Here is a 124,163-nt window from a genome sequence, read left to right as displayed (position 1 = left end):
TTGGTTTAACATTACTTGGCAACAGGGAAAGTGGGGCAAGTTGCACTGGTGCATTTGTGTCTCCCATAAAAGCAGCTTCACTTGAAATCACTTTGTGATTGTGCACGGGTAAAACGTCCGCTGAAGTGTCAGATTCTTATTTAATTCTTCTGCTTTCTGTATCTTCTGCATTGCATTCAGGTCTTTCAGGTTACCCTGATGTTTTGTGTCATAGTGCCGTCTTAGATTAAATTCTGTAATTACAGCCACATTAGCTCCACAAATGAGACACACGGGTTCAGTAAACATATACTCAGCCTCCCATCGGTTTTTAAAGGCTCTATTTTCAGAATCAACTTTTCTCTTCAGCATCGTGTGAGCTAGCCGCAATAACTTGCAGCATCATAAGCTAGACTTGATTAAGCGTAAGTGTTCGGCAAGGCAGCTGAAGCGCTGCATTATGGGATCTGTAGTTTATTGTGTTACCAGCGCTTCATATACCCGGACTTTAATAACAATAATACAGTATATAAAATGATCTCGCGGGCGGATATAATTACGCCGGGCGGATGTGGCCCGTGGCCCTTGAGTTTGACACATATGGACTAAATAGAACTTGAAAATATATATTTTTTTAAATGTGATCGCGCAATTCAGATAGAGTTGACGCACTACAGCCTGCATGCCTCAATAAGTCATCCTCCCTCGCTCTTACTTTTTTACCGTTCATCTAATGAATACACTGAGTATGGCTTTACCAAAACAATCATTGATGGCGAATAAAGTATCCATTATTCGAGTATGTAGATCGGGATATATATATATATATATATATATATATACCCGTATCGCAGGAGAAGTAGTGTGTTAAAAAGCTAGAAAAGAAAAGGGAACATTTTAAAAATAACGTAACATGACTGTCAATATACAGTATTTGTTTTGTGAGTGTTGCTGTCATCAAGGATTTGATTATCATTATTTCTTTCAATCAGGTTCGTATTTGTAGGATGTGTTGTGTTCAAGTTACATTCCGTGTTTGTCAATCGTTGTAAAGATGACAGGTTTCATTCATCGATTCGTTTCTTACTGCATCAATAAACAGCTCGTCTTCTTCTTTATCTGAGACCTGACACACTGCATGCACAGGTTTTTTTACACTGTCTTCCTTTAGCGGGACATTGACTTTTTCCACCGTGTGCTTTGTTTCCGCAGTAGCTGGATTTATGAATATGCTTGTATGTATCAGGCGCTTCATATTTTTGCTGCCTTTTCAATTGTGTAATTCGGTTTTTGTTCAGCGCTCTTTGGAACTGTTGCTTTTTATCTGTGCACTGCGTCAGTTCACGTGAGCCACTCGGTGTACATGCATCGAAGGTTCCCAGCTGTGCTGGTGCCATCTCGTGCTATGTCCATGGCTGTATTTAATGTTACCTTAGTCCTGGCACTTAAAACTTTCTCTCGCAGTTTCGCTGAGTTTGTGTCAAACACCACCCTGACCATCTCATCTTCCTCTGCATAAGCACAGTCCTTAACCCGTGAATATTTAGTGGAGTTTGCTATTGGATTGCCGCTGACGGACGGCCTTATATGGGCAGGCACTAAATTACAAACGCCAGCGGCAGCCTGTCTATGAACTTAATTTAAAGTGTAGGTTTACATCGTGCTTTGTTTCCAAGTAGCAGAACTCATGAATATGGTTGTATATGTCACTTTCGCTCGCTTCTTATTGTTTGCTGCCTTCTCAATTATATAATGCATGTTTTCTTCAGCGCTTTTGGAGGTCTTCCTGGTTTTCTATGTACTGCGTGATTACGTGAAGGCGTGATGATGTCACACGAAACTCCGCCCCCACGGCGTTCAAGCTCATCTCCATTACAGTAAATGGAGAAAACAGCTTCCAGTTATGACCATTACGCGTAGAATTTCGATATAAAACCTGCCCAACTTTTGTAAGGAAGCTGTAAGGAATGAACCTGCCAAATTTCAGCCTTCCACCCACACGGGAAGTTGGAGAATTAGTGATGAGTGAGTGAGGGCTTTGCCTTTTATTAGTATATATATATATATATATATATATATATATATATATATATATATATATATATATATATATTAACCCGATCTACATACTGTCAAATAAACGAACCACACGCCGTGGCGCAATGTGAGAGGCTTCGACTCTAGCGCTGACGTCCGAGGTTTGATTTCCGAGAAGGGGGTGCAGTGAGTGTGTACGCCTGATAAGCCCAGAATTTGGGTGAAACACGGGCCGCATACTCTTTGCATTATTTGACAGTAAAACTATTTCAATAGATTCAAAATATATCGGCGCTTTCCGATTCATTTTACCCTCGGTTAAACGCAGAAAAACAGATCACCAGCTGAAGCTTTATGAATAATGGATACTTTATTCGCCATCAATAATTGCTTTGGTAAAGCCATCCTCAGTGTAATCCTCCTTCCATTTTCTACTTTTTTCGCGACTACCCATGATTAAATGAACGGTAGAAAAGTAAGAGCGAAGCGAGGGTGACTTATTGAAGCAGGCAGGCAAGAGCTCAATAGCTCGCAGGCTCGATGTAATGCGCGTCAAGTCGATTTAAAATGCGCAATCAGATTCGAAAAAATATTTCTTTTCAAGTTCTATTTGGACATAAGTAGGTTCTATTTAGTCAACAGAAATATTTTTGGTAGGAATGCAAGTTGAATTTAGTCTTTAAATTTCTATGGTCAAGAAAAATTTATGCAATGATGACTACATTTAACTTACATTCCTACCAAACATATTTGTTGACTAGCTAAAAATTACTTGTATTTAAATAGAACTTGAACAGATTCGATAGTTCATAATACCCACGCAGCACTAAGTGCACGTAAGAGCAGGAGTCATCCGTTTTAACAAGCAGCTTATTGCACTGATACGAAATACCCTGCCCATTTAATTATTTAGGAATGGATAGATAAATTAAGATTTTGTACAAATGTTTTTAATTTTTCTTCCTCAATGGATTCTGGCACCCCAAGCAACAGCTGCTCACACCCCAAAGGGTATATGTGTGTGTGTGTGTACATATATATATTTAGTGACAAAACAATTACATTCACAATTATGTTACGTTATTTTCAAAATGTTTCCTTTTCTTTTTCATTACTTCTTTAACACACTACTTCTCCGCTGCGAAGCGTGGGTATTTTGCTAGTAATTTATAAAAGGAATCTGTTAGTCATGGAAAGACCACCCTGTACGAATTTCTCCATGTAACAGTCAACTAAGAACAAACTTGAGTGTAGGAGATATTTGGAGATGTTCCTCTCAATCACACGTACATCCTTTGAACAAATTTAATTCAAATATAACTTTACATTGAAACACTATTTACTCAATGCAAGCGCTAAGAAAATGCCGCTAGCCACCTAACCCTATCACACAAGCTTTCCAAATATCTGGGTTAAGTCCCTAACAAGGAGAGACATCTCCTGCAACTGCTTCACAGAATGTCCTAGGTCATTTGTTATGAGAATATTTCATGCCAAGATATTAGCATTATTATTTGCTTATCAATTAAACCCTCTTACATTCATAATAATCCAACACTTGTACACGCATTGAGTCTTCACTTGCTCAACTGGCACAATCTATACCTACATGCAATTACACAATGGGAGGACGACATCCTAATGTTCTTAAAATTAGAAAGATTAAAGTCACTTTAGAAAGAACAATTTCCGGCCTATTTCCCATTTACCTTTCCTGTCAAAAGTTCTTGAGTGTGTTGTAGCCTCCCAGCTCACCAATTACTTAACCACTAATAACTTGATGGAACCCTTTCAATCTTTTTTCAGGGCACGGCACAGCTGTGAAACTGCTCTGCTACGGGTAACCGATGATTTGCTTATGGCAGCAGACTCTGGACAAACCAGCGTATTAATTCTATTAGACCTCAGTGCAGCATTTGACACGGTCAAGACATGACATTCTACTGTGCAGAATGAAGAACATGCTGGGTATCTCTGGCACTGCCCTCCAGTGGTTCAAGTCCTATCTGACGGATAGGCAAAAGTTTGTTAGTCTTGGCAACAGTAGATCCAGCTCGGCGCCAGTTACACAAGGAGTTCCTCAGGGCTCTGTCCTCAGCCCTCTTCTCTTCTGTATTTATATGCTTTCCCTTGGCCATATTATCCGTAACTGTGGACTGGGTTATCATTTTTATGCAGATGATACTCAACTCTACTTCAATGTTAAAAGTGGAACTTCATTAGAGCTTTCTCAGCTCACAACCTGCCTTAGTGAAATTAAAACCTGGATGGAGAAGAACTCTTTAGAATTAAATTGCAACAAAACTGAACTCTTGCAAATTGGGACTAAAATGCAACTTAATCAAATAAGCTCTTTCCCAGTCCATCTTGGCAGTGATATCAGACCTGCCTCTACTGCAAAGAATCTTGGTGTCATTTTTGATTCCTCCCTCTTTTATCCCACCCACATAAAATCACATTAAGAAACTTACTTTCACCTCCGTAACATATCCTGTGTTCGCTCCTTCCTCTCCTTTTCTAATGCTGAGAAACTTGTCCATGCTTTTATCACATCCCATATCGATTATTGTAACTCGCTGCTGGCAGGTGCCCCTTCTAATCTTATACCACAGCTCCAGCTTATTCAAAACTCAGCTGTAAGAGTCCTCACTTGAACCACCAGCAGCAAGCACGTAACACCCATCCTGATCCACCTTCACTGGCTCCCTGTGTCTTACAGAATTGAATATAAAATCCTACTAATAACCTACAAAGCCTTAAATAACCTTGCGCCAAACTACATCAGTGACCTTCTCCATCACTATGTGCCTCCCACTAAGGTCCTCTGATTCTGGCAATCTTGTTGTGCCCCACACTAATCTACACTTAATGGGTGACAGGGCCTTCAGCTGTATAGCGCCCACACTCTTGAATGACCTACCAAAATTAATCAGCTGACTCCATGAATTCTTTTAAAAAACTCCTCAAAACTCATCTGTTCATGAAGGCTTTTAACTCTACTTGACTTTATTACCCTTCTCTCAGTTTAACTCTCTGTCAAGATGCTCAAGTAACCTGTATGTGTTTGCTAGACCATCAATTATGTTGTCTGTTATGCTTTTTTATTTTTCTCTAACTTCACTGTTGTGACCTTATTTATTTGGTTTGCACAGTACAATGCTATATACTGTATACCCTGCCATTCTCTCTTATATTCTGTAAGTGCCTCGAGCATGGGAAAGGCACTATATAAATAAAATGTACTATTAAAAAAGGGTTCAAAAGTTCTTTGTAACATGAAACACATTTGTTAATGGTATTAAATAACTGAACATTCAGACCCATATATATATATATATATATATATATATATATAGTTTAAAGATACACTGTTGAAAGTACCAATAAAAGAATCAAGATTCAAAGTTTGCAAAGCCAAAAAAAAAAATCACTTTTATTCACGGACCAGTTATCTACTAGAGTTGCCCAGAGGGTACAACATCTAGAGAGTGGAATAATTAAAGTCCCAGTCCACTGCTGAAGTGCCCTTGAAAGTTGTTCCAATCAACCCCACCCCCTCAGCTCTATTTAACTTAATCTGGAGCAAGAACGACCTAATGAGGTGAGTTATGGAAATGCAAAGTTTTTTCTCAGCACTAATCTGTAAAAATTAGTTTAATGAAAAAGGAACATATATAATCAAGTTAATTTAAGAGAAAATAAAACCCACCTTATAAGTACAGTTCTGCTCAAAAATAAAGGTGCAACAACCTCTCTCAAAATCAGCAGCAATCAAATTGAAGTTTTCATTAATTAGATCAGATTTTATGGCATGATGAGGTGACAATCAGATCAAGTGTAGCATTAAGCAGCCAAAAGGTTTCTTAAAACCATCTGTTCATTAATGCATAGGTATAAGAAACAAGGATATTTCCTGATGGTCAACAGCAGCACAACAAAGGATTGGGATGCCAGTTAATGTGCAAGAAACAAGTGCAATTTCTTCAAAAGGCCTAATGGCTTGTTAATCCCCACAGACATCCTAAGCCATAAATGATCTAAAAAAAAAAATGGGTTTCAAAAAATAAAATATAACTGGACATATTCCGCTCCTCTGAATAAACAAAAAATTTACCATCTCTTTTTGTAGGAATACAACCTCAGGACAAATGTCATACATACCACATCTTGGAAAGAGGTTGCTGCACCACTGGAAGGTTTTTAAAAAATGTACAGTTTGTTTTACAACCACCCAATATCTGTACAGGCAGTTATTGGTCAGCTTGGAAACATCAGTAGCATAATCTGGCTAATACCAAATTAATTTCATTTTTGAAAGTTTTCCTTATTTCCTCTTTCCTCATTATATGTAGATTTTTATACACAAATTTTGGACAGTCCAGAATACTTCAGCAAAATGCCTCCCTTGATAGCTATTACAAGCTTGTTTTTCAGACCTTAATGGTAAAATGACAAGTTTTCTATTTAAATTAATCTTAACTCAAAAATGTCTTTTCCCCTCTAATTCATTCACTGAATGACAAAAATCACAGGTGACAGCATCACCCCGCGCACAATTAACCACATAAAGCTTACAAATTTATGTTCCATAAAATGTTTTGAATTTCATGGAAGAATGGAAAAGGATTGCTGGGTCAGTCAGGTTTTGAGGCCTTCTGCATTACAAACCACTCAGTCCATCACCACCCAAAGGTCTTTCTATTATTGTTATAGAAAGTTAGTCTCAATTGTTCTCAATCTGTTCTAGATCCAGGTCCCCACAATCCAGAGGAAATATCCCATCATCAGTGCTATCACAATCACTGGTGTCCTCTTCACTTTCACTCACTGTAGCTGCACTGCCAAATGAACGCACATGCCCAGTGGTGGAGTGGCAGTTGTGGTGATGTGTGACACTCTCCTTCATGGGACTGGAGCCAGGAGTTATTATGTTCATTAACAGGTCATTTGAATCACAGGGTGATGACACAATAGTTTTCATGTGGGGGTCATCAATGTCATCATCCTCCTCATAGTCAAGTGAGCAAAGGCTTTTAGAATTTTTTAAAGTCTGTCAAAATAAGAAAAAAATAAAAAATGTAAGTGGAGATTAAACAAACATGCATATGCTGATACACATATAAGGAATGCATAACTTATGGGAATTACTGACAAAATTCCAGGACCAGACATGCACATTGTAATCTAGGTCTGCCTTTGTTAACTGGGTGGATTCACTTCAATATACCTCAACTCAGCCTGTTACATCCTGCATTAAGCATAAAGAACTATTTCCATTCAAAAACCTAACAAGCTAGCATGATTTAAAAGAGAAAAAAGTCAGAAGCTGAATCCAATATCAAGCCTGAAGGAATCTTTCTCAAAAGATTTTGTTAAACAAGCAAGCTTTAATGGGGAAGGTTTATCCTTGCACAAATGCATAAACAGTGAAAGGCTCAGTATAATTTCACCATTGGCAGTTACCAGCTTTTACAACCTGTGGTTAAAGACCAACTTATTCATAGCAAATACTAGGACAATGGTATGCAATACACTTGCTTTCAACTAGTAATGTATAACATGAGTCACAGACAGGTGAACTGTGAACTTGGTCCTGGTAAAACATGGATCTGCTATCAATGTGAGCATAAAAATACTCCAATTAAGAAACTTGATTTTGTTAAAACTCTTGTAACTTTTGCATTTATTAATTTTGTCATTAAACCAAAAAGAGGTGGGAGCCCTGAGCAGTTATTTAATCTGTGTCCACAGTGTTGATTTTCAGATCAAAATGTAGTTGATCTATTGTTAAAATGAACAATGTGTTATTAATCTCACTTTATATTACAACCCCAAATCAGAAAAAGTTGGGACAGTGTGGAAAATGTGAATAAAAAAAGAAAAAAGCACGTTATAAATTCTCCTAAAATTTTATTTCATTGCAGACAGTATGAACACAAAATAATTCATGTTTTTTTTGTCAACATCATTTGATTTGTAAATAAATACCCATTCTTGCCATTCAGGCTTGCAACACATTTCAAAAAAAGTTGGGACAGTACAGCATTTACCACTTTGTACAGTTCCCCTGTCTTTTAACAACACTTAAGACGTTTAGGCATTGAAGAAATCAGGTGACTAAGTGTTGCAGGTGTTAGTTTGTCCCATTCTTCCTGCAAACAATGTTTTAGGTGCGCAACAGTACGGGGTCTTTCGTTTGCGCATTTTTCGTTTCAAAATGTGCCAAACATTCTCTATAGGAGACGAATCAGAACTGCAGGAAGGCCAGTCAAGCATCCGCACCCTCTTTCTACGCAGACATGCCTTTGTCATGTGTGCAGTATGTGGTTTGGCATTGTCTTGCTGAAATAAGCATGGGCGTCCCTGGAAAAGATGTCATCTTGAAGGCAGCATTTGTTCCTCCAAAACCGAGATATACTTCTCAGCATTGATGGTGCCATCGCAGAAGTGCAAGTTACCTTTGCTGAAGGTAACCCCACCCCAACCCCATACTATGACAAACCCTGGCTTTTGGACTTGCATCTGGTAACAGTCTGGATGGTCCTTTTCCTCTTTGGTCCGCAGCACACGGCATCCATTTCTTCCAAAAAAGATATGAAAAACTGATTCGTCTGACCACAATACACGTTTCCACTGCACAATGGACCATCCCAGATGCCTCCGAGCCTAGAGAAGTCGACGGCGCTTCTGGACACTATGTAGGGCTTCCTTTTGGCACAGTACAGTTTTAGCTGGCATTTCCTAATGTAACTACGTACTGTAGTGCTTGAGAGTGACTTCCTGAAGTAGTCCTGAGCCCACGTAGTTATATCATTTATTGATGAATGACGGTTTTTAATGCAGTGCTGTCTGAGGGCTCGGAGATCACGGCCATTCAGTTTAGGCTTGCGCCCTTGGCCTTTGCGCAAAGTAATTTCTCCAGATTCCCGGATTCTTTTCACTATGTTATGCACTGTAGGGGGAGAAATGCCCAAATCTCTTCCTATCTGTCTTTGACAAACGTTTTTCTTCATCATTTCAAAGATTTTTGCCCGCACTTGGTGGCAAACTGGCGATCCTCTGCCCATCTTTGCTACTAAAGGAGTAGGCCTTTCCTCGATGCTGCTTTTGTACCGAATCATGATTGCAACCACCTGTTAACATCACCAGTTTCAAATCACATCATTATTTAGTTATTATACCTCATTACTACCCCTGAATTGCCCCCATCCCAACTTTTTTTGAAATGTGTTGCAAGCCTGAATGGCAAGAATGGATGCTTATTTACAAATCAAATGATGTTGATCAAAAAAAACATGAATTATCTTGTGTTCATACGGTCTGCAATGAAATAAAAGTTAAGGGAAATTTGTAAATTACTGCTTTATTTTTTATTTGCATTTTCCACACTGTCCCAACTTTTTCTGATTTGGGGTTGTAAATACTGTTAAAATAACAATACATTCATGGAACCATGGAATACTATCAGTTGAACAGTTGAATTTTGCCTTGCAACAGTGCATTGTATTCTTCATTTCAACTATTCCTTACATCTAAAGATATTCCTTTGTCTAAGCTTAAGGATCAACAACCCTAGTAAACACATTTAGAGAAGTAGTTACTGCAAAGAGACACACAAGTGCATATTGTTCATTTTATTTGCCAGGCTTCATTGGAACATTGGAATACATGGTCAGTTTCACTAATTTGTGTACACAGAAATAGAAGATGGTTAACTGCATTATTCAGTTTATTCATCTATGGCACTCTTAACAGAGAACAGGGTCAATTCACTTGGACCTATTTGTAAAAAGGCACACCAAAATTAATGAAAATAAATGGGGAAAAAAAATCTTGTGAATGAAACAGTCACCACATGGACTGCAACCTGTAACACTTTGTCTTCACAGTAACAGAAATACTATGAAATGTTAATTGAAAACACATTTCTAGCAAAATAAGCATTAGGGGAACGAGTGTGGGTTTAGTCAGTAACTTGTCACTTATGGACTGCTAGAAATGGTCCAGTAAGGTTACAGACATTTCCGAAAGCCTGGGAATTGACATGAGGAACAATTAGGGAAGCTGCTGTAATTCCAGGGAAACCGGGAGCGGCCAATCTAGCATACATAACGTGTAAAAATCGATCAAGAAATAACAGTTATAGTTGAAAATAAGTGGCACAGTTTTTTGGCCCACGGTGTAGTCTGTTGCCAATTAATTCAGTCAACAACAGACCAGCAGCAGTCCCAGCTCACACTAAGACGAAGCACAGTGGACTGGGAGGAGTCTGCACTGTGCAGGTCACAAATGCCGGGATGGGGCAGACTTCATTGACGTTTGTCAGACAACAGCTTTGAACGGCAACTTAAAATTGCAATGCATCAGTCTGTTGCATCTGCATCATCTGTGCCAAGAAACTTGCCATCACAGAATAATGACAAGAAACTGGATGCATCAGTAAAAGCTGAAGTGGCAGTGTTTCAGAGCAATAGCAAGCACAGCCATTGTTTAGAACAAGTGTATCAGTATCTGATGACTGTGCCGCCTACTTCAGTGTAGGCAGAGCGTGCTTTCTCAGCAGCTGGCTTACTCTGCACCAATGTGCTCTCTCGCCTGGACAACCGCATGCTGGACACGTTGTGCTTTCTACACACTCTTATTACCGCAACTAACTAGATACATGTACTTAAAGGACAGCATGAACTGCTTGTAGATAAGGTTAGTCTTTCACTGATGTCAACATATTGCAATAGTTTTATTAAAAATCAGTGTTGGTCGTTCTAAAACTGTTCACATGTGAGATGCCTGTGTACTGTGTCATCCCTGGGATTCCCTGGAATGACATGGGGCATTGGAATGGATAAACCCCGCCGGGAATGGATTCCCTAGAAACAATATATTGTGGACTGAAGAAGCTAAGGCTACGGTAATTGTATCTTAAAGCAGCGAGAACATGAACAGAGAACACTACCTTAGAGTTTATCCCTTCACTTCTGTCAGCAGACCCGAAATCGAACACCTCAAATGATGTTTGAGCCAAAAGATGATATATTTGGTAGTCTGAATCAAGATGGGGTCCCAGGATTTCTTCCTTTTCTCCTACAAGGTCTTTATTTGGGAATTTTTTTTTTTTTTTTTGATGTTTAGCCTGAGGGGCTGTCCAAAACAAGAACTGTTAAAGCCCAATGAGGCATTCCTTGTGAGATTCTAGGCTAAACAAGAAATTTGTTATGAGGAATAATTTTGTGATACCAAGTGATGTAGTACAGCATAACCAAGTAATCTGGACTTGGACATTCTCAGTCATTAATATGCAAGTTATCCGTCCCAAAATATCACATCTAAGCACTGTTTGCTGACAATTATTTAAATAAATCATTTTATTAGCATATAATTTGAATTTTAATTTAAACCCTCTCTTATTCTAAACACATTGACGGGACTAATCTTAACTTAAATACCTTGCAATAATAATGTGCATTTCGAGTTTATTTTCACCAATCAGACTTCAACATATATAAAAATGATACAAGAATAATTTTCTTTTCTTTCCCTTTTTTTTTTTTTTTTTTAAAAAAGTGCCCGTCTCTCAAGTTTCACTGCATTCATGGCTTGAACAGAGGGTCCAGGACACAGAGTTTCAGTTCATTAAATGCCATTCCAGGCCTAATTTTGCATTGTGTGCCTCTGAGCAGATCCTAAAGAGAAGCAAAACGCCAGATGCTCTCAGTGGCTGCCACCTTAGTAGAGCCTCATTCACTATTCCAAGAAAGCCTTCAGCTCTCTATTGAAAAATAAGTACCCCTGGCCTGTTCTCTTCTATCAGGAGACAAAGGAGTGACTTGTCTGTAGCTTACTCCTGATGCTTGATTATCATCTCTCAGCCCTGCCCACTGCTATCGCCTTTCCTTATTCCCAAGCATATTGGAATTTGAACTTTAAATGGATGTCCTAAACAGCAACAATGGATAAAAAGGCAGGCTTTGATTGTTCAAGCGTTGCTGAAAAAAGGCCTAGACCCATCCAGGCTGCAGCCTAGCAGGATCTCATCAAGCACGGTTCCCTGTCCACAACGGTAATGCAAGGACGACTTAAGCCTGTAGTCACTCATTCAAGCTGTAATGTGTATATTTCCATACAGCCGTTTTTTTGCTCTGTGCCCAGAACCCCCCTCCCCTTCACCAAATGAATTCCACAGGTCTCTTGTTAAGAAATTTAACATCTTTCCTTTGAATAAAAGAAAGACCCCTGGAATGACCAAGTCCCAAAAGCCTATTTATGGAGACTTCTTGGACTGGATTCAACCCCTTTGATTAAAATTCAGGTTTTATAATCCTTTTTATATTTAGGAAACTAACTAGCAATCACACAATATCATGTAATAATGAAATAAAAGAGAACCCATGTTAGCCATCTGTTCTTTCATTTTACCAACTTTTTGTTTTATTTAAAATAAAAAACTTGAATGCAGCACTGCACCTAAACCATTAAAAATTCAGAATAGAAGTTCTGACATTGTGTATTTAATGATCACAGTTACTATAGCAACATTTTATGCTAGTTTACAAAAGTCAAGAAAATCAGAAGATCTAATTTTAAAAATAGGATAGATTCTTGTGACATATTGTCATTTTAAAGATTGAAAGGTCTATATGATCCAATATTTAAAACTGAACAAATAAGGAATAGAAACTAGCAAAATTTGGGGTGATGAGTAATTAATCAACTTTTTTTTTTTGCGTGAGGTATACTTTTTCTTTAACTACTTGATTCTTTGAAAATATTTTTTTTCACTTTGCCATTTAAAGGTCCAAGTGAGCTAATGGTTGAATTTTTTTTGTTCCTTATTTTTCCTTATACAATTTCTTGTATTAGGAATTTTATAGTTTTTGCAAATCCCTTGGGATCAGACCGCAGGGTCAGCCATTGCACAGCATTACTGGAGCAAGTGCAGGTTAAGGGTCTTGCTCAAGGGCCCAGCAGAGTAGGATCTCTTGTGGCAGTAACAGGGATTTCAGCACAGATCCTTAGCCTCAGAGCCACCACCTTAAGGATTTTATCAAACATATTTTGTTTAAAAAATACACTTTAAAGTAAGCTTGCATTTGAAGTTAACTATAAAAGATTGTGTGTAGTGGGGCAATATTCTTACCAGGATTCAGTAACTTCCTAATACATTACCATTTATAACTCAAAATCCTACTTGTGTGCTGATCTAATATCGATAGGGATTACATGTTTAATATGCAACTCATTTATTAAATAATGTGTGATATATCACAAAAAAAGTTTTCATTCAAGGTTCCTCCAACCCTATTAAATAAACTATTTACATCATGTGTAACAGACTCGCATGATTAAAGTACCTGCCACAGAAGCAAATCCACAGATGGGACAATTGAAAACAAACTACATGCTTTTTCAGGTAAAATGTACACAGATTTTACATTAAATTGAAATTACAACAAAAGCTTACATGGAAAAGAGTAACTATGTTAAACAATCATTCTAATGGACCATTCAAGCATTAATTCAGAAACCCAAGTGATCTTAAACTATGTTTTCTTGAGTATGGATATAGGAAATGTTACTGCTTAAGTAACAAAACAATTTCATTCATAAAAGTACCTAAACATTTATGCCCAGTACAAATGCTAACGTACCATATTATGACTACATAAAAACTATGGACATATGCAAATACATACTATATAAATGATGGCTAGGATACAATTAGTTTTACATGCACTATGTATTTGCATATGTTCATAAAGTGGTGTGAAAAACTATTTGCCCCCTTCCTGATTTCTTATTCTTTTGCATGTTTGTCACACAAAATATTTCTGATCATTAAACACATTTAACCATTAGTCAAATATAACACAAGTAAACACAAAATACAGTTTTTAAATGGTTTTTATTATTTAGGGAGAAAAAAAATCCAAACCTACATGGCCATGTGTGAAAAGTATTTGCCCCCTTGTTAAAAAATAACCTAACTGTGGTGTATCACACCTGTTCAATTTCCGTAACCACTCCCAGGCCTGATTACTTACTGCCACACCTGTTTCAATCAAGAAATCACTTAAATAGGAGCTGCCTGACACAGAGAAGTAGACCAAAAGCACCTCAAAAGCTAGACATCATGCCAAGATCCAAAGAAATTCAAGAACAAATGAGAACAGAAGTAATTGAGATCTATCAGTTTGGTAAAGGTTATAAAGCCATTTCTAAAGCTTTGGGACTCCAGCGAACCACAGTGAGAGCCATTATCCACAAATGGCAAAAACACTGAACAGTGGTGAACCTTCCCAGGAGTGGCCGGCCAACCAAAATTACCCCAAGAGTGCAGAGACGACTCATCCAAGAGGTCACAAAAGACCCCAGGACAACGTCTAAAGAACTGCAGGCCTCACTTGCCTCAATTAAGGTCAGTGTTCACGACTCCACCATAAGAAAGAGGCTGGGCAAAAATGGCCTGCATGGCAGATTTCCAAGACGCAAACCACTGTTAAGCAAAAGAACATTAGGGCTTGTCTCAATTTTGCTAAGAAACATCTCAATGATTGCCAAGACTTTTGGGAAAATACCTTGTGGACTGATGAGACAAAAGTTGAACTTTTTGGAAGGCAAATGTCCCGTTACATCTGGCGTAAAAGAAACACAGCACTTCAGAAAAAGGACATCATACCAACAGTAAAATATGGTGGTGGTAGTGTGATGGTCTGGGGTTGTTTTGCTGCTTCAGGACCTGGAAGGCTTGCTGTGATAGATGGAACCATGAATTCTACTGTCTACCAAAAAATCCTGAAGGAGAATGTCCGGCCATCTGTTCGTCAACTCAAGCTAAAGCGATCTTGGGTGCTGCAACAGGACAATGACCCAAAACACACCAGCAAATCCAACTCTGAATGGCTGAAGAAAAACAAAATGAAGACTTTGGAGTGGCCTAGTCAAAGTCCTGACCTGAATCCAATTGAGATGCTATGGCATGACCTTAAAAAGGCGGTTCATGCTAGAAAACCCTCAAATAAAGCTGAATTACAACAATTCTGCAAAGATGAGTGGGCCAAAATTTCTCCAGAGCGCTGTAAAAGACTCATTGCAAGTTATCACAAACACTTGATTGCAGTTATTGCTGCTAAGGGTGGCCCAACCAGTTATTAGGTTCAGGGGGCAATTACTTTTTCACACAGGGCCATGAAGGTTTGGATTTTTTCTCCCTAAATAATAAAAACCATCATTTAAAAACTGCATTTTGTGTTTACTTGTGTTATATTTGACTAATGGTTAAATGTGTTTGATGATCAGAAACATTTTGTGTGACAAACGTGCAAAAGAATAAGAAATCAGGAAGGGGGAAAATAGTTTTTCACACCACTGTATTTTTTTACATTTTGGTGCTGTAAACTTTAACAGAATAAGCCATAAGTGTTAAAACTGACAACACTAAAAAAATGTAAACATTACTGGTGCACAATAAAAAAACATCTCTGAAGAGCACTTAGAAACATTCTAAATTTCTATTTTTTTTAAATGCCACTCCTTGCAAACATCTGAAGCAAAGCAAAATTATAAATTTAAAAAAGGTATCTCCCAGCAGGTCATAATTGCAGGCAGAGGGACCCCTGAAGAAAAATGAAAACCAAAGGAATTTCCAAATATGTTGACCTGAAAGCAGCAAAGGTTTTGGTTTATAAAAAATAGAAAATTATTTATTATTTATTTCTGGACTAGATGAACATATATTATTATTTTAAAAAAAAACCTTACATTTCAAAAATTTTCCACTAAACCTTTTGTCCTGCTATTACAGAATCACTAAATGTGACACTTTTTTCAGTTTACACATAGATTCATTTAACTCATTTCTGAACCAAATAGCTGTATACCATGATTTTTGGGTTGTGCTACAATTTCAAAAATTCTGAAAACACTTGTCCTGCTATTGCACCATTTTAATGCAATAAAATACAAAAAAAATTGCCTTAGTTGCACCATTTTAATATAATAAAATACAAATTGCCTTAACAGATTTTAACTGGGTTTTAAACAGGTTTAATAATCATGAAATGTGTTTCACATATGCAGTTTAGATATTTGCCAGTCTTTTAAACTTTTTACTACAAATGCAAAGAAAAGACTGCCACTCTACATTACCTTCCTCCCACTATTGCTTTCAAGTCCAAAGAAACCAACAGTAGCTTAAAAACTTGCTTGAAGCAAAAAATGAATGCCAAAAATATTACAGAAAGGACGTCTGACAGCATTCTTTGGAGACTGCTAAAATTCAAATTCTAGAAGATGAATGTTGTAGAAAGGGAGCTGTTTAAAGTATTATTTACAGTGTAATCAATTTTTCCCACATTTACTTGCAATTCATTGAATATTCACTGTGTTCAGCAGAAAACATGTATTGCAATTTGCTAAAAAAAAAATATCCAACTAGTCTAGCATGATTGTTGCACTTCACTTTATTTTAAAATATCATACATAGTTCACTATAATGATATGCAAGGCACTGGTAACATGGTCTTCCATTAGATATGTATGGATGTTATTCAGGCACTAGTGAATGTATGGCCACAATTATCTGCTCTTACTCAAACAGGCACAGGTACTCTTAAAACGGATTTCAGCGTGGTGTTTACAGAAAATATGATACACTGGCAATCTTGAAATTTATCTAGTGTTAATAAACAGAACACACACACACAAGCAAATATATACACCAGCACAGATGGGGCACCTGGCAATTGATGATGTCCATATAAATGCTTTATGAAAAATAAACTATTTAAAAAATTGAAAGGGCCACGTTAAACCAATCTATCTACTCCCCAGCAACAAAGGAAAAAGAATATTTTAGACTAATAATGTTGCATGACTTCATGTTTTTAAAATAAGTAGTCTGCCTGTCGATTTCTTGTAGGTGTTCTCCAATATATTTCACAGATAAAGTTAATATTTAATAGTTCCTCATGGTATATAAACATCAATGTTCTGCAGTCTTGTAGTACCTGTACATTTTCAGTGAATTCTGGAGCTCTGAGGCAGAAATGCAAACCACTAGGTCACGGTGCCATCCATTATATTTTTATCTTGCAATGAAATAGAAATTGGATGTATCAAAAATGTATTTGCTTATTCCCATTTACATTTGCAGTCAGAGACTATCCAGCTAGCATCAGGCAAAAAGTTAGAATTGACCTTAGACAGTACAGCAATTAATCACTGCGTACACTCATGCAGGCACTAATGACCCATTTTAAAAAACTGCCAATGTAACCAGCAAACTTTTGTAGAGTTGCAGGAAATGAAACCTAAATGAAAACCAATGCAGAGCAATAATTTATATACAATATTGTATCCAAGTGCAAAGCATGCAACTACTAACTAAAGTCTAAGATAAAGCATTTTAACTGATCAGAAGTAAGCAATCGTTTTACTGAAAATCCAAAATAGACACATCTAACAGAACAAGACAATTTATAACATGACACTTGCAAAAACACAGCTGCCATACTTCACAGAAATTTGTTAAACAACACAAATCCTGTAAATTCTATGTAGCAGAACATGCCTCACATCTAGAAAAAAAAAAATATTTTACAGCCAGGACATCAGATAATAGTTTACAGATGACAGATTGGAAGATTCCCTAGTGTATTAGTGATTAGAATTTTACCTAACTTATGCAAGAGAGTCCTTATAGTCATGTGGGCAGTGTGTAATTTCAGTTATCATATTCATAAAACTGTGCTGTACTCTGCTCTTCAACTCAACCAATACACAAGTGCTTTTCTTTTGTCAAAACCAGATAGGCCAAAGTGAGTACATGTACTTATGTTGTACAAACGTAGCTACCGATTAACTCACCTGCACTTCGGTATTTCTGAGATGTCCCATTCAACTTTAAACAAATTCCCAGTTAATTGAGGAAAATAATGTAACTTTTGGAGGCTGCACAGAGTTTTGCATTCCAAATGAAAAGTAAAAAATTTGGCATTACTACCCCCAACAAGAGGAAAAATTTACCCTCAATGCTCTATCAGATAATACATGTCCCTTAAAAGTGTGATTATTCAATATTTGACCAAGTTCTTAATGAACAGAAAGGTGTCATCCTTCTTAGAGTAGGACAAATATAAGCAGCTCTTTTGTAAATCCAAAAATATTTCAAGGATTCTTTATTCTCCATGGCATTATTTCCATACTGTAGACCATCTGACCAGGCTAATAAGTTTATCAATGTCTTCCTGACTCACTGTGTAATCAACTACATTTATCAGGTCTTATTTGAAAGCTATTAAAAAGCTGGGCCTATTAGGCCTGTGTCAAAAGTGTTGATTTTCCGATAAATTTTGTTTAAACCATTCAATATTGATTCTTAGAAGTCTCAAAATTGTCTTGGGAATCTGTATCCTGCTCAATTGCTATACATAGATTATTGCTTATCTTTGCTTTTGGCATTCAATCCAGTACATGATGCTAATGCACCTGGTTAGGCTTTGTAAGTAAAAAGCACTTTATTACTTCACATAAAATGGTGTGTCCTCTTTAACTGAAATCAGCATCTTTAATACTTAAATCAGATGTAGACTTAAAGGATTCAAATGGTGTAATGGTAAAGAACAACTGGATAAAAGCAAAGCCATACACAAGCTGTGCAGCTCAGAAGTTAATTATTGTAACACAACAAATTTAAGCAATCATTTATCCCAATGTTACCTACAAACAACCTCTGTCAACATCCAAACAAGCCTAAACAACCCACACTGGGGACTCCATTTAATTCACCTCGTGCTAAAAAAAAAAATCTACAGCCGTTTTCATCTGTAAACATAAGAGATGCAAAAGATAAGAGACCCTATAACGCCCCTCAACCTGGCAAAGCAAGCTAGCAATTGGCAGAATTTTCAGAGCAAAACAAAAAGTGAGTGTGTGCTCAAAGCAATCAACTTCAAGTAGCACCATAATACCGGCATTATCAGTCATGATGGCCGATTCTTTTTCTTTTATGTTCCATTTATTCAGTACTGCTCTCATCAAGCATCTGCTCTAGATCCTCATTTTTAAAAGCTTCCCTTTTGTCTGAGGACTGTCAGGACACAATTTCAAGACTGATTAACGTGATTGCTACATGTGAGCAACTAAAGATGTGTAACTTGTAGAGTTATAGAAAGACGAGTTTTTCTGCTGTATCTTTAATTTTGACTAATTCAAGAATTTAAATGACCATTAGGGGAATAAATCTGGCTAAGAGTTAAGCTGAAGGGTGTCTACATGGAGATTTATAACACATGAATAGGTTATTGAACAACACTATTTAATAAGCAATATTTGATGACATTATAATAATCACAACATGAGACAGATGTTTTGTAAAGTAGCTGCCATTGCATTGTATTAAAACAAGGAGCCTGCCCATAATGTGCGGACTCTGATGTGGTGGTACATGTTAGTTAAATTATGAGTGCAGTGCTGTGAAAAAGTTTTTAAAAAGACCAATTATATTTTGCTCCACATTTTACAAATACTGATGTTAACTGCTCATTACTAATTATTTCTTCTTGTCATTCTATGCGTATGTTATGAAGTCATTATGTACTAGACAGACACCCTTGAAATAAAGCATTCCTGAAATTGTCACATTAATGCTCTCTATGCATGATGAAGTAATCTTTTGAAAAGCCACCACAAATATATCAGTGCATGCTAATTCAGTCAAGATAAAATCAGTACTGAATCGAAACAGGGCATTGTGAATCAGAATCGAATCAGTACATCAGTGTTGATACTCAGCCTTTGTGCCTATGTTGACCAGTGACTATTCTTGAAGTCATTACAAAAGCTACCTATTCCATTAAGTCTTTGGAGGCAAATGATGTACATTAAGCTTTAAAAAGAGTGAAAGAGCAATGCTGCCAAAACACTACGTGCTGGGATAAAAATGACAGTTACCCACTTTGATGATTACTAAGAGTTTCTACGCATTTACCATAACACTAGATCACACTGCAGCAATGTCAATGAATGAATAATAAGACCAAGATTTTCTTTAATTTTTCAAGATTTTTCCTAAAAAATCTTTTTAAAAAGTAAATATATTTTAAATACTATGCACCTGAGTGTTTGGTGGGGAGGGGAAGCATAGTGCAGACTTGACCAGATGTCTACAGCAACAGGTGTATACTTCAAGTAAAAGAGACTAAGCAAACTGACCTTTGTACAAGGAATAATGCACTTTCCTTAAGTAATTCTGTTAGTTCTCTCCTAGTACTACTACTACAGGTGCTGGTCATAAAATTAGAATATCATGACAAAGTTGATTTATTTCAGTAATTCCATTCAAAAAGTGAAACTTGTATATTAGATTCATTCATTACACACAGACTGATGTATTTCAAATGTTTATTTTCTGAGGTCCAAGGTCAACGCAGCCGCCTACCAGGAAGTTTTAGAGCACTTCATGCTTCCTGCTGCTGACGAACTTCATAGAGATGCAGATTTCATTTTCCAACAGGACCTGACATCTACACACAGTGCCAAAGCTACCAGTAACTGGTTTAAGGACCATGGTATCCCTGATCTTGATCGGCCAGCAAACTCACCTGACCTTAACCCCATAGAAATTCTATGGGGTATTGTGAAGAGAAAGATGCAATACGCCACACCCAATAATTCAGAAGAGCTGAAGGCCACTATCAGAGCAACATGGGCTCTCATAACACCTGAGCAGTGCCACAGAATGATTGACTCCATGCCACGCCACATTGCTGCAGTAATCCAGGCCAAAGGAGCCCCAACTAAACATTGAGTGCTGTACATGCTCATACTTTTTATGTTCATACCTTTCAGTTGGCCAACGTTTCTAAAAATCCTTTTTTTGCATTGGTCTTGATAGATATTCTAATTTTCCGAGATACTGAACTATACTGAAAATTAAAAGAAATAAACATTTGAAATACATCAGTCTGTGTGTAATAAATGAATCTAATATACAAGTTTCACTTTTTGAATGGAATTACTGAAATAAATCAACTTTGTCATGATATTCTAATTTTATGACCAGCACCTGTATAAACTACAGTGGGTAAACAACATTTTTAAAATACATATAATTTTTAAGTGGAGTATTCCATTAAATCTTAAATGTTTTATTTATCCCTTTCACAGATGGTTCAATTACTCTGAAATTTGAAAGTTACAACCAAAATGTAAATAGGTTACACCAATAATTAGAAAACTAGTTATATTAATGAGGCCCTCTAGTCCAGATTAGAATTGGGCTAACAAAACATGCCATGGTTTTGGGCACAGAGATTAAAACTGATATGGTAGTGCATAATAAAAGCATTTTGTAGTAACCTTGTCAAAAAATGACTACAAAACACTAAAAATGTCTCAACGCAATTTCTTTTACAAAAATACTATCTTTATAAGATAAAAGAAATGTGCTATGAAATGTCATTCATATAAAATGTAACATATGCGAAGATTTTAATAAATACCCTTTAAATAATTCCAAATTAAAATCATGTTAATCAGTAAGGTCTAACATCAAAAATGGACATGACTACATGAACTGCACACCACCAAAACTGTTCAATCATACCATTTGTATAAAAATGTATTATGCAGTCATCTTGTATTATGTGCATCTTTTACACATAGACTAACATTTATGTTGATTTTAACTCTAAAAAAATCATTAAGCACTGAAATGCTGCCTGGAGTTTAGAGTGAAATGTTAAAAAAACAATCTTCCTGTGACATTTTAAACCAATATGAACATAAGCTAAAGGTTACCAACCAAGAACACCAAAAGCAAACCAAAGCATTCTCTACTATAGAAGTCATCACATTTAGAAAGTATAGGCTGACCTAAAATTGACTCGCTCCAAATTTATTGGCTGACATGGATGTAGTTTGACCCATCCAGAAGTGTTGGTTATGGGGGTGGGGAAAAAGGTACAACTGCTAATCAGAATTCTTTAAAGAAATGGTGCTTCCACAGATGACAAATGCATTTCACTCTATTATAATAAAAAAAAAATCCTGAGACTAGACAAGACTTTATGCCAAGAGATTTAACCATGCCCAGGGCCAGAAATAAAAGACCGAGTACATGACAAAGCAGAACGTCAAAGAATTTAGAGATAATGAAAGTACTAAAATTGGAAAGTCTCAAAAAAATTATAATAAAGATCGCATTAGCATAAACAAATGGAAATTATTACTCAGTGAAATAATGGAGCAGTGAAAACAGATCAAATATTTTTCGGATTTAAACATCAAGTCAGAGACTTGTAGATAGTCCAATTCGTGTTGCCATACGGGAAAAGTAGTGTTTCTTTCCAATGAAGACGCATATCCACAAGAATTATAAGATTTGTTGTTTGGTGAAATCGAAATCCACATAAGCGAGCAGCAGAGATGTGAAGAGGCTGGCACGTAGCGCAGACGGGGGTTTGGGGGGATAATAGGGTGAGCGAAGTAATACAATTACCTTTAACACTACAATTACCAGAGCCTACGAAAAAACTCGTAAATCCGTCCCACCTTAAATCGCTTCTTAAAATCGTTCACAGCTCTCCACCAGCGTCTTTTGTCATCTAAATGTGCTGATAAAAATGAGGCTGCAAGCAGCCGGCTATTCCATCCCCCCACTGACTTAAAACATGCACAAACTTCTCCCAGCTCATGCCTTGATTGATTTTCTGGGAGTGAAGTGGAGTTTTTGAGTGGAAATAATAGATCGTTGTTTGGAACACACACATTTCATGTCTGTTCCGTTTCTACAGTAATCTGTGTAAACACATTGTTAAAACAGAAACGTTTTTTATATTCTGCTAGTAGATGACAAAATGTAGGCATAAACTATATAATGTATGAAGCCTTAAGCCTGAAGTATCACACAAATAATTTCACAAAAGGTACAAATCTAACACAATTGCGCTTTTATTCAAAAATATAACTGCAGAAACAAAAAGCCGCCTTAACATGCAACACTGACACCCGTTGATTATGACTGCCTCTGTGGCGCAATAGAATCAGCTGCTGACTAGGAATCAAAAGGTCGCAAGTTTGATCCTGCACCACTCCGTTTTGAGAAGTAAACTGCCCTTAGTCTTACTATTTTAGAATAAAAACATACATTTGATTTCAGTCTGTAACAGCCGGTGTAATTTATGATACTTGTAAAGGTTAGCTCTGGTTTTAAGTCAGTTTTATCATCTCAGCCGCGTTCATGAGCCCAAACACACCCCACCCCCGGACATGCTCAAAAAAATACATTTGTAATGCCACAAAAAGTGCATGCAGACATGTCCGTGCCAAATAAATAACATTCAATGTTTTGAAGAAATCGTTTTATGACACAATTTACCTTTATTTATTTTCTTACTTCCTAAAGCCTAAAGTCACAAGTAGTGTGCAGAGGGCATGCACAAAACTGTGTGTAATGCTACGAAAAAAGTGCCTGCTGACACTATAGTATGAAAGCAATGGTATGTGCATTCTTGCTCCAATGTATAGTAGAAGGGAGCCGAGTTTACCTCTGTTACAGCGCGTCTATGTGAAAACAGCAGTATCAGATGCTGGGGTGGGGTGTGTTTGGGCTCTGGTAATTCTAGTGTTAATATACATGAAAAAGATGCACATAAAATGCTGACATGTAAACATACATGGCAAAAAAAGCATTTACGGTACATATAGCTCTGAAATGTTACCTAAACATCAACTGATTTTAGATGTACCAAAAATAACCACTAACCAACTAGAGCACTGAATAAATGCTTATCACACCTAAGTTTTCATTAAATAGTTTTAGCCCTCAACATAACATTTTTGAACCCCACCCATCCCAATTGGAAATCTTTCCACATCCATATTATACTGTTTCCTCACCTACAAATATTCTGTATTAAATATACAGAACAAAGAAGGCATATGAGTTAAACAATTAACTGTATGTTAAAAAAATGAGTTTTACACGGATAGCCAGCATACTGCTCAAAAGCCATTAAATGCAAATTAAACAATTAAAGTTTAATAAAATGAGCCTAAAAAAAAAAAACTGCTAAAATGCTCAGAGTAGCTTTAGTAAATACAATTCTGTCTTCGGTATGTCCTATGAAACTGCTTTACATATACAAAAAAGTTTATATTCAAGCATTAGCTAAAATGAAAGAGGGCCAATGTCTCCCTAGAAGCAGGTATTCAGATATAAAAGATTTTTTTTTTTAGAGCAGATTCCAACTGCTGGCTGCCACATAGCCTTGCTGTGAGTTTTTAACAGCTATGGCCTTTGTCTTAAGGAATGGGCACTAGGATAGTTACCTGAGCACTCTCTTATCTTAAATGGGAATTTGTTTGAAATCGTTGTGACTTGGCATATTGGACCTGTATAAGGATGTGGACTAGACTAGAAAGTTGCTAATTAAATCCCTGACACAAATATGTAACTGTGAGCAAGCTACTTAACCAACTTGTGCTCCAGCACTACAAAACATGGAAAGAGATATAATAAATTAGAAAATCATAGAAAAGTTAATTTTAGTAATTCAGTTGTAAGAGTGAAACTTGTATGACAGATTCATTACACACAATATTTTTTTTAATACAGAAATGTTGGCCTACTGAAAAAGTATGTCCATGTACACACTCAATACTTGGTCGGGGATCCTTTTGCATGAATTACTGCATCAACGTGGCATGGAGGCGCTGAGCCTGTGGCACTGCTGAGGTGTTATAAGTCCAGGATGCTTTTTTCCACCCTTCAGATCATCTGCATTGTTGGGTTGGAGAATCTCATCTTCCCCTTGACAATACCCCATAGATTACTTATGGGTTTTAGATCAGGCAAGTTTGCTGGCCAATCAAGCACAGTGATACCATGGTCAGTAAACCAGGTATTTTTTACTATTGGCAGCTTGTCTGCAGAGGGAAGTGTGAAGAGCTCTGAAAGTCATGCACAAGACTAAAATAAATGTCTGAAATATGCATCTCTACAAACTCACCACAATGCCACTTGGCAGAGAGATTGGCAAGCCTGTAGGCATAAGATACCTAGCATCATAGTTGATATCTTCACCCTACTCCTGTGCTATTGACACATTCCAGGAATTCTGGGTACCCACTCTCTTGTAAAAGTTTTCTTAAGGCAAAACCACAATTTAACATTTCTGTATTTAACATTTTCTGACATTTTACATTTGCGAATGGCAAGTGATTGTAATGGCATGTTTCTAATGTTATATACTTAAATATCTCTCATACTTAAATAAAATTGAGCAAGTAACAATAATTTGCAGTCCCTTTGGTCACAAGTAAAAGTGCTTTGAATGGCAGAACAACACTGCATTCCAAAAAAAAAAAAAAAAAAACAAACACCTGCTACCCACTGTCAAATTTGGTGGAGGTTCCATCATCTATGTGGCTAGTACAGGGACCCTTGTTAAAGTCGAGGGTCGGATGAATTCAACCCAATATCAACAAATTCTTCAGGATGATGATCAAGCATCAGTTACAAAGTTGAAGTTACGCAGGGGCTGGATATTCCAACAAGACAATGACCCAAAACACAGTTCAAAATCTACAAAGGCATTCATGTACAATGTTCTGGAATGGCTGTCAAAGTCCCATGACTTTAGTAGAAAATGTATGGGATGGTTTGAAGCAGGCTGTCCATGCTTGTCAGCCATCAAATTTAACTGAACTGGAGAGATTTTGTATGGAAGAATGGTCAAAAATACCTCCATCCTGACACTCATCAAAGGCTATAGGAGGCGTCTAGAGGCCGTTATATTTGCAAAAGGAGGCTCTACTAACTACTACTCATATTCTTAGCTCGACATCCACATATCACAAGTGTTTACAAAGTGTGTTTTAATAAGTTTACACTTGTTTAAAGCATGTGGGAGGAGTATTTTAAAGCTTAAACTATTAAAAAAATTTTTTTTATATGGTTTCTATATCACGGATTTTCACCTATCGCTGATGGGTCTGGAACGCAACTTCCGCGATAGGCGGGGATCACTGTATATTGCATATTTTGTTAACCCAATAAACTTAAAATCACTGCTGAAATACTACTGTTTCCATAAGGCATGCCATATATGAAAAGGAAGTTGCTACTTTGAAAGCTTAGCCAATGATAAACAAAAATCCAAAGAATTGAGAGGGGTTCCCAAACATTTTCATATGACTGTATATAAAACACAGGCCTAGGGTTACAAATGGGTTCCATTCAACTGTCATCTGCATCAAAAGTAGTTTGTTTCATTTAGGATAAAAAATTGGAAGTCAGTTTTATATACTCATTCATATGTGTGAAATTGCCAAGACCAAACCAAAATGTATATATTTATTAAAGATTTGTTCATAATTTGAGTCACAACAGGGGGCTTGCAAATTAATACTCTAGGAACTAAAAATTTATTATAAAAAGTGTTTCAGGTCTTGAAAGGAGGCTTCATCGATACTTAACCTTAAACTTGAAAGTTGATATAAGGTGCCAGGATACCATAGCATTTATATTGTGACATTCTGCAATATTGAAAAGAAAGAAACACACTGGTAATATCCAGTGAAGATCTGAAGGGCAGCAATCATAAAACAGGTAAGGACTGTACGAAGAGGCACATTTTGACACCTAAATATCAGCACAAATTAAAGAACTTTGGATGGTCCAATTAAGATAATTTCAGAGGGAACGAAGGTAAGAGGCAAGGTACATGTAGAGAGAACAGAATCCTAATGTAGTTGTGCAGTGACCTGTTAATGAAAAGAGGAAGCCAGTGACTAGGTATAACCTGTTTGTAGTGAAACATACAACATTCCATTTGTGTACAAGTATTATGGAATAGTTTATAAGACCATCGCTTGTGAGATGTTTCAGCAGTGCAGAAGAACCTAAATAAGACATTGAGGGAACAGGTAGTGATGAAGGTTTTGAATTTACAGATGGAGTCAAAGGAAGTGACAAAGCTAGGCCAAGTAAAGTCAATTGTTTTGAAACACAGGAGTTAAAAGGATTCAGAAAACAGAGAATGGGGAGAGGGTATTCCAGTATAATATTTTCATAGAAATGTGTTAAAGGAGAAACAGAAGGTTAGGAAAGATATTTGGAGGGTTGAGAGACCTAATAAAATATTGTCATATGTCTCAAACTGCAATTTATGAATGGAAAACAGAAAACTAAATCTGTAATGATGGAAGTGATAACAAAAGATGTAAGAGTACCTGATGAATAGGGAGAATTGCTCTCCATGATTTATCAGATTTTAAAGGGTCAGATATGAAGAAAATTTTTACTATTATCCTATACAACAAGAAATCAAAGACAATTAGGCAAGATGTCTTCTTTGGGCTTTAATTTTAGGCTGATGTTCAGGCTGCTTGCCAAAATTACACATCTTTGCATGCTACAAGTAAATCTGGGACATTTACAATTTTATCATAGAGTCATAACTTCCTTTTACATGGCACATCAGTCTTCCATGCTGTCATTTGTTGTAATTATTACTGGTAGTTTGGTGACTGAAAGAGAGCCATGAATTTATGTTTCAAGTTGCACATTCCAAAAGGCAAGGGGATCAGGAACACAAGTCCTATTCTGATGGAATTAGTTTTACAACAGGAAGTGAGGTTAAGTAATAAAGTTCTACTTGGGCAGGATTTTTTTTTTTTTTTATAATATACTTGGTGGTGGATGTCTGGGTTTTCAGAAGAAACCAAAGCAAGAAACAGCGTGAAGATATTATTCATAATGTGGTTCTCCATAAAGGACAAACTAAAACATTGTAGCAAGATTTGCCACTCCACTTTCGTAAAAGTGGATACACATTTTGTAAGCCTTACAGATATAATGCTTAGAAAGGATACAACACAAGGTCCCAGATCCACTTTTAGGCTTGGCTTTGTTTCTTATGATGTGTGAAAGTAGTGCAGCAAGACCTTCGTTTTTCTTTAGCACAAATTGTTTCAGTGGTTAAAAAAATCCCCCATATTCATCCAGATTACACTGGATACATAAAATTAAAGCAAAAGAATATTACACTCGCATCCAATCAAAACAGCTCAAATTAAAACAATTTAGTTACATATTAATTAAAAAAAGGAAAAGAAAGAAAAAACACAGCTTAATAGCCCAATAGATTTCACTCTTAAATATAATACAGTAATCCCTCCTCAATCGCGGGGGTTGCATTCCAGAACCCTCCGCGATAGATGAAAATCCGTTAAGTAGAAACCATATATATGTTTGTATGGTTATTTTTATATATTTTAAGCCCTTATAAACTGTCCCACACTGTTAACATTTTTAGAGCCCTCTAGACATGAAATAACACCCTTTAGTCAAAGGTTTAAACTGTGCTCCATGACAAAACAGAGATGACAGTTCTTTCTCACAATTAAAAGAATGCAAACATATCTTCCCCTTCAAAGAATGCGTGTCAGGAGCAGAGAATGACAGAGAGAGAAAAGTAAACTAAAGTAAGAAAAGTAAAGTAAACAGCCCCTCTGCTCACACCCCCTCCAACAGGCGCAGAGAGGGTGAGAGAGAGAGAAAGTGAGAGAGAGAGAGAGAGAGAGAGAGAGAGAGAGAGAAAAGCAAACAATTAAGCACCACGCGGGAAGCATATCTTATATCACTGAGGAGTTTTAGTTAATATGTAATACATGCTCTGATTGGGTAGCTTCTAAGCCATCCACCAATAGCGTCCCTTGTATGTAATCAACTGGGCAAACAAACTGAGGAAGCATGTACCATAAATTAAAAGACCCATTGTCCACAGAAATCCACAAACCACCGAAAAATCTGTGATATATATTTAGATATGCTTACATTTAAAGTCCGCGATAGAGTGAAGCTGTGAAAGTCGAAGCGCGATATAGTGAGGGATTACTGTATCCAAAACACAATGTTAAGGCAGTTTTAAAATTTAAATACTGCAATACACCCAGGCAGCCATATTGAGCTTAAGGAATAAGGACAACTGGACATTTTGTGGAAAAATCATAAGACTGCCAAGCTAGAGAGACTATTAAGCAAAATCCAGTTTTCAAATCTAAATCCACCTAATTCAGGTGTTTGATCCAATGTAGCCAAAAGCAGAAATTTTTTTTTTTTTTTTTTTATATCTACCAAGCGAGAAAATAAGCACATCTTCATATTCAATTTCCTGGAAAATTTGTATCCTTCTCAACATACTTGTTTTTCAAAGCAAAGCATTATTTCCGCCAACCTCAGAGAGACTGTGAATGGTTTCAGTGTAATTGTCATCTTTGTTCATTGGGCCAATAAAAGCATTAATAGTAAAATTAAATGCAGACTCAAGCTACTTTTACTTCAAAAGTAACGATGCTATCAGCAAAACACTAAAATAAGTATCAGGCTTGATGTGAGTTTGAAGTAAATTTTCTAACTTACAAGTGACCCCTTGACACTAGGCAACAGAGCCAGAACCATATTTTACTCAGAAAGTTGTGTAACAAATAAAAGCAGTGAAAATGACTAAGAATTTAGCCTTTATTAAACGGTTTCTACATAAATTTTTAACCCTCTTTCCCTGCGGGTAATTTTAATTGCTCTTCTTCAAACCTTAGACAGTGCACCAATAAAGCGGTACTTATTCATTATGATTCTTCTCAACTCTCATTTAAGTAATTTCAAATATACCAGAACAGGAAACCGATGTTGCATCACTGTAAATGGTCTTTTACTTTCTGATGTTATAGTTAGATTAACTTTATTTAATACTAACTTTCATTTGTACCTGCCAGTTGCAACTACAATTTCTACCATGTAACTACTCAGTCCTGCTATCAAAAAGACTTCCCTGTACACTCTTAACAGTTTGTGTGGTTAAATAATCTTGAAGGGAGAAATTTAGAAATTCTGTTGAAGCGGACTTTTCTTTGTCGCAAAATTCATGATTTAACCATCACTGTTATTTAAAATTTCATTTTGTCCTGCAACTAAGCATAGAGTACTTACAATTTCCTTATTCGGGGATAACACTATTTTAGGTAATAGGGTTATCTCTGTTCAACATTTTTTTGATTCTGCCTCCACCGCATTGGGCATTTTTTTTTTTTTTTTTTAAAAAACCCCAATCTTTCCATATGCAACATTTATCAAGGATAACCAATCCCTAGCAACTGTGTGTTACTTGCTAGAGAAAATGTTTTAACTTGCTTCAATTGATTGGATCTGTTTATACATATAGTACATCAATAGCTCTTTGTAAACCATTTTCAGTTAATGGAAAAGTCTGCTAAAAACTTCCTATCAAAATTAAAAATCCAAATGCACATTTGGTTCTATGACTTTCTTGTAAATGAAAAAACTTTCTACTGATAAAGCTTTCTTCAAAACCCTCATCCCATATAACTTTCAACTCCAAGCATTTATCATGGAATTATTTATGATTAAAATTGAATGCTACGAACTCAAACATATATGAGGAGTACTGAACCAATATTTGACATTTTTCTCCCCTTGCCTTCCTGCTCCTCAATATAACTTCTTACCCTTGTCATCTTGAGGAAATCCAGTGAAGGACGACTCCACCTAACATCTTCCTCTCTTCTCCGTTTCAGCCCACTTTTGCGTTCATTAAGCACACATGGTTGTGAGCGGCATCGAAGCAGGCCTTGACGACGACTGAGCTCTGGGGTTGAAGTGGGAGTGCTGTTGGCTGAAGGCAGAAGAGTTGCTGTGTCGGTAATGTGTTCTTGAGAGAGTGAAAGTCGTCGTCGTGGATGGTAGTCACAAGGTCCCCCTGAATGCCATCGAATACCAGACGAGTTTGTGCTGCCCTCACTACTGTCTACAAATCCACTGCTGGCAGAGGATGGTCGAGGGACAGGAGATGTGTTAAAACTGTTGCTGTTGATGACACTGTTATTCAATGACAAAATATGTTTGCTACCACTTTTACTGCAGTTACTCAAGGAACACGATGTAGGCTGTGGAAGGCAAACGCTGGTGCTGCGCTGCATTGTGGCACTACCTTGGCTGTTACATCTCTGTAGAGTTGTGCTGCCTCCACTGTTGCATCTCCGTTTGGACACAGGAGTCCAAACTTTTGAACTGCTGTTTGGCTTCCAAGGTGACCGGCAACGAGCAAGTTCATCTGGTTCAGACAAAGATCGGCAGTGTCTTTTAGTAGGTGGAGCCAAAGGCTGACTACAATTCTCATTCAAATTAAGCTCACTTATCCAGCCAGGCAAAACAGAGACACTGCTGCAGGTCCTTGTTGTACTATTTCCAGTGCTGCCACTCGTGCTTACCCATGAAACAATGGAAGATGGTGTTGTGGTATCCTTTTGCCACTGCAGGCCAATGTTGTCAGTGCCACCATAGTTATATTGACAAATTGGAAAATGGAAAGCAGTAGCCTTGGTTGATGTTGCTTCTTTCCTGATTTGACAGCCATTTCCAACAACTCTCCATGGGCGATCTTCTGCAATGGATAGCATTCATGACAGAAAGGGAAATAAAAAGAAATTTAAGGTGAAGCTGTAAACATTAGAAAAATGTTACTTTCAGAGCAAACTATATACTATTAATATCATAACTAAAAGTAAAAGAAAACTTTTTCATGGAAAAAACAGCTGAATTAGGTACTGATTATAACCTTTGTTATTTAATGATAAAGACTAAAATTACCTGCAAGGCTGGTTACATCTCAAGTTTGTATTGCACAGTATTTGAATTAAGAGCTTGGTATCTCTATGTTAATAGACATATTTCAAACACTAAGGACATAGGTTTCTAATACTAAGTATTAAAGATGGATTGCACCTAGAATTTCCACTCAGATTAATTGCTTTCCATACTAGAGCAAGCATGCATACAAATAGTATCTATAAAATATGGTATAATTTCCAAAAAAATGACTGCAGGCAGCACGGTGCCACAGTGGGTAGCGCTGCTGCTTTGCAGTTAGGGGACCCAGGTTTGCTTCCTGGGTCCTCCCTGCGTGGAGTTTGCATGTTCCCCCCGGTTTCCTCCCACAGTCCAAAGACATGCAGGTTAGGTGCACTGGCGATTCTAAATTGTCCCTAGTGTGTGCTTGGTGTGTGGGTGTGGACGCGCCTTGCGGTGGGCTGCTGCCCTGCCCAGGGTTTGTTTCCTGCCTTAAGCCCTGTGTTGGCTGGAATTGGCGCCAGCAGACCCCTCCATGACCCTGTAGTTGGCATATAGCAGGTTGGATAATGGATAGATGGATGATGATTATATATTAATATCTCCCAATGGTCTGCCCAAATATTTCCTGAACTACCCCACAATAAAAAAAAAATAAACCCAATTTGAAAAATTAACAGGATTGGTTGAAAAGAAATACATACAAATGAAACCCAAAAGAGGAACTTTCATAATGCAAACACAAATACCATAGTAAGTTAAAAACACATAATTGTTCCTTAGCCACTAAGTATAAGTAGAATTACATTAGTTACAGTCATCAAAACAGACCTAATAAGGCACATTCACTTCATTAAATACTGTCCAATAAGGTTTCCTATACTTGAAAGGAATGAATTTTGGATCTATCTTGGGCATTTCCAACCTTTTCACTATCTTTCTAGGGAGTTATAATTATCAAGAGAAACTAAAAAAAAACAGAACAAATCAATTAAGTTACTGAAAAACAGCACTTGAATGCAGCATCAGCTATGAGAACAACAAACTGTGACTGCATGTCACCAACACCCAGTCCCTCAAAAAAACAAAAAAACAAAAAAACCCTCAGCATTAAGCTTCACTGTTGTTAACAAAAGGATATTAAGTGAATATTCAATGCAAAAGTTATTTTATCTTATGTACTTTGTGATGTTTGTAGAAACTGCAAAAAATGTACTCATTTTATGGAGAATGGAAATTAAGTTCCTAACACAATAGCTTGAAAAGAGACTAATGCTGAGCAAAGAGCAAAAAATATCAGAAAGCTTGATCCTCTTTGAATACATTCCACTGTCATTCATGAGAGGCTTCTCCAGAAGGGGTTTAGTTAAACAATATTTTAGCAAAAATATACATTTTCAGGATATTGTAAGCACAAGACTGGATATATGACATATGGATTATGCAACATGGGTCAATAGAGATTTGTTTTCATTAACAGTTTGCTGTCTCTGTTCAACATTAGTCCCTACTGAAGCCTATATTGGTATGAATGTTTTTCTGCAATTAGCAATTACTCCAAACACAGGGCAAGTAACGCTCAAAACATTCAGCTTTAAATATCCCTTTAGAAGTTTTTAATTTGTACCGTATACTAAGGCTGAGCCAATGGTTGACATCTTTCATCACGATATGGCTGGATACATCGTAGATATAAATAAAAAAAATCAGATTGGCTCCAAACATTTGCAGAAATTTCCTCAAAGCATCAAACCGCAGTTTGATTTTTTTTGTTTTAATTGTACCTCACAAGGCGGCTGCCTGGCACTCACATTTGCAGCAGGAGGCATGTGAGGCTCCTATGCTATTCCAGTTTAGCAGGAGTGTGCTGTTGGCTGAGGAAACCAATGCATAAAGTTTGAATGGAAAAAGCATAGAAGTAGTTGTAGAACTGTGTCGCACAAGTATTCACAGACAATGAATGCTCATGATTTCTCACTCTTTACATCACTCTTTTAGGTAGCTTACTATTTTTAAAATGATCTCACAATGTGGTCACACAAGTTGGAATTCTTTTGTGACTCTGGCAGGTCGGCCACTTATAAAAGGTCCCCTGAAGCTGCTTACTTGCCTTATGAAATGTCAGCTATGGATGATTGATCCCTAGGCTAGTACAATTTGTCATCAATGCTATATACTTTCATTCACCATCTATTTTCCTAACCCGCTTTTAGTCTATCCTTATGGTGTTAAATTTTACATAACCTATGAAGAGAGATTTGGGTGCCAGACCAGGAAAGTGGCAATGTGGTGGTACTTGTTTGAAGCTTCAATGGGGCCCTTAAACCTTTGATCAAATGTTAGCATATCGCAAAGCTTACAGATTTAAGAGGACCATTTCCACCCAATTCATACAGTAAAACCAAAAGTCATAAATCGGGAAGCACAAAAAGACACTGACTAAACAGAATAGTGCCAGTAATTTCTTTCTACTTCAAGCACTGCTGACAGGCAAACTGGAATATACAGGTAGGTTCATTAGTATTTGATACAATTTTCATAATTTTGTCTCTGTGCACCACTATAATGGATTTGAAATGAAGCAACCAAGATGTGATTGACATGTAGATATGCAGTTTTAACTTAAGGCTTTTAACAAAAACATTGTATGATAAATTTTTATACATGGTCCCCCAAATTTTCAGGGGCTCAAAAGTATTTGGACAAACTATCAGTAACACAACAAATACTTTAAATACTTGGCTGAAAATCCTTTACAGTCAGTGACTGCCTGAAGTCTGTAACCCATGTCCTTCTCCAAGTGCTGGGTTTCCACCCAAGTGATGCTTTGCCAGGTCTTTATTGCAGCGGTCTTCAGATGTTGCTTGTTTGTTGTACTTTCTGACTTCAGTTTTGTCTTCAACAAGTGAAATGCATGTCCAATTTTGTTGAGGTCAGTTGACTGACTTGGTCATTACAAAATGTGTTATTCCTAAATTGCTCATACTAAAGTATATTTCTGTTAAACCATTTGAATTAATGCTGAAAGCCCCCACTTAATTCTTCATTTCAAATCCACAGTGGTGTGTATAGTGCCAAAATTATGAAAATGTTGTCACTGTCCAAATACTTATGAACCCAAGTATAATTGTACTGTGTACACAAGATAAAGAACCAATTACAATGTACAACAAAAGCAGTGCCTTATTTTTATATATATATATATATATATATATATATATAAAAAGAGTGTGCCATTATCATTTCTGCACTTACATTGTACATTACAAGTTTGAAATATCATTTTGTGGCATGCTTGAACACATGATAAGAAAATGCAATGTATGTGCTACAGTAGCCACAAGTTCTTTAGCACATTCCAAGCTGATTTTTTTGGTCAGACGTTGGTAGAAAGAGAACTCAGGATGCCATGGTTGACTGAGTAAATGTAATTAACTTCTAGTTTCCTTTTGTAAGAGATGTATCCAAATCAATGTTTTGAAAAGACAATGTAAACGATCAAAACCGCAGCGCCTTAAATTTATTACAAAATTTTCGTAAACAGTTGAAGCCTGTAAAATTGCATTCAATGTTATATAAAATATACATAATGAAGCACAAACCTTATTAACAGCTCAAAAACTACCAAATAAATACGAGGGGAGAAAAAAAAAAAGACATTTTCATAATTAAAAAACAATTGCCATAAACATGGCGTTAACTGCCATTTTCCCTGTTTACCCAGGTATGTTAGTTCTCTTAGAATATTTTTTCTTCACTCTCTGAACTTTTCTCCTTAGAAATCTTTCTTGGTCTCATCCCATCCACCTTCATCCTGATGCACACCCCTACAACCAACCATTCTCTGCCAATATAGAGTGGTGTGAAAAACTATTTGCCCCCTTCCCGATTTCTTATTCTTTTGCATGTTTGTCACACAAAATGTTTCTGATCATCAAACACATTTAACCATTAGTCAAATATAACACAAGTAAACACAAAATGCAGTTTTTAAATGATGGTTTTATTATTTAGGAGAAAAAATCCAAACCTACATGGCCCTGTGTGAAAAAGGAATTGCCCCCTGAACCTAATAACTGGTTGGGCCACCCTTAGCAGCAATAACTGCAATCAAGCGTTTGCGATAACTTGCAATGAGTCTTTTACAGCGCTCTGGAGAAATTTTGGCCCACTCATCTTTGCAGAATTGTTGTAATTCAGCTTTATTTGAGGGTTTTCTAGCACGAGCCGCCTTTTTAAGGTCATGCCATAGCATCTCAATTGGATTCAGGTCAGGACTTTGACTAGGCCACTCCAAAGTCTTCATTTAGTTTTTCTTCAGCCATTCAGAGTTGGATTTGCTGGTGTGTTTTGGGTCATTGTCCTGTTGCAGCACCCAAGATCACTTCAGCTTGAGCTGAGAAACAGATGGCCGGACATTCCCCTTCAGGATTTTTTGGTACACAGTAGAATTCATGGTTCCATCTATCACAGCAAGCCTTCCAGGTCCTGAAGCAGCAAAACAACCCCAGACCATCACACTACCACCACCATATTTTACTGTTGGTATGATGTTCTTTTTCTGAAATGCTGTGTTCCTTTTACGCCAGATGTAACGGGACATTTGCCTTCCAAAAAGTTCAACTTTTGTCTCATCAGTCCACAAGGTATTTTCCCAAAAGTCTTGGCAATCATTGAGATGTTTCTTAGCAAAATTGAGACGAGCCCTAATGTTCTTTTGCTTAACAGTGGTTTGCGTCTTGGAAATCTGCCATGCAGGCCGTTTTTGCCCAGTCTCTTTCTTATGGTGGAGTCGTGAACACTGACCTTAATTGAGGTAAGTGAGGCCTGCAGTTCTTTAGACGTTGTCCTGGGGTCTTTTGTGACCTCTCGGCTGAGTGGGCCAAAATTCCTCCAGAGCGCTGTAAAAGACTCATTGCAAGTTATTGCAAACTCTTGATTGCAGTTATTGCTGCTAAGGGTGGCCCAACCAGTTATTAGGTTCAGGGGGCAATTACTTTTTCACACAAGGCCATGTAGGTTTGGATTTTTTTTCTCCCTAAATAATAAAAAACATCATTTAAAAACTGCATTTTGTGTTTACTTGTGTTATACTTGACTAATGGTTAAATGTGTTTGATGATCAGAAACATTTTGTGTGACAAACATGCAAAAGAATAAGAAATCAGGAAGGGGGCAAATAGTTTTTCACACCACTGTATGTAACTGACTCTACTGTGATAGATGAATGCAATGCATCCAACAATAAACATACCAAATTAAAAAAAAAAAACGTAACAGATATCCTTTTCTACTGAAATGTTTATGTACTCTTACTCATATGGTCCAATGTGCACCACGAAAACACAACCCACATCATTAAATTGTTACCACAAGCTTACACTGATAAACTTGTTAGCATTAATATGAAGTCTAATGTGCAATATGGTCTTCAAAGTTGGGTGAATTCATAAGAAAAAGTGATAAAGCTGGGCAATTCCTTAGTGTATTATTCAGTGTCTGTACTCATTATACAACAGCAATGACAACCTGTCTGTTGAACAAATGCATCTGAATTAATTCTGCAGAGTGATCCTGTTGTCATTCATGCATTCTTTACATCAAGTGGTTACCAAATCCTCACCAAGTACTAGATGCACAGTTCAATGGCCTGGAATCAGTGTGAAGCCCCAAATGTTTTGTAATTAGTAGTGTGATGCAACTCATTTAAGTCTCCTCATCAACAGGAATTATGATATTAATAACTGCTATCCTTAAATGTTTATCTTACAGGATATCTAAATTGATGCATGCAGCTTCAAAATGTAAATCTATCACTACCTGCAGTGACCTCCACCTTGTCTCCAAAAGCAAATGCACTCTTGAAAATCTCAACCCTTTTAGTAATATAACTTATAAAAAAATATATATATATGTTGATGCCTTACTTATGAGAAGTTATTAAAAATAATCCAAATTAAAATTTTCTTGCTTTTTTGTCCTCTCTGGGAATCGCCACCTCATTGTGGTAGTAGAGCGACTTAAAGCTCCTAATGAAACAGACCCATGCATTTTAGACGAAGACCCCACAGAGTATGGGGTTACTGGGGTTTCCTCCTGGAGTCAGGCCTGGGAGAAGTGTCATAGGCAAGCACCTCACAGCCAGGCCTATCATGGAGCCCCAGTTGGACACAGCCAGAAAACTTCATGTGGGATTGCCCACCTGTGGGCCCACCATCTGCAGGAGGAATAGGGGCTGGGTGCAATGTGATGTGGGAGGTGACTGAAGTCACAAGCCTTGGCAGACTTCAACCCAGGAACACACAAACTGACTTTTGGGACATGGAATCTCACCTCCGTTTTCTTGGGTGGGGTGGGTTTAGCTAAAGTTGGTGAGCTCGCTTGGTTTTGAACGCAAACACCCCTGAAAGAGCCTGAACTCTCCTTTACTCTGGAGTTGTCTAGGGGAAAAGGCATCAGGTGGGAGAGGGCTTCTTATTGAGACCTTCCCTGGTCGATGTCATGTTGAAGTTTGTCCTGGAGAATGAAAGGCCTGCCTCTGTAAGATTGAAGGTCATGGAAGGGAGGACTCTGACTTCCATAAATTGTTCTGCACTAAATGTCAGTGTGGAGTATCAGGACATCCTGAAGTCAGTGGAGGGGATCCCAGAAAGTGGCCTAGGTACAGACTCCATAGTTTTGCTGGGAGACTTCAACACCCACATGGGTAATGGAGATACCTGGTGTGATGGAGGTGTGGTGAGAATGGCCTCACTGATCTAAATCCGAGCAGTGTTTTGTTATTGGACTTCTGTGCTTGACATGTTTTTCCGTAACATGCCATTTCCAAACATAAGTTTGCTCATAAGTAAATGTGGCACCAGAGCACCTCATGCCAAAGATCTATGATCAAATTTAAAACAGGATCATCACATTTGTGGCCATGTGTTCCAGACACTGAAGACCGGGGCAGAGTTGTCAACTAATCATAGTAGTGAGTTTGTTCCGATGGTGGAAAAGGAGCCAGGACAGACCTGGAAAGCCCAAACAAATAGAGAGGTTGGAGTGGGAACATCTTGGGGAGACCGCAGTCTTAAAGACCTTTCAACAGCAACCTCCAAGAGAGCTTTTCACACATCCTGGGGGAGGCTGGAGAAATTAAGTTCAAATGGGCTTTGTTCAAAGCCTCCATTGTGGAAGTGGCTACAAAGAGCTGCAGCCAGAAGACCATAGGTGCATCACGATGTGGCAACCCAAGGACCCAATGGTTAACACCAGTGGTGTGGTATGCCATCAGGATGAAAAAGGAGGCCTTAAATATATAGCTGGCACTGGAGACTCCCAAAAAAGCAGAGAGGTACCGACAGGCCAAAAGGGTTGTGGTCTTGTTGGGCAACGGGTAGATGACAACCACCCAGAAATGCCAAAAGGCTTTGGACAATTTTCGACTGTCATGGCTGACATGCCTGTTCAGAGTTGTGTCGTCATTGGGAGCTGTACCTCTGGAGTGGCAGTCTTCATTTTAAAAAACGGTGACAGAAGTGTGTGTGCTCCAGCTATCAGGGGACCACACACATTACTCAGCCTCCCAGGAAAAGCTTATGCCAGGGTACTAGAAAGAAGACTCTGCCCAGTGATAGAACTTAGATCTAGGAGGATCAATGTGGATTCCATCCAGGCAGTGGAAGGAATCGGTCTAAATATGTTTTGTGGACTCAGAAGGCATACAGTTGTGTTCCACAAGGGATTCTGTGGGGTGTGTTGGAAGAGTATGGGGTTCTAGGGTCCCTAATAAGGGATACTAGCCAACCCGCGGCATACCATACGCCGCATAATCAGGCCGGTTTAATAATTTTTAAGCACAGGGAGAAAATTAACATTTGAAAAATCAGTAATGTAATAAATCAGCAAGAAAAGCAACATTTTAACAATGCATGGAACGAACCAGCACACAATCGTCCGTGTGGCGCTCAGGCGCAGAGGGTGGAAAGGGAGGAGAGGAGAAGGACGTCCACTTAGCAGCGAGTGCAGGAGCATCTAAGACGACGCATGTTTGTCGCAGATGCGAATTACTGTATGTAGCGTGTAAAACAGTTTGCTACGGTGCACACGGTCGTGCGTTGTAACCGAAAACTCGTTTTTTAAAGACTGCTCACTTCATTGTGTATACGACTGTAGGTGAATGAAAAGATGCAACTCTGGAGAGGGCAACATACAATACAGCGTTTTACACGCTGCATACAGCGATTTACATCCGTGACAAACATGCCTCTTCTTAGATAGTCCTGTCGCATCCACCCTTGTTCTCGAAGCATACACACCGCCTGGTCATGTGGTGCCTCTGTGTGAACCGGTCAGGCACAGAGAAGGTGAGAGAACGTCTTGACTGTTTGCAGGGCCTGCATTGGTGAAGCAGGTGAGACGGTAATGAAACAGAGGCACAGGGCTTATTGGTTTTTAAAGACTGCTTCTTTCATTGGGTTTTAACCAATGCACGGAACGAACCAACACACAATCGTCCGTGTGGCGCTCAGGGTGGAATGGGAGAAGAGGAGGACGTCCATTCTGCTCCCTCCGTCATGCTAGTCTGCTGATTTCTCGTTCAATATGCACTGCCTGCTCATGTGCCCACCTCCAACTTGTCACTCGAGTCGTTGTCGTCTTTGCACAGTCCAGATGCACCTGTGACTCACGTAGACTTTTCATTGCTCTGTGCGGTTTTGGCTGCCTTTCTATATATAATCCACCAAGACACCCGACCACGGTAGTAGCGAGGTGGGAGAGCGGTGTGTACAAAGTGCAGGAGCATCTAAGATGACGCATGTTTGTCGCGGAGGCGAATTGCTGTATGTAGCGTGTAAAACAGTTTGCTATGGTGCACGTGCTCGTGCATCGTAACCGAAAACTGTTTTTAAAGACTGCTTATTTCATTTGCGTTTTAACCTCAGTTGTAAAGGAATGTTTTAAGGATCCCATGGGATCTCCCTCGCAAACCGTTTTACACGCTGCATATGGCGATTCACGTCTGCGAGAAACACGCCTCTATGAACAGTCAAGGTAGCTCGGAGTAGTATGTGGCCTCTACGACAGACGAATATAAATGACGCCATTTTTTTTGGGCCGTCGTGTCCGAGTTGGTGGGCGTGGCTCTGCGAGATGTCGTCGTATCCAATGGTCTTGGAGTTGGTGGGCGTGGCTCCATCCTGCGTGCGCCATAAGTGTCGTGTCTCGTCGGCGGCTTAGTGAATCTCCATGGGTGTCTTGCCTTAGTGAATTATATATATAGATTTAGTCCCTGTATAAATCAGTCCACATACTCTGACAAACATCAGCACCATTTTCAGTGAGTGTGGGACTCTGCCAGGGATGCGCTTTGTCTCCTATCCCACTTGATTTTTATGGACATGGTATCAAGGCGAAGCCAGGCATGGGGTCCAGTTTGCAGTTGACATGGTTCTGTTGGCTTCATTGGGCTTTGAACACCTGCACACATTTTGATGGTTTGCAATGAAGTGGAGTGTCCATCCCGAGAGGGCGTTTCTGCCTCAAGTGGAGGAGTTCAAGTACCTTGGGGTCTTGTTCATGAGTGAGAGTAAAAGAACGGGGAGATCGACAGATGGATTGGGGCAATGAGCACAGTTATGCAGTTGCTATACCAATCTGTAGTGGTGAAGAAGGAGCTATTGATTTAACAGTCCATCTACATCCCCACCCTCAACCATGGCCATTAGCTTTGGGTAATGAATGAAACAAAGAGCACAGGTTCAAGCGGCTGAAATGAATTTTCTCCACTGGGTGGCTATGCTCTCCCGTAGAGACAGGATAAGAGAGCAGACATCATAAGAGAGGCTTGGAGTTGAGCCACTGACCCTCCCATCAAGAGGAGCTGAGGTGGTTTGGGCAAGTGATACAGATGCCTCCTAAACTCTTCCCTGTGGAGGTTTTTTGTGCATGACCAACTTGGTTTAGACTCCAAGGAAGGAGAAACCAGGGCTCGCTGGGAGGATTATACCTCTCAGAAGGCCTGGGAACACCTTTGGATCCTACAGTATGAGTAGGCAAGTGTGGCAGGCGAAAAGGATGTTTGGGTTAAACTGCTTCACCATGCACTTCCACTCACCCCCAAGAAAGCAACCAAGGCCATCAGTAATAAAAACTGTTTAGAGGAAGCACTGCTGTAAAGTTTATTTGTTGCAAGGGCTTGCAAAAAAACTACATTTTCACATATTTCTCATTAAACAAAGACATTGTGCTCAACTCATGTTTAAGCCAATGCACACATGCTGTTACAATGAATAAGTTATTACCCTCTGTCAAACTCTTTAGTTTTTAATTTGAGGAAAGTCACAACATTTGAGTGGAAGCCAGATCCAATGAAAACTCAACTGACACATACTGTATATTTTACAATTATTCATGCCAGGGCACTTGAATTTTTTTTTTTAGTATATGTCAACCATTTTTGATCTTGCCAATACCACAAATTAAGCTCCTATTAAATAAGCACTGAATTACTCAGAAATTGAACAATGAGTGTAAACTGCTTAAAATATAGTGTAATAAGGCTTACCTGAAAGACAAATCCAGGTGATTGTTGTCATATTAACTAATAAGTAAAACCACTGCTAATTCTGAAATAAATCTTTTGACTATGAATTGAATGTTCATATCAGATTATTATTATTATAGTACATTTCAGATTGACTAAATCCAAAAGACAGAGGTCATGGAGGTTTTTAATTGCAAATTCATCCTCAGTTCCTACTTTCTATTTCAGTCTTAATTATATCTAATAAAGCACAAGTTTCTCTATAAAACCTTAAAATGTATCAAGTAAACAGTGTAAAAAGGCCAGCTTCATTAATTAGAAACCACAATCACCATATTATCCACTCTTACATGACAACTATTTAATAATCCGTTTTTGTTATAACACATCTGATGGTAGAAAAACTCACCATGGATTTCAAATGGAAACAGGGTGTCACTCTGGTTCAGGGATTCCGGGGAGTGCTAAAATAAAAGAAACACAAACAGTAAAGACAAACCACTGGATTGGAAAGTAGACAGTAAATCACTATACACTGTGTGCAAAATTATTATGCAAGTGATTATTTTGACCGTACAATTTTTATGCATATATTCCAACTCCAAGCTGTATTAACTTGAATGCTTATTGGATTTAAGCATATCAGGTGATGCATATTTGTGTAGCTAGGGAGGGTGTGGCTTAAGGAGATCAACACCCTATATCAAGGTGTGCATGATTAGGCTGCTTGTTTTCCTCGGGCAAAATGAGATTTAACGGACTCTGAAAAGTCAAACATTGTAAAAAGTCTTTCAAGAGTGCTGCATCCCTCTGAAATTGTTAAGACATTGTGGCATGATCACAGAGACATCAAACAATTTGTTACAAATAGAGTCACAAGAAATGTGTCGAGAAAAAAAACACGCAAACTAACTGCCAAAGATTTAAGAAGGATCAAACGTGAAGCTACTAGGAACCCATTACCCTCCAGTGATGTTATATTCCAGAACTGCAGCTTAGAGTGCCCAGAAGTAGAAGGTGTTCATTGCTCAGAAAAATGACTTAAGGTAAGGAGGGCTGAAACCCGACCACCCCTGAACAAGACATAAGTTGAAATGTCAAGACAGATTTTTTCAATGGTTTTATGGACTGATGAGAGGAGTGACTTTTGACAGACCAGATGGATGGCCCGTGGCTGGTTCATTAATGGGCACAGAGCTCCACTTCGACTCAGATGCCAGCAAGGTGCAGGTGAGGTACTGGTATGGGCTGGTATTATAAAAGATGAGCTAGTTGGTTTTTTTTGGGTTGAAGATGGACTCAAAATCAACTCCCAAACCTACTGTCATTTTTTAGGAAACTTTCTTCAAGCAGCAGTACAGGAAAAAGTCTGCATCTTTCAAGACCACCATGATTTTTATGCAGGGCAATGCTCCATCACATGCATCGAAGTACTCCACTGCGTGGCTAGCCAGTAAAGGCTTTTAAAGTTCAAAGAATAATGGCATTGCTCCCTTCCTCACCTGACCTTAACTCTATTGAGAACTTGTGGGCCCTTCTTAAATGGGAGATTTAAGGTGAAAGGAAAATAGTACACTTCTCTGAACAGTGTCTGGGAGTCTGTGATCGCTGCTGCATAAAAAGTTAATCAAGAAACTGACAGACTATTAATGGAAGGCTTATGATTGTTATTGAAAAGAACACCTTTTTTTTGAAAATGTCATAAATGTTTCTTGGTAAATTTTCAGTTGCTTAATATTCTCACTAACAGATGAAAATAAACAATTGAGATAGGAAAAGTTTCGTTTTTCCTTTAGTTGCGTAATAATTCTGCACACATGTATTCCCCTGAGAATGTTCACACTCACATTTCCTTTGTAAAACATTCAGGTTTATTAAAATTTTGCAACTATATTTGTTCCATATTAAAATTAATCCTCAATAATACAACTTGCCTAATAATTGTGCACACAGTGTAACAGTCTAACACAATTTTTATTTCTATTCAATTCAAGATGCAGCTATTGTGACTTTGAACGTGTCAAGGCAATTTTGATGCCAATTCCTTTTAAGTACTATTTTCCACAGTAATTTTGAATTCCAAATGAAGTATCTCTTCATTAGATGTCCTTGGTTGTATTTTCTAAACCAGACTAATAACATTAAAAAAACACATTCACAAATTGGTTCTCCTAATCAGTAGCTTGCTAATGTCTGCCAACAAATTGTTACTAAATTCCATGTCTGCTTTTTATGGATCAAAATGCTGTTCATGTCTTTAAATTTCATGTATCAATGTTTCAAAGATACTGTGACCCTTTTTAATCACATCTTTGTTTTATTTTACAAATTCATAAATTCAAAATGCTTTTCCAAGTAACAAGTTATTAAATAATAGCATAGCAAAACATACATTTCTTAAAAATGTGTGTACAGTGTCAAGTCAAACATGTTACTGGACATTCAAGCCCTTACAAGTATTTGTGCATCATACATTCCCGCCTTCTTCTGGACACTGGACGACACTTCACCTGGGCATGGATGCTGGAATTTTGGCTCTATTTTTTATATATATAGACTTGATTTGGTATGGTACTAAGGTGAATTTCAATCCAGGATTGCTGGAACTGTGCATTTTACTTAACAGTCCAGCACAGTTTAGCTTCAAAGAGCAGCTTCCTGCATTTACATAATTATTATAAGTAGAAAACTTCTATTTCTCACATTAGGGAGTTCACAAATAAAATACTTGATTTCTGCATTCTTTGGAAACTGTTCTTTTAACCTCTTAAACGTGTCTTCTTGGAGTTTAAAGAGTGTATCAGATGAACGTGTTATGTCTAATGAAAGCACTATCCATAGCACAAAAAATGAAATTGAGCAGCTGTATGAATTGTCTGCACCTAACAAGAGCAAGCTATAGTTGTCCAACCATCTTTTTTGTAATCTGCTTATACAGTTCAATATCACAGGGGCTTGTGTTTTTAATGGGCACACTCACCACATGCCTACCCTTAAATATACAAAGGCAAAAAATAATTGCCAGTTAATCGCAACTGGCTGCTTTCCTACAAATTTCAAACCATGTGGCTGTCTCTACAGCTAGTCTACAATGATGAGGGGAAGAAAAAAAAAAAGACACTTGTAAAATGATCTCACCATACTAGAGAGAGACAAGTTAGAATTTACTTGTGATTTTTGTAGGCCTGTGTCTTTTATAGGCTCCACTTCATCTTGGCTTTGAAGCTGCTTATTTACAACGGAATGCCAGCTCATACTGTTGGCAACTCCTCAGATGGATGTAACATGTTAGCAGCATTACATTACCACCAATACTACTATAAACAAAAAAGAGCACATGAGATAAATGGGCTACAACAAGTGCTTGAATAAAAAACAGTCATTGCCCACTGCTACCAGAGAAGGGTGAATATGGTAGTAGAACTGTAGCAAGTGATCACTGATGGAGAGGGGGATAAATCATGCATTCTTGAAAAATGACTCTTATTAGCCCCTCTCCTCTGCCATGCCAATACAAATCAATCACTCAGCAACTGTATTCTGTTCACAGAGGTCACTAGGATTGTCCATGTGTGCATCTTACTTCAGTTTATTGACTACTATACTATTTTGTTGTGTTTTTATTTTGTAGATTTGGGATAAACTGAAGATGGCAAAAAAAGCAATCAAAAACATTTGTGCACAAATGGTGGCCAATTTAGTTTACTTTTATTTAGTAGCTTTAAATAAACTGATAGGAGATAGCTTTATTGTACAGTATGTTTTAGACATCCTTTTTAAACGTTGAACCTAGAAATGAGACGCCTACTTTGTTATTTATTTGCATCAGTTTTTAAAATACAGCTTTTTTTTTTGATAAGATTACTTGATCAAAACAATCTGAACATTACCTGATTATCACTATAGTGCAGGATGACATCCCTTCAAAACTTTATAATAGCTCAAAATGAAAAGATTTTTGATACACTGTAATAGCTTTTTAAATTGAAAGAGCCAATTTAAAATTTCAGTTGCCCGAAGACTAACTTGTTATAACAGTACCAGCCCAAGGCAGACAGCAATCCAGGACAGGGTGCCAGTACATTTCAGGCCCACTCACACTGGGGCAATGTGCAAATATCAATTAACTTAATCAGCAGCTGGAGCTGCAGAACTGGAAGGGAAACTACAGCAAATGGGTTAAAAATCCAATCAGACACAGGGAGAAGGGGCAAACATACCATGAACCAAAAGGGAATAACATTCAAAACTCAGGACACAGGATCTATAAAGCAAGAGGTCTACTCACTGTCTCACCCTACAACTTTACTTCTGATATATTATAAATATGGATTGGGCAACAAAATAATATAAAAAAAAAAAAACTGAAGTAAAAATAAAAAGTAGATATAATAATCTAAAACAAACACATTTCCCTTGCCATAATTAAAGTGTACATAATATAAAGCAAGAAAAAGTATTGTTTCATATTCTATTACAATACATTCATTGGCATAGCTCATTTACAAAGCAAGGAACTTCAAAGAATACAAACTGCACAGTTAAGAAAGCTTTCACATGACTTTGGAACAACTTGCAAACAGCAATAATGTTTGTCATTTTTGCTTACTCAATATTAATCTGACAATCAGCAGATTTTTAAAGCTGATTTACTGTCAAGTCAGGAATCAAGAATTATAATGGAAACTTAGGGGTAATATTGTATAAGGTAAATATAAAAATCACTCTGAACCTACTGCAATATGCTAACAGCAACAAGCGATAATGTGAGCTATGTTAAGATGCCGATTCAATACCCACAAGTAGTTTGCAAATATTCACATACGAAAGTCTCCAAGGGAGACAAGGAGCTGCTGTTTAGGATGATGTACATCCAGAAATGACCCTCCTTGGGAATTATCAAAAAAACAGTGAAAAGAACACTACCCCTCATGAATTCAACATTCCACCTACAACATAAAGATAATGGGGAAAAAACAGACCAAGCAGAGAAACTAAAGGAAGATGACAGAAGAATGGCTACAAGAGAGAATCAAAATGTCAAGAATACCTGAGTGCAGTCAGTCAGACACAAAGTAATAAGACTAAAACAAATCTAAAAAACACACTAATGGGCCAGATGCACTGCAAATAACACAAAGGAAAAAAAAAATTATGAAAAGTGAGAATGTCTCTTCTTTATACTTTCCATTTGATTATCTGAAGTTTACACTAAAATGGGGAAAATCATCATGTCGGTTAAAGTCATTAGTTTGTGTCCCAAATACACATTGGTATAAATGCTTCTTGTCATCCTGGGTTGATGTCAGACAAACTGATAGCAGAGGCTAAAAATATTTAAGAGCTGAAGTATGAAGCTTGGAAGGAAGGCATCACCTCGAGGGCCTCTGGAATATGCTCTGCATGGGACTGACAGGCACGTAGGCCCACTACTGGATGTGGTAAACAATTATTAAACCCCTTATCTATGCAAACAGAATAAATACCACTAAGTGATTAGCAAACCCCTCCCAACTAACTAGAGAGAGGACTTCGCCGTCTGATGAGCACCCCGGACACAGAAAGCTACAATTTTCAAAAACCGATACCATCCTTTAATCATTAGTGTTGCAATGTCCTTAATAACCTTTTCAAAATAAAAAGTACAATATTTTTAAACATTAGTTCAACTAATCTAAATTACTTATTACCATAAACAAAGAAAAGGTGGGCTTTGTGCATCTATGCTCTTGTCACAATAGGAATATATCAACAATTTCCATACTAAACAGTACTGGTCAACCAATATTTATTTTATGCAGTAAACTGAAATTATTAATGATATAACATAGCTAAGAGTAAATGTTTGTAAACTTTATATTAAAGAATAAAATATATTTGCAGATCCAGATCTTCAGAAATACTTAAAAACAATCCTTAAAGTGAATATATATGCAAAACATGCAAATTACATGGACACATAAAAAGCAAACACTACATCCGATGATTAAAAATTAAATAACACTAAAGAAAAAAAGGCAAATTAGCCATTTCAACAAAACAGGAGGAAATTTAAAAAGTAGTTAACTGAAGATACCTGTAGAAAGTGGAAGGACACATTTTCAATCCATGTTGAGAGTTCAAAGTCGAGGTGGAGCTCAACCCTCATGCCATTTAAGATCTAACTTAAACACACCCAGAAGTTATAGGCGCAACATAAAAATTGGTTGCACCTGTATGTAGCTTCTCAAATATTTCTTGCATTTAAGTGATTAATCACTATTGCCTTTAATCCTGCCATTTACAATAGCTGGCATTAGGTTATGTACATAGATAGGATTAAATAATTATTCATTTCAGATTTATTTTTTGCTTGAACAAAAAATAAATACACCTGATTAATGTAGCTACACAGACCTCTATTTTGCAACACCAGTCATACCCATAGAGGACCTATTTAGAAATGCCAATTAACTCAAGACACATCTTTTTGGTATTCTGTATATAAATAGTGGGTGTAAAAACTGTGACTTTTGAAATGCCCAATACACTGAAGAGTTACCAAAAAAATCTCTTTTCTAAAAGACAGCCTGTGATAAAGCTTTCTTAAACCCGCTTTTATTATGTCCAGGGAACATTCTGGGAAGCCAACCTTGAAATGAATCTCATTCACCGATTTCCTTTATATTTCCAGTTACGTTTGTAAGGTTAAGTTTGTAAGGAATCAAACTAAAAACCTTTTGAAAACAAACTTGTACTGCTCAACTTTCTTTATTGCTAAAAAGTGTATGGAAAAACCCTCAAAGAGAATTAAGTCACCAGTCTTAATGGATAAAAAAATAAAAGGCAAAACTCTAAACACAAGTTCATATAAAAGGGGGTTTGACTACTTTAAAATGTCACCAGAATAAATGTATTATACATGGAAAATTTGAAACAAGCTCCTGTCTAAGAATTTAAGTTTCACGAAAAGTGAAAGCATGAAAAGCTTTTATAAATCAAAACCTACATATTTAAAGGAAATAAATTATGTATTTACCAGGTTAATGCTGTAAGCTTTGCATGCTAAGTCATCCAAACTCTGGTTCTGCAGTTTTTCAGTTATTAGTGTTACCATTGTTGTAGTCACCCTCTTGCTACTTAGGCCAACAAGCATGGGAGCATTCTTCCTGGTCCACTTTAGTACGTAGCACTGTACATCATAAGAGTTATCATGAGAGTACACTCTGTTACTTAGAAATTTCCATCTGAAATGTGCATACAATTCTTTGTTGTAGATTTGTTTGCATTTCTGTATCAAAAAAAAAAAAAAAAAGCCATTCCTTAGTCACCAAAATGAACATTGTCAGTATATGAACAACAGTATAAAAAATTCACAGTCTTGTAACGAAAATTTCAAGAAATTTTAAGTAGGAACAGAAAATTTATATAAAATACACATTTACAAAAGATACAGGCATTTATATAAAAAAAAAAAGCTGTAAAAGTAAGCCAAGCACTTAAATTATTACAATTACAGCAATATGCAGCTAATGGGAAGTTAGTCCATACATTGTAATTTATCATTTAGGCCTGATCTTAAATTGTTTCACACATGCAACATTGCTCCAAGTTATAAAGCATACAGGGTATATTTGAACAAACAGCAGTTTCACGATACTAGCTAGCATTTGTGTGAACTGTTTACCCAGGATGCTGGAAAGTAACTGTAGTGCATCTGGGGAAGGTACATAAGTGTTCTGCTTTATAATTTGTAACAAAGAAGAAAGGAAAAATAACTGACTTGTCAAGCATTCTCCAACAGTGCTCATCATGAAAGGCAACCAACCAAGGCAAAGTACAAACAAAACAATTATTCATCCCACAGACTCACTAAACTCAATCACTGGATCAACATATAATGAACATTTGATATAGGGTATTTTGAGCATAAAGCTAACAGTCTATGCACTCATTATAATTACAGTTAACAGCACACAATGTACTGAACACGGTAAATTTGAGAATTACTTGCACAAACTACACAAAATACTTTATACTCACTAAAAAGGAAAACTGCACAGAATCATTCTAAAATAGTAACTTAGTACAATTTCTTATTTAAACATCTAGTTTTACGTAAAGACATTGAGACAAGATTGACGAGATGATAAAATTAAACTGGAAAACACTAAAAAGGAAACATTTTAAGCAAAGCTTTAATTCTTTAATGTCGTTAGTATCTTCAATAAGCACTCTGGCAAAGTGAATAAATATGCCACAATATTAACAAACCAACACAGCAATATGTGTAAGCAGAGTTGAGGTTCTTTTCTACATATACACAAGTACCTGCTTTTGACAGCTGTTAAGTATTCCAATGGTGTTGTCTGTCAAAAAGGTCATTCCACGCCTCATTCAGTTTTCTGTTGTCAATAAGGGTTTTCTTCCAAACTAGTTGGTATTGAAGCACAAATTTGGAAAACTGACAAAGCCAAGGTGTACCTATACACTGCACTTCTATCACTAAGAAATTAAAAGATTCTTTTGTGCATGTCTAAACATCATGCTCAATGCATGCAGGTAAGAAACAATTAACTTCTTCCTGCAAGTTAACCATTTTATGTTGCTTAGGGTGCTAAATGGCATTGATTAACTTGTGCTTTTTTGTTTTACATTTTGCACTTACTTTTCTGTCTTTGCATGGCTCATAAATACTGAGGTACACTTGACTAAACAAAATTTCACTAATGTGATTAATTTTCCACTACAGTAGGAACCTACATATTTGAAACCTATAGTATTAAAAATGGTTTAAAATAATTAAAATTACAGGCTCACATAGTGGCACATTAGTCATTACTGCCACCTCGCTTCAATGTATTCAGTTCTGATACTGCCTTTGTCCCCGACCATTTACAGATTGCATCCTCATCTTTATATGGGAGTTTGTTACTCACACCCTAAAGGCGCGAGTACCTAACTGCTGAACTGTTATGAGTGAGTGTGGGTGCATCTGTGAGTGTGCCCTATAACAGAGTGGTGTGATGTCCAGAGTAGTTTTTCTACCCAGCACTGCCATGGAAGGCTCTGCCATTCATAACCAGATTAGTGGAGGCAAAGAATACACACAAAGATCAATCTTTGGCATCGCTGTGGAGAAATTTTGGCCCTCTCTTCTTTACAGAATTGTTTTAATTAAGCCGTAAATTCTAAATAGAGTTTGACTATGAACTGCTCTCTTAAGGTCCTGCAACAATATCTCAATGTGGTTCAAGATAGGACTTTCATTAAGCCACTCAAACTTTTTCAGCTATTCAGAGGTGGAGATGGCTCTTGTCCTTGGATTGCTGTCCTGCTACATAAACCAATTGTGCTTAAGCTCCAAATCACAGACTGTTGACTGGATATTCTTCTTCAGGACTTTGATAGAGAGCTAAATTACAGCTTGCCTCAATTATGGCATGTCCGTCAGGCTGTGAAGCAGCAAAACATCCACACACCATTACACTACCACTACCATGTTTGTGAAAAATTCTCTTCTTATTGTGTAAAGTTGTGTTAGCTTTATACTAGATAATACAAGCCTAACATGTTCCAAAAAGTTCTACATTTGAATCATCAGTCCAAAGAACATTATTCCAAAAGTTTTGTGAATTATAATCAAGGTTTTTTGTAAATGTTGTATGACCCTTTATGTTTCTCAAGTTTTGCAGAGATCTTCACTTTGTAAATCACCCACAGATACCATTTTCGCCCAGAGTATGGTGGAATCATAAGCACAGACATTAAGTCAGCTGAGACAATCCTTGATGATCTCCTTTGATGCTGATGTAGATTGTTCTGGAATTTCCCAAGAGTAATTTTGCAATGTTAGCCACTCCTGGCCGATTCACCACACTTTACTCCATTTGAAGATGATGGCTTCAATGTAGTTTGTTAGACTCCAAAGGTTTTAGAGATTACTTTGTAGCCCTTTCCCAACTAATATATTTCAGTAACTTTTTCTTGTGCCTTGATCAAAAGAAATTCCAGAAGACCAAAGTGCTGCTTGTTGACACCTTTTGGCAAACTTCACATTGCTAAAAATGTTTAATTTAAGTGATGCTCAGATTCAGCAGAGATGGAAAGCAATCAAGATTGGGTGTGTCTAGTCTAATTGTATCAACTGTCATTTAAACTTGATTAATTAGCTAATTGAGTGACTAAGGTGGTAATTATTTTTTCACATTGGTGATTACAAGTGTTGAACTTTTTTCCTTCAATTAATCAAATAGTTTTTAGTCAAAATATGTGTTGTGCTTACTCAGGATGTCTTCTTGTAGTATACAAAATGTTAGATCAGAAACAAGTGTTATGAATGAGCAAAAACAGAGGAATATCTGTGTGACCCTCAAGACAAACAAGTTCCATTCTTGACGTTGTTCAAAACCCAGTTTTGTATGCAAGAAAATGTCCAAAAATCCACAACTAACAGATTGATCCCTCAGCACAGACCTTCCCTTCTCCAAACAGCTATTCTCCCCGAAACTACACAGTTGTCATGTTTACTTAAGAGACTGGGAATATTTCTATTGTTCAGGTTAACAGCCAGCTGACAATCAAGCTTCTTACCTGTGAGAGAGATAATTACACAGATGCACACTGAAGATACATTCAGTACAACTGCTTGCATGTTTCACTCATAAAAAATGGATATGGAAGTCAGTAAATGAAAAGTTAAAAAAAAAAAGTAGGGGTTCATGTTCATTCATATTTGCCCTCTGCACATGCATATTTTGTATTTATATAGTTATTCATATAATAAACACACACACACCAATCGGGCAAATGTCAAGAAAGTAAACTCTAGATACAAACTTTCTCTAAATCACGAAGTATGTATAAATGTACCATTTGTCAAAACAGGTGATTCAAAGAGAGAGATTGGGCAAAATAATAAAATAAACGTAACATTACAGACCATCAAGGAATTACTAGTACATCTTCATTTGATAAAAAGCAAGTCCAACTAAATTTCTGGGATCATTAAGAATGCGACCACTGTGAAAAGAGCTAGGGAAATTTTGGTAAGGGTACATAATGCAGGTTTTGCTGTCTTTAAAGACCAAATGGACAAATAAAAATTTGATGCAACAACAGGAAGCAATATGAAATATGAATGATTTAGGAATTTGGACTTCAAACCCTGAAGTTGCGAGTTCAAATCCTGCTACTAAGAGTACATTTAGTGGTTAACACATCTGTTATTTAATGTGGGCAACACTACAGAAGTACACTAGTATAAGTGTTACCTACACAAGACAACAATATGTTAAGTAATTAAAAAATGACAGGCAATTTTTGCTTCATCTTATACTTAAATTATGGACATTTTATAGTACAAGATAAACTTTAGTATATATGTTAGCATATTTTTAGTATATTTTTGGTATATTTTAGTATTTGTGACAGTTTTTTAGATTATGAAGAGTCTTAATATTGGGACTCAATGGCCTCAACCAATTTGTTAGTACAGCTACACTTACTTCTGACCAGATTTTATTAAACATACCAATTTAATACCCAGAAGAGAAAGCAAATCGTAGCAGTGAGGTATACTTTAAAATGAAACCAACTCTTACTAAATCCAAACCAGGAGTAGTTTTAAATAAGATAAAGTTCAAATATAGTACGTTAGAAATTAAAACTCTACATTCCAAGAGAAAACGATAGAAGCATACCAATTTCCTGACCAGAATAAAAGATATGGACATGAACAGGTTGGCCTGTGGCCAATTCCTTCTTTGTGCTGTCAGATAAACTTCATAAATGCATTCAGTAAATGTTTTTGTCAAAGTCTCTTTTTTTTTTAAGTTTACTCTGGTGCCCCACATATTGCCCTACAAACATCTGGAGAGACTTAAAATGAACAAATTTAGTAATTTTTAAAGCTTTTACAAAAAAAAAAAAAAAAAAGATAAAGTACTAGGGCAGGCAAGACATTTTCCTAAATTTAGAGAAAGTACTTAACACTTGAACCCAATTTCGCAATGCAAATATGCTGTACGTTGGTGAAGAAATAACTGACTTTAGAAATATCAAATGTAACTCATAAAAAAAAATCTTGCAACAAGACTTTTCCTGGCGACGAGACTGGGCCTTTGGAAGAGAGACAGAGAAAGACTTTCACGTCCCGTGAGACAGACAAGTCACATCATACTTACAACCTTTGGAAGCAAGTCCTGTGATACACATGCAGAGCAGGTTTAGAGATAATGGAAGCAGAAAAATGCGAAAGTCTCAAAAAAATGAGTAAAGATTGCATTAGCGCAAAAAAAACCCAGAAAATATTACTCGGTGAAATAACAGACCAGAGAAAAGAGATCGCAGAGTGTTTGAGGATGTCTGTGGGACAAGAGAGACAAAGGCAGTGAGGCAAAAGGACAGGTGCTGAACAGGCTTTTAATCGTTCAAAGCACAGCACAAAATGCAGATCATGTGGCACGGCAGCAGCAGCAATCCAGCAGCTGATCGAGCAAAGAGGAGGTAAAAAAAAAAAAAAAAAAAAGGTTGTTTTCTTTTGTATCACTGTTTAAGAGGGGTTTTGAAGGAGCGACTGTGTCTTCTTGGAGTGCATTCAGCCCACCTTTTCACAAGGGTGCGTAGCGCAGGCGGGGGGGTGGGGTAGACAAGCAGAGTACAGATCACGCAGCACGGAAACAGCAGCTGATCAAGCAAAGAGGATGTTAAAAACTTTGTTTCCCATTGTATTACTGTTTAAGAGGGCTTTTGGAGAAGCAGCCGCGTCTCTTTGGGATGCGTTCAGCCACCCTCTTCACAATGGTGCATAGCACTGGGGGCGGGGGGGGTTGGTGAGCGAAGCGAGCAGTCTTGAAGTCTTTTATTTACTAGGGGCTCTGCTTCCTGCTTGCTTCGCTCGCCAACCCCCGGGTCTGTTTAACATGATATACTATTTAAAGAGATTGTTTTTATCATTTCATTCACTTTTTATTTCTTGATATTTGCAAGTAATAAAGCTGTAGTGAATGAATTATGCCCTTTTAAGCCAGCTGCTGCTTGTGCTGTGCTGCGTGGTCTGAATGTTGCACTGCACGATCAATCATTTAAAAGCCTGTACAGCTGCTGCTTGTGCCATGCTGCGTGATCTGCATGTCGTGCTGCGCGCCGATCATTTTAAACCCTGTACAGCTGCTTTCCTGTATTCTCACTTCTTTGCCTCGTGGGATCTTAAGGTGTCTCAGAGAATTTATTTTTTTCAATAGGCCATGACGTGCAAGTAGTCTCGCGGAACTTCTAATCGTCTTCCGAGAAGATCACGTCTCGTCCCAAGTATTTTTTATTACAATAGAGAGACAAATTTTAATTCACTTAACACTAGGACATGAAAGTCTGCCGCTGTTGTGAAAAAAAATTTTGACTTTCAAAATATTTGATTTTTCATTAAGGAGTTTAACTTACACTAACAAATCCTTATGATGTAACTCTATATCTAAAGTTTTTGTCCACTGTCTCTTAAATTTACAAATATCAGCAATTTATTAAGAAACCTGTGCACAGAAAAAAGCCTTTAAAAGCATACCTTCAGGAAAAGAAAAAAAAAAAACTTGCCTCATCCATATCCTCAACCCATTTCACTGCAAAAACTAGACAAAGACTGCTATAAACAAATGACCTTGTCAATATGTATGAAATCATATTAAGAATCATTAATTCTACAGTGTGTGTGATTCAACAAGAAAAACTACATGGCCAAAAGCTTAGCTTACTTAAAACTATATTGAAAACAGTGTAATCGTATTTAAATCCTGAATGTATTTATTTATTTCACCCTGGTTAACAAATAAGGTGATTTTATAAGTTTTGCTATGAAATTTGGCAGACCCATGGGATGTGTAGGAAAACAAATGTAGCAAACGTTTTAGCAATAAACTACGAACAAGATCTTTAAAGTAGTATATCTTACGTTTGATGAGCATCCTACTGTAGAAATATTAAAATCATGAAATCACATGTACCACACAACATAGCCATACAAGTTTTAAGAGTCTAAAATAATCTTACAGCTGGACAGACCTGATCATTTTAATATGTAACTAGCAAAATACCCGCGCTTCGCAGCGTAGAAGTAGTGTGTTAAAGAAGCAATGAAAAAGAAAAGGAAACATTTTGAAAATAACGTAACCTGATTGTCAATGTAATTGTTTTGTCACTGTTGTGAGTGATGAGTGTTGTTGTCATATATATATTTTTAAACACACACACACACAAATATATATATATATATATATATATATATATATAACATACACATACACACATACATATCTATACATAAAAACATATATACATATATATATCTACATACATACACACACATACATACACACACACATATATAAACATATATATACATATACATACATATCTACATATATACACACACAGCTATTTCGTATCAGTGCAATACGCTGTTTGTTAAAACGGTTGACTCCCGCTCTTACTGCAATAACAAATCAAATCATGCAGTTGTCTTTGCTCATATGTCTTTTTAGAGCTGGACGCCTGGCATCTTTTTTTGGCCACAAGTTAGTTTCTGTTTGGTGTGAGGTTCTGTGTTGTGGAGATTCTCAGGATGGATTGCAGGTGCTCATCAGTGAGGCGACTCCTGTGTGCTGTTTTGTTAGTCTTTATCACTGAGAAGAGCTTCTCACACAAATATGTGCTACCAAACATGCACAAGGTTCGAGCCGCATGTAGACGGACTTTTTTTGTTCTTCAAAGTCACCAAAGCGCCGTGCAAACTCAATGCGCAATAACTATAGCTTCGCAATAACTTGCAGCATCATAAGGTAGACTTGATTAATGCGGTAAGTGTTCGGCAAGGCAGCTGAAGCGCTGCATTATGGGATCTGTAGTTTATTGTGTTACCAGCGCTTCATATACCCGGCCATTAATAACAATAATACAGTATATAAAATGATCTCGGGCGGATATAATTACACGCCGGGCCGGATGTGGCCCGTGGCCCTTGAGTTTGACACATATGGACTAAATAGAACTTGAAAAGATATATTTTTTCTAATGTGATCGCGCAATTCAGATAGAGTTGACGCGCACTACAGCCTGCATGCCTCAATAAGTCATCCTCCCCTCGCTCTTACTTTTCTACCGTTCATCTAATTGAATACACTGAGTATGGCTTTACCAAAACAATCATTGATGGCGAATAAAGTATCCATTATTCGAGTATGTAGAGCGGGATATATATATACATATATATATACCCGCATCGCAGCGAGAAGTAGTGTGTTAAAAAGGTAGAAAAGAAAAGGGAACATTTTAAAAATAACGTAACATGACTGTCAATATACAGTATTTGTTTTGTGAGTGTTACTGAGTGTTGCTGTCATCAAGGATTTGATTATCATTATTTCTTTCAATCAGGTTCGTATTTGTAGGATGTGTTGTGTTCAAGTTACATTCCGTGTTTGTCAATCGTTGTAAAGATGACAGGTTTCATTCATCGATTCGCTTCTTACTGCATCAATAAACAGCTCATCTTCTTCTTTATCTGAGACCTGACACACTGCATGCACAGGTTTTTTTTTACACTGTCTTCCTTTAGCGGGACATTGACTTTTTCCACCGTGTGCTTTGTTTCCACAGTAGCTGCATTTATGAATATGCTTATCAGACGCTTCATATTTTTGCTGCCTTTTCAATTGTGTAATTCGGTTTTGTTCAGCTCTTTGGAACTGTTGCTTTTATCTGTGCACGCGCCAGTTCACGTGAGCCACTCGGTGTACTTGCATCGAAGGTTCCCAGCTGTGATGGTGCCATCTTGTGCTATGTACATAGCTTTATTTAATGTTACCTTAGTCCTGGCACTTAAAACTTTCTCTCGCAGTTTCGCGGAGTTTGTGTCAAACACCACCCTGACCATCTCATCTTCCTCTCCATAAGCACAGTCCTTCACCCGTGAATATTTACCCGTGGCAGTTTGCTATTGGATTGCCGCTGACGGACGGCCTTATATGGGCAGGCACTAAATTACAAACGCCAGCGCAGCCTGTCTATGAACTTAATTTAAAGTGTAGGTTTACATCGTGCTTTGTTTCCGAAGTAGCAGAACTCATGAATATGGTTGTATATGTCACTCGCCGCTTCTTATTGTTTCGCTGCCTTCTCAATTATATAATGCATGTTTTCTTGAGCGCTTTTTTGAGGTCTTCCTGGTTTTCTATGTACTGCGTGATTACGTGGAAGGCGTGATGATGTCACACGAAACTCCGCCCCCACGGCGTTGAAGCTCCTCTCCATTACAGTAAATGGAGAAAAACTGCTTCCAGTTATGACCATTACGCGTAGAATTTCGATATAAAACCTGCCCAACTTTTGTAAGGAAGCTGTAAGGAATGAACCTGCCAAATTTCAGCCTTCCACCCACACGGGAAGTTGGAGAATTAGTGATGAGTCAGTGAGTGAGCGAGTGAGTGAGATAGTATAGTATAGATAAATACATTCAAAAAGCATGATACATGCACTACAATATCAATGCTACAGTCCCTGACAAAAGTCTTGTCGCTTGTGTACAAATTGACCTGAAGTGCCGCTAAAATATATTTCTAATCAAGATTTTGTTACAAGAAATGGGTCATTTTAATCCCATCAGCTTTTGTAATGTTTCAGTGAAAAACAAAACTGACAAAAAGTATTCTAATTTTCACAGCTTGGTAAAGCCCATTAAGTCAATTTTTGGCAAGACATAAGTGTTGTCGCCTTGTCATATGAGCTTCACCTGTGACTAATAATGGATCAATTAGGTCTCAGGTGTGTATAAAAAGAACCCCAGTACACTAGACCTTCACATCAACTGCAACTAGACCTCTGCAAATATGCCTAAGATTCACCCTGAGACTAAAGTTTTGATTATCAAGAGGCTGAAGACCAAATCCACTGCTGATGTGGCAAACACCTTCAATGTGTCTCAGCGTCAAGTTCAGAGGATAAAAAAAAAGATTTGAAGAGACTGGAGACATTTTTGACAAGCCCAAGTCAGGAAGACCCCGCAAGACAACTGCTCGAGAGGACCATTTGTTGGCTCGAAAATCCAAGGCAAGCCCATTTCCACTGCAGCAGAGCCCCACGAGACCTGGTCACCTGAAGTCCCTGTGTCAACCAGAACAGTTTGTCGGATTCTGTCTCAAAATGGCCTCCATGGTCAAATCAGTGCCCATAAGCCAGCACTAAACAAAAGACAATTGAAAAACCATGTGGCATTTGCCAAGGCCCACAGCCTGCTAAAAGGATGGACACTGGAAAAGTGGCAGAAGGTGGATTTTTCAGATGAATGTTCTGTTGAATTACACCACAGTCACCGCAAATATTGCAGGAGACCTACTGGAACCCGCATGGAGCCGAGATTTACCCAGAAAACAGTGAAGTTTGGTGGAGGCAAAATCATGGTCTGGGGTTACATCCAGTATGGGGGTATGCGAGGGATCTGCAGGGTGGAAGGCAAAATCAATAGTCTAAAATACCAAGAAATCTTAGCTACCTCTTATATTCCCAACCATAAAAAAGGCCAAATTCTGCAGCAGGATGGTGCTCCATCGCATACTTCCATCTCCACATCAAAGTTCCTTAAAGCGAAGAAGATCAAGATGCTCCAGGATTGGCCAGCCCACTCACCAGACATGAACATCATTGAGCATATGTGGGGTAGGATGAAAGAGGAAGCATGGAAGACGAAACCAAAGAATAGTGATGAACTCTGGGAGGCATGCACGACTGTTTTCTTTGCTATTCCTGATGACTTCATCAATAAATTGTATGAATCCTTGCCAAAACGCATGGTTGCTGTCCTTCAAGCTCATGGAAGTCATACAAGATATTACATTTGGATCTCACAGCACCACTACTTCATTTGCTGACATATTTTTGGATTTGCAGTAAAGTTGTTCATTTTCTGTATAGGCGACAAAACTTTTCTCTTGCCCAAATTTAAACTTTCTGTCTTGATTAAATGATAAATCTTTTTTCAGTGAAACTAATTTATTTCAGTGCATTAAACATCATTTGGGAGGGCTTTAGCTTTTCATATGAGCTATTTCTAACACCAGTTGAAAAATTAAAAGTCAGGTTAATCAGGGGTTTCTACAAAATAGAGAAGCGACAAGACTTTTGTCAGGGACTGTACAGTGCATTAACAAATCACTCTAATCAACAGAGCAAATGAAGGGCATTTCAAACAATGTGCTATTGCCTTAAACTAACCAAATTGGTCTTTTAGGAACAGCAAAAAAAAAAAAACACAGTACACAAGTTACTTACAAAATCACATTAAAAGCAGTCCAGCATTTTTACCAGGAAGACAGAGTAATTCCAAAAATTTCCAAGTTTGGCATTTTGCGAAAACAATGCTACAAAATTGCTGGGTAAAGAACAAGACATCACAGTGTGCTTTTTTGATGCTATTATATTTATGCTAATTAATCAAACAAAAGATTGGAGAGTTAAATGTCTTGCTAAGTTGTCAAGCACATCCTTTTTCTAGGCAATGTCTCTGAACCAGTTATGTGCTACACATTTTTATAGTATACATATACTTAATCTTTACAAGAATTCGTATGTCTTGTTACAAACTATTACCTCACCAACTGTATAAAAAAAAAAACAATTTTTCAAAAACAAATTAAAATCATTAAAATTTTAATTTAAAAGAAACTCAATTTGAAGCACATGAATGAAATGAAATCACAGACACCAAATAGATATCAAAATGAGGCATCTAAAAAGATAAGCAAATTGAAAAATAATTAAATATAATTGTGCTTCAAAACCCACCCACTTTCTTTGATTTTTTTCCAAAATCAATTACTATGCCAATTAGGTGCCTGGTACTTTATATAAAAAAAAAAAAACAAATGGTGTCTCTTGACTAAATAGTAAAAACACATGTTGCTATCAAGATGTACTCATGAGCCAGGGTCTGCAAGAATATACTCCTTATGCACTTCAGAAATAGGCACCACAAGTCAAAATTAGAATAAAGCTGGCTTAACTATTTATTTCAATTGTCCTTCACCCTGAGTAACCAAAGGATCAATGACTGGTTCACTAGAAAGTCAGGTACATGGCATTTATAAACATTACAAAAAATGAAACTAGCAGAGCAATTTTAGTTCAATATCACTACAAGTGCAATGTCATTTGTATGGCTTTCAGAGAGTTTGTCTGGTTTTTAAGTTTTACACTAATTCACTAGTTCATTTTGACATTGTACCTTCAAATGTAAAATTCATTTCTTACAATGACACATTTTGAACACATCTGAGCAATGTGCTTTCTACCACAGTTTCTCTCTTTAATTTACAATTGTATTACCCATAAAGTTCAGGCAGCTGTGTTCATTAGACTGCTAGTGTCTAGCTTTGAAACTTATTTAAATGTTATCTTTTTTGTTCTAATCTTATAAACTTGCTTGTTGATTTTGTATGTTCCTGCTGAACATGTATAATGACTTTTTGTAAATTAAAGGCATCAGTGCTTGTTACACAATGACGCAGAAGTATGCTGTAGCTACAAGCAACTACAATGGCTTGATCAAAAATTCTTAATCAAAACCTTTTCTATGAGCCTCATGCCTCTACTGGGCACAACTCGTAGATTGGGACCCACTGTACCAAGTGCATGTTCCTGTGATGAATTAAGGTACCCTAAATAAAATATGAATACAATTTTTCTGAAAGAGATAAGGAGATAAGATGACAATATCAAAAAATACTTCAGTACTACATATCATTCAGAATTCAAAATTTAAGAGATTCACCCTCCACTTCTAGCAAGTTTATTCACTTCAGAATCATTTGAGAAAAACTGGAATGCCCAAAGTAAAACCCACTCAGACATTTAAGCATTCTAGAAAGTTAAATTCTGCATATTAAAACCTCTGAATACATTCTTCATATATGAGGATATCAGTCAGTCTTCAAATTAAAAAAGTTACAACCAAGTCTGAAGCTGGACACACTTGAAAATCTACCTATAACCAGTACAACCTTATTTCCAAAAAAGTTAGGATATGTAAAAATGTAAATAAAAACAGAATGTGACCATTTGCAAAATCATGTAAATCCTATATTTAACTTAAAATTGTACAAAGCCAGCATATGAAATGTTGAAACTGATTTTCTTTTTTTAAATATATAGGTTCATTCTGAATTTGATGCCAGCATGATGCCAACATGTTTCAAAAAAGTTGGGACAGGGGCATGCTTACCATTGTGTTGCAGCACCTCTTTGGGAACTGAGACGACCAATCACTGTAGTTCCGAAAGTGAAATGTTTCCCTATTCTTGGCTTAAATAGGAGTTCAGCTGCTCAACAGTTCTATTCTAATACAAGGAGAATGTAGTTTGCCATCATCTTGTAGAAATATGTGAGGCTTTCCTTGAAAAAGATGTTGCCTTGATGGTAACATATGTTGTTCCAAAAGCATTTATACTCTGCATTAATGGCGTCTTCCCAAATGTGCAAGCCAATTATGCCATGTGCACTAAAGCATAACAAGCTGGACAGTAATTCTACTCTTTAGCCTGAAGGATGTGGTGTCCATGTGGTCATGATTTGTCAGACCAGAGGATAGTTTTTGACTTTGCCTCAGTCCATCTTAAATGAGCTCAGGAACAGAGAAGGAAGCAATGTTTCTGGATCATATTTATATATGGTTTCTTATGTGCATGGTAGAGTTTTAACTTACATTTGATGATGCAGAGACAAACTCACAGACAATTATTTTCAGATGAGTTTCTGAGCTCATGCAGTGATTTCCACTATGAAATTGTCTTGTTTTAACGCAGTGCTGCCTGCAGGTCCAAAGATCACAGACCTCCAATATTGGTTTATAAATTTGTCCTTTGCATATAAAGATTTCTTTGGATTCTCCGAATCTTTTAATATTATGGACTGTAAATAACAAAATTCACCAATTCATTGCAATTTTACATTGTGGAGTGTTATTCTTAAAATTGTTAAAGTATTTGACTGTCTTTACAGTGTGGTGAACGTCTCCCCATCTTTGCTTCAAGAGAGACTCTGCTTTTTCTGGGATGATCTTTTTATACTCCTGCTACTGTCCTTTTGTACCAAATTAGACCTAATTAGATGCGAGATGTTCCACCAGGTTGTTTTTATTTTTTTTAGCACTACATGACTTTTCCAGTCCTTTGCTGCCTTTCTCCCAACTTTTCTAAAATGTGTTTGTTTGCATCAAATTCGGAATGTGCAAATATTTTCATAAAACAATTTCAACATTTACTACATTGTCTTTGTTCTATTTTCAGTTTAACAAGGATTTGAATTATATCAAAATTGTTGCATTCTGTTTTTATTCACATTTTATAGAGCATCCCAGCTTTTTTGGAAACTGCATTGTACAAACCTGAACAGAATTAATACAAAATTCAAACTTTGTCCTATTTGGCAAAGAAGCAGGAAAGGTGATTAACTATGCCATAAGCAATATACCTTACCACTAACTAGGTTATAGGATTTTCTTTCATGGGTCTCAAACCTATATTTACTGTGGCTGTGTCATTTCTTATTTGTTATGTGGGAACACTTACAATAATACTTGCAGAACAACAGATGGCATATATTGAAAATATATTCAATTTTTTAATTTTGACTCACACAGCTCTTATACGGATCATGTCAGGACACAAAAAAAAATGTAAAAAACTCATTACATAACTACCAGCACACTGACTACACTGTCATTATAAAATTGTGTGTATGGTTGAGACATCTTAAACAGTTGAATAAAATATGAAAAAGTGAATGCTACTGCAATCTTTACAATACAAAACGCATCTTATTTATATAAAAAAAAAAAACAACATTTTTTGTTTAATCTAATTCAAGGAATTACAGATGGTTTTTAATGCAGTTTAGTACTCCAAGTCTACAGTTCACACCCAAAATTCAATATGCACAATAAACCGTAAATCACCAAAGAATGTGCTCTGCTTTGACTGAACATTACAGCTTGTTACTCCTTACACAAATCTGTTAAGTACAACTACTTAATTTTAATTACAAAGACTTAAACATTAAACAAAATGAAATTTAATCATAATAAAAAAAACAGAATACCATTCTCATCTTCTATATTCAGAGATTTTCAGGGATCAAACTCTGAAAATAGGAATTGCATATTTTTAAGATTGTAAAGCAGAAACCAAACTGAAAACGGTTATATAGAAAAATCACACGCTAAAAACTTCACAATTTAATGAGAACTATTACCGTTTTATTAATCAGACTGTCAGTGTCTGTAGCAAATTTTAAACCTTTTTTAGATTTATTCATTTACTAATAATTCCTACCCAAAGACTTGACTTGGATAACAAGCCAGAAAACTTCAAAATAAAAACAATGTCTTAAAATGTTGACCCATGGTTTGCTCAGACTAATATGAGTTAAGTGTTACTGCATAAATGAGCTACTGCCTTTTGTTTTCTTTCTCATGGTTGCCACCAGATTGCAATCACAAGACTGTGAACTCAGCTGTGAAATGAAGATACCACAGACAAGTTTTAGTGCTAAAAATGGTAAAAATAAAAGTTTAACTGCTAATATAACCAAAACATATACAGTACAAACACCCTTTACTAACAAGGATAGGCTTATTACTTTATTAGTTTAGCTATTATGCCACCAAATTAGCAAGATCACATACGGAACATATTGGAAACCTCAGCTCTAAACAGATCAAAGCATAAAAAGGGCTTCAAACATTTTGTCTTGAGACTTAAATTCTTAGCAAATGCCAGAAAGGTAAAATGTTAATGTGAGAAACAACATCTTTACTTTTCGCACTGAAGACTTACATTTGTGTGTTTTTGTTTTAATTCAAAAAAATCATTTGCAAGACTCCACTTTATACTAAGACACACAGCTGGGCATTGGGGGGAAAAAAAAAAACACAACAAAAGATATTGCAATAACCTGATCAATATGTGCAATATGAACAACAAGAGCAAAGGTGACTTTAGCTATTGCACAGATCCTCGGCAAAGCTTTTCGCTTTAATGCTAAGTAATATCCCAAATGCCTTTATGTAAATCATTTTTAACAATAAAACAATTTACCAACTATTCACACAGGTAAATTTTCCAAAGTCACACACAAACTACTGTAGGTGCTTGAACTCCAAATGCAAATGCTCCAATGGGTGGAAAATAAAATTAAAGCAATAGACTGACTTATTAAACTGAAATTTAGTCCTATGATGTAATTTTTTTCTTTACAAAAATATATTTAAAAAAACACACGGGTGCTAACATTAAAACAGAATTTTTCATCTACAAATCTGACAGTTTCAAGATAAATTGGAAAATTATAGCTGCTGGTGTCTTCGTACATAATATTTTTATTATGTCAAAACCACTACAACTCTGAATAACTAACAGCAGACTGCACTATTTGTTTTCCAAATAAAATCATGGAAATACATAAAGGGAAGCATTCTGCATTATGAAGCATTTAGATGTGGTGCAAGTAGCAATCAATAAAAATAACCGAAGCACAGGCACCTCAATTAGTGTAACAAACTGAAAAAACAGGATCATGCATTTCTAAACATGTCCATTTGTCTTCAGCTCAACACACTCTAATGGAAAACATCACACATTTATGAATATGAAACAAGAATCTTTACCAGAGAGCATAATGGGCAATAAACTTTATTAGCTAAACATTTACTACTACATTAAGCATTAAATCAATTTACAACCCTACTTAATGCAACACTGCAAGTTACAAATCTAGAAAAAACATTCAAGTTTAAGCAATTGTGCCTAGGAATGCATGTGATGGCACTGAATTTAATTTTTGCTCTCTAAAACTGAATGTGCAAAGCTACATTCAATAAACTTGAAATACATATGCTGCTACAACATTTTTATTGCGACTTGCTTCATCTTTAAAAACAGCTTTCTTTGAGGTCTTTATTTCTCTGTGTATTAGCAGTGCACAAGACAGATTTTAATGTTTTTCTACACTTATATGCGTAGCATTTCAAGACCTAACACACTAGTGAATATACACAAAGTTAAAAGACAAATGGACCTTTTAAACCATTTCTATAATTCACTGGCACAAATCGGTTAAAGTGTTACCTGCATAATATGTTATCATTAACGACTAAGTAAAAATACAAAGAAGAGTGTGTACTTTCCTTAAGTTATCGTAAATCAAAAAATATTCAAAACATTCTGTGCAGACTGGTCTGTGCATTTTGCATTTGGACTGAACTAGCACACTATTTGTTGGAATAGACAGCTGCCAAAGTTTACTTTGAAAAAATTACCCAAATTACTTGATTCAACAGGCTACAAAAGTTAAGACAAAGATGTGCATCCAATTGGTGCACATTTTCCAGACTGGAACCTTGAGGGAAACTAAGGAGGCTCCTAGGTTAGACTGGAAAGTTGCTTAATTAAGAAAGACACTGAAGCCATGGAAACAAAACAAGCTGTCATTCTTCAAAATGAGAGCCATGATCAAATTTCTCCAAGGAAGAAAAAAAGAATGTGTGGGTTAACAAAGCCTCTCTTTTCTCATGTGAATGAATCATTAAGTAAAGTCAATAAACAGCTCTCTGGTACAACTCAAAATAATGCAAGTTTAAGGTTAACAATTTAGGTAAACATGACGAAGACACTAAAAATTACTTAACCAAAGAGAGCAAAAATCTAATTGTATGATATCATTAAAACTCAAAAGGAACCTTGCAAAACAAATAAGGTGCCAGCCCCAAAATATCAGTTTTTAAAAATGTTTGAGGATATAAAGTGCATAGAGAACTGCATTGCGTTTACCTTAATCATTAATCAAGCTGTAACAGCCACATATTGATGCAAATTCTCATGTTCTAAAAATATTGCTGGCAGTTACATAATTAAGACTCCCCTAGATGTGCAGAAGGGTGGAAGACAGCCTTTTTAGTTTCCTTTGTGCAAGAACATATATATCCTCAAAACAGCAGATAAAATTGAATATCAGCAATGGAATTCAAGTCAGGGATGCACCCAGTTAATTATAAATCTCTGCACCTAAAATAACTACAGGGGGGTGAGGAAATAAGAATTTAAATTAATCCAATAATTAATTCAATGATAATGCAGCATCTGTTAAAAATTCTAAATCTCATTAAAAATCACAATCTATATGTGTGACTAATTAAAAAGACATTTAATACAACCACAGCAGACTGAAAATAAAGCTCCCCCCATTATTCACATACTACACCAGAAATGTAAATTTTAACTTCCCCCCCATTATTCACATACTACACCAGAAATGTAAATTTTAACTTGTGATTTTCTTGACAAACACTAAAATATAGCAAAAATACTGATTTTCTTGTGTGTTAATATGCTCTGAGAAAAGTTGTGTGTGATTAGAGAACAAGATAAAAGGCAAAATATCTATGACTGAAGTTTGAGGATTTATTTTAATCATTCAATATGCTTTATCAACTACAACATAGAGAAAAACTCTAATAAACAACCAGAGGACCTCTTTGAGAAAGGGAGGATTAGATTTTAAACAGATGATCTAAGCAGAACACAGCATAGACCTGAGGGCAAGTCAATTTCATGAAGCCTTCAGCATTCCACTGAAGTAGTAGCTTAAAATGTTACTCACATACCTTAAAGGATAGCAACACAGTCAATCACCACTTCTAAGGCATGTTCAAATGATCACGGAAACAAAACCGCCTCAATAGCTATACTTGTATGTAGGTCAATCCTCGGGCCTACTGCTAACACCACAAGACAAACAGTAGATACTGGCAGCCTGCATCAAAATGATTTTTCCACAAGCAGGACAAAAAAAATTATTGAAAATGACTTCCAAGAGAATTGAAAACAAGAACCAATGTTGTCCCAAATGATATGAACATGGAAGTTACAAATATTTAGCTTTTTTTTTTTTTTTTACATCCTTTCTACAGGCCTTACAGTTTAATCTATTTTTCTCCATTTATGTAAAAGATATGGTGATAACAGAGGGCTATAGGAACAGTATTATATTAAATAGATACATAAATTGAGAAATAATGCATATATTTTATATGAATACACATATACACACATTAAAGAATCCTTTGAGTAAAGATTTTTAACATTGCAGCATTTGATTTAAGGTTTACAGTTTTGTTTATTCAAATTGGATTGTTAACTGTTTCAGTTTTACTTGTTAATCTATGAAACATTACTAGCATGTGTATATGCAGATAAATAAAACTATATTTATTAGAAATTCAGCTGAAAGCCATTCTTACCTTTAAATTGGAGAAAAATAAATTCCCTATGCAACAGATGCACTGATACTGTATATCTTACCTCATCATGAATCAAAATATACCAACACAAACGTAATTTTAAATACAAATGACAACGGTTAAAATATTATGATGAAACCCTTTCAGCAACTCTCTGTAATATCACTGTGGCAGATCTCTTAAATTACTAAATGCAACGTAAAATGACTAAGGAAGGCCAAATTGGAACTGGCAAATGCAGCAGATAAATCAAAATAAAAAGAAATCTAATCGGAGCAGTTGGTAATGAAAAAAAAAAACTGCATTCGCTGGTTCTATTTAATCATTTTCCAACATTGCATAGAATATGGAATGCATAAATAAACTGTGAAGCAATTGGAAACATTTCATTGGCTACTACCTGCATCACAAAACAGAGAAACCCATTTTCATCCAGTAATGGTTGTGGAAAAATAGATCTAAGCAGCGAGTATAAACCTATGCTTATAAAGCATGTACTGTAGTATTTAACCATTCCATTGAGCTATAATCTGCTATATCAGATAATGCCCGTTTTGGTTCTCCGAGGTATCGCCAAGAATGTGCATGCGCTTTCATCCCAAAAAAAAAAAAAAATCATCAGTTTACAAAAAGACCACATTTAAGGGGAAAAACGGTGGCACGTACCATTATAGCATCACCCCTCTACTGACAAAAACAACATTTTCCTTAGTCTTGCCAGCCTTAATGTCTTATGACAGCCATATTTGCGCCACTTTGTTTTGTTGCACATCTCTCTACTAATTGACACCTTTTAAAGGCAACACAAAATAAACAGAATAATGAACATGCAAGTCCATCTATTGTCACAAAAATAACACCCAGAAAATCGGAACCACCATGCCTTTTCACAATAACAGATACACATACTAAAATACATGCAGATGTACACAAACGCAAAGAAGCGGGACAAGGAAAATTGTATTTAAAAAACATCCTTACCTACGATGGGGATGAGGCAGAAATCCTTGTTCTGCCCCCCGAGGCTTTGTTTCTTAATATTTACAACATTTTCTTCTCGGGCCGCACTCACACCACAATAAACATCCTACATAACCCACACCGATATACGCCACTACTGTTGGACGCGTTAAGAGTGTTAATAGCTACGCCGCAACGTTTCATGACACCTGTGCTAAAAACGCCGATTGCTTTCCGACAGAGCTTATGAAAAATAACAACACGCGAATGAATGTGCAGTCGATATGCAAATGGTATAGAGCGGCCCTGCCTCTATTGGCTGTCGATTGGTCAAGTTGTCAGGCGTCACATACTCACTGTACCGTCGGATTGGCCAGATCTATCGTCCAATTTACAGGGTTTCAGTTACCATTTTCACTTACAGCTTTCAGCCCTTTAACACCCCCGCCCCTTAAACACGCGCAGACAAACCACAAATAAATCTACGTATTTCCCTCTTTCTGACACCCCCACAACTAAAAAAAAAAAGTGAACTACAGTTCCCAACATGCCATGTAAAAAAAAATGCACAGAACCGGCGTTTACAGCAGCAGCTACGTAATTCTGCGTTCTCTAGTTAGCACGCTTACGTCCAAAAAAAGTAGAGTACCGTAGGACTAGGATCACACAAGGCCTCGATGCATCCACGCTTTACGCCACCCACAAGACTTGCATTCATTATCTTAAATCCATTCACTGATCTTGGATAAAAAAATAATAATAAAAAAAGGCTGAACGGACTGTTCCCACATTTTCTTTCCGTGAGCGTTGCTTCCAACTTTTTACGAAAAACTGTCACATAAAGCAAAGTATGCAACTTAAAAAGATTAAAAAGACAAAGCGACATTAAAGTTGAAAAAAACACTGTTATATTCTTCTACTAGGCTGAACAGAACCGAAAGGAAAGTATAAGCCATAAATTATATTCGTTGATTCTTTAATGTTATGCATATATAGTTTGAAAAGAACGATTTGATTACTTAATTATAAACAATTTTCCATAAAAAGCGACTCATGTCACAACTTAGTATTTTACGTTAAAATATCGTCGTTTTCCTAAAACTCAAAATACATAGATATCTTTATTATCTATTCCCTTTGACACGCGGAATACTATCAGATTTCATGCAAAAGAGAAACACACCTGCTTTTCTAATTCTCCTTGAGTCCAGGAGAACTGCGGCTTCGCAGCAACACAGGGATTTTAAAAACTCGGACTATACCAACTAAAACACCCCCACAGTAGGTGGAGTAGAATGTAATGAATAATTCAAGAAAAGCACTACCTTTTTATTTTTTTTTACATGCGTATGCTGTCTTTTGATAATGTAAAAACAGTGTAAAACTTTTCTTGTCAGTCGTGCACCTTTTTCGGAGATGGGGTTAAAGATACCGATTTAAAGAGAGGGGTTACTGAATGAAACTTTCCTGGAGAAACCCGACCAGTCGGGTACGCAAACCAATCAGCTCACGGCACAACGAGCTGCTGGAAGTTATAAACAAAAGGACCTCGTGGGAACTTTGGCTAGGCGGTGAATGAGACAAAGTAAGCCGTCTCTGGAAAAGTGACGCTGCTGAAGGGAAACGACAAAAAGCCAAATTAACAAATCAGATTTTTATGGTTAAAAAAAATTATGGCGCCCACACACTGCTCCTGTACTCTTCTCAAACTCGCAGACGTTTGTGTAAGCAGTAATGAGAAATAGATGACAAAAATGAACCTGCATATGCATATATTTAGTAAAAGAAGAAAACTGAATTCTTTTCTCTTCCACTCTCACTTAGAGTTCGCCCCAAAGATCTCGAATGAAAACAGCTGTGTTATAGATGTTTGTTAAAACCATACATAGCGGTTTAATTAATTCACATTTCGAAAAGTGGGCGGTGCTGTGGCGTAGAGGCTAGTCTGCTGCCTCAAAGCCCCAGGGAACCGGGCAGAATGCTGGCACAGTGAATATCCATGTTTTATTCTCTGCTTTCTTCCCGTCTCTCTGTGTGTGTGTGTGTGTGTGCGTGTAAGTGTATTTCCTCAGACTGTAACTATTCTGAAGAGTCGTTCAAGCAAAAATGCCACTGGAGCATAAACTTTTAGCAAACTTTCCAGGTATGAATGTGTGAATGTGCCCTTTAGTGGCTGGGCAATGCATACAGTTTTTGTTCTTACCTTGGGCCTAAAACATTAAAGATATTATATGCTCCCAGTGATTCAGAATTGGCTTAAACAAGCTTGAAGATTACAAGATAGATGAATGTGTTGAGAGAGGGACTGAGTAAAACACTGTAATGGCCCAGAGTGGACAAGAGACAAAGGAGTGGACTTTGCACTGTTGACAGCATTGGTGGTGTGACCACCATCTTCCACATTAGTGCCTCTTCAATGTGATTTTCATATACAGTACCTCTGCTCCATGTGGTCCTATTTGCCTCGTCCACTGCTGGCATATTAATGGTGCCAGTCCTGCCTTACGCTACTTACCTGGGGTCACTGGCAACACCATCTGCCACACTCTCTCCAGCTTTGTGAGCCAAATCAAGCCAACTTCCTTCCAAAGGCTCACAGGTGGCCATTCACCCATGCTAATGGATGGTGGAGAAGCACCTCCAAAGTGCTTCCAAAGAAGTGCTTGATTTCCAGCCCCATGAACCATGTTGCTCAGGGCAGGTTTATACTTGACTGATAGCCCATAGGCACCTGAGTGTCATTTCTTTCTTAGGTCTGGCCCATTGATAGTACTATATATTTAGAGAGTACCATTATTTCTCCATTTTTAGTTGCATACCAACATTGTTTAGTGCATACTGGCAGTGTTTTCAAGCGCACCAATAAGCATCATTTATATGCAAGTGCACGCCCATCACTCAGCTCTTCAAACAAATGTAAAAGTATTGTGGTACTCAAAACTCCATGGAGTACAATGGCATTGTATCATAACACTTAAAATTCACCAAATTAAATGAATAAATTGTACTTAAACTTTGTGTACAGGCACTTATATATATCCACTTCAGACACTGACCTTTTGTATATTCCATTTAATCTTGTCAGATGCGTCTGAAGATTAGAAATGAAGTCTCCCATCTTTCTAAGACCTGCCTTTCTCTTTTAAATGCTGACAGATGTCTACATATTAGTTTGTTCTGAAATCCTTCCTGTTGTCCAAGTACTAGATATAGATTCTTTATGTAGACAAGCATTTAAGAACATATTGAAAACACATTGTTCCAATCAAAGCACCTAACCTGAGCTGATCTAAGCAAATGAAGCCTAAAACTTGTGACACCAATATTATCTTTCTTTATTTTACCAACCTGGACATAAATTGACACTTTCACATGCAAAACGTTCATAGGATATAGATGAGCTTCTACCATACAGTCGAGAAGTAGAGTCCCTTCAAATATTGAAATAGAAAAAGGTTAATTACATTATTTTCAATGAGTTTTAACTTTATTATAAACACCTACCTAAAAGTGAACTTGTCATAAAATTACCCTCTAAAGGACTTGTACTCATTTCAATTTAGTCTTATTCCAGTTAAAAACACTTCCACATAAGATCACAGAGTACAATAAATACCAATACCAAATGAATAAAATAAATGCAACATATACACAAAACATAATCACTTTTGTTCTGCTTGTTCTGGTTAAGTTCGTAGTGGTAACATGTCTAGATGGTTGACTCAGGCCTCTGTCTCCAGTTGCTCCTAAGGAACTGCCAGATGTTCCCAGGCCAGTTGAGAAAAATAATCCCTCCAACACATACCAGGTCTGCCTCTGGGGCTTTTACAATTCTGTATGTAACATAATAGATATTAAAATCTATTCTAAGCATAACTGGAAGCCAGTGAGGTGGTTTAGATGCTCTTGTGGAGTTTCATTTTATTGTGCTCTTCCCATCAACTCAAATCAATAGAGACCATAATTCACTAGACCAGGTTGTGTTTGTCCAGTTCTGCAGTCTTTGGGATTCTTAGCATAATGAAATTTGTTATTTTTCACTGTTTTAAACAGAATTTGTTTGGATCATTGACTACTATACCTCAAGGTACATAAACCGCGTCCTTCTTCTGTCAGTGATTGGTTTCTGACCGTAGGTCAATTGCTGGCTTTACTTTTTGGGTTGTCCTCACCTGTTGACATAATCATTACACTATTGTGCACGTAAATATCTAGGATCTGGATGTTTTACAAGCAGTTACACTTAAAAATGTAATCTATTCTGTTCTTTTGAATTGCACACAAATGCACACTGTGTTGATATTTTTCTACCTGCATTGTGTGCACATATGATTTTATTGTTTATTGAGCTGTCAGTTATGAAAGAGGGGACAGGTGTGCCTAGTAAAGTGAATGGCAGGTTTATTATGTTTGTAAAAGCAGAACTAAAGTAGGTCTAGCTTGCCTAGAAAAAATATTTAATTGAGAGGGTTTATCAGATATACTTGGGGTATGTTCACCTATGGGCAACAGCTTTCACCAGCTGCTTCCCAATCATCTCTCCATTATCTGCCATCTACTTTCATGGCAGTAGTCAGCAAATAAAATCTTTAAGACTACAAAGGGTTTTCATGTCAGGGTAAGGGGGATATATTACTGCCAAGTCATAAATTTAGTTCAGGACCAGGAACCCAAACTATTCTACAATCCACCTTGTTTTCCTACTTATCAGCTTTTATTGTTAGCAGTTTTATACCCATTTGCTAGGTTCTTGAATATCTTTTTTTCATTTCCTTCAGATACTCAATCTCATTTAAGATGGTCAAAGGGGAGTATAATTTCACAGAGGTGAACTTTGGTGGGTGTATATGATGGCAAAAGCAGGTGCCAGCAAGCGACGTCCAGAAGAGCACATTATTCTTTCACTGGGAGAACATGCAAGCCTAACACAGAACACATCCTCTTTTAGAATTAAACCTGAAACCTAAGCTGTATGGAGCAGCAGCTCTGAATAACATATTGTTATGTTCAGTGTAAAGCATAATTGAGTAGCTCTGTCTATTTTCTGAACAATGCGAATCGCCTTTAAAAAAAGAATAATTTAAGAGTAATGTGAACTGATTGGTGAAATAACATAACACAAAGAAAAACTAGTAGAGTATCTCCATGTACTAAGAAAGGTTCATAACCTTTCAAATCTGATGGAGCAGAAATACTGGGCATTTTAAAAAAAAAAAGTTGAACATTTGCTTGCAATTCTATGCAGGCAATGAAATGATCCATCAGCCTTGGAAAGCCCCAAAATTCTGTCCTTGCCGGAAAGTATTTTGGGGTTTTCCATGCAAATTTATTGTATATGAAATTCCTTCCCTTATGTACAGCAACCAACAAAAGTGAAAAAAATTCATCCATCCATTTATTGTGAATTTGTAGTCCAATTTATGGTTGCAGGGCGGCAGAACCTTAAACTCCTAGGGATCCAGATAGGATTTAACCCATGATAACGTTCAAATACATCGTAGGCTCAAAGACACATATTACCATTCAGATACGGACAGTTTTGACTTATTTTCTTATGATCTTAATACACACAAGGCTCACAAAAACTCTCCCTTGAAAGGCCCTTTTAGTAACATTGATACAGAATGAAAAATGTTTGTCCATTTGCTCTTGCTTATGTTGATAACTGGTCTCAGCTGTGGCCACAGACCTTCAGGCATTGGTTTCAACATTAAGCCTCAAAATAAATTAAACCAATCTCTTTGTTTAATCAGTCATCTTTTCCTTTGTCATTTATAGTTTGTAAATAAAAACATATCTTATTATGAATAATTTGAGAAATATTTAGACACAAAAAAATCTGTAACATTACTCACTGTGTTCAGTCAATCGATTAAATGCCTCATCTCTGAGATTGAAAACTTTGAAGAAATATAAAACAAAATGTTATTGAAATGTTTCTGCTTCCTTCTACAGTGCACCCATCTTAAATCTCTCTGGTTTTATTCATTTATTACATTTTATTATCATTAATTAACCAGAGATTCAGTGGTGTTGGTGCTACTTGGTCTTGAAAAGAGAACCACAAAGAAGACTAAAACACCAAAGAGTTCCATGTGCCTGAAAGTACAGTAAATAGTTTTATTAAGCCACAAGTACAGACAAGGGAGGAGAACTGATTAAAGAGAAAACACTCAAAATAGAAACAGAACGACAGAAGTGAAGATTTTCTTCCTCTCTGAACATTAATTTAGGAGTTTCTTCCTGTCTGCCTCATGCAGTTGTTATGCTGTGATTGAGCACTTTATATTTCTCTCACTATCAAACTCCAGCAGGTCCTGAGATAAAATGTATCTCAGTTTTCTGACGTGTCCTTGGCATTTCATGTGCTTGTCTCGCAGCTCCCATAATGGCACCATAGCCTGCATGCTTGGATTCTACGTAAATAGCCAGGTACCAAGGGCATGGTCTGGGTTAGTTGTCCTCAGGCCTGTCGCAACAAGGCAGGCAAACCAAGCAATTGCTTGGGGCCCCGAGCTGGCCTGGGGCCCCAAGACAATGACTAGTTAAGAATAAAATGCAGCGACAAACTGTGTGAGCGCCCCATTGATAGTGAATGCAGTAAAGTGCAATGACACTGTTATCGGGATCCCCCTCAAGGGGGCCCCCCTCGCTGACAGCAGCCAGCCAACCACGCGATCTCTGCTGCCGCCAAAATACAAAACTTCCTCGGCAGTCATGAAGCGGAATTATGCTTCAGGAAGCCAAAAAAGAAAGAAGAGAAAGGAAGAGGAGGATAAGAAAAAACAAGACAGTGTTAAGTGATAAATTACACACATAAAATAGCTCTACTTGTCTTGTACAAATGGTGCAATTTTGCAGCAGGTAGGCTAGCAGAAATATGTACTGTATGGCTATGCTGTGGTTCCTTTGCATGCGTGCGGGGGGCCTCCATGTCCATTTTGCTTGGGGCCCCCAAATTCCTTCAAATGGCCCTGGTTGTCCTCCACATCGGCAGTAGGATTTCATCTGTCATCATTGTCCAACCTACTATATCCTAACATAGGGTCAGGAGGGTCTGCTGGAGCCAATCTCAGCCAACACAGGGTGCAAGGCAGGAACAAATCCCGCACAGGGTACCAGCCCCCCACAGGGCACACATACCAAGGACAATTTAGGATTGTCAATACACCTAACCTGCATGTCTTTGGACTGTGGGAGGAAACTGGAGCAACCGGAGGACACCCACACAGACACAGGGAGAGCATGCAAACTCCACGCAGGGAGGACCCAGGAAGCGAATCCAGGTCTCTGCCCTCTATGAAGGTCCTCATCCAATGTTTGGTCTAAGGCTGTCTAATGGCTTTCAAACTGGCCCGCATTTTTTTTTTTATTTGGGTGCTACTGAAGAGGTTATATTGGGCCTACCAGAACATGTTTGCAAATGCTAGGTAGAACTACTGACCATAGCCAGTATGCTTTTTCTGATGAACAAAATCCCTAGTCTGTTATCTTCATGGTGCCCTTCTTTGCTCTTTCCAACAACAACAACAACAACATTTATTTATATAGCACATTTTCATACAAACAGTAGCTCAAAGTGCTTTACATATTAAAGAATAGAAAAATGAAAGACATAATTATAAAACAAAATAAATCAACATTAACATCGAATAAGAGTAAGGTTCAATGGCCAGGGGGGACAGAAAAACAAAAAAACTCCAGACGGCTGGAGAAAAATAAAATCTGTAGGGATTCCAGACCATGAGACCGCCCAGTCCCCTCTGGGCATTCTACCTAACATAAATGAAACAGTCCTCTTTGGATTTAGGATTCTCACGGAAGGGCTTGATGATGATGATGGTCACGTAGACTTCTTCCTTTTAATCCGTCCATCATTGTTGGAGCATCATGAAGCTTTGAGTAGGTGGAGGTGGCGCAGGCCACCACCACAAAGAAACCGGAAAAAGAAACAGAAAAGAGAGTAGGGGTCAGTACCGATTTTAGAGCCACCATGAATAGTTATTATGATGAATCGAACATACAGAGTATCAGGATTAAGTTAAATTACGATTAAAATGAAGTTATAAAAAGGCCATGTTAAAGTAATGTGTTTTCAGCAGTGTTTTAAAGTGCTCTACTGTATCAGCCTGGCGAATTCCTATTGGCAGGCTATTCCAGATTTTAGGTGCATAACAGCAGAAGGCCGCCTCACCACTTCTTTTAAGTTTTGTTCTTGGAATTCTAAGGAGACACTCATTTGAGGATCTGAGGTTACAATTTGGAATATAAGGTGTCAGACATTCCGATATATAAGATGGGGCGAGATTATTTAAGGCTTTATAAACCATAAGCAGAATTTTAAAGTCAATTCTGAATGACACAGGTAACCAGTGTAGTGACGCTAAGACTGGTGTGATGTGTTCTGATTTTCTTTTCCTAGTTAGGATTCTAGCAGCTGCATTCTGCACTAGTTGCAAACGATTTATATCTTTTTTGGGTAGTCCTGAGAGGGGTGCGTTACAGTAATCTAGTCGACTGAAAACAAACGCGTGAACTAATTTCTCAGCATCTTTCAGTGATATAAGAGGTCTAACTTTACTTATGTTTCTTAAGTGAAAAAATGCTGTCCTAATGATCTGATTAATATGTGATTTAAAATTCAGATTACAGTCAACAATCACCCCTAAGCTTTTTACCTCTGTCTTGACTTTTAATCCTAATGTATCCAGTTTATTTCTAATAGCCTCATTGTATCCATTATTGCTGATCACTAAAATTTCAGTTTTCTCTTTAATTGGATGGGCAAACCCATCCAATCGGTCTTATTAAAAATACAGATTATGAACAGAGACTACTGTTTAATCATTATTGTAGAAATTAAAATTTTAATGATGAATAGTTTTGTATGACCCCACACCCATCATCAATATATTGGTGTTTTCAGTATCAGGGGACCCTAAAATGTCAAGATCCATCAAAAACCAGAGATCGAATTTTTTGACGAATCTAAAGCTTTCACTCCTCCCCATAGATGATAGGTTACAGTGGGGGAGGGTGCAAAGCAAAAAACAAATCTCTCTATTATATAAAATAATCCTAGGATGAGACGTGACTTTTTCAGAGAGATAATTTCTTGTCCCGTGGGACAAGACTTTGTGCCATGAGATTTAACCATGCCAGGGGCCAGAAATAAAAGACAAAGAGTAGATGACAAAGTAGAACATCGTAAAGAGGTTCAAAAACGCTGGTGCGATACACTTGCAGAGCAGGTTAGAGATAATGAAAGTACTATAATTAGAAAGTCTCAAAAAATTGATAGTAAAGATCACATTAGCATAAACAAATGGAAATTATTACTCTGCGAAATAACGGAACAGCGAAAAGAGATCAAATATAAGGACACCAGTAAACCCCCGATTCTCTAAAGAATCGCAAATCAAAGAATCACAATCACTTTCTGTTCCCTCCGATCTTTGGAGGGATGAAAAATGATGGAGGGTGGGAGCGTCCTGGGAAAGTTTTCATTTAATTAAATAAATATATTTGTACTAAAATTAACCAATTGATTAAAACTAAAATTGAAATGTAATTGTTATATCATTTAAGTCCAAAATGTCTTTGAGCTGCTGCACTTATAAGTAAAACAAATATCGGAGTGCAAAGGTTTAAATGAAATAAATTGGAAACAAAAAATTCATAAAATGGTAAATTCAAAATACTTAATCAAAAATTTACTTATAAACAACATTTTTGGTAAAGATGGTTTCCTATCCTTGAATTAGCTCTCCCTAGTATGGAGTAGTTAAAACCTTCACTTTAATGTCACACGAACGCCGGAACTCTTGAAAAGGCAACATAAAGTTGTCCATGTCCAAATACAGGCTCAGACAGGTAAGGTAAATCCTTACTTTGTCCATTGTTTGTCCTTGGGATTTGTTGATCATCATGGCAAATGCAGCCTTAATGGGAAATTGGTGTTGTTTAAGTTTAAAAGGTAATTCCAGGTCAGAACTTGTAAGGTCAATTCTGGGAATCAAAACAGTATTGCCAGTATGGGATCCCGTAAGCATGCCTCAATAACATTTTCTCTCATGCTGTTCATGATCAACCATGTGCTGTTGCATAAACCTTGTTTAGTATTAAGGTTTCTAATAGCATGACTATTGTCCCTACTTTAAGGTTAAGATTATGTTGTGGTAATCCGACCGTGCTAATAGTGTTTAAATATTGTAATGGGAAATTAAGAGGCTCAGTTTCGTGTTCAGAATCAACACTGTCAGTACTTAGAAAGACGTGGCTTTCTCCAGGAAGCAATCCAATCACTTGGTTATTTATCTGGTCAACGTCAATAGGTTGTATATGTGGTGGTGTGTGCGTTCGTATTCGGGCAGCGGTTGTATAGTGCACGGCTTGCTTCTGGCCTCTCATCCCAGCTTGGAGATCTACATTACTAAACGAAGGTTGTATATGTGGAGGTGTGCGCGTTCTCGTTCGGGAGGCGGTTGTATTGTGACCCGAAGTTTAGTTTACAGATTGTGTTGTGTTGTTTGGGCGCCACCTACTGACTCTGGGAAGCCGCTGGGCTTGACTCTGGGGCACTGAGGCACTGAGGCGCTGTGCGCGTGCGCTTTCGGAGCTGTTGGCCTCTGGCATCCGTGCATATATACAACCTTTGTTTAGTAATATAGATAGATGATGTGACAGAAGTGTGTAGATATTGTTCAGATTTAAACTTTAAGTTGGAGACTTGTAGATTGTCTAATTCGTGTTGCCATCAGGGAAAAGTAGTGTTTCTTCCCAATGAAGAGGTGTTTCCGCGAGAATTAAAAGATTTGTTGTTTGGTGATAGTGAATTTCAATTATGCGAGTGGCGGATATGCAAAGTGACAGGCGCATAGTGCAGGCCGGGGGGTTGGCGAGCGAAGTGAGCAGGGGGTAAAGCCCCCTAGTAGTAATTAATTCCATGTTGAAAAAAGGTAACACAAATCAGAAACCTATTTATACTACTACTGAGATTTTATTCAGATAATGTTATCTGGTTAGACAATATGTCATACCTATGTATTTTATTTTCTTTGCAATGGATGACAGGCATAGGCTGGTGTCCTGTCCAGACAGGGCATGGTTCATTACCCAGCCAGTAAATCATTGTAATTAAGGAACAAGGGGAGGCATTGTACTCAGAACAGTGGCTTCCCTGATAAGCTAGATGGCGGCACACCCACACAAGGATTCCCACCCACAAGGCATAATGGGAATTTTAGTCCCATGGGGCAGCCCAGTTGGGTTCCATGGGGGCCGCTGGTGGGAGCTATTGGAATTAGTAATAATTACTTGGTAAGACTTCCGATTGACCCGGAAATACATCCATCAGGCTATGCCCTAGCAGTGGAAGTACTCCTGGGTACAAGAGGTAGTCAGAGCTGGGGTGGAGTAGAGGAGAAGGAAGATAGGAAAAAGAGAAAAAATCATCATTTGGTGGTGCAATATTGTTAAAGGAGCATTTTGTTAATAATAAATCTCACGTTTTCACTGACGACTTCTGTCTATGTGGCTGTGTATGGGCTTTAAACTAAATCATTGTTATCTTCTTTGTTTTCCTTTCCACTAGAAGTAAAATCTGGAAACTGGTTAAGATACAAATGTTATATTCATTAACAATTAAGAATTGTCCATGTCTGAATGCATATGTATACATGTAATAGGCTGGTGTCTAATCCAGAGATGCACGTTTCTGTAGCTGCCAAGTTAGGCTGAAAGATCTACATGACCCATGCATCATGCTGTTAGAGAAGAAAGCTGCAGGAGTGCTGTTTAAAACAATGTTTTCAGGTTCTTATCTTATTGACTGTAGAAGCTTAATTCTGAAGTGTTCTGGTGAGATGAACAATGAATTAATTCTTGGCTGCAAAAAGCTGTTGTCTGATTGTGTTGTGCCTGTAAGTCTGAAACTGTCAATATACTGCAGAGTTGCAAATAGACCTAAAAAGCAAGTCTGTGGGTTAAAAGAAGAAAATCAATGCAAATGCTGAAATCATATGTTACCAGCCTGAGAATCATTCTCTCCATTAAGTAGTTATAATAACTATAAAATATAAATCACAGTAAACTCCATCTCTAGTTGATTTATACAGCCAACAATATTACAATTAAAAAGCAACCCCTAATGCCTGTTTAATGCCACTTCAGAGTACAAGAGAATTTAAGTACAACATAAATGAGGGAAATCTACAATGTCTAATAATAGTGCTTGAAGTTATGTTAACAAGTCATACATACAGTATATAAATGATGATTAACAGTAAGTGAAAAAATAGACAGTTCAACAGGGACAGCTTTAGTATGTCAGTTTTAAAATAATAAGAATATACCAGACAATACAAAATAAAATACCACAAATCACTGAGTAACACAGAGTACCCAAGCACAATTTAAAAAAAAAAATACTTTAAATTCTTTTAAAGTGTTCTATAATTATTCTGTTCTTTAGGAGGTAGAGCTTGCACATGCCTTACCAGAATATCAAGCTTTTATACTTCCAGCTACTTTTTTTCTCTAACTTTACCAATCAATGGGTGCTGTCGCTTATAACTCCTTCTTTAAATCATATGATCAGCCATTTGTTAAATGATTGTCTGGTTAAGATGCATCCAAAAAGAGCATAGAACATATTTGGTAATCTTTCCTTTTTTTGACATAAAATTTGATCAACAAAATTGTACCTTTACCTATTATATATGTATATATATATATATATATATATATATATATATATATATATATATATATATATATATATATATATATATATATATATATATATATATATATATATATATAAACATTTTTAGCAGTTTTTTTGTTTTCTTTTATTTTTAAAAACAATGTGTGGTTGTCATTGATAAGGACAAAGTCCCAAGGATTATTATGAGCACTAAAACAATAGGAGATGCTAACATGATGACGGCAGAAAAAATACAAATCAAAGGAACAAAAATCAAATACCCAAGGCGTAATCCAGCTGCCTGATTTTCGCCACTAACCATAACACAAAAAGATGCTTCTTTTGCTTGGAATTATCTACTGAGGAATACTGGATACCAACAGGGTGGCAATATTAAACTCAGAGGTAATTGGACTGACAACCTGGTTTGACCTGCAGAGCCGAGGAACCTGTCCAGTCATAATGTGCAGTGCTCTATAGCACCAGTGAAACCAACAGAAGGAAAATGATGAATAACTTGGCCACATGATGCATAACACACAGAAAACTAAACTACAACAATCATCATTAATGTAACAACTGCACAGATGGAGTAGCGTTTTTGAGTAAAATAAAAAACATTTTATGATACAATTGCTTATATTTCTTTTGGTTTTCCAATTGGAGCACAGGTAGGTCAAATGACTTGCTTATGGTCACACAGTGTCAGTAGCGGGATTTCAACCTAGAACTTCAGGGTTTGAAGTCCAAAGCCTTAACCACTACACCACACAAAACAATTTGTAGCTAGAGAGATATTTAAAACAATGACGCTAGAGTTTCAAGTATTAAATTAGTCACAAACTTGGGTGGTAAAGGAGCATATGATGCTGTCCTTTATACCATCACTGTAGATACATCACGTGTCAGATAGCTTACCTAGCAACAGCCTAGCAACCCAGTATTACAAACAGAAAGCACTTGTAGTGCATCAAAATGGCACCTCAAAATGAATGCCTTAAAAGATCTTCTAAAGTTAAAAAAAAAATTGGACCACTCCATTAAAGTAATTAAACCCCCCATAACTTTACCTCCTTTATATTTAGAGGCCAAGGAAATGGCTGTAAAAATGAACAACTAAAAATTAAAACAACATCCAGATCATAACAATTAAAATCAGCTCTTCATTACAGAAGTAATTGGAAGTGATCCATGTCCAAATCAGACTTTAAAAAAAGCTGTTGGCAATAAAGAACCCAGAATGGCTATAAAATCAATTCTAAAGTGTCATGAATTTTAGTCATATTTATAGGAAAAAGGGTTTGAGGCCTTCACAAGCCAGGCCAAATCTCCTTGGCCTATCTAGAATAGGCTTTATCTTATTCAGGCTTTATTCTTATGAGTTGTCTCTCTGATTAGATCTCTGTTTTTTTTGGACATTGGCAAGGTGCACCATCCACTTAAAATTGAAACTACAGTAATATATCTTAAACAAATATTTTTCTAAGAAGTTGACACTCCTTATGCAACTGCTGCTGCAGGTGATCTCTTTGTATTATTAAAAGGTTTCACCCTTATCCTTGTTTTCATAGTCCATCATGAACAGGAACCTTGGGGAGTCTTGTTCCTGATGTCAAGCGTCCACCCTACTGATGATGTGTCGTTGAAGTAATAATTATGCCCCGCAATTTCAGACCTCTGCCATTGGGTTCTCTAACAGGAAATATTATTTATTTGTAGATTAACAAATGAACTTCTGGTCACAGGAGTTCAGACCCTAGAAAATGAGGCACCTGCAGTTTAAGGAGCTTGTCATACATGTTAAACCTAGGGGCACATTGGTGCTTACTATTTGCAGGTGCATAGAGAAAAATGTTCCTTTTCTTTCTTTCTTTCTCTTTCTTGATGAATGGGTTAGATTTTATTGCTTACCTGTATACAAATCTGTGCTTACAAGGCTCATTTTGCCACGGATTAATTACCATTTTACCTCCTTGTGTTACTAACCTTGTGTATGTGACGGCTCTCGATTTCTGTGACTGTGGAGGCCTGCCAGAGAATCTGAGCTATTGCAGCTTCTCTTCACAGACCTGTTCTCTGCTTTCCTGCTGTGTTTAACAGTGCAACTGTCTGCACTCATGGAGTGACCCCCTATCTCTGGTACTTCTGGTACAGTCTAAGAACACTGACAGTACGGAAAGGTCACTTTCAGAGGAGATCTAGTTAAATTTCTGTTTGAGACGAGACTTTATCTGTGATCATTCAATGTACTAGATCTTCCATTAAGCAGCTCTTTTCAGTTACTTTTCTCCTGTTTTTGTGAACAGTGAGGTGTCAATTTTATGGACGGTGCTTGATTTTGTTTTCAGGAACTTGCCATACAAAAGAATAAGTATTCTCATTTAGTATTTGGACATGTTAGCGTGTGTTCCCTGGACAATTTCTCCAGCTATCCTCTAAATCAGGCCCAGCATGTGCGGATACCAATAGTCAAAGATCTAATATCAGCAGCCTTTGCTGGCTTCAAAAATGTCAGCCTCTTCCACAGCAACATGCCTTCTTTAATGCTCAGTCATTAAGGAATAAATCATTACTCTTAAAACGTTTTTATAATTGAGCAAAACATTGATTTTCTGCATTAATGTGAAACCTGGAAGAGCAGCAGTGACTTTCTTCTAATGAACAACAGACTGCAAGCATTGTGAACTTGCATGGACCTTTGGTCAAAGGGGAGGCATCGTTGTAATTTGCAGAGAAAATTTCACAGTTGTGAAATTTATTTGAGTTTTATATGTTCAAAGTTTACAAATGTAATATTCCTAGGTGACTTTAATGTACATATTAATGCCCCAAGCTACTTACTTTCTTCTGAGTTTTTGAAACACACGGACTTACTCATTGACTCAGCATGCGAGGAGTCCCACTCACAAACATGGCCATTTCTTAGATCTTGCCATAATCAGTGACACTCTTGCTGCCAGTACTAAAGTAATGGATGTTGATGTTTCTGATCATTCTATGGTATTGACTGATGTTTTCTGTACTCTACCAGCTCCTGCTAGTTAATGTACAACAACATTTTTTAGTATAAAAGTTGCTGATGTTACTATTTTCTCAATTGCTTTACCGGCTGCCACGCCAGTATAATCTGCTGGCCTGTCATTAGAAGAACTATACTCTCATATGAACAACCCTAGTATACTGTATTTGCCCCTCAGAAAGTGTACGCTGTATCTTTTTGCCATACTGATGACCTCAGGACTTCAAAAAGATTGGGCCACAGATGGAGAAAATTAGGCGTAACTGTTCACAAACTGGCGTTTAGGAAGCATCAGCTATCACATTCTATTGTTCTCATAAAAGCCAGGTTCTGTTATTATTCTAAGCTGATAAATTCTAAAAGTAGAAACCCAAGGCATCTTTTCTCTAGAATGAACTCTGTTACTAAGTAAATTAAATCCCATTCTCTGGTAGAGTATGATGGCATTCATGAACAGTTTCGATAGCATTTCCATATATTGGGGGACAGCTAAAGCCCACTCAATGTAGCCCTATATCTGTTACTTCTCCAGTCCTTCTTTTTAATAGCTTCTCAGGATTCTCTGAGACAGGCATTGCCCAAATAGTTTCGGGGATGACTTGATTACAAGTGATTAATTGACATTTCATTGGTTACATCTTGCCTGAAGAAGGGGACTGAGTTGCCTCGAAAGCTTGCATATTGTAATCTTTTTAGTTAGCCAATAAAAGGTGTAATTTTGCTTGACTTCTCACTATTTTACTAGGTGAAAAGAACATATCACCATTGGGAAAAAAAAAACTTTGAGAAAGAAATTAGAGTACCAAAAAAAATTCTCATACATACAGGGAAAAGATGCCAACCCCACACATACAGTAATTAGCTAGAAAGGAAACCCAGGGCTCTGGAGTTATGAGGCAGCAGCCTATGTCCCACCCCCATTATGGAGGTATGTATGTCATTGCCTCTCCATGTCCTCATGCAAGGGTTTGCCTCTGCACAAACAAATGTAATGCTTTGAAAAGCACAGCTATTCATTTCGGCAGACTTCACTTTCATAATAACTAGTATGAACAAAACAGCGGGCGGTTAGGGAAATAAAGTACTCAAGAAGTCTTAAATCTCAGGTCTTTTGTACATAGTTACCAAACCTACAACACAGTAAACAATGTGCAGCATTAAATTACCTATTGAAACAAGCATAGAATTTGACAGCCACCTTCCTGGCAGAGGCCAGACCAACAGTAATCATGCTCTGGATGAATAACTGCTCTTATTTCCCTTGTTGGCTGCATACCGTGATTTGCTTATTTTAATAAGAGGGTGTTGTTAAATAGTTCTGTAGCACTGTGGTTTCTTGTGAAAGAAATGCCTTGGATAACACTGTTGTCTAATGCAAATCTTTAACTAAGTCAAGTCAAGAGTACTGCAATTATGAAGCAACATTCCTATGTGCTTGCATAATAAAAATATGAATATATGTTCTTTGTATATTGCAGTTTCGGCGTAGCATTCATAGAGAAGCAATGTACTGTATTTTGTTTAAAATATCACTTCTAGCATGCAAAGTAATTGGGAATTCACTGATACACAGAGATGAGACCTTTCAAAATACTACACAAGCCTTTAACCACACACTTTGTTTTGGGGACTAGTTAGACAGTTGCACCATAAGTCAGAAGCCTATTGGTTCAATCCCTGCTGCTAACACACTGTGTGGCCCCAGAGAGAATCAGTTACACTGAATGTAATCCAACTCAAAACATTTGCTAACAATAGCAACATAGCTCTGCAGTGGAGTTCAGCATGGAAAGGTGCTATATGAAAAAAGTCTGCTTGTTTATTAATCCAGCCATCAGTCACACTGTATCTGACTTACTCTATGGAAGTGTTCTACCACCCAAAAGCACACTTGTGAGATGTCATCTGTTAAAGGCCACAGACAGACTAGGTGTTTGAATGTATGGTGAAAATGAAGGCCATTAAACACCAACTGGACTTGGCGTCATATTTGGAGACAGGGGTCAGGGGAAAGCAAAGACCTAGCTGTCAGTGTTACTATACTGAACATGTAACAAATTACTGAAAACTAGAAAAGGAGTTAGAGAATACCCAAGAGACGTAAGAGGCAATAAAAAGTAACTGATATCAGAGAGATACTGAGTAATGAATGAGCAGTTACAGGTAACTTAAATACTCTGTTGTAATTAGCAATTGGTTTTAAGAGTGTGGTCAACTAATGTTATGTGCATCTGTCACCCTGAGAAATGCCAAACAAGAGGCATACATGATCAGCCCCTTCCTGTGCTCCATTCACCATAAAATGACACTATGTTCGTGTCTTAGTAAGTTAAAATGCTCCTTGCAGAGTTGATCTTATGTATCCAACAACATTAAAACTGCAGAGGTGTTCATCATATATACACTCATTAGCATTTTAGACTTTTTATACAAATCCCAGCATGCACTGATTTGAAAAGTAAGCCAATTGTCTTCCTAGACCTGTTTAAGTGTTTGCTCTCCATATGTGACATGGTGGCACAGTGGTTTGTGTTGTTGCCTCAAGGCTACATGAACTATGGTTTGATTTCCAGTTCCAGCACTGTGTATGTGAAGATTTGCACTTTCTCACAAATACCCACAGTTGTGTAACATGACATACTCAGTAGCTTATTTCAATCAGCCTATGACAGTCTGATTTTGTCTTAAGTGGTGGGCTCTATGTGTGTGAGAGCTGACAACCAACGATTGTCCAGTCAGAAGTACAATACACATAATTCAGCTACTAGGAATAAGGAATGTCTGATGTCTCATATTTTATGTAGCATGGCAGAATGCAAAAAAAGGGCAGAGATTGTGGCAGAACACACCGTACCAGGAAAGCATTCATGCAGCACCAGCTACGTCAAGCAGCATGTTATATCCTCTCAGAAAAAGTGTCATGCTTGCAGTTCTTTGGAAAGATGAAACTGTACTGAAAGACTGGCACTGGGTCGTGTAATGTTCATTGCCCTGCATTTTCTAGGGATGGAATCTGACATCCTCAGGCTAAGAGATCAGCAAATGTGGTCATGTTTAACATAACCTCTAACTAGAATTAGACTAATGTGCCACTTGCTCTAGAATAACAAATTATCTCATCTAATTCCGTCTAAAATGATGCTAAGATTTGCACTGGGTGTGACGAGGATGGACAGGATTAGAAATGAGTACATTAGAGGGTCAGCTCAAGTTGGACAGTTGGGTGACAAAGTCAGAGAGGCGAGATTGCATTGGTTTGGACATGTGCAGAGAAGAGATGCTGGGTATATTGGGAGAAGGATGCTAAGGATAGAGCTGCCAGGGAAGAGGAAAAGAGGAAGGCCTAAGCGAAGGTTTATGGATGTGGTGAGAAAGGACATGCAGGTGATGGGTGTAACAGAACAAGATGCAGAGGACAGAAAGATATGGAAGAAGATGATCTGCTGTGGTGACCCCTAATGGGAGCAGCCGAAAGAAGAAGAAGAAGAATTCTGTCTAAGAATGAAATTGTTTGGGTAAGAAAGGCAAAGGTTTACAGGTAATGTAATGAAACTCAGTAATTATGGCACTGGAGGTGACATTTTACATGTTAATTAGCTCAAGTAAGTAAGAATTTCACTGTGCTCTATATATGTAAAAGAATGACCCTACAAACATATTAACCTAAGTTTTGAATTCTTCCAGAAAAAATAAGACATATTCTGTTGCTGTATGTTTATTCTTCTCTACAAAGTGAATCTAAAATGGCCTACAATCTGCATCTGTAGGGTCACTGTGTTGACAGAATTTAAACTGTATTTGTAAATCAACATTTTGCTTAATGTTATTTTAATTTTTCTAACAAATACTAACACAGATGCAGTTTGTGTTATTAATGCGGTCACAGGTCTGTTTATACTTGCATGTCTCTGTCAGATTCATGTAAAACAATAGATCTCTGATGAGCAGACACAACTGTGAATAATTTAATACAATATATGGCTGTCACTCCTCAGTAGCGACCTGCATTTTCACACCTCAGTTACATCAGAACTGAGTAAAGTACATGAAACCCTGTAATCTCAAAAGCAATACACATCAGCATTCAACCTGCCAGGCTCTTTTAAAAAGAGGACTAGCTAAATGAGTACAATATAATAAGACAGGAGGTTCCAAAACTGGCTCAGAGCAGCTGCTAGATGCCAGAATGTCTGAAATGGAAACTTGGAACCAGCATTGCACATCAAAATGTGCGTGGGAGAATCAAAAAGTAAAGGCACCTTGCCCTTTAACACCGGTAGCTGTGAGAGGATGAATATAACAGCTAAATCACTTCTCCACATAGTCTCCTTGCACAATGTTGATGGTCGACCAGATCAAGCTTTGTCTGTTACACTTGCTCTTCATGCTTTAAATGTTTCTATCCATAAACATTTCATTGAGTCATGTGGTTTTCGTTTCCGTACAGAGCCAATATCTTTTGGCGAATTTCAACAGATTTCACTCCCTCTACCCAAAGAAATCTCACTACTGTGTGCTGTTCAACAATGGTGCAATGCCACAGAGGAATGTCCATGTTTAATGGACCTTTGCTTTGACTAGAATAACAGCAGAGTGCTGTGCTGCACATGTTCGAACTACCCATAAACCATTGCAAATATCTTGTATTATGTCAGCTTCTATCCATTGCGGTTAACACGTAATTTTCAAATTGCCTTTACTTTTTGATTTAGTCACTCCTGGATTCACCATTCAAAGTGTGCCAATAATGGCATAGGATATAACTGAATATATATATACAAAGGTGTTGGCAACCTTTTGTAGTCTAAAAAATGAAACTGACGCTGCAAAAAATTATAATGCTAAAGACAATCTACATAAAAACCGATGGCATGGTGGCACGGTGCTTAGCATTTCTACCTCACATCTTTTGTCTGTTTCTGTGTGAAGTTTGCATGTTTTCCCAATATTTATACAGTTTTTCACTGACATGGCCTAATTAGTGACTCTAAATTGGCGCTGGTGTAGATAATGCGTGGAGTGTGCCCAGTTAAAGACTTATTCGTAAGAGTAATTAGATTTATTCTTGCCTTTCTCCTAATGCTGCTGGCATATTCTGTGGCCTCCATATAGGAATAAGCAAATCTGGAAAATGAATACATTTGTTTTTTTGTAATTAGTTTTCATTTTAATATTTTTAATATACATCAATGTTTTATGCCATCCTTACCTGTATGGCCCCTAATCAAACTTTATTTGAAAGTTGTATTTGGTTCTGAGTTCTCATATGTTAAGCATCAAGTAAAATACATTGTCAAAATGGTTTCAGCATGTTTTGTCATTTGGAAAGGTCAATTACAAATTTTCGAAACTGAAAACCAATCTAGCTCTAGCATTTAGAAAACAGAAGAAGTGCCCTTCAGTATCACCTTACTGTTTTTTTTTTTTCATAGCTGCCCAGTCACTGGCCAGACAAAACAAAAAATGTAAAATATTCCATAGTGCTGTATACAATAGTATTGTATAGTAAGAAAAAAACATTATTTAAGAAGGAAGACTTGTACAATGGCACCTATATATGAAACACTGGTAAGACTCATGTTATTTAAGATCCACAAATCCCTTTGATTGTTCCAAAAAATCCTGAAAAGAGAAAAAGGAAAACACAGCGTTCCTATAAAAAAGACAGATTGCCCTCTTAAATTATCCTCTGGAACAAGAAACAAGGGTTGAAAAATCTTTCAGTTTCAGAATTTACTGTTCTTAAGAGGAATCATACTCACAAACAAATCCTGCTTTCTAATAATTTCCATCTGCTAGATGCATCTGAAATTGGAAAGATATCAGGAATGAGATGCAGACATCTGACCTTCAGGCAACAGCCAAACTGGAACGGGAGCTGCCCTGATCATTGATGAGATGCCAGATTAAATTTAAACTTCTTGCCAAAAAAGTGAGCTTATTTGATGTGGGCACTTTATCAATTCTTTACTAATTTCACTAACTAATACCTTTTTCAGTTAGTTAAATTCTTCATAAACCATTTGCCAACACTGAATAGAAGGTGTACAGTCCACATAATAGGCATCACTAGTCCAGCATGTTTTCTAAACTCCTAAAGCTACTTGCGAGCCTGGATAGACCTGACCATAAACATTCACAGCCAATCTATCTGTTTATTTGTGACTGAGAGAGATATATATTTATTTTCACATTTATTATGATCACATATCAGGTTGAGGTCAAAGTAATTAAACTACAAATCTTTCATTGTGACGAAAGGGACAAACCTAAACTCAAAATTGAAAATTGTTACCTAAAATTATTTAAAAAAACAAAACACAATACCAAAATATAATCCAATCAAACAACACATAGTAAGTACAAGCATATGATTATAAGACAATATATAAAACACAGCAGAGAGCTACAGTATCCTCCATAATGATTTGGACAAAGATACCTTTTTGCTTAATTTATCCCTCTGCTTTACAGTTTAAAAGTACAAATCAAAGAGTTCAGACATAATCAAACTGAATGTTGATGACTTTCATTTAAGGGTATTTGCATACATTTTGGTCACACCAAACGCTTTTTCTATATGGTCACCCCCATTTCAGGACACCATAAAGTTTGGGACATAGCAATGGCAGGTCTATTAAAGCAGTCATGTTTAGTGCTTTGTTGCATATCCCTTGCATGAAATGAGTGCCTGAAGTCTACGATTCACAGATATCACCAAGTGCTGAGTATCATCTCCGGTGATGCTCCACCAAGCCTCTAATGCAGCCATCTTCAGCTCCTGCTCGTGTTGAGGGCTTGTTCCCTTACGTTTTCACCTCAGCACATGGAAGACATTGGATTTAAATCAGGTGACTGGGAGGAATCCCCCATTTTTTAGCTTTGAAAAACTCCTGTGTTGCCTTGTCTTTTTATCATCTTGTTGTAGGATGAAGCGCCGTCCAAAGTGTTTGGAGTCATTTACTGGAATGTGAGCAAATAAGATGTTTCTATACACCTCAGAAGTCATTGTACATCTGTTGACAGCAGTTCCATCACCAATTAAGATACTGTAAGTGTGCAAGTACCTGTGGCAGCCATACATGCCCATGCCATAGCACCCCACCAATATGTTTAACAGAGGAGATGGTCTGCTTTTAATCTCAGGCAGACCCTTTTTGCCTCCACACTTTGCTCTTGCCATCACTCTGATGCAGGTTAATCTTAGTCACGTCTGTCCACAAGACCTTTTCCCAAAATTCTGCAGGCTTACACAAACTGTAATCTGGACATCCTGTTTTTGCGGCTAACTTGTGGTATGCATCTTGCAATTTGGCCTCTGTATTTCTGTTCATGAAGTCTTCTGCAGATAGTAGTCTCTGACACATCCACATTTGTCTCCAGAAGATTGTTTCTCATCTGTCGGACAGGCAAATGAGGCCTTTTCTTTAACATAGTGATCCTTCTGTCATCAGCAGTGGAGGGCTTCTTTGGCCTACCAGTCCTTTTGAGATTACTGTGCATTCTTTCTTCTTAATGATATTTTAGGCAGTTGATTTAGGTAATCCTAAAATTTTACTGATGTCTCTAATGGTTTTATTCTTGTTTTTCAGCTTTATAATGGCATCCTTGACTTTCATTGGCACAGCTCACGAAGAACAATGGCAACTACAGACTCCAAAGGGTAGAAGCAAGCTAAAGTATCTTTTGCGTACACTAATGAAACACACCTGGGTAATTACAAACACCTGTTAGGCCAATTGTCCCAAACGTTATGTTGATCTGAAAAGGGGGGACACTGTATAAAAAGAGTTCTATTTATAAATGGTGTGACCAAAACATATGCAGATACCCTTAAATTACTGTCTGCAATGTGCACTTTAATTACAACTGAATTGCTTGATTTGTAATATTAAAGTCCGAAGCAGAGGGGTAAAATGTGTCTTTGTCCCATACATTATAGAGGGAACTGGCTATAAGAGAGCTCAGAAAGCTATAAGACCAAAGAGTCACATTTAAAATGATTCTTCATAAAGAGTAAAACAGGAAATAAAATAGAAAGTTTTAGCACAGGCCGAGTGTGCTTACTTTACAATTATATTAATGAAGTCTTGCCAAATTCTGAAAAAAAAATCTGAACAGGGCTACATTTTCTGAAAGCATTGCAGTGCTGAGAACACCATTGTAAACTTCATCTTAGGATCAACTTTTAATTTATGACTGCTTGTCAAAACTCATTCTAAATAAGGCCGTATGTTAAATCCTTTGTAATGTGTAATTGCTAAGTGCTTTTTCAACTGGCTACGGCTTCTGCTGACCTAGCCACAAGCAGTGGTCACCACACAAAATTTATTAAATTCCATTATGACAGCTTTCTGAACATTTACAACACTATAATTTATACTTGAGATTGTGTCATTTTCATGATGAGAAGCTTTAAAGTATTTTTCGTATGGCATTCTATAGGTAACTTAATTTAAATGATTTATACTAATAATTACTAATCTATGACCTGATGATTTTCTGTGTTCTTTAAATGTTTTGAAGACTCAGTTTTCTAAGGTTACAGCTACCTTTACTTTCATGGAGATATTTTCTGTGTTGCAATTGGTTATCTGGAGAAGAGGGAAGAATAAAATGGGATGGACAGGAACTTGGGTCGATATGTTTGAATAGAGATAGTATAGCTTCAATAAAGAAAACCTACTAAAAATACCCATTGAATTCTGTATCTTTGTCTCCAAACACCACCTCACAAATCCAATACTTACAAATTATTTAAATCAGACCAATGGAATGTACTGTAACTGATAACCATTCATATATCCAACGTGTTGAAGGCTAGTCATACCCACCATAAAGGTTATCTACATTGAATGTAGTGGTGATTTTGAAATCGTTGAGGATATCTACTTTTGTGGCTGGATGCCTTAGAATACCCACAATATCTTCAACTGGGAAAATTCAACAGCGTGTTGAAAGGCAAGAAACGTTTTTGGTGTGTGGCTACAAGTTGTTGACGAATAGCCCCCTAATGCATGCCTGTTCACAACAGTAACTAACCCTTAGCCTGTAGTCAGAAATAAAATACAATACAGCACATCAACACACCAGCAGTGGTATGGGACACAAGGTAATTCCATAGCTTTCACTACCTCCATATGTAATAATTGAATTGCATTATATCAATCAATCAATCAATCAATCAACATTTATTTATATAGCACATATTCATACAAAAAAATGTAGCTCAAAGTGCTTTACAAAATGAATAGAGAAATAGAAGACACAATAAAAGATAAACATAAGTCAACATTAATTAACATAGAATAAGAGTAAGGTCCGATGGCCAGGGTGGACAGAAAAACAAAAAAACTCCAAAGGCTGGAGAAAAAAATAAAATCTGTAGGGGTTCCAGACCAAGAGACCGCCCAGTCCCCTCTGGGCATTCTACCTAACATAAATCAAACAGTCCTCTTTGTATTTAGCGTTTTCATGGAAGGACCTGATGATGATGGTCACGTAGACTTCTGGCTTTCAGTCCATCAATGTTGGTGCATCATGATGCTTTGAGTAGGTGGTGGTGGCGCAGGCAAAAGAAACCGGAAAAAGAAACAGAAGAGAGAATTATAGTATTATCCGTGCATAGACCTCCTAAATATAACACGTCTTTTTTTGAGGAATTCTCTGACTTAATGTCAATTTTAATTACAAACTATGACACACTCTTAATAGTCGGCGACTTTAACTTTCATATCGACAATCAGTGTGACCAAAAAAGTAAAAGAATTCATGAACCTCCTGGACTCTTTTGATTTGAGGCAGCTCGTTAATCAACCTACACATAAAGCAGGTCATACGTTAGACTTAGTGATTACTAAAGGACTAAAAGTTGATATAAAGCAGGTCATTGATATCGGTCTATCAGACCATTTCCCTCTACTTTATAATATAAAATAATGATAGAAAACATTCATGAGAAGCATATTGTTAAAAACGCTTCTTTGACTCATCAGCAGCTTTAAAACTTACAAACATTCTAAGCAATCAGTCCGTTTATAGTGCCAACTATAATAGTGAGGATAATGTAAATAGTAAGTGGAAAATTTAATTCTAAAGTAAGAGCTGCTGTTGACATAGTTGCACCTGAAAAGACAGTTAAAAAATCTTCTAGCATTGTTATTCCATGGAAGACCCAAAGAGTATCTGATTTAAAAAGAACATGTCGTAGAGCTGAGCGTAAATGGAGGAAAACTAAACTATCCATTATGAGATATTGAAGGTTAAAATAACAGAATACAATAACACAGTCCGTCTTGAGAGGCGCTGCTATTTCTCTAATATTATAAATAACAATGCTAGTAATCCCAGAGTCTTATTTTCTACAATTGATCATCTGTTAAACCCAGGTAACACAAAGGAATGCCCCCAGAATACTTCCAGTGAAACCTGTGAGAACATTGCTGTATTTTTCAATCAAAAAATTAATGATATTAGAGATAACATAGTATATCTCCCCAACACTGCAGAACCTCCAAAGCCCGGTACTCCATTATAAACAAATTAAATGTTTCACCAGGATAGATTTACCTGAATTACATAGTATAATCTCTCAACTGAAACCCTCCACCTGCGTCCTTGACCCAATACCAACAAGGTTTTTCAAAGAAGTATCAGGCGTGCTAATTGACAATATTCTTGACATAGTTAATTCGTCATTAGATACGGGGTCTTCCCAGACTGTCTTAAGACTGCTGTAGTTAAACCCCTGCTCAAGAAAAATAATCTTGACCCTCTGCTTTGAAAATTTTAGACCCATCTCTAACCTGCCCTTCTTAAGTAAAATTCTAGAGAAGGCAGTCATTATGCAGTTAAATGACCACCTCAATAAACATGCTATTCTTGATAAATTTCAGTCAGGTTTCAGAACAAATCACAGCACAGAAACTGCACTCGTTAAAGTAGTAAATGACTTGTGGTAAATGCAGACAGAGGCCATTTATCTGTTCTCATCCTCTTAGATCTGAGTGCTGCATTTGACACCATTGATCACAATATTCTTAGAAATCGCCTTAGTCAATGGGTGGGCCTCTCTGGCAGTGTCTTAAATTGGTTTGAATCCTACCTGGCAGGGAGAAAATTCTTTGTGAGTTGTGGTAATCACATCTCAAAGACACATGATATCATATGGTGTTCCACAAGGCTCTATCCTGGGTCCGCTGCTCTTCTCAATCTACATGCTTCCGTTAGGTCAGATTATCTCAGGTTACAACGTGAGCTACCACAGCTATGCTGATGACACACAGCTGTACTTATCAATAGCACCTAATGACCCGACTCTCTCGATTCACTAACACAATGTCTTACTGGTATTTCTGAATGGATGAATAGTAATTTTCTCAAACTAAATAAAGAGAAAACTGAAATTTTAGTAATTGGCAATAATGGATTCAATGAGGTTATCAGAAATAAACTTATGCATTAGGATTAAAAGTTAAGACGGAAGTAAAAAACTTAGGGGTAACTGTTGACTGTAATCTGAATTTTAAATCGCATATTCATCAGACCACTAGGACAGCATTTTTCACTTAAGAAACATAGCAAAAGTTAGACATCTTATATCATTGAAAGATGCTGAGAAATTAGTTCACACATTTGTTTTCAGTAGACTAGATTACTGTAACACACTCCTCTCAGGACTACCCAAAAAAGACATAAATCACTTGCAACGAGTGCAGAATGCAGCTGCTAGAATCCTAACTAGGAAAAGAAAATCCGAACACATTTCTCCAGTTTTGATGTCACTACACTGGTTGCCTGTGTCATTCAGGATTGACTTTAAAATACTGCTTATGGTTTATAAAGCCTTAAATAATCTCGCTCCATCTTATATATCGGAATGTCTGACACATTATATTCCAAATCGTAACCTTAGATCTTCAAATGAGTGTCTCCTTATAATTCCAAAAGCTAAACTTAAAAGAAGTGGTGAGGCCCTTCTGCTGTTATGCACCTAAAATCTGGAATAGCCTGCCAATAGGAATTCGCCAGGCTAATGCAGTAGAGCACTTTAAAAAACTGCTAAAAACACATTACTTTAACATGGCCTTTTTATAACTTCACTTTAACTTAATACTGATACTCTGTATGTTCAATTCATCATAATAACTATTCATGGTGGCTCTAAAATCCATACTGACCCCAACTCTCTCTTCTGTTTCTTTTTCCGGTTTCTTTGGTGGCGGCCTGCCACCACCACCTACTCAAAGCATCATGATGCTCCAACATTGATGGACTGAAAGCCAGAAGTCTACGTGACCATCATCATCAGGTCCTTCCATGAAAACCCTAAATACAAAGAGGACCGTTTCATTAATGTTAGGTAGAATGCCCAGAGGGACTGGGCGGTCTCTTGGTCTGGAATCCCTACAGATTTTATTTTTTCTCCAGCCGTCTGGAGTTTTTTTGTTTTTTCTGTCCCCCCTGGCCATTGGACCTTACTTATTCTATGTTAATTAATGTTGACTTATTTTTATTTTTTACTGTGTCTTCTATTTTTCTATTCTTCATTTTGTAAAGCACTTTGAGCTACATTTTTTTTGTATGAAAATGTGTTATATAAATAAATGTTGTTGTTGTTGTTATACTTAGTTATTCTGCATATATTTGAGATACTGTATAAACACAACATGCAACATCTAAAGGAGTATGCAAATTTTTAATGTATAATGGAATTTATTTACTTTTTTTTAATGATAGTGGAAGAATATATCTGTAAATTAAATAAATACATGTTCAAGTGATGTCTGTGTGTCTTCTGTGTGTCTGAACAAGAGTAAATTAGCATCTATCTATCTATCTTCTTCATTGCATCATCCCACTTTTGTTTTCTTGTTTTTGGAGAGAATGCTGCATGCCTTTGTAAACAACCATACGATGCCGAAATCTAATTTTAAAACATGCTGTTCTTTAAGAAAGGTGATTTTCTTTTTTGCCGTGTATCTTAGAAGTAGAAGGTGTCAAGTTTTATGCTTGTTTATACACTTTGTCATATTTGATTATTACATTTTAATGTAATATTTACTTCATATTACTTTTCACAAGTTGAATTAATTTCACTAAAGGAACAATAACAAAAATGTATAACACTGTTATTGTCAATCGATTGCTTTTCAATCGACTAATGATGCTTTTTTGCAGGTGACTTCAGGGTTCGAGCTAACAAAGTAGTACTTTATGCTACAGAGGATCTCCTCACAGGCTTGTCTGAGGTATGTAATAAGCCATCAGGATGAGAGGGGGAGCTATGGCTAGCATTCTCCCTGCAGCGAAATCACCTAGTGAGGGCACTTAACACCCCCCCCTTTCCAATTCACCATCCATAAGAACCCTACCTGCCTAGAAGGCGGCATCTTTTTGGCAAGAGTCATCCGCCAGATGGAGCTCCTGAACAAACAGATCCTGAACCTGTGGCTAAAGTCGAGAGTCTTTTATTAATTTGGGCAAGACACCCAAATACCACTAAGTATTTGTTTTTGGTTGAACTTTTTGTTGAATTAAATGGAATAACCCAGTTAACACCCCAGTTTTTATCTTGAGACCTGTCATTCCTGCACCTGGCCACAGTATACATTCATAAAGTAGCTGCTTAAGAGGGGTTTGGAGAAACATGTGAAAAAGTAGCTTGCACATTACATATGCATATTGTAAAGTTGATCATTAATTGCTAAAAATTCATCATTTTCAAATTCAATAGCCCAGGTCTTTAAAAAGAACTTGATTTTCCCAATTTGAAATAATCTATACTAATAAAAGGCAAAGCTCCCACTGACTCACTGACTGGCTCACTCACTCATTCGTCACTAATTCTCCAAATTCCCGTGTAGGTAGAAGGCTGAAATTTGGAGGGCTCATTCCTTACAGCTTACCTACAAAAGTTAAGCAGGTTTCATTTCAAAATTCTACGCGTAACGGTCATAATGGTCGACAACGCCCGCCATGTTAAACTTTCTTATTTATGGCCCCATCTTCACAAAATTTGGTAGGCGGCTTACCTGCGCTAACCGAAACCATTGTATGCACTTATTTCGATGGTATTACGCCACTGTCAGCCGCCATATTGAAGTTTCCAACGGTCTTTGTTACCTATGGGCCCATCTTCAAGAAATTTGGTACGCGGGTTCCCAACGCTAACTGAATGCTACTTACGTACATATATACGTCCATAGCCTGCAGCTCGGTCACCATGTGAGGCGGTGTTGGGTCCCCCATCCCCCCCCCCACGTTGTTGGCTGCCTGCCTATATAAGGCCGTCCGTTGCTCCAGTCTCTTCATTCCCTTCCTTGCTTCGCCACAGGATTCACGTCTCCCTGCTGATAACTACAGCCTTTTTATTTAATCCACGACTTCTCCGCTGTTTTATTGTTCGTTTCTTACGATTATAGTTATTGTGTAGGTATTTTAGACTTACTTTACATTGTTCAGGTACCCATTTCCTTTATCATTCCAACCATATCCCCATTAACATGTCTATCGAAGTGATCACCATCGATCAAAGAACTGTCACTTACCGAGTGGTTTCCATGCCCAGAGATGGCACCTGCCTTTTCCATTCTCTTTGTTACATATTGCACGGCCATATCAGACTCACTCTTGATATCCGGAGGAACAGTGTGTCTTATGTATTGAATGACTGGGACAGGTTCAAGGTGTGGACTGATGATGGCACAGGAGATAATTATACTACACAGGAGCACTATAAGAGTGAAATGCTTAAACCCTTCACCTATGGTTCTGCATGTGAGTTGATGGCTGCCGCTGAATTGTTTGGTTGTCGTTTTCAAGTGTACCGAAATGGCCAAATATTTTACACCTTTGGACAACCGCCAATGCCTCTTAAACATCTTAGATTCAAAGGTGATGATTTGAGTAGGGGAAACTTTGATGTTTATGAATGTTTCAACTCTCAAAAGCTGGATGTGAAGTTATCGATGAAACCGGTTGTGTGCTTACAACACTTGACAGATGCCGAATGTCGCTTCAACACAACAAGTCCTGCAAATACTAACATAATTGAAACAAACTATGAAACTCAAACCGATTATGACAGCAGCAATCCAAGCTGTGAGATTTGAGACAAGATTACTTTTCACATGGCCAGCTCTACGTTGCATGCTCAAGAGTAAGCTCAGTGCACAGCTTGGTCATATTACAACCGAAGGGCCGAACTAACAATGTGGTATACAAAGAGATCCTTAACAAATAATTATTGATATATTTTCCCTCAGTTTAAAAAGGTTTACTTTTCTTCTTGATAAAAATTTTAAGGCAGTACTTCACTGCTGCGAAGCGCGGGTATTTTGCTAGTATACTATAAAAACATCCCTACCCCAATGAATTTTAGAGCATAGATTAGGATTCTTTTAGCTGAACCAAATAAACCTTTGTGAGCACAGTGTGGTATGTCCTATCAGGTATTCCAACCAAAAGTGCTGTTTTAAGTGATTTTAGATAAAAGGTCACCTGAGTGATACACAGAAAATTTTGCCCAAAACGGTTTGAGTAAAATATTCCCAGAACACGTGACCCAGTAACATGGGTGCTTAATGAATATTTCAATTGAGATATGGCATGCTAGGTCTATATTGAAGTAGAAGGCTTTTATGATTTTTTTTTTTTTTAATTTTAACTTAAACATTCCTTTCCCATTGTCTATTTAGATAATTAAAAGGCACATTCCTTGAAATTTGTTGATTTACTCTGAAGATGATGTCAAAATCATCATTCAAGTTAGCCAATGTCTAGATATTGGTGAAGAATGAGGGAAGTTGAGTGGGCAGCTTTCCTAATTTGTATATAAATGAAAAAGTGCATTACTGGAAGGCCACATTTGGAGTATAACAATTGAAAAGGCACAGCTACATTATCAACAGAGATCTTTATGATACCTAGTGACATCCATAGATTAAAGCTATTTGTTGGCAGTTGCTTTGAAATTGCTAGGTACAGCAATTGACATTGGCAATTAGAAAGTATAAAGGTAAGTGCTGAAGTGGTTGAAGATTGTAGATTCGTCCCAAAATTTAAAACTACTATTCCTTTGTTGATTTGAAAAGTTCTGGTTATTAAGTTACAGCTATGATGTAAGATTAACGTTTTTGCTTTGGTTGTGGGTATATTTACTGGTTTTTGAATTTCTGCCCTGCTATTCAACTACATATATTGAACCCTGGGCATTTGTTTCATGACTGCCCATTTACAACAAACTGCTTGTTGTTTTGGTTGCAATTCATTTCCCGATCCCAATTCCAATTCCAATTAAAATCGACTGCTGCCCCATGCAGACAGCACAGCTTTGGGACATTTTGATGATACAATTCTCTTGGCTATAGTAAGATTGGCAGTGCTTCATTTTAAGAAAGTTCCCATAACCTCACATGACAAGACTGGATAAACAGGGTAAGAATATAGATGGATGGATGAATGGATGGATGAACTGCCCTATTAGAAAACTGCTCTTCTGGCATCATCTGCTGTTATACAATTAATTCAAGTCTCCAGTAACGGCAACTGTATCCCATGAAACTGCTGCAATCAGAAAGGCTGATATCATCACAGAAGCACAACATTCAATAAATAAATGAATTAACAAATTAACAACTTCTATTTCAAACAGATAGTAACAATAGCTAAAGGAAAACAGATCTTCACTGAGAAAAAGGAAGAGTGCTGAAACCCAAGGCTTTGTACACTTTTTTTATGTTCCGACATAACATTAGCTACATGGTTCTTGAAATAAATTCATTACTAGAGGAAAGTATATGCAGTGAGAAGGCAACTTTTTTTTCTTTGATACAATATATACAGTACAGGCCAAAAGTTTGGAAACACCTCCTCATTCAATGTGTTTTCTTTATTTTCAAGACCATTTACATTGGTAGATTCTCACTGAAGGCATCAAAACTATGAATGAACGCATGTGGAGTTATGTACTTAACAAAAAAAGGTGAAATAACTGAAAACATGTTTTATATTCTAGTTTCTTCAAAATAGCCACCCTTTGCTCTGATTACTGCTTTGCACACTCTTGGCATTCTCTCGATGAGCTTCAACAGGTAGTCACCTGAAATGGTTTTCACTTCACAGGTGTGCCTTATCAGGGTTATTTTGTGGAATTTCTTGCTTTATCAATGGGGTTGGGACCAGCAGTTGTGTTGTGCAGAAGTCAGGTTAGTTGGACGATCATTTATTTTTCAACAGGACAATGACCCCAAACACACCTCCAGGCTGTGTAAGGACTATTTGACCAAGAAGGAGAGTGATGGAGTGCTGTAAATGGTCATGAAAATAAATAAAACACATTGAATGATGAGGTGGGTCCAAACTTTTGGCCTGTACTGTACATAGAAATATTTGCTTTTTAACCTTTTGTTTTATCATTTGTAAGCTGAATGTCCTAAACTCAACTACAGTTGTAAAAACTGACTGCAGGCATTTAGCAAAAAGATTAAAAAACCCATCTCAGCAAAATCAGACTGAAAGTCACTAAAACCTCTTGTTCTTAATCCAAATTTACAATTATCATTCTCATTAAATCTCTGTTATCAGTATTTAAATGAAAGCAGTATGCATAATAAAAGGGGAGTGGCACATACAGCATTGTAATTGTGTGGTTAGTGGTTGTGTGCTATGTGCCTCTGATGAGGTCAATAGCACATCATTCTAACAAACAACAATTTTCAAATATAATACAAAATGACGATTAAAAATTACCAGATGCTGAAAAGTATACAATTAATATATACTGTATATTGGGGACTCAGTGTCCTCACTTCATCTATGACATGCCCAGCATTTTATATTGAATTGCACTTATGAAAAACAGGCATGTCGAAATACTTCCTGAAACTTCAGCAAGAGGTCTTGTCAAAGTCAAAGACTTATGTTCTTTTCCCCAGACTTGCACACTCTACTCCATAGTTTCTAACCCTTAACCTCCCGTTCTGCGCTACTGTCAGTCAGTCATTATCCAACCTGTTATATCCTAACACAGGGTCACGGGGGTCTGCTGGAGCCAGTCCCAGCCAACACAGGGCGCAAGGTAGGAATAAACCCCAGGCAGGGCGCCAGCCCACCGCAGGGCGCTCACACACCAGGCACAATTTAGGATCTCCAGTGCATTTAACCTGCATGTCTTTGGACTGTAGGAGGAAACCATGCAGGCATGGGGAGAACATGTAAACTCTGGCATGACCATATACCACAGCATATGCTCTGTTCTTTTTATTTGCATTTGAAGAAAATTACGTGTTAGATATTCAAGGAAAGTAACACACAAGTAACATAAAAAATAAGGAAAAATACTGAGACTAAGTACGAAAGTGAAAGTAACATGCGTTCAATCAATAAAAAATAATGCATCTTAACACTAGGGACCCACCATTGCTTATGTTTTTTGTTCTAGCCAAAGTTGTAATTAAAAGATAATTCCAACTGTTAATTGACTTTCTTGTGTAATTAAATAGCTGGTTTCCACTCTCTTTAGTCTCAGAAATTATCAATATGCGCTTTTCTGTAAATAGTCATAGATTTTCATGCTTGCTAATATTGTAAGCTTTTAATTGATTTTTGATTTCTTAATCAGCTACCAGCTAAAAATAAAACACAGAATTAACAAAGTAGCCATCCATGCAGCAGCTAACCTGCTGATATTTGTTCACCATAAAGTAACACCTGGAATCTAATATTTAGAGGGAAATAAAAGAAGAAAAGAACATTAAGGGCTTCAAGTGTAGAGATACAAGACTTTACTCAGAAAAGTGGAATTTCCCCCCTGGGGGATTTCTGACACAGCAGAATGAGGGTCAGAACACACTATTTATTTCAATGACATATGACATCCAGGGTTTGTTCCTGACATATTTCCTTTATATCGGTACTTGTCTTCTCCTTATGTGATTGGCTGGAGAGAAAGCCAAATTACCATAGTGAGTCTCTAGGAACACAGTTAAGGACTTTTACAATAATACAATACACTGACTATCTGTAAATGCTGGGAGTGCACGTAAGTGTACACAGTTTGGATCTTCTGAAGCTCATAAACCATTACTGACTTCAGGGACCCTTCAGTTACTGTTTATTTTTGAAGGAAATAATACCCTCGCCTATTTAAAATGAATGGAATATTGGATATGTGAATTACTTTTTGAAGATATAGGATAAATGAGGCAGAGGATAAATTTACATTTTTTGATTGCATTCTGACTATGAATGAAAAAAATTCAACTGAGTGAGTTCAATGTCAGCTGTTGTATTTTAAACATTTTTAAGCATCTTTTCAGATGTGTATTTTTTGGAAACATACTGAACATGTTTAAAGTAAAGTAAAATTATAGCACTTTATTAAAGCAGTTAGCAGAGTAGCTCTAGTTGACATCCTTGATGTCTGGGGCCATGCCTTGTCAAAAAAGGGTGCTGATATTACATGAGCATTCCTAGGAAAGTACAGCTAAATGTAGCTGGTCCTTGTCGTGTATGAGAGTGGTGCCAGGTAGGACTTCCAAGAAATGATAATATGTTTCGTTAGCCAACCTGTCCTGGACAGCATCAAATGGTGGGGTTGTTCCTGACACAGGACGGGAGAGAGAAAGAGAGAGAGACGCTTGCAGTCAGATGTTGGTGAGTGTACTTGTTTCTTTAGATCCCTTCAGAAAGAGCATCAGCAAAGACTGCACCAACAGCTCAGTTATAGTAGAAATTTGTCACCTTTTACATTTCTACTCAACACATTATTTTCCTCTAACATGTGGCTGTACAATTTAAGAAAAAAAAAGTTTTAAGATCTCTCTCTCAAAAATATATATATGCCCCCTAGTATGTGTATATATATTGTAACAATAAGGTGCTATATAGGCGCCTGAGCCGACACAGATAGACACGGAGGCATGTATAAATACCAATAAATCTTTTATTTTTTTTCTTCACCTGTGGGGCACGTCTTCCCCGTATTCCCCACAAGCACAACACAGTCCCAAAGCACCAACAAGCACACCAAAACACTCTTCCTTTGCATCACCACTCCTCCCAGGCAACCTTGTCCTCCTCCACCCAACTCTGGCCGCTGAGTGGTGGTCGCTGGCTCCTTTTATTGGGTACCCAGAAGTGCTCCAGGTACTTGATTGCCAACATCCGGCTGCACTTCTGGGTGTGGCAAAACCAGTACCCAAAAGAGGCCAGCAGCTCCTGCTGCAGCACCCCCTGGTGATGCCTGCACCAAACTCCAAATCGCATGAAGCCCTGCGGGAATCTGAGGCACCGCTGCAACCAAGGGACGCTGCCATCTGGCATCCGGGGGAGATATTGTCTTTCCCATGCTTGCTCTCCTGGAACATATTCTGCAGTGGCATCCCAGCTAGGCATAGTTGTATGTATATATATATATATATATATATATATATATATATATATATATTGTCACACACGTGCGAGTTGGAGGCAGTCAAAGAGCCTAAAGGTGAGTGAAATCTCGTGAGACAAGGGTTTATCACGTGGTACTTACCTGAATCTCTTTCTATCTACAGAAAACCGGAAGACAAATAAAACATTTCCAAACGCACAAATCCAAAATGGCCACGATGACGTCACTTCCGGTTTCCATATGATGATGTCACTTCCGGTTCCCTCTCGATTACTCCAGTCTACTCCTGGTGACGTTGGTTCCGTGGTCCGCCTCCAATCGTCACTTCCTGCCAACCACTTCCTCCCATCATCCCATCTGCTATATAAACGCCATTTTGTAACAGTATATCATTCATTGTGTACTGAAAAGTCATTTTTGAATCATTCTTTTAATTGCTGTCTGGACGACAATATACGGGGATAAAACCCCAAATCTTTTTCTATTTTGAAAGGACTCTTTATTTTATTACAATTGCGTAGCGGCAGGATCCATTGTTCGTCATGGCGAAGAACAAGACCTAAATACAGTGCTTAATACGATCATGGGAGATCTCCAAACCCTGAAGATCCAGATGGGGGAGACCAGGACCAAGTTAGCAGAAGCCGAGGCTCGTTCCCGTGCTGGTGCACGGACGGAGGTGGCTCGGTCACAGCCAATTCAATTAACTCCTTTAACTGAAGAAGATGACATCGAGTCCTATTATTTGATTTTTGAACGGACCGCGAAGCGAACGCTTGGCCGAGGTCGGAGTGGGCGTACCTACTGGCTCCCTATTTGAATGGAACGGCACAGAGGGCCTATTACGACTTAACCGAGGAACAGGCAACCAATTATGACGCTCTGAAGACTGAGGTGTTCAAGCGCTACGGCGTTTCACCAGAACAACAGGCGAGAGTGGAGGGAGTGGCAATTTGATCCTGAAAGGCCGCTAAGAACGTAGGGCTTTGAAGCTTGGGGAAAGGTGTGTTGCTGGCTACGGCCCGACATTAACTCCTCCCATAAAATAGCTGAGCTTCTTGCGTGCAAAACCTTCGTACATGCCCTCCCTGACCACATCGCCCAACAAATAAGAAAGCATACCTTCGAGGATATGGACACCCTGATTCAAATAGCAGAGCGTCATTGGGCAGCCTATAAATCGCGGTGGTCGGAACGGACTTCGCCCGAACCCAACAGATCGTGGGGCAGTCCCTGAGCCCCCCCCCCGACAAACTCGAACCTGCCGTTCGTAGAAGGGACAAACCAGCCGGACCCCCTTGCTGTTTCAAGTGCGGGGAGATCGGACATCTGTCCTCGAGCTGTGCCTACGAGCCTATGGATTGCTCGATAGTGAGGGGAGAAAGGTACTGTGCCACAGTGAATAACCCTCTGTTTCTTCCATATACAGGTGCAGTTATTATAAATGGCAGAAAGGTAAGGGCAATGTTTGACTCCGGGAGTAACATTTCCATTGTTGCTACCCGTTACGTATTACCGCAACAGTGGACTAAGGAGAAAAGTTGTCTAAAGTGTATACATGGGGATATTAAATATTACAAAACAGCCAGGTGTGTAATATCAGTAGAATATAAAATAACCAGTATGGCTATGGCAGTGTTACCCGATCCCCCTTTTCCAGTCATATTAGGAAGAGATTGGAATAAAATTAACAGAGTTAAGAACGTAACTGCATCTAATAAGAATTTGGGCTTAGTAATGGAGAATAATGCTCCGACTGCCTCCACGCCGTGTCCCTCAGTAGCACGGATCCATACGGGTACCCAGTGCGAAAGTTTTGATGTCCCATCGTCCTCTGCATTCCCCTTATTGATATCCCGTTTGAACGAGTGGGTATAGATCTCGTTGGTCCATTAGAACCCTCATTAAAAGGCTTTAAATATATTTTAGTTTTAGTAGATTATGCCACTCGCTTTCCAGAGGCTGTTCCGTTGCGCTCAGCTAATTCAAAAAATATCGCATGGGAATTGGTAGGGATATTCACGCGTGTTGGGATCCCCAAGGAGGTCTTAACAGATCAAGGGACTCCTTTCACTTCAGAAACGTTCAGGGAAGTGGCCAAATTACTCAGGATAAAACATCTAAAAACATCGGTTTATCATCCTCAAACTGATGGATTGGTTGAACGTTTTAACCAGACGTTAAAACAGATGTTACGCAAGGTAGTTAACGAGGATGGAAGAAACTGGGATCAGTTGCTTCCTCTCGTTTTGTTTGCCTACCGGGAAGTTCCGCAAACCTCAGCAGGGTTTTCTACTTTTGAATTATTATATGGAAGACAACCCAGGGGGATTTTGGACATGTTAAAAGAGGGTTGGGAGGAGGAAGTACTCCCTACCTCAAATATTCTTGAATATATCGCGCAATTACGCGATAGACTAGAGAAAATCAGCCCTATCCTAAAAGAGAATTTAGAAAAAGCGCAAGCAGCACAGTCACGTTACTATAATAGAAACACCACCATTCGGGAATTTGTCCCGGGTGATCGTGTTATGGTATTAGTCCCAACACCCCATTATAAATTGTTAGCCCATTGGCAAGGACCTTATGAAATTAAAGAAAGAAAAGGTCTCGTCGACTATTTAGTTAAACAACCGAATCGTCGACCGAGTGAAAGAGTATATCATATTAACTTGCTGAAACCGTGGAAGGAAAGGGAACCCGACCCCTCCTCCGGACAGCCTAGTTCACTTTTTATGTCCTGTGCCAAACTTAATTTTGGTTCCGATTTGAAATCAGAACAAAGACAAGATCTCGAAAAGGCTATCTTGTCTGTACCTGAGGTGGTGGATGAATTACCTGGGCGTACTGCATTGATTGCATGATATTATTACGGACCCTGGAGTGATTGTCAGGGAGAGACCTTACAGACTCCCGGAGGCAAAGAAAGCGAAAGTAGAGTTGGAAATAAGACGAATGCTGGATTTAGGGGTTATCGAAGATAGCTATAGCCCTTGGTCTAGTCCAATTGTTCTAGTTTCTAAACCCGATGGGTCTTGGAGGTTTTGTAATGACTTCCAACAACTCAATCAGGTCTCTAAGTTTGATGCGTATCCGATGCCACGAGTGGATGACCTGCTCGATCGACTAGGAAGCGCTCAATTCCTAACTACCCTTGACATGACAAAAGGGTATTGGCAAATTCCCTTAACGGATTCTGCAAAAGAAAAAAACGCATTTAGCACTCCCAGTGGACATTGACAGTACAGGGTCCTTCCTTTTGGTTTGCACGGGGCGCCAGCTACTTTCCAACGTCTGGTAGACACACTGCTACGGCCCCACAATTCCTATTGTGCCGCCTACCTAGATGACATCGTCATCTATTCCAGCACATGGAAGGATCATGTATGGCAGGTGAAAATGGTACTTTCCACACTAGCAGCAGCAGGGCTTCGTATTAATCCAAAGAAATGTTTCTTTGGATTGAGAGAAGCCAAATATTTGGGCTATCTGGTGGGGGGAGGTGTCGTGAAACCACAATGTCTTAAAATTGATGCCATCATAAATTGGCCCCGTCCGATAAATAAGCGGCAAGTACAAGCATTTTTGGGATTAGCTGGTTACTATCGTCGCTTTGTGCCACATTTCTCAGAAATTGCTACGCCCTTATCTAATTTGACGAAACGGGCACCTATAAAAGTGGTATGGGATGATACAGTAGATAAAGCATTTAGTGACTTAAAATTGGCCCTTACGTCAGCACCTGTTTTAAAATCTCCTGACTTTTCTCTTCCTTTTGTTCTCCAGACCGATGCATCGGCCACAGGACTGGGTGCCGTGTTGAGCCAATGTATCGACGGTGCTGAACACCCCGTTATGTATATGAGCCGGAAACTGCTGGACTGTGAGACGAAGTATGCTGCGGTGGAGCGAGATGCCTTGGCGATTAAGTGGGCTATCACATCATTAAGGTACTACCTATTGGGGCGAGAGTTTACTCTGGTGACGGACCATGCCACTTTACAGTGGATGTCCCTTCATCGGAGTCGAATCCTCGCGTCACTAGGTGGTTTTTGGATCTTCAACCGTACCGTTTTAGCGTTACTTATCGTAGAGGTTCCTTGCAGGCCAACGCAGATGCTCTCTCCCGGGTTCACGACCTCGGTGCAGGTCGCCCGACGGATGGGTCTGGGCTGAGGGTGGGGGTCACGTCACACACGTGCGAGTTGGAGGCAGTCAAAGAGCCTAAAGGTGAGTGAAATCTCGCGAGACAAGGGTTTATCACGTGGTACTTACCTGAATCTCTTTCTATCTACAGAAAACCGGAAGACAAATAAAACATTTCCAAACTCACAAATCCAAAATGGCCGCAATGACGTCAATTCCGGTTTCCATCTGATGACGTCACTTCGGTTCCCACTCGATTACTCCAGTCTACTCCTGGTGACGTTGGTTCTGTGGTCCCACCTCCAATCGTCACTTCCTGCCAACCACTTCCTCCCATCATCCCATCTGCTATATAAACGCCATTTTGTAACAGTATATCATTCATTGTGTACTGAAAAGTCATTTTTGAATCATTCTTTTAATTGCTGTCTGGACGACAATATACGGGGATAAAACCCCAAATCTTTTTCTATTTTGAAAGGACTCTTTATTTTATTGCAATTGGCGTAGCCGGCAGGATCCATTGTTCGTCATGAGCGAAGAACAAGACCTAAATACAGTGCTTAATACGATCATGGGCGATCTCCAAACCCTGAAGATCCAGATGGGGGAGACCAGGACCCAGTTAGCAGAAGCCGAGGCTCGTTCCCGTGCTGGTGCACGGACGGAGGTGGCTCGGTCACAGCCAATTCAATTAACTCCTTTAACTGAAGAAGATGACATCGAGTCCTATTATTTGATTTTTGAATGGACCGCGAAGAACGCTGGCTGAGGTCGGAGTGGGCGTACCTACTGGCTCCCTATTTGAAGGGAACGGTGCAGAGGGCCGTCTGGACAGTCATTGCTGTCTGGACAACAATATACGGGGATAAAACCCCAAATCTTTTTCTATTTTGAAAGGACTCTTTATTTTATTACTATATATATATATACTGTATATATATATATACTGTATATATATATATATATATATATAAAAATATATATATATATGGTTTTTTTAAGAAACGGCTGAGATGCTGCTGAGATAGAAGGATGGGGAAAGGCAGCTTTTCTAGGACACTGCCACGCCCAAGAAGCTAGATGGAAGCTCCACGGGACTGCAGCGGTGTCCAAGGTCCCCACAGGGCACTATGGAACATGGAATTTAGCAACACAGCCCTGCTGGGTACAGTGGGTGCCGCCAGGGGACGATGTGGAAAGATGGTGGGAGTCTAAGTGCTCACCTTGCCTGGAAGTACTAGCGGATCACGTGGGCAGAAGCCCAGAAGTACTTCCAGGCTGACAAGAAAACTCAAGTTCTCCATCTGACAGGTGGCTTGTTAGGGAGGTCTGGAATTGCTCCCAGGTGTGGCTGAAGCCCAAAGTAGGGCTCTACAGCTCCCAACAGGGCTGTGCTGACAAAAAGTAATCCCCATACAGCCCTGTGGGAATCCAAGGTGCTGTTGCAACCCAAGAGGGCTGCCAAATAGTAGGTGTGATGGACGGCCAGCGTTTCAGTCTGGCTGGGATGTCCCTCAACTAAAAGAAAGTGGAACAATAGCCTTTTCAGGGCGCTACATCCCCTGGACAGAAATGGTTCCCCGGATTCCCGCAGGGCAGCATGAGACATGGAGTCTGTTTCTTCAGCCTTGTTGGGTGCCGTGGGTGCCACCAGGGGGAGCTCACCAAGAACCTGGGGATTATTATTGTTACGCTAACCCAGAAGTACTTCGGAGTCGCAAGGACGGAAGTCCAAAGTACTTCCGGGACACTTGAGAAAGGAGGATGTGGAGTTTGACCCGGTGAAGGAGTACTTCTGGGTCATGGACTTTAAAAGGACTGTGGGAAACCCAGCAGGATGGCTGGAGTTGGGTGGTAGAGGAACAGAGCTGCTGGGAGTGGGGGATTGGTTATTATTTATTATTATTGTGATTATTGATTTATTGGACAATTGTGGAGTGTGTGGTGCTTTGTGCACATTATTGCAAGCGAATATTAAAGAAATTATTCTTGGTGTTTAAAACGTGTGTCTTGGACGTCTGTCTGGTGGGTTCAACGGGGTAACAGTGATCCCTAGTGTCCACACAGGTCAGGAAAGATAGTGCCCTTCAAAAGCCATCTCCCCCATCCTCGATTGCAACTAGTGCAGAATGCAGCTGCTAGAGTCTTAACTAGGAAAAGAAAATCCGAGAACATCACCCTAGTTTTGATGTCACTACACTGGTTACCTGTGCCATTTAGAATTGACTTTAAAATCCTGCTTATAGCTTACAAAACCTTAAATAATCTCGCTCCATCTTATATTTCGGAATGTCTGACACCTTACACTCCAAATCATAACCTTCAATCTTCAAATGAGTGCCTGCTTAGAATTCCAAGAAGTAAACTTAAAATAAGTGAGGCGGCCTTCTGCTGTTATGCATCTAAAATCTGGAATAGCTTACCAATAGGAATTCGCGAGGCTAATACAGTGGAGCACTTTAAAACACTGCTGAAAACACATTACTTTAACATGGCTTTCTTATAGCTTCATCTTAGTTTAATCCTGATGCTCTTTATATTCAATTAATTATCATTATTATTCATGGTGGCTCCAAAATCCGTACTAACCCCTACTCTCTCTTCTGTTCCTTTTCGGGTTTTCTGTGGTGGCGATCTACGCCACCACCACCTGATCAAAGCACCGTGATGTCCCTACATTGATGGTCCATGTGACCGTCATCATGAAGTCCTTCCATGAGAACCCTTAATACATTGAGGACAGATTGAGATCATTTATGTTAGGTAGAATGCGTAGAGGGGGCTGGATGGTCTCATGGCCTGGAACCCCTGCAGATTTTATTTTTTCTCCAGCCGTCTGGAGTTTTTTTCTGTCTTCCCTGGCCATTGGACCTTACTCTTATTCTATGTTAATTAGTGGTCTCTTATTTTAATTCTTATTTTGTCTTTTTTTTCTCTTTCTTCATCATGTAAAGCACTTTAAGCTACGTTATTTGTATGAAAATGTGCTATATAAATAAATGTTGTTTTTGTCCTTCCTTTAAGGAGGTGCTGGCCATTCCACACAATATATATATATATATATATAGTGAAGTGCGAGTCCCTGTCTTACACCCCAAAACACAAGGCTGAGGCTCGGTACATCAACAAAACCAGCTTTATTCAGCTTGAAAACAGCCCAATTATTTATTGTAGCAGGATCTGCCACTCTCCTATACACAGACACAGCAATAAGGCCGGGTCATGGAAAGAAATACTGTTCCCTGCATTTATAAAAGTCATGAGAAAATAGAAAGGTGACAATTTGAAGAGATACAAATGACATACCTGTAATAGAAAGCTGTGCCATTTAAGTAAGCCACATATTTTTCATTATTTAACCCAATATAAATCCCACTTCACAGAGTGTCAAGTACGTTTTTTAACTAGAGATGCGCCGATCCGATATTCTGTATCGGTATCGGTCCGATCCTGACCTAAATTACTGGATCGGAAATCGGGAAGCAATAAAAAATGTAATTTGATCCTTTAAAAATTACGGAAAATAATTACCGCATGCATAACGTGATTTGGGACATGCATCACGTGATAAGAGTTTCTGTTGCGTGTGAGACTTGCCGACATGTCAGCAGTTTGGAGTTACTTCCGACTCAAAAGAAGAAAAAGCCAAGACTGCCGAATGTAATTTATGCAATACAAGTGTTTCGCGGGGTGGTAGCCTTTGATGGTGGTATTTGTGTTGAGGTATATAAAATGTATCTGGACATTTTTTTGAAAGCATTAATTTTTGTTTTCTGTTTAAAAAAAGACTCAATGACTGTATCGGATTTGTGACGTATCGGCAGATATCCAAATTCACAATATCGGTATCGGTATCGGACATAAAAAAGTGGTATCGTGCCATGTCTATTTTTAACATAACAATTAATAGTTAACAGGATTAGCTGACTTAAAAATTAGTATAATAGCACATAGCTAGCAATGGGGGTTGGGAATAACACTTATTTATATGTCACATTTTCATACCAAACACATAATTGAAATTGCTTTACAAGATAAAGAAAAAATTTACTATTCAAAAGAATTGTGAAATAAATAAAAAGAAATACAAAACTAATTAATAAAACAATAAACAAAATACAAATTTACATCCATCTCAATAAAAGGATAAGTGTCTGTCTTTGTGTACGTCTGGTTGCTACAGTATGTCTCTCTGTCATTTCAAAAGTTGTTGCATCACAAACATTTTCAGTAATTGCATTTGTCATTCCAACAGATGGCACATCACCAAATCAGCACATCACTAAACTAAACATTGCTTTTACGAATCCCATACCAAATGGCAAATAACCGAGACATACAATATGCATGGTGCACTGCAAATGTTAACACTGAGGCCTACATTGATCACCTTGATTTCAACATGTCTTAGAAAGGTAGCACAGCTAGTAATATAGATAAACAGAAATAATAGAGTCCTTAAGCATGGATTAAATTGCTAAACTTATTTTTTAACACTCTAATTATTATAATGATTAGTCTGATGCTATTGTCAGATGGCCAGTGAGGACAGCATAATAAAAACTCAAACTGGTAAAATGCTAGAGAAAAACAAACCTGCAGGCATCCCCAGACCAAAAGACTATCCAGCCCCCACTGGGTATTCTACTCTTCATTATTCACTATTGTCGTGAAGCATTGTTAGAAGATTTCATGCAGCGAGCCCCGTCGAAATCTGGAGTGTCCACATTCTTTTCAAATATTATGGCTGGCTGCGGAGTACTTTAATCAGATGGCAAAGATGCATGACAAAGCAGAAGGAAACCAGAAAGGAAAACAGAGAATAGTATAGATTAGCAATGATTGCAAATCAACAGAGTACATTATATTAAAATGCATATTATAATCTGTCGATGGACTAGTGGATTATTTGTGCTTGTGCCCTATTATTGCTGGGTTAGCCCCAGCTACCACGCAACATCACCCTGGATAAGTGGGTGAGGAAAATAGATGGATGGAATTGGAGTGTAAAATAAAAAAAACAACTATAAAAAACTCCAAATTAAAAAGTGTGTTTCAGGAGCTTTTTTTCCAAACAGTTCGGGTAATTCAGATAAGTAATCAAAAATAGATCAGAAAGATGGAAATATCTGATAGAGTAATAAATAAGGCATTTTAAACCCATTCTAGTTAATATTAGTAGCATGCTACATTATATATTGTTTGTAAAATAATAATTCATTTAAGTCTAAATAGATCATTTATAATAGTCAACTTTATTTGACATGTATTTTTTGACATTTTTGCAGAACTTGTAAAGGTTAAAATAACACACCATCAATGTTAATGTTGAATTCTGTAATCTTGGAGAAAATTAATTTGAGGCCTACCAGTAACACTTATTAGCATTCAGTTTAAAAAAATGAGTGTCTGACCAAGTCTTTAAATCAGAAATACATTCAAGCAAATATCAGAGTGACGACTAAATTGTAGACTTAACATTAAGATAGATCTGACTGCCATCGGCAGACCAACGAAAGCGGAGGCCAAGTCGGTGAATAATGTTCCCTGAACGGAGCATATATATTTGAAAAGGGAGGAGGCCAAGCCCAGATCTCCTTGGGTAGTAGGAACAGAATGGGATTTACATTTATCAAAAGAACAAAATATTTTATATCAGATATATAAAATTTAAACCAAGATACAAATGTGCCAGCTATGTCTATTGAGTATTTTATGACTTATAATGTCAATGGCTGCACTAAGGTCAAAAGTAGGAGAATGCTGAGTGCCCCAGCATCAGCAGATATAAGCAGATCAATGACTACTTTCAAGAGTGCAGTCTCTGTGCTGTGTACTATGCCAAAACCAAATTGAAATGGTTCATAAAGAATGGCAACCTTTTTTCAGTACCTAAGCGAGGAATGGAAGATCAAGAAAAGATATACCAAGAACAGGTTTCTTAAGAGGATGTGTAACTGCAGCAGTTTAAAGAGTAGACAGAACACTTCCACAAATTAGAAATGCAATAATGAGGTAAGAAATGGGACCTGCAACAACTGAGATGCAAGACTTGAGAAGAGAAATAGGAGCATGATCAAGTAGTAAAAATGATTTTCAATTTGAAATTAACTCAGTGAAGCACAAATGATCAGTAGTAGCAAAATCATTCCACAAAAGCTCAAAAACTGTAGAAAGGTTGTAGTGGGATAGTGAAAAACAGTGAAATGAATAAAACTGCTGAAAGAAATTTTCTGTCTGTTATAACGTGTAAAAACACTTCTCATTGCTCTACAGATCAAGCGGATAATATAGGAGGTTGTGCAAGTTGTGTAAGGCTTGCTGCTACTTTTATAATGGAAGAACAATAAATGGGAAGTGTGGACACTAAAGGGGACTCCAGCTCAAATACCCAACACAAACAGGTTTGGAGTTAAAAGTTAAAAGGCAAAAGAGTCTTTATTGTGGGAAACTCTTCCTCAAGTAAGCGTTTCAAAACCACCACCAAAGCACAGTATAACTAAGCACAGCACACAGGCAATTATAAAGCACTCTGCAACTCTTTCTCTGCTCTTTCTCAGTGCCATTGGGCACTGCCTCCTCCACATAATTGTTGTTCTCCTATTCCCAGCTCTCACTCCTTGATGCGAGGCAGGCAGCTCCTTTTATTTACCACTCAGGAGTAATTCCAATGTTACACACATGTGGTCCGAAAGCACTTCTGGGTGAGGCAGAAGCTCCACAAAGTAGTGCTGTCCAGTCCCTGCAGCACCGCCGGGTAATACATACAGAACCCAACAAGGCTGAGTTGAAGAACTCCATGTCCCATTATGCCATGTAGGAATCTGAGGCACCACTGCAACCCAGGATGGCTGCAGTCTAGAGATCTGCGGCAGATATATGGCCATGTGCATGCTCTCTCCTTTGGTCCTTCAATCTTGATATGTAATGGCATAAGGATGCCAGGTATCCCTCACAAAAGGATTTATTTAAAGCTCTCTCTCGATAGATAGATAGATAGATAGATAGATAGATAGATAGATAGATAGATAGATAGATAGATAGATAGATAGATAGATATGAAAAGCAGCAATTACACAACCAGTGAGTGAAATTTAAAACACAATCATTACCAGGGAAGACACAACTTAATAAAAGACAGTTAAATAATACAAAGCAAGTAATACAAGTGAAATAACAAAGAAAAACAGAAAACAAATATCAGTAAGCAAAAATTAGGCCAATAACAGAAAGATAAGCTAGTTCCTATTACAAAATTTGTTACCTTTTACATTTATACTTTTCTTACTCTTACTGGTGCCAATAAATTTTTTGCTGCCGTTGCCGGTCACGTATGATGGGGGTGTCACATGATGTATTATGTCATCGCGTTCAACTTATTGCAGCACATTTACTCTGCCATCCAAGCAACAGATCTATTTCTATAACAAATGACATAGATTCATGTTACTTAGAGGTAAATACAGTAAATTGAATTAGTTTGAGGATTTTGCATCATTGCTTTCAACTACAGCATTGATTTTGTGTTTTAACACATGCTTGTTCCTAGATTACAATTCGGTCTGCCACTGTTTGTTCCATGTAATATCCTGGACATTTTCTGTCACACCAACACTCCCGCGTACACTTGGCATGTGATCATAACACCTGCCATTGATCTGGAATCTTGTCAGACAGGGGATTGCAGTGAGACTTTGTGTCTTTCAGAGGGCACTTACCAGACAACACTTCTGGAGGACATCACCCAAGGAATAAATTGTGTAAATTAGATTGACAGCCAATCTCAGATAAATTTGGACAATCTCCTAATGATTTTTACAGTTTCAACTATGGTGCAACAATAACATTATTTCTTACTTTGCATATCTGTGCGGACATTCCTGTGTACTATGGCATACAGTTGGAATTAAAAAGTCGCCTCTTTTGACACTGACGTTATTCACCTATAGCCAACACTTGGTGTTTTCTCATGCTGCATGGACTCCACTGACTATTTCTTTTCTTATGCATTTTGGGCTGTTTGAGTGTCTTAAAAAAAGATGAAGATGAATAAGGGAATTCATCATACATACAAAAATGCAGATTGTTTAAAAGTATTACTACCAGCTGTTTAAAAAGGAAATAACAGTTCAAATATTTTGCATGCTGGCTCATCTTAGCTGTAGATATACAGTAAATCAACACTGAGTAGCTTGAGCATGTGCTGCAAACTACAGCCAACTGTTCTGAATTCTACTGAACAATGACAGAGGAAATATTTTACATGAAGCTGTGCAGAGAACAGAGCACTGTTGCAATCTGAGATTAGAAAACATACATTTTGAAATCTAAAAGTTTATTTTTGAAGACTTGAAAATGACGAACTTTTCAGTCCCAGACATGTCACAGGGACTAGAAACAGTAATAAAAATATACTACAATTATACAATTTAATCAAGATGGTACTTTTCTGTGTAGAGTGTTATGTTATTATGCACACATAGTGAGCTTCAAATGGGAGCTAAACAACTTTTTTGTCAGGTCAGATCTACATGGTATTTTCTGATGGCATTTAAGCAAAAAAAAAAATCATCCTAAATGTGTTGCTTTATAGCCTGACTTCTCCAGGAAATTTTCTAGTTGTAGTAGTTCAGTTGTAGTGCCACTAGTTAATCAAATGTATTAGAATTTTAATATAAGCATTATTCCAAAGTGGCTGAGGGATAAAAACCTGCAGACGTTGCTACTTTTGATGACATGCCACTTTTATCGATGCACTTATTTAAAGTTTGTGAGCTGTGATGAAATAGTTTGGAGCGGCACACTAGCTGATGGGAGTTGTAATCCTGATCTCAGCATTTGCACCATGTTGAAGATAAGATGAAGTGGGAGGAGATTTGATTTATATTAAATATCTTTCTTACTGGATCAGTAGCACAAAGTTGGCAATGCTTACAGCCACAACACCTGGTTTGTTATGTGCATGTTCTTCAAGCTTTGCTCCTTCATCTTTTCATCATTTGAATAAACCAGCACACCCCATTTCTCCATGTGACTGATGTCAGCGCTATGGGGAAACAAGGATGCAAGAATGTCCCAGCAGATACAGCAGAGCAGTGATCCAAACCAACTTGCCATGTTTGCTTGTCCTATGCATGGCTGTTACTCCTAAAACAATAGAAAGAATAACCCAAATAACAAAGCAGAGGTTACACCAGGATGATTCATTTCTGGACCATCCACCCAGGAAAACACGGGTGCAGAGAGGGATACCACAATGATGAATGTGCTTTGGCAGACTTGTGTAGAAACGATGAAATCTTGTTTGTATTTTTAAGTTATTTGGGCCATTGTCAAGCAACTTCCTTCTCTGTTTCTATACCAGTACTTCCTAAGAGTACATTCACACTTGTAATAAAAATAACGTCTACTACTCCCTAAGTCTCAGCTGTGTTGCCCTTGAAACTCATTACAGCTACTGTATTGTCTGTGATACTTAGGAGAGTTATCTTCCTGGTGCCTGAAAGGTGAAAGATCAGAAATAAATTATTTTGAACTGACATTTCAGCCCCACTTTCCTAAAATCAAGTTCGTCCTGTCTTTTTTTATGTGTAATGTGATAAGGAAACTAACTACGTGGCATTTACTAAAGAAGAAATGTCCAAAGGAGACTTTTAAAAAAAAAAAGGATCTACAGAGATGATTCACCTGTTTTTATGCTAGCATGATACACAAGGACTAGTACTGTATCTCTGAAAAAAATTCTTCAGTGGTACAGAGTCTTGTTAACACCTTGGAAAGAAGACACAAAAAGTACTCTACAATACTTGAGGCCACCAGGTCAACCTCAATGGAGAAAATGATAACAGGGCAGACAAACCAGCACATTCTAGAAGTGCTGGAACTGAGTAAGATCCTAGAAGGCCATCAGAACTCTGTTTTATAACAAAGAAACATGTAGACCCTCATTGGGAAAGCCAAGGTTTTTCTTCCCACTTAAGGTCAAGGCCATGGCAAGAGGGTGATACTTTCCCTTCAGGTAGTTCAGTGGTAGCATGTGATTAGTAAATTGCATAATGTTAAAGGCCAGCTGCAAAAAAATAATGAAGTAAACAATTTCAGAAAATTGATAAATGAATGACTAAAAAGTTCTCATCTTACATTCCTGCTTAATTATTAATATTGTTGAGAAAGAGTTATTAAGGCTGCTCAATTAATGTGTTATGCATAATAATTATACCTTTAACAACAGGTTTGTTAAGTGCACTTGCATATGTGACTGTTCCCAGCTGTTCTGCTCTACATGGGAGAAGATGGTTTTATATATGAAAAGGACTGGGAGATGAAACACAATCAAAACAATCATCAAAAGTTATTTTCGGAAGATCAAAACACACTCTTTATAGCTGAAAACAAAACTCCAAATTCTAAGTCAGAGGTCATATTGAAAATCTACTTAGAAAAACTAGGCAGAGGAAATTTGCATGTAAACTCTCAACAATGTTATCCGCAACCTTGGATAACTTGTTGCACTTGTGGTATCAGCCTCTTCGCATGAGTCCTTAGCAACTGCTCCACAAAATGGTGGCAACCATCCACAAAATGGTGACAGGAAACAGTTAAAAAATAATTGAACTGCTTTGAATGCTAAATATGAGTTAACTCATATAAGTCGATCTATAGGCAGAAGACGCCTATGAGTTATCCTGCAAACCGTCTTCAGGGTCATGGTGCTAAATGTGTGAATATTTGCAACACATGTAAACTGATCGTAGTGGATGTCTGAAAAAAGAATGAATCAGTATGGTGTCACAAAACAGAATATTTCATTTTTTATTATTAGTCATATTTTGGAGAGTGTCTATTTTGACAAAAAATAAATTACATATTTAGAACCATGACCATCTGAATATCTCTCAACAATTAGTGTCTCTTGACTGTGAAATTCAAAGGGAAACTGTGACATTTGATTGCAACGGACTAAATAGGAACTGTCTTGTTACATCCAGGCAAGTTTTTACATGGCTAGTGTGTACAAAGCCATCATTGTGAAGTTGTCATGCACAAACAATTTTCTGTTCCAGACCCCAACTCTGAGGTATCTCAGGTTTTTTTTTTCAGAAAAAAAATATTTCAATATGTGTTTTGCTTAATAGTAAAATGTATTTAACTAGTATATTAAAATAACACCATGATTTTACATTGATATCAGGAACAAATGTACCTGTCTTCAATGTAGTAGCCAAAATCAAAAATGAGTCTCAAAATGGAAATCTATGTACTGCAATACCCAAAATGGCTATGCAAAAGATCAGAAAAACATAACAGCAAAGGCAGAAAACATTTTAATTGAAAGTGTTCCATAACATCAAAGATGGAATACCCTCCTTTCCAGCTTAGCTTCTGCTTTTTTCCAGATGCCTGGATTGGGTTTGACTGCCTGAACGTCTGTGCTCTACGAAATAGGCTTAGGAAATGATTGGATGGACTGGTCTTCCTGCAGATTTTTTCCTTATTTTTTACATAAGGTAAATGAACTCTTCAGTTTTATTGTGACATAACAATCAACAGTTAATATCGTTCATCTTGACTCAACAGGAATTTTGCATGTAATACAATTTCAGTTGGTAAAAATCATTTGTTGCATTTCCCAGAATTTGTGTAAAGCGCTCTTCTGTTCAAATTAACTTATAGAGCAACAACTGTATACATAAGGCACAGAACAGCTGCTTTCTGGAAAAGACAGGCCTCTTCCTACATGGCTGCAGGACAGGGGTTGCACAGTTCGTGCCTCAAATTAAACATTTTGATCACCTGCCCTGTAGAAAAGGATCCTTTAAAAAGCTTGCGGGAGAACACTGCATACAAGACAACCTACGACAGAGGGTGGATATTGTTGTCAGACTTATGTCAGCTTGTATTACATAAATGTTCAAAGTGTGATTAGACTCGGACATCTTTGTTACTTTATTTCTGTTTTAATTAACAATAAGTAGGATTTATATTTAAAAATGAACTGAGCAGAAACACAAATTTGAAGTGAAAATGTTCTAGTGATTGTGTAACAGAGATGAACATTTCTGCACATTTTCATCCTTCTTAGATCTTTAAAAGTAGAGTTTGCGTTAACTGTTTAACTGATTTGTTGAGATTCTGAACATCAGTAAGCATAATAAACTGCGCTGTACAGTATTACACTGTTCCTATATCAGATCCCCAGTTCAAAGGAGAGCGGTGGTGTCCACAGAGACTCCCACTATCACACACTGGGCAGAATTATTCATGTAAACAGGAGCTCCCGGTGCCCTTGTTGTGCTAATTGTCTGATCTCAATTAGGGATGCATAGAGCTGCAGCAAAACAGGCTGGGAGTAAACTGCCAAATCTGTGTCGTCGCAAACCCCGGAGACGTGAGCCTATGGGGGTCCCAAAGAGCCTGTTAAGGTCAGAGGCCCTTAGCCTATTGTGGTTTTGTAGCTTGGCAACCTCCGCAAGATACATGAAATGATGGAAAACAGATCTGCACTCAGAAGAAGTTTAATTGATCTAAATTTACATTGTGACAATGATTTTTTATAAACAGCTGGAATTCAAGAAACAAAATCAATCTCAATGGGAAATAACACTGCTGACGTATCATCAGAAATGATTGTACATTGTTGGTGAGCCTCATACAATTAACAACTTGTCTGACTCTGGCAGGCCACTCAAATGTCATTGATTTAGTAAACCAGTTATTAATCCAGTTTTAGGGTCACGGGGAGTCAGGGTTTATCTAGGTAGCACTGGACACAAGACAGAAACCAGTCCTGGATGAGGTTCAAGAATTTTAACGCACATAATTATAAGGTCTTATCAATGGGTTACCATAAAAAATATTCACCTCCTTGAATGTTTTCGCATTTTATGTTTATTCCACATTGAATCACAGTAGATTTAATTTGGCTTTTTTTGACATTGATCAACAGAAAAAGGCTGTTTAATGTCAAAGAAGACAAAGATCTACACAAAGTGGTCTAAATTAATTACACATATAAAATAATTGACCCATTAAGTATTCACATCCTTTAATATGACACCCCTAAATCATCACTGGTGCAGCCAATTGGTCACATAATTAGTTCAACGGAGATCACCTAACTGCTAATTGTAGTATAAATGCAGCTTTATTTGCTAGGTCCAGTTTGCGGTGAGCCAGTAGCATAGCCAGACCTACACAATTAAAAAAAAAAAAAACAAAAGGATCACTCCAAGCAACTTGGAAAAAAAAAAAAATTCAGGGAATGGAGACAAGAAAATAGTTACTAGATATTTCTTGGAGTCCATGAAAATCAATCAATAAGAAATGGAAAGAGCAGGGCAAAGCTGAAATTCTGTCAGGAGCAGACCATCAACAAAACCCGAGTGATCATACAAGAGGAAGACTAGTGAGGGAGATCACCAAGAGAATTATGATATGCCCAAAGGAACTGCAAGCTACAGTGGCTCAGACTGGTGCAGACAACTGTTGCCAAGGTGCTTCACCAGCTGCAGCTGTTTGAGAGAGTGGCAATGAGAAAGCTACTGTTGACATCCCAGCAAGAGTTTGCCAAGAGGCACATGGGAGACTCTCAAATCAGCTGCAAGAAGCGCCTATGTACTAATGATCAACTGAGAACAAAGTTGTGTTTTTTGGCCATCAGACTAAACAACAAGTTTAGCATTATCAAAACCACACCATTTATTCTCCAGCAAGACAATGAACTCAAAACAAAGCCAAGGCAACACAGGAATTATCCATTTTTTTTGAGTCTGCGTCTCCCAGTATAAGGTGTTAACAGCAAATAAGAAAAAGTCTGACCCAAAATAATCCTCGCACACTCATTCAAATTGTGTTATTTAGAGTCACTCTTTATCCTCACAGGCACATCTTTAGAATGCAGGGAAACAAAAATCATAGAAATGAGAAGAACCTGCACATCACATATGACATGTCCAGGTCTTTAGTTTCTACATTTCTTGGGCGGTGGTGATACTTTTACAGATATTTTCATTATTCCTTCCTTTGTTTAGTGTAAAAATAATACTGAACACTACATTTTTATATGGTGCTCCTAATAAAAGTTCCATTCATCTGTCAATTGCACATCACAAAAATGTCAAGAAAGAATGTTACCTTCTAGTTGATAACTTGTAAAGCTTGAGTACTGGCAGGCACGGCTGATTGCTTTAAATCTACTTATTTATTTTATTTTATTGCTGTGCAAGTTCAGACCATTTTCACCGTTCTGCTTCACTGTGGGTGAGGCTGTGGGGTTACATTTGTAAGAGGGCCTCTAACACAGTGCCAATATGAAGGCACCCTCAGGATGGGGTGACATTGTATCACAAAGTGCAGTGTGACCTTCTTAGTAACCATCAAATTTGATTAATGCGTACCTATAAAGTCCAGCAAGCGTCGCATAACAAAGATTT

The 124,163-nt window shown here is 37.7% G+C and overlaps 1 protein-coding gene across 2 annotated transcripts; it reads right to left on the bottom strand.

The window, feature by feature from the left end:
* Positions 1-5,427: 5,427 nt before the first annotated feature.
* Positions 5,428-69,745, bottom strand: LOC120527864 (protein FAM53A-like). Of its 2 annotated transcripts, none has more exons than XM_039751771.1 (5): positions 69,484-69,745; positions 49,207-49,458; positions 42,598-42,652; positions 31,303-31,475; positions 5,428-7,066 (listed from the first exon to the last, which is right to left on the bottom strand). In XM_039751771.1, the coding sequence occupies exons 2-5, from the start codon at positions 49,321-49,323 to the stop codon at positions 6,740-6,742; spliced, it is 672 nt and encodes a 223-aa protein (XP_039607705.1). In that variant the 5' UTR covers positions 49,324-49,458; positions 69,484-69,745; the 3' UTR covers positions 5,428-6,739. The 2 variants fall into 2 exon arrangements, with proteins under 2 accessions (XP_039607705.1, XP_039607704.1); XM_039751770.1 differs by lacking the exon at positions 69,484-69,745 and adding an exon at positions 50,499-50,653.
* Positions 69,746-124,163: the final 54,418 nt, after the last annotated feature.

This window comes from Polypterus senegalus, chromosome 4 (assembly GCF_016835505.1).
Source record: "Polypterus senegalus isolate Bchr_013 chromosome 4, ASM1683550v1, whole genome shotgun sequence".
NCBI classification, from domain to species: domain Eukaryota; kingdom Metazoa; phylum Chordata; class Cladistia; order Polypteriformes; family Polypteridae; genus Polypterus; species Polypterus senegalus.
Note: the sequence above shows the minus strand (reverse complement) of the source record. Positions and strands in the feature narration are given on the sequence as shown.

Excerpts from the sequence above, each read along its gene's own strand:
- LOC120527864 (XM_039751770.1), bottom strand. The coding sequence starts at position 50,564 with ATGAGGCGTGGAATGACCTTTTTGACAGACAACACCATTGGAATACTT. Across the intron at positions 49,459-50,498 it reads TTAACAGCTGTCAAAAGCAG|AAATGCAAACAAATCTACAA; the intron begins GTACTTGTGTAT and ends TTTTTGATACAG. Across the intron at positions 31,476-42,597 it reads GTTTCCATTTGAAATCCATG|AAGATCGCCCATGGAGAGTT; the intron begins GTGAGTTTTTCT and ends TATCCATTGCAG.